The sequence below is a fragment of the Microtus oregoni genome, unplaced genomic scaffold, assembly GCF_018167655.1.
Source record: "Microtus oregoni isolate MIOR12 unplaced genomic scaffold, Mior012 000050F_003, whole genome shotgun sequence".
NCBI lineage: Eukaryota > Metazoa > Chordata > Mammalia > Rodentia > Cricetidae > Microtus > Microtus oregoni.
The window spans coordinates 928072-1070766 of record NW_024543227.1 but is presented as its reverse complement, the minus strand read 5'-3'; the positions used below and the strand labels follow the sequence as shown (position 1 = coordinate 1070766).

Sequence of the window (142695 nt, the reverse complement as noted above, 5' to 3'; positions counted from 1 at the left end):
CTCCCTCCCTCCCTCCCTCCTTCCCTCCCTCCCTCTTTCTTGGAGGTAGTTTTGTTGCTGTTGTTGTTTTCTTGAGACAGGGTTTCTTTGTGTAGCCCTGGCTGTCCTGGAACTCACTCTTTAGACCAGGCTGGGATTGAACTCACAGAGATACAGAGATCCTCCAGTCTCTGCCTTTGCTTCCAAAGTGCTGGGATTAAAGGCATATGCCACCGCCACCACCTAGGCAAAATCTTCTCATTAAGAGTTATAGTATGTTTTCTTTCTGAACCCACCACACTTCTTCTAAGGTTCTATCTCAAAGTTATAATAAATCACACTGCACAAATATCAAAAGACATGAATATAAGCATAAGGTCTTTCCTTGTAAAAAAAAAAGAAGATGAAAAATAATATAGATGTTCACTAATGGGGGAGTCACTGAATAATACAAGGTACAGCCACATACTATACTATATATAATGCAGGAATAATATAGCAAGATTCCCTTTCTCTACTGTGTAAGGGATATTCAATGTATATTACTAAGTGAAGAAATTAAGATATGGAAAAACATCTAGAGTACTTACTATATAACACTGTGGCACTGGCTAGCTATAAAAGCCATTCAAATTTAAGATTAAATTCATAATTAAAATTTCATGTTCCTGTAATACTCATATTTCATGTGTTCATATATTCAGTGTCCCAAATGTAAAGAAATTTAATGGAAAGCAAAACAAATAAGATTTATGTTACTTGAGTAACAAAACATTAGGAAAACCACTGCAAAAGAATTAAATATTTATGTGAACCTTCTTTGCATACCAGAGTTTAGCAAAGTTGATAAGAAGTTCCTGTAATAGAAAATCATAAATAATACATACATAGTTATAAAATTATGATATCATCCTTTTAACAGTGAAGATCTACCCAACATTCTTCCTTGTTTGCAAAAACTTTGGTGTGCAATACATATTAGAAATTGTATGATTACTTCACCAATCACCAGATGATCAGCTTTGATGTTACCAGAAGAAAGACAACTAGAACAGTGAGTTCTTAATGAGACTGTAGGAATAAGCATCACCAGAGCTGACCTATTTTTACCAAACTCTGAGTTTAGTTTAGTCTCTAATTTCAATATGAATTTAAAAGGTAGAGAAGTGACCCAAATAATGTATGGCATACTAAGGGTTAAATCAGCAATCTTCATAGGGCAGAAGACAAACTCTTAATGGAGTCTGAAAAATTAAAGACTTTGAGCTAATGTTGTTTGGGGTGCATCTTTGGGGATGAGATTAAACTTGAATTTGTGAGCTGAGCAAAACAGCTTGCCTTTTTAGATTCACATTACCCAAACATCCGATGGCCAGACTAAACTCGACAGACTGAATTGACTGCTTGAACTGAGCTATCTTCTTTCACTGGCTTCAGAACTGAATGCAAAAGTGACATTTCAACTGGAAATTCTAGCATTGGTTCTCCCAGTTCTTTGCCCTTGATATTAAGCTGTAACTATTTCATAGGTTATCCATTATTTATAACATGACTACCTAATGATTGTGTAAGCCACTACATCTACATGGTATTAATCTACATGGTATCATATCCATTTGGTCCTCTTTGGATATATTTCTCTTGAGAACATGGACTAATGCAAAGAGAGAGGACACACATTCTTATACTTAAAAGAGACATAGCACTAGAGATTTACCTACTAAAACTAATGTCAGCTGAGTCCAATGACACGTGTTTAATCCCAGCACTTGGGAGGCTGATCCAGGATGACCAGAAATCCAAGGTCATCCTCAAACCCCCTCTCAAAATAAGGACTGGAGTTGTAGCTCAGGTGGTAGAGTACTTGGCTAGAATCTGTGGCACCCTGGATTCAATCTTCACCACTATATAAAACCAGACTGTCTGGTGCATGCCTGTAATCCTAGCACTTAGGCTGTGGCAGGAGAAGCTGGAATTGAAGATCTGCCTGAGATACATGAGGCACACCATCTCTAAGACTATGAGATACCAAAATATCCACACAAATAGAAGAACCAGTTGGATGTCACCAAGTGTTGGCAAGCATGTGGAATACATTGAGTTCTTGCCTGGAAATTTAGACTGGAACAATTGTTTTTAAATCGTGCTTGGCAGTATCTACTGATGCAAGTAGATATAAGTTATATGAATCAGAAATGCCACTTAAGAAGCAAATCTAGGGCTGGAGAGATGGCTCAGTGGTTAAGAGCATTGCCTGCTCTTCCAAAGGTCCTGAGTTCAATTCCCAGCAACCACATGGTGGCTCACAACCATCTGTAATGAGGTCTGGTGCCCTCTTCTGGCCTGCAGGCATACACACAGATAGAATACTGTATACATAATAAATAAATAAATATTAAAAAAAAAAGAAGCAAATCTAGCAGGGCGGTGGTAGTGCATGCCTTTAAACCGCATTCGGGAGGCAGAGGTAGGTGGATGCCTGTGAATTCAAGGCCAGCCTGGTCTACAAGAGCTAGTTCCAGGACAGCAAGGGCTATGACACAGAGAAACCCTGTCTCAAAAAATAAAATAAAATAAAAAGTAAAGAAACAAATCTAAACCATAGATGGGTTTTGGAAGTCTCTTTAGTTGGACACCAGGGGAGAATGCCAGCAACAAACTCTTTATATCAGTCTTGACCATGGTATGCTACTGTACTTCATAAGAGAGCTACAACACAACAGCCTTGTCCTTTATCACCCCTGTTGTCATCCATGATATCATGGAACCTGTCTATAAAGTTAATAGCTCTGCTTGTAGAAATTTCCAGGGTGGCAAATGGGAGCAATGTTGGCTTGTGAGGGTCGAAATCAGGAAGGAAGTAGATGGCTCTGGGTTGACCAGATGCGTGACTGGGAATTTTATCATACATCACTGGAAACTGTGGTTTAAGAATGAATGGTAGAAGCTCAATGTTGTGGTTCAGGTCTGTAATTACATCACTCAGGAGGCAGAGACGGGCACATCTCTGTGAGTTCAAAGCCAGCTTGGTCTACAGAGTGAGTTCCAAGTTACCCAGGGCTGAATAGTGAAACCTTGTCTCCAAAAAACAACAATGGTGAAAAACAGCTAGAGCGGCGGCTCGGCAGCTACAAGCACTTGCTGTTCTTTCAGTTGGCTTCCCAGTACCCAAACTGGGTAGCTGACAATTGCCTGTCACTCTAAATCCAAGGACACTGATACCCTCTTCTCCCCTCCATGAGCATCTATAGGGGCATACACAAAATTAAAAATAAAATTAAATCTTAGAAAGGAAGACTGAAAAATAGGTGTGGAGGTGCTGTGATTGTTAAAATGCCTGGATAAGCACGGTGAACTCTAAAGACTCAGTTTACACATAAGAATCTTCTCAGAACAGTCGAGAATGTTATCCGTGGATCCAAAGATTTGGGATTACACCCGAGGCCTGGAATCACGGGAACCTCCTCAGCAGCACGCCGGTATCTAATTCATAAGACATGGAACAATAATTTAAATTTACTAAGAAAGACCTTCCAACCTTCTGGGATAGTTGGGTCTCCCCACCATGAAAGGTGTTCAGTTTTTAGTGTGGTAACCCACACCTCTACCGGAGTCCAAGTCCTGGAGGTGGGACTCTGCCTTGCTCTTCACACCAGCCTCCAATAAAAAGGCATTAAAATGTAAAAATGGCATCAGGTTTCAGTGGTACCTATGATGCACATGATGTTCTACACACTGAAGGTGTCTTCACCCAGCTCACCCTTCTGTGACCTCTCATTCCCTGAAAGCAAAACTTCTTCACCCTTCAGGTCACCCAAAGAAAACCATACTCACTAGGAAAGAGGAGGCCAGGAGGCAGGCAATTGGCAAAGTTGTCCCACGTTAAGGACCACAGAAATTTCCCATTGTCAGGGGGGGAGTGCTGCCTTAAAGTGTGACTTTTGAGGAATACTATCAGAGAGACCTGAGGAGATCTCCTAGTGGATTTCTAGGTGAGCTAGCCCTGTAAAGGAAAGAAGACACACTTTGCCATCTCTTGCAAAAGAACTAATAGACTGGCCATAGTAACACACTTTGCTGATTCAGGAGCAGCAGAGCTTCACTGTTGTGTTGGAGTGACAGGCCTTGGATAATAGAGAAAGCACAGTCATTTCAACAATGCATTGATTGATCCCAAGAAATCCTTATTTTCCATTCCAAATATTCTCTTACATGGGAAGGTGCGTTTCCCTAGTCTCACTATGCACTCATCTCGTCACCACGACAATAACAACTTAGGTTACCTCAGAGTATAAAAGGAGAAACTGCCCAGGTTGTCTCCTTCACCCATAGAGGTACTAAGGTGAGATTTTCACTTTAGTAAGCAATCAAGTAAATGAAAGTCTACACCCCACCGAATACACTAACACACAAGCTACAGTCAAAATATCACAATGCCCCAAACACCAATCCTGGAGAAAAGAGCTACATATTATCCTATAGTAAGAGATCATGGTGAAAAGGTAGATAGGAAGTTCATAGAGGCCACAGTTCCAATATTCACTTGTGCTAGGCAAAACAATGGCTATTGAATATTTCCCAGGCTTCTTCTGTACATTAAGCAGGCACAGCTGGGTGTTGTGCGCTCCATTGGGATCTGTCAGTAGAGGTTTTCAGCAATCTGAAGAGATGCCCCTTAGGAGAACACTTGTATGTCACTATTGCTAGGAAGACAGGGACAAGGGTCTACTAACCCCAGAGAGGAAACCAACGACCGACCAAAGTAAAAGACACGACATCACCCAAGTCTAACTTGGTGAAACAAGGAGTTTATAAGAGTTCCATATGGGAGCATGGGTAGGGGTTACTTACAGGTGGAAGAACCACTCAGGGACAGCCTTATGCCTGAAAGCCCCAGCGTGGGCAGTGACAACAAAATCTGGAAACGTGGCCCTCAGTGAACAAGTTGCTTATATAAACTTGTTAAGGAAAGTGCCCTGCGCATCTGGCCAGTTTAAAGACTTCCAGAGACTCCTGAATTGTTAACTTCTGAGTCTCAAGGAGTCTGTCTTCAGAATTTCCTGAGTCTTAGCAAACCCCATTTAGAAATTCCTAGGTCCTTATGAGCCTTAGAACATTCTGCTTCTACTCCACATTGTCTATTGTGTTCATAGTTGTCAGATTGAACCAACTCCATACAATTTCAGTTCTACAAAACAATTACTTTCATTGGTTGGAGCATGTCATGTTATTTTACTTATCTGAAATTTGGATTCTATGGGATATAAAGTATTTAATGTTACATTTAGTCAATTTAGGGACTCTCAAGAAAAGAGACAAAGAGAAATGTTCCAATGGCAGGTCGATGGAAAACTGATAGCTCAGATTAACAACATAGACAAAATATTGACGTCCATCATGGTAACATTCAATGTTGTATGTTAACTGATAGAATAAAGTAATGCACTGCTTCTAAGGATGCCTGGAAAGATTTTTCTGGAAAAGATTAGGATTTGACTCAGTAGACAATTGAATAAAGGATATCTGCCTTCCACAGTGTGCGCAGAAGCATCTAGACAATTGATAGACCCAGACACAAGAACTGTGCCTTGGCTGCAATGAGCTTATGGAATGATGCTAACTGTACATGGAAAATGAAGGGTAGCTGAGTACCTAGGGAGAGGACAAACAATTTCTTAAAGAGAGGCTTGTCCTAGACTCAACTAATTCCAAGATAAGAAAACTGGCTCAGGATCCCCTTTCACAGCATACCCCAATCCAGAGCCCCTGCACATACAAACTCAGTGTCTCTATTACGCTCCCAAACTACTGGCGGGGTTTTTCCACTGTAAACATAGTGAGGCCTGCTACCACATAGCTCAGGGAAGTCCATGAATTCCAGAGCTTTCTGACATTTTTTAGAGGGCTGGACTCCAAGCCCGCCTGTCACCTGGTGTGGAAGGAATACTGAAGGCTCCTGCCTCGTTTTCCCCCTGCTTTTTCTTAATCTGGTCTGATCCTTTCTCTTGTGGAGGTTGTGAGGCAAGAGAGGCTGCTCATCTCAGCCACTGGGAGGACCAGACTCTTCCCATTTCTGCAGCCACCTGGACACTTACCTCACCCTGCAAGAGCAGGGATGGAAGGAACATTGTGAAACACCGCCTCAGGGTCAGAGTTCCCGAAGGAAAGGCTCTAGGGAAACTGTGGACATGGTCACCTCTGCCCTGAGCAGTGTGGACAGTGGGAGAAGAGGGACTGCTTCCTTAAGCAGTAGAAAAATTCATAGCTTTAACAAGAATTTATTGTATATATTTATTGTGGTGGGATGTAGTGTGTTCAAGATCAGAGGACAATTTACAGGAGTTGGCTCTTTTCTTCCACCAAGTAGGTTCCAGGCCTCAAACTCGTTGGGCTGGGCTGTAAGCACCTTTGCCTGGTGAGCCAACAGATGGGCCAAGAATTCCACAGTCTTGGTTCTTCCGTGTGCATGTACCAACCCTGCCATAAAAGAATGCATGTATGTTTCCAATTGGCCAAAATATGCAAGTCACACAATTTTAGTAGATGTTGTCTATATTCTTCTAGTGTTAGAAAGTAGAATTGCTTTTTATTTTCTCTAATTTCCATGTGTGTTCCATAGTTTACATTGATGCCCCAACATATGTCTTGGGCTAATTCTGGACTTCATACTCTAGAAGGGAAAGCTTAATGACTGAGATGTCTCTATGCTACACCCATTTAAATGGAAAATGTGACAGAAGAAAAGCCCATACTTTGCTGGAGGAGAAATTCCATGTACTCCCTATGTAGAAAAACTAGGCAGTGTTGACCAACAGTCAGATGTGAATTTTCCACAGCTACCGCAGTCCCAGGTACTAAGGGGAGAGACTCAGACATGATGTACACACGAGAGAACACGCACAAGAATGGTCCCACAGCAAAGCTACACATGTCCAAGTGGTCCCAGATGACCTGACCCCAGAAACCTCAGAAATCCTCTCTGGAATGGAAAGTTGCAGTCTGTATATTAATCTACGGGTTCTTTGGCAGCTACGTACACGTTAACACTCGGATGTATTGCATAATTGTCTAACCATCCCCAGATGTCGGGATCCTAAGGGCACTGAACTCCCTGAGTTCTCTGAGTGAGTGGTCCCCCACACTGCCCTCTGATGCCCCAACCTTGTCTATAGGGAAACTCCATAGTTGCCTTGAAGTCCTGCAACTCACATTTTGATCACCAGATGGCGCGCCTGGCTCTATTTACTAAAGGCTAGTTTTCCCTGAATAAATTAATATTTTAATGAAAGAAAAAAATACTTCTCAAAATAGGTAACAAAATAATAAGTACCAATATGCCATGATTGTCTTTGTGTATTGTGAATTCTACAATATTGAGTGAAGGTACACACACAAACACACACACACACATATACACACACACATACATTTCCTTCAGCCATGTCATCAATTTATTTCTGTGAATTAGTAGTTTATTGTGTGCCAGGCATCATCATTCTAACCCCACACCTACATGTCTCACACAATTCCTTTTTCCCTCTTTTGATCTGCTCAAGTGGATTCCCATGGAAACCATTCAAAGAGACTGCCTTAAACTGTCTGGTCCACAAAGAAAAACAAATGCTGCCTTGGAAACCAAGGAAAATTTGGCCCATCCTTCCCACAGTGTTCGCTATCAGGCCCCACTCTTCTCCTGGCTATATCTCCCTTACAGAGGGGAGGGAGGATAAACCTTGTGTGGTGTCGGTCTTGGAAGTTATCCTGGGTGCGGAGTAGATTTTTTTCTGATTCTGCTTCCATTTGATAGTGCAGTTAACATGTATGGATGATCTATAAGAAAGCAATTTGTTTAAGGAGGTCATTGAGGTTACACCAAGCACGTGACTTCCCATTCCCACACTGTGGGCCTAGAACCAGAGCCACAGGACTCAGAGAGGAAGAGGAACCACATCTTCAAAGACAAAGACAGGCAGAGGGTCCAGTCTGAGCATGTCACTCTCCTGATTTCAGGAAATGCTCACCACAGGTTTCTCACATAGCAGTCACCTCCTCTCAGCTCTCCACGTGGGTAGTCTGTGAGCAAAAAGACACTCTTCTCCATTGCTGGAGAGAATGCAACTGTTCTCCAAGCCTATGGATGGATCTTATGCTAGTGAAAACCACAAGCGTGCATTCTGGGACCAGGGGTCTTTCTTCTAAGGATCCATCCCAAAGAACACGGAAGGGGACACAAAGAATCTGACAGAGCAACAATGTAGAACTCCAAGAGCAGAACTATGAAAAACATCTGTGGGAAGGAAAGAGGGACAGCATGATCTCAGGTGTATCTACCACTCAAATGACTAGGTACGCATGTGCTTAGCCAGGTATGATGGTATGCATCTGTGATGCCAACAGGCTGATGGTAAAGACAAGAGAATAGTCGTTTTGAGGCTATCCTGAGCTACATAGTGAGCTCAAGTTTTACCTGACTTATATACTGAGATTCTATCTCAAAACAAACAAAATAATTTTTAAGAAGGCAACATGAAGTCCATGATTATAATTATAGAGTGATCTCCAGGATATATTGTGAATACACAACACAAGGTGAAGAAATGAGGCCAGGGTTATCTGCCTAATGTTTTCCTCAGTTACATGCGGCACATGGAGGTTAATAAATTATATAACCCTATTTAAAATAAATAAAGTCAGCTTTAACAAACAAAATTTAACCATAATTATAAGTGTCACCTTCAGCACTGCTCAGATTTCCAGTGGCCAACAGCCACAGACAGCTAGAGCTTCCTGGGCTGGGCAGTGCAGATGCAGAGCATTTTCATCAATTCAGAAAGGTGCATTGGGAACAGAGAGTGCACACCTTTATTGTGAGTGGGAGAATTGATAAAATATGTATGCTTGTGCTTTGAAACACTGGATAGTTGAGCGCCCCCCAAGAAAAGAAAATGATCTCCTATAGAGTGCCCTGGAAGAAACCAGGACAGAGGCTGACATTTATGCTCTCGAAGATGCAGAAGTACTCATTCCATGCACTGATTCCAATCAACTACTTATCACCAACTCCATTGCTCAGATTGAGTACACTAAAAACACTGCCCCCTCAAAGATGCCTGGGGAAAATGGCTGATTCCAGATTTGGGGCCAGGAATGCAACAGAAAAGTGCACAGTGACCTATCTCATCAGGAAGAATTTGGAAAAGACTAAAAAGTCCGTGTTAAAATGGAGATCTTCACGTGAGTGCAGCAAGTCAGACTTATCAGGGAGATGTGAAATATTTTCTCTTACAGATTGAATTAAAGACCAGACGTGATAGTAGTAGCCAACCTACTATTTTATAATATATATGAATTTAATTGGAGTTACCTGACGAAAGGGATGATGCTTCTCCCAGAAGCCATGGATTATTAAATAGCCCAGTGCCAAGTGTGGAACACCCCCTCCAGCTGTTGGTCAGGGCTGTTCCAGTGATCCCCCAAAACAATGCAGGTATTGTTTTGATCTTGATTCCTATTGTCATTGCTCTTGATTCCTATTGCTTAAGACACCACACACGTTGGCCACAGGGTATGGAGAAATCAAGTTGACACTGACCAGAAACCTTCCTTCCTATTACCTAGTTTTCCTATTACCAGAAGATACTACCAGGCTATTGAGTGGAGGAAAGTTGTCAATGTTCTTATTCCTCTGTGAACTACAATAATGGCCAACATGGCAAGATATACCCATGGGTCAACAGTGGCATGAATATCACAGAGGTAACCAAGTAACTTTATGTTTCAATTTAAGGCCCACTCCACAGGAGGAAACACTTGCCTAATACTATAAATGTCATCATGATCCCATGGTTGGCGAGTTCAGAGGTCCCAGAGGTGAAACTACAACCACCACCACCACCACCACCACTACCACCACCACCACCACAACTAACACCATCACCACCACTAACACCACCACCACCACCACCACCATCACCACCACCACCATTACCACTAACACCACCACCATTACCAACACCACCATTAACACCACCACCATCAACACCACCACCATTACCACCACCATCACTACCACCACAACCACCACCACCATCATCACCACCACCACCACTAACACCACCACCAAAATCACCACCACCACCACCACTAACACCACCACCAAAATTACCACCACCACCACCACTAACACTACCACCATTACCACCACCACCACCATTACCACCACCATCACCACCACCACCACCACCACCACCATCATCACCACCATCACCACCATCTCCACCACCACCACAATCATCACCACCATCACCACCACCACCACCACCACCACCACCATCATCACCACCACCACCACCATCACCACCAGCACCACCACCACCATCACCACCACCATCACCACCATCACCACCACCACCGTCATCACCACCATCACCACCACCACCACCACCACCACCACCACCACCACCATCACCACCACCACCACCACCATCACCACCATCACCACCACCATCACCACCACCACCAATACCACCACCACTATCACTACTACTACCTTTACCACTAGTGCCATTACTACTACTCCTCTGGGAGGTGAACATTGTATGACACTTCCAGGTGTCACTAAGGTGAGCAAGTATTGCTGCAGAGATGAGAGAAGCTTCTTCATCAACTGATGTGTGTCATTAAATCACCAAGTTTCACGATAAGGGTCATTGGGTTTCCAAACCATCCAGGGAATGTCTCAAAAACACAAGAAACAACTGATATCAGAAAACAGCACCACTATGTGGACATGGAGCCAGAAAAGCCCAGGAATTTTTGCCCCGCCTCTTCCCCATAAGCCCCATGCACAGTCACTGCCCTGCCAACAGCAGCCATGGCCAAATGTTCCACTCTCTACACACTGCAGCTACATGGCTCCCGTTGACCATAATGGCTGTTCCAACCCACTCTCGCAACAGTTTCTACTCAGTTCATTCTACACACAATAACATAACAACAACAAGAGTGAAATTGTGACTCTCTCCAAATCTTCCTTTCATAGTCATAATACAACTGAAAGACTATGAGAGTCATCTACCTTTTCCACCTCACACCGACATGACTACACTGTCCGCCAGCCTCTAGGCTTGTCCTCTGCTCGTAGACCAAATGAGGTCCATGTGGACAAGCCCACCAACAAGGCTTGTATATCCCTTCTTCTTCTTGTCAATCAGGACTCGAGTCAAATGCTACCTGATGAAACCGACCTTTGGGGGAAACCCCACCTACAACAATCCCCATCACAGCCATTTTATGTCCACCTTGAGTTCTTTAAAGCACAAATAACATATGGAGTTGCTGCAATTACTGCTATCCTCTACTTACTGACAATTTAGCCATCTAACTCTGCTAGTCTTCTCAGTGCAGGAACCCGGTGCTCACAAAAGAGGCCACTATGTGAATATCTGGATAAACATACATGAAGGAATTGATTTATCTATTTGCTATGCCATGTAACACACTGGTATTTATGGGATTAACAAGAGGACATTGTATGGAATTAAGCAGTCTGTGATCCATATCCTGAAAGACAGAATGTAAAACCCACTAGCAATACTTTTTTTTAATTTTTTAATTTATTTATTTATTAAAGATTTCTTTGTGGAAGCCTAGCCAGTTTGGATGTTCACCTTCCTAGATATGGACGGAGGGGGGAGGACCTAGGACTTGCCACAGGGCAGGGAACCTGGACTGCTCTGTGGACTGGAGAGGGAGGGGGAGAGGAGTGGGGGGAGGGGTAGAAGGGTGGGAGGAGGGGGAGAAGGGTGGGAGGAGGGGGAGGGAGATGGGAGGCTGGGAGGAGGTGGAAACTTGTTTTTTGTTTATGTTTTTTTTCTTCTTTTCTTAATAAAAAAATTATTAAAAAAAAAAAAAAAAAAAAAAAAAAGATTTCTGTCTCTTCCCCGCCACCGCCTCCCATATCCCTCCCCCTCCCCCAATTTAGTCCCCCCCTCAGCCCGAAAAGCAATCAGGGTTCCCTGTCCTGTGGGAAGTCCAAGGAACCCCACCTCCATCCAGGTCTAGTAAGTTGAGCATCCAAACTGCCTAGGCTCCCACAAAGTCAGCGTGTGCAGTAGGATCAGAAACCCATTGCCATTGTTCTTGAGTTCTCAGTAGTCCTCATTGTCTGCTATGTTCAGAGAGTCCGGTTTTATCCCAGGCTTTTCCAGACCCAGGCCAGCTGGCCTTGGTGAGTTCTCAGTAGAACATCCCCTTTGTCTCAGTGTATGGGTGCACCCCTTGCGGTCCTGAGTTCCTTGCTCGTGCTCTCTCTCCTTCTGCTCCTGATTTGGACCTTGAGATTTATGTCCGGTGCTCCAATGTGGGTCTCTGTCTCTGTCTCCTTTCATCGCCTGCTGAAGGTTAATATTCAGGAGGATGCCTATATGTTTTTCTTTGGGTTCTCCTTATTTAGCTTCTCTAGTATCACTCATTATAGGCTCAATGTCCTTGGTTTAAGGCTAGAAACCAAATATGAGTGAGTACATCCCATGTTCCTCTTTTTGGGTCTGGCTTACCCCACTCAGGATAGTGTTTTCTATTTCCATCCATTTGTATGCAAAATTCAAGAAGTCCTTGGTTCTTACTGCTGAGTAGTACTCTAATATGTATATATTCCATACTTTCTTCATCCATTCTTCCATTGAAGGGCATCTAGGTTGTTTCCAGGTTCTGGCTATCACAAACAATGCTGCTATGAACATCGTAGAGCATATACTTTTGTTGTATGATAAGGCCTCTCTTGGGTATATTCCCAAGAGTGGTATTGCTGGGTCCAGGGGTAAGTTGATCCCGAATTTCCTGAGAAACCGAAACACTGACTTCCATAGTGGTTGCACAAGTTTGCATTCCCACCAGCAATGGATGAGTGTACCCCTTTCTCCACAACCTCTCCAACAAAGGCTATCATTGGTGTTTTTTATTTTAGCCATTCTGACAGGTATAAGATGGTATCTTAAAGTTGTCTTGATTTGCATTTCCCTGATCACTAAGGAAGTTGAGCATGACCTTAAGTGTCTTTTGGCCATTTGAAGTTCTTCTGTTGAGAATTCTCTGTTCAGCTCAATGCCCCATTTTATAATTGGGTTGGTTAGCCTTTTACGGTCTAGTTTCTTGAGATCTTTATATATTTTGGAGATCAGACCTTTGTCAGTTGCGGGGTTGGTGAAGATCTTCTCCCAGTTAGTGGGTTGCCTTTGTGTCTTAGCGACAGTGTCCTTTGCTTTACAGAAGCTTCTCAGTCTGGACAGCCATCAGAAAGAAGTGGCTATGCCACACCCCACTTCTCAGGTATTGATTCAGTGTCTGTTGTGGACCCAGATATCTAACATTTTAATAAGCATGATTTAGTGTCTGTCGTGGACACAGATATCTACCATTTTAATAAGCACTCCCTGCAAATGTGATGCAGTAATGCATGGCCCTTTCGGGGAAATGGTCTGATGGGGATGGCGTCCATTTCAGTCCTGGTCATTTAAAGGAACCCATGCAGACTTCTGTCATCTGGGGAGTCTATGAATGTCATTGTTCCACAGTGTGCTGCTCTTGCTGCTACCTGCTCAACAGGATGTGTTCCTACAAGGCATCACAGACCAGCTGCTGGTCACACGGATGGGAAGAGAAAAGGAAATGACTGACCTGGTGAGTCCCACATGATCTTGTCACTGTTGCTCAGGTAACAGGCTGAACAGACCACACCACTTTTGGTTCTTCTCCAGGAGTTGGTTCTGCATGGAAAGTTCACTGTTTTCTCCCCTGTTCTACTAGAAGGCAGAGAAGGAGTAGAGAAATCTCATGGAAAGGGGAGGAAGGCAGATGAGAACGCTCATGCACTCTACTGTACTGAATATAGGGATGGAGTAGTCTGTCTGCATCCAGTCAAGTCAAAGATGTGCAGTGACATCTTCCTCTTCTTTGTTCATCTCACAGACCCTTCCTATACAGACACACACACACACACACAAACACACACACACACACACACAAACACACACACACACACACACTCACACACTGGTGGCACTGATGACTCACATACTGGAAACAAGGGCTCATGTCAGCTTCTTGTCAACCTTCTGTGTGTACTCTCTAAAGTCTTGTTGTTCTTCTCATAGAAGAGACCTGACATTGACAACCTTGAAAAGGAACAAACTTGGAGGATGAACACCTGACTCCCAAACTCCTTATAAACATAGAGAAATGAAGACAGTGTGCCTCATTGGTAATTACAATAAGACAGAAAAGAATATGAAGGGGACAGAAGAGTCACACACGTGTGAGGGGACACCTTTAGCAAAGACACAAAGACACTTCAGTGAAGCAGGCATATGCTGGTCACCGAGTTTTTCTGGGACTGTTGGTGGTTATAGGAGGTACAGCCCAGCATCGTGATCAGCTGCCTAAGGATAACCCTGTTCCTTTGATGACCATGACCTTGGTAAAGCTGGATCTATGATTAGGATGCAGAAAAGAATTTCAGGAAAAGCCAGAATGAAGCAAAGCTTGTGAGCTTATTCATGCTATGGAAGAAGCTCACATAGTATAGGGATGGCTCAGGAATGAAGGCCTGAGTGAGGACTAGAGAGACTTGAGATTAGGGTGTGTGAGGAGGGCAGGAGAGTGAGAAATGTGAAGATTTTTATGGTTCTCAGAGTTACATTGTTACATTATTACATTGTTTGAAAATTACATGCTTTGAGTCTTTGAAATGGTTCTGTTTTTCCACTTGAAGAAAATATACAATAGGTTATTAAAAGTAAAAAATAAAAATGCTTTTAAATGTTCTTATCCCTTTTAAAAAACTTTTAGTAAATTAAATTGTAAGGTGAATATGTGATTCTGCCAACATTCTGGTCCTAAGTAAGCATAATTAATTAATTTTTTAATGTTTTTCACAAGGAAGTCTGTGCACCATCTGAGTGAATACCTATTGCTCACAGAGGGCACCAGAGTTTGAAATCTCTCAAACTGGAGTACAGACAGTTGTGAATCATCAGGTAGGTGCTGGGTATCAACCCTGGATCCTCTGGAAGACATCCAGTGATATTAAAGAATGACCCCTATCTTCGGACCCTAGTTTATTTGTTGTTATTTTTAAACTTTCTTTGAGATGTCTTTAGTACTACTTGCATTATATCTGTGGGTAATTTTGACTCTATCATTTGGGTGGAGGCTTCTTGAATGTCAGTTAGAAAAATGTAAAAATGATCACAGGGCCGGGCAGTGTTGGCTCACGCCTTTAATCCCAACACTTGGCAGGCAGAGGCTGGCGGATCTCTGTGAGTTCGAGGCCAGCCTGGTCTACAAGAGCTAGTTCCAGAACAGGAACTAAAAAGCTATGAAGAAACCCTGTCTTGAAAATCAAAAAAAAAAAATGATCACAGGGTGAGGGGCTGTGTATTCCCCTCTCATATCCCCTTCAATGCCCTGTTTTTCTGTCTTATTATGGGACAAGTGGACATCCTCATGGACAAATATAAATATAGACAAGTTGTTTATCACCGGATACAAAAGTCAACCAAAATTAACAAATGATCTACATAGGACTAGAGAGACATCTCTGAGGTTAAGAGTGCCTTTGGCTATTGCAGAGGACCTGACTTCAGCTTACAGTCCCCATATGGTGGCCCAGAGATACCTATAACTCCAGATCCAGGGGAGCTGACAGTCTTTTCTGGTCTCAGCAAGCATCTGCATTCAAATGTGCATACGGCACACACAAACATATAGGCAGATACCCAGTAAATAGTGAAAGCAAATCTAAAAGGTAATTAATCCAAAATACAACCTAAGCATGAATCTTGTAACAGAAAGCAATTGATAGAATTATAGATAAAATTCATAGATATAACAAACCCCTTTTATGAAAAGAAGAACTGGACTGTTAGGACTTCCATAAAGTGAAAAATGTAAACTGTGATATAAAAGTTATTTTCCCTGCCTGGGAAAAAAATGAATGTAGGAAATTGTGTATTAGATGACAGCCTTATTGTTTCCAGAATACAGAAAGCCTAAAAAAGAGTCACTAAGAAAATACACAATTCATGAAATAAAAGTTGTCCAGAAGGGTGAGTAGATGCTCCACTAAGAGAAACATACAGCATCAACATCCTTAACACTTAGGGAAGAGAGACAGGTGACTCTAGGGGACTCTTGACACCCCCACAAAATATACAGAAATAATAATATGAAGACCTGGCAAGGTTGTGGGGGATGAAACTATCATACTGACTGCTGGTAGCCATGGGAAATAGGACAATAACTTGGAAAAATATTTCTCAGTTTCTTGATATGTTAATTGTCATTTGACCAAAGCTGTAACAACTTTCCTGATGGAGCAGAGCTGTTACTTTGAGGAAAGCTTTCCCTGAAGCAGATCTGTAAGCTGCTAAGCTTATACTGACTTTGTGGTATTCCTTGCATCTGGACGGCCAGGATCCCTTTACATTTGAGCTGAAATGTTTACACTACACATATATGTTTTTAATTGTACTCATTGTCTGGCAGAAAGACATCTCCACTCTGCCTTATGGCATCCAGGTCCAGAAGGTGCTAGCCAATCACAGACCAGCCAGAGTCCTCAAAGCCTGGTCTGGCTGGTAGACAACCAGAGGCCTGCCCAGAGCTACAAGGCTTCCATTACAATGAGCAAAATGTGTGGTGGAGAAACAGGAGAGAAAGAGTAGCGGGATAGTTCATGTGCTGTGAAAAGAGGGGGAATAGAAGGTGGTAAGGAAAAGGCTGAGGGGGTGGTCTTCTTGTCATTCATGGTCATGGTGTCAACAGGACCGAGGTTGCTACCAAAGGTCATTTCTGGGTCTCTGGTCTTATTGCAGCTCGGGTCTATGTTAACATCCATGGTCCATGCTGCCACCAAAGGGCACACAGGAGCCTGGAGTCTGGGCTGTGTCCTCTGGCCTTGTTGGGATCTGAGCGCTGTGTTGCCATTGGAGTGACAATGATCTGAGAGACCCGAGCTGCCAACCTGGTGTTGTGCATGCCTGAGCTGCTGACCAGGGCCATATCTGTGACCCAGCAGTAGCCAGGGTCTTTGTCTTCCTGACTCCTGTTACCAATGAAGGCCATGCGGATGCCTGAAGTGTGGGTCACCACCTGAGGCCACGTTGGTGTCCAAAGGCTTTGCTGCAGCTGGTGCCATCCTGATCTGTGTGGTCTGTGAAACCACCCGGGAAATGGTGACATCAAGGACGAGTTGCTGCCAGGATCATGTTGGGTCTATGGTCCTACCAGAGCTAGGGTATGTGCTGATGTTTGTGGCCCATGTTACTACAGGGGGCCTTAAGAGCCATGAATGATGATATCCAAGGGCCAGAGTGAGCTGGTTCTGCCCTTTGGTGGACATTGTGTCAAGAGCTGGCCCTGACTTTCACAGGAGAGTTAGTCCCACACCTCACCATGGGCATTGGAAAACTGGGCCTGGTGCCATGGGCATAGGTGAGCTGGCTTCGGCCCTATCCTTAGGCAGGCAGCTGATCAGCTCAGCTACCACCCAGGTCCATATTGGGGTTCTTGGCTTGGCCCATCCTAACATCTACACCATCTAAGGCCAACTGGAATGCTGGAATTGACTGGTCCTGGGGAACAATACCTGCAGAATCTCTGTTACTTGGGGTGACTGCAGGATATCCTAGAGGAGTTTTGTTGAGGGTCCCATGATGATAGTGTACCAGAAACTAGAGGCCATGAACAAGTTCAATGACTCATTGCAATGAAAGTTTACAAGTAAATATGTTGGACAAAAAGGTATACTGTGTGACTCACCTTATATGTAGATCGTATTAAAGTGTAATAGAAGCCCGAGTACTGCTTCTGATGACTTCAGTTGGATCCCCAGGACCCACATTGTGGAAGCAGAGAAATGACTCCTGCAAGTTGTCCTCTGACCTCTACAAGAACACTGTAGATCATGTATGGCCTTGCCAGACACACAAAATAGGCAGACAAATAAATGTAAAAAATGTAAATGGACATAACTTACCAAACACAAAACAAAAGCCAAAAATAACCGATGTTCTTATTGCTGACTGAAATAGACTCTAAAATGATTGCTTTTTTCAAGACATATATCTGAAACAAAGGCATTAAAATGTTATCTTGAACACGTAAAAAGAAGTAAACACATACCATCCAAGAACGAATTATTAGAAATCTAGAGTTATAATCTTAACGTTTAAGAAAGAACTAAAACTAAAGTGGAATAAAACAATTTTAAAACATGCAGTAATGTTATGTGTAAAATTCATTAGGAGAATGCTAATCTTTCATACTTATATTTCAGTCACAAAGCAAAATATGGATTGAAGGAAAATTACAAGAAAGTATAAAAGCCGATTAATAATTGCAGATGAATGCAAAGTAGTTTTCTCAATGTGACCACAATCATAGGAAAATAATTTATTAAATGAGAGGCCCTGCATAACCTAACCTCAAAGGCATATGCCCTGGGAAGACATATGGAACTCTTAAGTCTGATATAATCTTTTTTGTTGAAAGCATGGATTATTCCGTGATGGGAACTTCATTTGATGTGTAATGCAGTTTCTCCCCCTTTCCTTATCAGCGTTTGCAGGTTATTATTGACAGTCCGAAACAAATGAGAGAAATATCCCAGAGACAAGTCCATGGCCATCGTCACAGATATCACACGCAAAAGACATACATAATTTAGTAGCTCTCACTATCCTGTGTGTGGTCAGAGATGAAACTGTTTTAACGTGATTGTACCCCTTGAGCTCTCAGTAAACACCAGGGAGCTAGGAGAGTGAGAATGAGAGGTGTCGTGTGTGTGTGTGTGTGTGTGTGTGTGTGTGTGTGTGTGTGTGTGTGTGTACAGGAATTCCTTGGCAGAGGCTGGTCTGCAAAGCCTGGTTGATTGACTCTTAGACCTGCAGTGATATGGAGATGGTGGAAGTCGCAGTCCCAGGGCCTAATTACAATTTCCTTTGTGTTCTTTTGAGCCCATGAGTAGCCACTCCTTGGGCCCCCTGTGCTGGACTTACCTAACACCTTGTCACTAACAGATGACGTTGGACCTGACATTTAAAATATCAGAATATGTCTCCTTATCAAAGCTTTAAGTTTCTACCAGTCAAAGGACTGCTTTTCATCACATAGCAGCTAGTGCCTGTAGCTGAGGTTTCTCTGCTTTAACATAACAGTCTACTTAATATTATCACCCATGTACTTAAGGAGAGTCTATAGTTTCTTCATTCTGTGATTATAAATACTTCATGAAACTGTTTCCACATTGTAACTTGCAATTTGTACTAACATAAACCTGTCTCACTCATGTTTACTCACATATATTTGACTCCAGAATGAACTCTCTTCTTCCTTCGAGGTGAGAGCTGTGTGTTTACATTGACATTTGTTAGTGTGTGTTGTGTATATACTCATGCTTGTGCAAATATGTCCCTGGATATATATGTGTGAAAGTTAGTTAATCACTTACTGCTGTGATAGGCTATGTGTTATAATTCTCCTGGTCCTCTTCAATGATGACCTGGTGTGTAGTATACTGCTTACTTATCTCCATAGTTCTTTACTCATGTGCTGACCGATATCAGTATGGCTCAACACCCATTTTCCCAAACTGTTTTCCTCTATTGCTGTTCTCTATTTCAATGCTCCATTTGTCCCAGTATGGCTAGAGGAATCCTTTAAAGATGGCATCTGTGTTCATCTGGTGCCTCTGGAGAGGAGATGGAAAGTCTAGGAAATCCATCCATTCCAGTGTCAGGGGATTCAAGGTGACCATCACATTCATATTCTCTACAGAGCACCACTCTGTATCCCATGTGCACTGCCCACTTTACACTCAGGGAGGATGAAGTGAGTTGTGGAGCACTACAGTTGCTGCAATCCATAAATGGAACTGCTCTAGTATTGTATCAAGTTTCCAAACACACTGAAAACGCATTGCTATTCCATAAAACATCAGCCCCTTTAAAGAAAATAAATGTAGGCATGTAGTTTGAATGCCACCTCCTGGCCATAATGGGGACTACATCAGTGAGAGTCTTGGGCCCAGTGGCGTCTATGTTTGGGTGGGAGGGAACATTGGCTGTGACCTGGACTTAAAGGGACCTTACCTCTGGAGATAAAGCAGTGTTTTTTCACTTCAGTATATTTTCCTGGTACATAAACCTTGACATCTTAGGTATATCAAATGTAAACCAGAGATTGGAGACCAATCCCAGTCTAAGGCTAACATAAAGCAGCCTCATTAGATAGAGATGGTGGAGCTCTGTGTGCAAACACACACACACATATGCACACAGGCATGCACAGAGCATGAGAGTAGATTCCATTTGTCCTTCTACTTCATTGCCCAGAAACGGAACACAATGACTACTTCTAAAGTACAGAAGGTATAAACATCGTTTATCCAGTGTGTGGTTGTGTGCCCGTGTGCATATGTGTGTGCTTCTGCAATTGTATGCATACATGCATGTGGTCAGGGGACAGAAGGCAGCCTCCGGTGTTGTACCTCAGGCGCCATCCCCCTGAAGTTTTTCTTAGACAAGGTTTCTCACTGGCCTGGAACACGCAAGGCAGGCTGGGTTGGCTGGGCAGCACACTCCAGGGATAGGCTTGCCTCCACCTTCACACACAAGCATGTCCCACCACACCTACTACTTTTCCTGCTGTAGTTTATCTTCATTTTCTTGATGATGCTCTCTGTGAATGACACTCAGGGCCTCATGCCCACAAGGCCAGCAATTTATTGATTTAGCTGTCTCCCCAGCCCCACTTTTACCACCCGAGCACAAGCATTTTTCTCAGTTTACACTTTAAAGTACTTTCCTTCCTGGATACGAAATTTGAAACACCACCGGAAAGCACATGTACTACCATAAGGAAATCTGTGTCTGTCGCCGGGCTTATTCCTACCCCTAAGGCACAGGGCTGTCTGCAGGGAAATCTCCAGAGAGTGAGCTATCTGAGTAGAGTGCCAGCCGCCATTTTCTGTGCGCCTTGCTGTATGTGGTGGTGAGGAAGTCACTTCCCCATTTAGGGGATGGTAATCTTTAATGTGTCTGCCACGGACACACAGGGCTCTGCCTAACATCCAGTGAAAAGAGGATGGTTTCCCATGACAGAACTAAGCTGAAACTTTCCCACAGTGAATGGAACGATAATAGTCCTGCTAATTATTTTGTGTGTTTAGTGCAGAGTCTCAGAGCAGCCCAGCCCAGCCTGGGACTCTTCCCCTTCCTCCCTCAGCCTTCAGAGTGCTGCTGGTCCTCCCAGCTTACCACACTGCCCCAGCTCAAGTATTCATTTTAATGTAAACACATTCTTAATGCTACTGTTTTCTTCTCGGCCCAGTAACATTTTCATTCCATTTCTACATGTATATTGTTGAATTCCCACGAAATAAGTAATTTTATCATTGATTTCCCTGCAAAAATTTATTTTATAATGATCCACATCTCTTGTAAAACCATGTACTCTAAGATTGTTTTCCTAAGAAATTTCACATTTTCTGAGATATTTCTGGTTTTTGTTTGGTTTTCATTTTGAGGCAGGGCCTCTCTGTGCTATTAAGGCTGTTCTGAAACTTCTTAGCAGTAATGATCGTGTAACCCCAGTGTTCAAATAGCTGAAAGTGCACGCATTTGCCACCTAACGCTGATGAAAACTGTTCTCATTACTGCCTGGCATTTGACCATTTTTCTTCATTGTTTCACAACAATTATTTTAATTTGTACATAATTTTAAAATATACATAACTTAATAATAATTACGTTGTGTATATTCCTATGTGTATGTACACATGAATTCCGGCGCCTCCAAAGGTCAGGAGAGGTCATACCTTCCTGGAGCTGAGGTATGGTCCTTCAAGGATGTTGGAAATGGATGCTGGAAACTACCTTGGATCCTCAGCAACAATAGAATGCACTCTGAACCACTGAGTCATCTCCCCTGCCAGACTGTAGACTGTTAGATTCCGTTAGCCTTTATAATGTTCATATTTTAAATTCCACTGTGTTTTCCCCTTGGTCAATGACCTGGAGTTGATGCTTCTTTTTTTTTCTTGTTTAGATTTTAGTTATACTTTTAATTATGTCTGTCTGTCTGTCTGTGGTATGCACATGATTGGCAGAGGCATTGACTCCTGATGGGGCTAGAGTTAAAGGCAGTTGTGAGCTATCTGCCATGGGGGCTGGGAGCCATACTCTCATAAACAGTAATGACTCTCTTGTCTCTTTCCTCCTCCCTCTACGCCTTGAGTGCTGGTATTACAGGTGAGGGTGAACATGCCCAGAGGGTCAAAGAACACAGAGCAATTTCCATTCTAGGCAATCATTCTGCCACGAGAGCTATGTCGCCAGTCCCCATACTGTGGCTTTTTAAATTCACCAGTGATTTCTTTTCATGGTATAGCATTCTCATTGAACAGCTACCAGAGAAATCAAGAATATAGCTGGGAATGTGTGCACAGCCAGGGGAGCAATAGCAGTGTCTAGGGACCACTTTTAAAAATCCCCAAATGTGCTCCCACCACATTTGTGAAGAGCTTGGGACAGGGCCGTCAGATGCTGGGCAGATCTAAGTGCTGTAGCATCCTCGAGTCCAGCCTCTGGCAAGGACATCCTGTTCCTGAGAGCATGTCTCCTGCCAGCAAACCTACCTTACATGCCCAGCTTCCCAAAGGTCAGCAACAAGGGACTAGAGGCTGTTGTTGTACTGTCTGTGGATGTGTGTGCACAGCCAATGACCCAGACCCTGCAGAAGAATCACAAAACAGGAAGAAGGTTGGTCAAAGAATCAGACACATCCTTAAGCTCAGTACTGAAGACATAAAAAAAGAAAATTTGGAAATATAGCATAGTGTGTGGAAATAGAAATGACGGAGAAAGAAGAACAGGATTTCCCTTGCACGGAGATGTGAGTGTATGTGTCCTGATGTGGGGCTGTGCCTCCCTAGGAGTATGGGGACAATGATGAAGGGATCCCAGAGATATCTGAGAAGCCGGATTCTGCGTTTGGATGTCTGTACAGCAATGGTTCTCAGCCTTCCTATGCTGTGACGTGACTCTTAATACAGTCCCTCATGCGTGGTGATCCCAACCAGAAAATTATTTCTGTTGCTTCATCATCGCTGTAAAGTTGTTACAGGTAAGAATCACAATGGAAATAGTTTTGGAGATAGACGTTTGCTGAAGGGGTCAAGTCACAGGTTGAACCACTTTTCTAGAGTCAGAGAGATGTGGGACCTTCCTAGCCCCAGCAACTTTGGTTCCCTGAGCCAGGATGTCCTGGACCCATTCTCCAAACACAGGCTGGGAATTTCTGTGAGGAGAAAACAGAGTGAGACCCTCTGCTCTGAGCTGTGCTTCCCACTCTGTGAATTGAGAGCATCACACTGCTCATGTGCTAATTTGGGGGTCTTTAGTGATAATACCTGCTTTAAATACCAGTCACAAGTTCCTGCATATGTGACAGACTAATGTTGATATATGCAATTGGAATTACAGGCTGGCCTTGAACTCAGACATCCAACTGCCTCTGTCTTGTGAATGTTTGCTCCATTCCCTGCTGTCAAAAATAAGCATTTCTAAAGGCAGTCTTCTTCTGGAGAAATAGGGACAAACAGTTGCTGCAGAATTTAGAGACTGATTTCACTTCAACTCTGCCTAAAACCTACTCACTTCCTTCATCTGTAAACCTGCCAAGAGCAGTACATGCTGTAGAACAGCCATTTTCAAAAATACACTGAATTTTGGGTTCACTTTTTAAGAGACAAATGTTAGATTCTTATTCTGTTGGAAATTATGCTACAGTTAGCTGTACTTAGAAAACTTTACATCTGAAAATTATTCATCAGCAACTCGTTATCAAATTGTTAAGTTTTACAATGACTAGTTTGGGTATTCAAACTATCCTGTGTCAATACACGTGGAATAACTGATGTCAGTAAATGGAAGCACCGTGTCTCCATGTGGTCAGACAAATCCAGAGATGTTAGAGCAATTTCTCCACAGGGAAAATGCACAGCGCATCCATTGCTATCGGCCCTCTCCCAGACAAGGCTGCACAGGGCAGCTCTCCTGCTGATCACTGCAGCATGGCTTCATCCCTCTTTCATACCTCCATCCCTCCCCTGTCTTCGGAACCATCTCCACTGTCTCCACACACTACCTCATCCCGCCCTCCCCAGGCCTTTCTCTGTGCAGTGCCAAGTCACCTTCTACCAAAAGGAAACATATCATGACAATTTCATAACTCACCTTCCACACAGATCATATAATCCAAATGTCATACACAGCTGACAATGACAACATTTTCCTTTCTGTCCTATCCCCAAGCAGTGTCCACGTTGTCTTCAAGGTTCTGGCAACTAGCCTTGTTCTCTGCTCTTAGATCCACTGTTCTCCATGGAAGCAAGCAGGCCCACAACTTGGTTTGTGCATGGTCTTGCTTCTATTTGCCATTCAGGACTCAGATCACATGCTAACTTCTGAAACCTTTGGGGGTAACATCACATACGACAATCCCCATCACAACTATTTCCTGTCCCCTTTATGATCTTTAAAGCGCCAATAATACACGGAATTGCTGTGATTACTGATTTCTTCTGCTTACTGACAGTTTACCTATCTAACACGATATACAAGGACCCGTGCTAGTCTTCACAGTGCAGGAACAAGGTGTTCACTAAAGAGGCCACTATGTGAATATCTGGATAAACGTACACGAAGGAATTGATTTGTCTATTTGATATGCCATGCAACACAGTGGTATTTAAGGCAGTAACAAGAGAACATGGTATGGACTTAAGCAGTCTGTGACTTCATATCCTGGAAGACAGAATATCAAACACACTAGCAATACGTTTTAACATGGACAGCCATCAGAAAGAAGTGGCTATGCCACACTCACTTCCTAGGGTTTGAATCAGTGTCTGCTGTGGACCCAGATATCTACCATTTTAATAAGCATGATTCAGTGTCTGTTGTGGATCCAGATTTCTACCATCTTAATAAGCAATCCCTCCAAATGTGATGCAGTCATGCATGGCCCATTCGGGGAAATGGTCTGATGGGGATTGCTTCCATTTCAGTCCTGGTCATTTAAAGGGACCCCTACAGGGTTCAGTCATCTGGGGAGTCTATGAATGCCATTGTTTTACAGTGTGCTGCTCTTTGCTGCGAACTGCTCAACAGGATGTGTTCCTACAAGGCATCACAGACCAGCTGCTGGTCACACAGATGGGAAGAGAAAAGGAAATGACTGACCTGGTGAGTCCCACATGATCTTGTCACTCTACTGTACTGAATATAAGGATGGAGTAGTCTGTCTGCATCCAGTCAAGTCAAAGATGTGCAGTGACATCTTCCTCTTCTTTGTTCATTTCACAGACCCTTTATACACACCCATGTACACATCACACACACACACACACACACACACACACACACACACACACACTCACATTGGTGGCAATGATGACTCACATACTGGAAACAAGGGCTCATGTCAGCTTCTTGTCAACATTCTGCGTGTTCTCTCTGCAGTCCTGCTGTTCTTCTCATAGAAGAGACCTGACATTGATAGGCAGAGGACACAAAGTATCACTGACAAGAAGCATTTGCTTTTGGCTTTCTTCCCAGGGGTGGTCAGATAATCCAGAATTCTAGACAGATAACAAATGAAGAGCAGGTCCACTTGAATGTACTCCCACGGGCATGTTATGGGATAATTTAAGCATCACAGTATATAATGATGACAAAGGAGTACTCCTTTAAGAAATGGGTGTTTCTGAGTAGACACAAACGCATGAGTAAATCCATTAATAAACAAAAGATAAAAGGGAAACATTACTCAAAGACAAGCAATGCTTGTATACTAGTAACTGCACAGGGAAGTAGGCATCAGAGCAACACTTAGCAGGCGTCATGGTTATAATAAACATGGAAAGAACCATACATAAAACACCCCTCTGTACAAGTCCACAGCAACACTGCTAAAATCTGCATGACTGGATGGGAAAACAAGAGGGAAAACACACGAGTACTAACCTTTTCCTTTTTGTGTTGGGGAAAATAATATTAGATATTTTGAAAATAATTACCTAAGTATTCTTCATAATACAAACCTTTCTGGAGTTACACATACATACCTAACTCTTCACATGTATCCCCTTCTTTCTCTCCACCGTGATCTCAGCACCTCCCTGATGGAGCTAGCTGGGAGGTAAAGGACTATCTCTATGATTCCAAAGATGCCATTGGGGCAAACCTTTGACCTGTGGCTGCCTTAGAAATTTTCCCCCAAACTGGGTGTTGGACATTTGTTTCTGTTCTCATAATTCACTTGCAACTTCAAAGTACTGAATTTTGAACACAGCAAATATATGTTAGCATCAAAGACATTTTCATCATAGAGAATGTAATTAAATATTTTAACCTAAAAGATTCATCAATAACTCTGTCTAAATTTAACACAGACAGCTGACCACAGTGAAATGAATGTGTGGAAGCTGTAATTTAAAATCCCTGTCACTGGAGATAGCATCAGGAAATATGAAATAATTAGGAAAACTCTGCCCACTTCTCTGTAGTGCCTAGACACTGAATGGGACAACTCATTGCTGAGAGTAAAGATGTATAGATTCATCGACTGTGGTGATATTTTGTTTCTTCCATGACAATAAAGCTTGCCTGAGAATCAGTGTGTGCAGATAGCCACTAGTTAGCCACAGAAGACAGGCAGTGTTGGAACTCACCTTTCCCAACACTTAAGAAACAGAACTCTGTTTCTTAACATATTTGGTTTCTCACTCATATTTGGTTTCTAGCCATAAATAAAGGACATTGAGCCTATAATTCATGTTCCTAGAGAAGCTAAATAAGGTGAATCCAAAGACAAACACATAGGCATCCTCAGGAATATTAACCTTCATCAGGCGATGAAAGGAGACAGAGACAGAGACCCACACGGGAGCACCGGACAGAAATCTCAAGGTCCAAATCAGGAGCAGAAGGAGACGGAGCACGAGCAAGGAACTCAGGACCACGAGGGGTGCACCCACACACTAAGACAATGGGGATGTTCTATTGGGATCTCACCAAGGCCAGCTGGCCTAGGTCTGAAAAAGCATGGGATAAATCTGGACTAGCTGAACATAGCGGACAATGAGGAATACTGAGAATTCAAGAACAATTGCAGTGGGTTTTTGATCCTACTGCACGTACTGGCTTTGTGGGAGCCTAGGCAGTTTGAATGCTCACCTTATGAGACCTGGATAGAGGTGGGCAGTCCATGGGCTTCCCACAGGTCAGGGAACCCTGATTGCTCTTCGAGCAGATGAGGGGGGGGGACTTGTTCGGGGGAGGGGGAGGGAAATGGGAAGCGGTTGTGGGGACGAGGCAGAAATCCTTAATAAATAAATAAATTAAAAAAAAAAAAAAGAAACAGAACTCTGTGGGTTAAGGCCATCCTGGGCTACATTAGATTGATCCAGTCTAAAAGAGAAACAGAGTCAGGCAGTGGTGACTCACATCTTTCATCAAAGTGCTTTGGTGTCACACACCTTTAATCCCAGCACGAGGGAGATGGAGAATGAAAGGAATGTGGCTGGAAAAAGAGAGGAATATAAGGTGGGAGGAGATAGGAGATCCAGGCAGTCAGTCTGAGGTCTTGTAGAGACAGGATGCTCCATTTGGTCTGAGGATTTTTTCGGGGAAAGAACTAGTGTCTCGCTGCTCTGCTGTTCTGATCTTATAGCTCCAACTACTTAATATCTGACTCCAGATTTTATTATTAAGACCAATTAGAACTCACGCTACAATCATCTTCATGCAATGGAAGATACAGGTGTCTGTTCTCCTCATATAGTCCTATAGATCCAGTGCAATACCAACAGAACTCTAACAGACTTTTCATAAACTAATGGGCTTATCCTGAAATTCACAGTGAATATGGAGAACCCCAGCTTGAAACAACCTTATAAAGGAACAAACTCGGAGGATGAACACCTGACTTCCAAACTCCTTATAAACCTAGGGAAATGTAGACAGTGTGCCTGATTGGAAATGACAATAAGACAGAAAAGAATATGAAGGGGACAGAAGAGTCACACATGTGTGAGGGGACACCTTTAGCAAAGACTCAAAGACACTTCAGTGAAGCAGACATTTGTGCTTCACCGAGTTTTTCTGGGACTCCCCATAAGTGGTAGGGAGGTACAGCCCAGCACAGTGACCAGCAGCCTGAGGATAACCCTGTCGCTTTGATGACCTTGACCCTGGTAAAGATGAATCTAGGATGCAGTAAAGAATTTCAGAAACAGCCAGGATGAAGCAAAGGTTGTGAGCTTATTAATCCTGTGGATAGAAGCTCACACAGAATAAGGATGGCTCCTGCATGATGGCCTGAGAGTGGACTGGAGAGAGACTTGAGATTAGGTGTCATTGCAAAGGGTATGTGAGGTGGGCAGGGAGGGAGGTACAGTGGGAGAGGGAGAAATGGGAGGATTTTTATGGCTCTAAAGTTACATTGCTGAAAGAATGTAATTCAGAAAATTTCAAGATTAAATTACATTAAAGCCTATATTCAGGTTTTTAAATTAACTATAAGAATATTTTTACTCTTTAAATGGGTTCTATTTTTCCATTAGGAAAAAAATATTCAATAGGTTATTAAAAAGTAAAAAATGAAACTAAAAAGCAATGCTTTTAAATGTGCTTATTCCTTTTAAAGTTTCTTTCAGTAAATTAAATTGTAAGGTGATTATGTGACTTAGGCGATAGAATAGAGTGCTATCATCATCCATCTCAAGGCTACAAGTATTCTGCCCCTAAGAAAGCATAACTGCGTTTTTTATTTTCTGCTTTTGAATGCTTTTCCACAGGGAAGTCTGTGCACCACGTGAGTACCTAATGCCCACAGAGGGTGCCAGACTTTATGAGATCTCTCGGAACTGGAGTTACAGACAGTTGTGAACCATCGGGTAGGTGTTGGGTATCAACCCTGGATCCTCTGGAAGACATCCAGCGATATTAAAGAATGAACCCTATCTTCAGACTCTAGTTTATTTGTTGTTATTTTTAAACATTATTTGGGATGTCTTTATGAATAGTTGCATCATATCTGCAGGTAATTTTGGCTCTATCAGTTGGCTTGAGGTTTCTTGAATGTCAGAAAAATGTAAAAATGATTACAGGGTGAGGGGCTGTGTGTTCCCTCTCATATCCCCTTCAATGCCCTGTCTTTCTGTCTTATTTTGGGACAAGCAGACCTCCCCATGCACAAATATAAATATAGACAATCGTATATCGCAGGATACAAAAGTCAATCGAGAATGAACAAATGATCTACACAGGACTAGAGAGATATCTCAAAAGTTAAGAGTGCCTTTTGCTATTGCAGAGGACCTGACTTCAGTTTCCAGCACCCATATGGTGGGTGACAGATGTCTGTAACTCCAGATCCAGGGGAACTGACAGTCTCTTCTGGTCTCAGTGGGCATCTGCACTCAAACGTGTATTTGGCACACACAGACATACAGGCAGACCCTCAGTAAATAGGGAAAATAAACCTAAAAGAAGTCCAAATTACAACCTAAACATGAATCTTGTAGCAGAATACAATTGGATGTTCAGGTTCATGAATTACAAACAAACTTCTTAGATATGGCAAACCCCCTTTCATTAAATGAAGAACTGGAGTGTTATGAATTCCATAAAGTGAGAAAATATCTATTCTTCCAAATATATGATAGAAACATATTTTTCTTACCTGGGAAAATGAATGTGGGAAATTGTATATCAGATGACAGTCTTCTTGTATCCAGAATACAGAAAGCTTCTAAAGGAGACACTAAGAAAATAGACAATTCAGGAAATAAAACTTGACCAGAAGGGTGAGTAGATGCTCCACTCAGAGAAACATACAGCAGCAACATCCTTAACACTTAGGGAAGAGAGACAGGTTGTAGTAATAAGGGCGGCGGGGCTGCATCCCTGGCACCCGGCCGCCCCCACGGCTAGCTTTACCCAAAATAATTACACGGAAACTGTATTCATTTAAACACTGCTTGGGCCTTTAGTCCTAGCCCTTACTGGCTAATTCTGTTATCCCGATCAACCCATCTCTAATAATCTGTGAGCACCGGTCTTACCGGGAAGATTCTAGGTCGGAGCTTCATCTCGTGTGTCTGCCCAGGAGCGGGGCATGGCGTCTCTCTGAGGCGTCTGCCCCCGAGAGGAGAGCTGTGGAGTCTGAGCTCACTTCCTCTTCCTCCCAGCGTTCTGTTCTGTTTACTCCTCCCACCTATCTTCTAACCAATAAAATGGGCCAAGGCAGTTCCTTTATTAGCCAATGACCTTCCTCCATCAACAGGTGACTCTGAGGGGACTCTAGACAACCCCATAAAATACTCAGAAATAAAGACTTGTCATACAAAGACCTGGCAAGTTTGCGGAGGATGACTCTCCCATACCCACTGCTGGTGGCCATGGAAAACAGGATGATAACCTGGAAAAATCTTTTTCTGTTTCTTCATATGTTAATTGTCATCTGGCCATCACAACCCAAATATATAACCTGGAGAAAGAGGACATATTTTCTTTTAAAGACTTATTTATTTCAGTTCACAACAGCTTTATATACAAGACACTGAAATTGAAAACAACCTCAGCAACAGGCAACAGGCAAAGACTCATTTCCCAAAACCAGCATGGCAGTTTTCAACTGTTAACTCCAGTGCCAAGGGATTCAATGTCCACTCTTGGCTTCCATGAGCAACAGGCATGCATGCGCTCTTCATACCTATATGTAGCCAAGCATATATACACATGAAATAAACTAAATTATAAAACTTGCCGTGTAGCTATACAATGCTACACTATTTAATATTAAGAATGAACAATTATCATGGGAAACAAAAGAGATAAATTTAAACATATATTCAAGATGAATGAAGGCCAGATGTCTCTAAACTCTGGTTCTATCCTAATACATTCCAGCATATATAAATTTGTCTATAATATCAGATTGTTGTATTTTTCTGCAGACAGGGTTGGGCAGTGGTTGGGTATGAGAACCTAAGTAACATAAAGAAACTTTATGGATTGGTAAATAATAATGAAACTTATACCTACCTGAGTATAAGAAGATGTCTATTGTCATTATGGGGAAAAGTGGAAAAATACAAATTACGTTTTATATTTGGTGACTTGGACTTCAGAGATTGCCCCATGGTTAACAGGACTTGCTGTTCTTACAGAAGACCTGGGCTGGGTTCTCAGCACTCACTTGCTGGCCCACAATGGACTGCATATCTGTTTCTAGGGGAAACAACACCCCTTTCTGTCCAAAGCAGCACACCCTGATCCTGAAACCAGAGCAAAAGAAACATACACTGACCCTGAGACTAGAATCAATTCACTGGCCCTGAAACCAGAGCCCAACGTTTTAAAAAGGCCAGTGAAATAAACACACTTTGCCCCTGAAACCAAAGCCACAGAAACACACTCTTCCACTTACCAATTCAGCGAAACAAACTAACCAATCTCTCAGCATAAAAGGAATCAATCCCAGAGCAGGAAAACAAGCTAATCACTGAGCATGAAACCACCCTGTACCTGTTCAGTTGGTAGCTGCCTTTCCCACTCTTGCAGGGTCAGCCACCTCCTGGACTCTTCCCTCCCAGTGAATCTCTTGAATGAGGCTTGGGTAAGACCTTCTTTGCCTAAGAAGAACAGAGAAGCAATGACTTCAACTGGAGTCAAGCGGAGGAGAGGGGAGCAGAACTGGAAAAGTTTCTCTTAGCAGAGCAGAGTTGTTACACTTCTGAGGATCTAAGCAGAGCTGTAACAACCTGGTTGGGGTAACCCTCCCCTACCAGAGCAGAGCTGTTAATTTGGGGCAAACTTTCCCTGAAGCAGGGCTGTGAGCTCCTAAGCTTAAGGTGAATTTGCAGTATTCATTGATGCCATCTTAAATGGATTCCTCTAGCCAATACTGGGACAAATGGAGCATGGAAATAGAGAACGGCAATAGATGAAAACAGTTTAGGAAAATGGGTGTTGAGCCATATTGATATAAGTCAGCACATGAGTAAAGAAATATGGAGATAAGTAAGCAGTGTACTACACACCAGGTCATCATTGAAGAGGACCAGGAGAATTATAACACATAACCTATCACAGCAGTAAGTGATTAACTAACTTTCACACATATATATCCAGGGACATATCTGCACAAGCATGAGTATATACACAACACACACTAACAATTGTCAATGTAAACACACAGCTCTCACCTCGAAGGAAGAAGTGAGTTCATTCTGGAATCAAATATCTGTGAATAAACATGATTGAGACAGGTTTATGTTAGTACAAATTGCATGTTACAATGTGGAAACAGTTTCATGAAGTTTTTATAATAACAGAATGAAGAAACTATAGACTCTCCTTCAGTGCATTGGAGATAATATTAAGTAGACCATTATGGTAAAGCAGAGAAACCTCAGCTACTAGCTGCTATGTGATGACACACAGTACTTTGACTCGCAGAAGCTTAGAGCTTTGTTAAGGAGACATATTCTGATAATTTAAATGTCAGGTCCAACGTCATCTGTTAGTGACAAGGTGTTAGGTAAGTCCAACACAGGGGGCCCAAGGAGTGGCTACTCATGGGCTCAAGAGAACACAAAGGAAACTTTAATTAGGCATTGGGACTGCGACTTCCACCATCTCCATATCACTGCAGGTCTAAGAGTCAATCAACCAGGCTTTGCAGACCAGCCTCTGCCAAGGAATTCCTGTACACACACACAGAGACACCTCTCATTCTCACTCTCCTAGCTTCCTGGTATTTACTGAGAGCTCAAGGGGTACAATCACGTTACAACAGACTCATCTCTGACCACACACAGGATGGTGAGAGCTACTAAATTATGTGGTCTGAATGAGATTCCTGTGACGATGGCCATGGATTTGTCTCTGGGACATTTCTCTCATTTGTTTCAGACTGTCAATAATAACCTGTAAATGCCGATAAGAATTTAACGACAAACTGCATTACACATCAAATAACGTTTTCATCATGGGATAATCCATGCTTTCAACAAAAAATATCCTTTGTAAGTTTCATTGACACTTGTTTCCTGACAGTTTACAGAAGATTTAATAATTTGTTCACAGAAAAAACAATATGTATAAATTTGTTTAAAAAATAATAGCAGTTATAGATGAATCAAAAAGTACAAATATTTGTGCATTATCCCGACAGATAGATCCATAGTGCTGATAGGCCGAGAGATTTCCAAAAATTGCTGAATTGGAGACAACCTGTCTTAATGAAGGACAACTATGTTCGCAGCTCAAACAATTCATTATTAGTAAGATGTCTGTTGATTCAAAACTGAGCTACAGATTGGATGCACTAACAACAAAATAGCACTTATTCTTTTTAAAAATTGAGTGGATAACTGTAAACATTGTAGACTAAATATATAGCTTGTGTAAACCTTAGAAACAGACAAATGTTAGAGAACAGCATTGCCTGATAGGAGACCTCTGTTTGAACCTACAGTAATTGGACCAGCATGCTATTGAATCAAAGTTGGCAAGAAAAAGTCCAAAACCAACATTCCACGCTCACATCCACACATTTACAGACCACTGCCTATATCGAGTCAACATTTTTCCTGTACCTGATGCTGGCATCAAGCTTGTGTGTAGTGCGTGTAGTGTGTGCTGAGAATAACTGACCATACTCCTGCTGCAGCCTCCCAGGCACTGGGATTACTGGCATATGTACCATGATTGGATAATTGGAGAACTGATGTTTCACAAATAAACAAGGCAATTTGATGCATAAAGATGGCCTTTCAGGAAGCAATACTGAGGTAAGTGTATATCCATACCCACAAATATAAACTAGGACCTAAATCGTATCATATGTGAAGACCATTCAAAATAAATTACAGATGTAAAAATATAAAAATCAGCCTATAAATGTCAAACAGAACACAAGAAGAAAATCCCTGTCACTGAGTGCCAGGCAAAGATTTCGCAGACAAGACACCAAATAAAAACCGTAATTGAAGAACAAGAGAAGGTGGGATCTTACAATTTAAAATCTCCCGCTCTTCCAAAGACATGGATGAGAATTGAGATGATAAGTCTGAGGCTAAGAGAAAAGTTAGAAATACATATATCTGATAAAACATTTCTAACATTTCTATGAAACATACGGAAAACCTCAAATGTCAGCGAGCAATCTCACGCACAGAGTGGGAAGTCGGGATCACAGAGTGCTCATTTGGCCTCATTTCCCTCCTGCTCACTCTCCGACAACTCCCCTCCTGGACAATGGCTCCAGCACAGCCCTGTACAGAACAGCACAGGAGGAGGCAGAATGGTCCCAAGTCTCTCTCCTTCCGGAGAAACACAGGCTGCAAGCCCCGAGGTAGGAGTGGTCCTACTTGGGTCTGGAATCCCTGCATCTGCCTCCCAACCCTCAGAAAGATTCTGGTGCTCACCTCCGGGAATCCATAAGCTCAACTCAGTCCAAACACCAGGAACTGAATGCTCCTTTCCAGGACATCGTCCGGTCGCCATTTGAAAAGAGTCGCCATAATGACCCCGGTTTCTATGACAACCGTAATGCTGCCTCCCCCTTAGTAACCAGGAATGGCTCCGCCCAGCCCTCCCTTACTTCCTCTCAAAGGAAGAACTCTTCACCCTTGTTTTCACCCAAGAAAGCATACCCATTAGAGAAACTGTCCCCACTACGAATGCAGAGCTTTTCTTTTTTTTTTTTTCCGCTCTGTGAACAAAGCATATCCCTAAAAGCCCGACCACATTGTACTCACCAGACCATGGTGGTATCTATGGAAATGTCGTCACAAAGATGAACATTGCTGTCACGGTGACAAATGAGCAATTTTATCCAATAATTAGCTATGCATATATAACCTCATCACGGGACTTTAAATTCTGGGACACCTTGTACAGAAACATCCTGAAAAAAGAAAATCAAAGGTTAAAAGTATTGTTTTGGAGATGCCGGGGCTCGAACCCGGGGCCTCATATATGCGAAACATGTGCTCTACCTCTGAGCTACATCCCCACACCTGGTAACAGCTTCATCAAAGCCCTTGTGAAGTCAGAGGAACCGCGCCAACGTTCAGAGTCTCTGCAAGGGTCTGCATCAGGTCCTTTGAGCATACTGGATTCCAGGTTGAGTTTAGTGCTTTGATAGGATTCTTGGGACATTTGTTGCATGAGAAAACAATCTATTTTCAATCAAAGGAAAAATAATAACAATAAAAATAATAACAACAACAATTATAAGAACAAACCTTATATTCTTTGAAGCATGGTAAGCTAACAATGAATGATACTTTGAATTACTCAGTCCCATCAATTTTACTTCAACTTTACCTGCAGGTGGTTCAACATGCCAGTATCATGGGGAATTAATAATAATATGTTGCTGATATGCGGTCATATTTGAGAGTATGAGTAGCTTCCTGAAACCCTCTCTAGCATACCTCCTTTCTCTTTTAAAAGACGCCTTAGTTTCCGGGCTTGAAAGGCAGTTTTTATAATCTTGGTCAGGCTGCTCATTTTGTTTCTTAACGTTGCCAATACTGTCCATCACTCCATTTACGGCAATAACTAAATGTGCGGTAGCTATTGGTTCACAAAACCCTAAGGTGCTGTCACTTTCTGCATGTTTATGTATCTCACTGCATGCTTTGTAAGTTTCAAAAATGAGAGGTTTTCTGAAATATGTCCTCTTTTCATACATCACCTAGTATATGTCTCAATATACAAAATCATTAAATAAATATTTCATGTATGTTCAGATGAGTTAGAAAAGTGAGTCTTTTTAAAAATAAAACAATCATTTTTTTTCATTTACATACCATCCAAGTTTCTATTCCCTCTCCTCAGCCCATTCCCTCTTCTTACCCGTCCCCCCAACCTTCATCTACTCCTCAGAGAAGCCAAGGCACATTGCCCAGAGGAATTAATACCTGGGGCTTTAATTTAATTCATTGGTCCATGTGTCTGCTTTTATGCCAATACCAAACTGTTTTTATCACTACAGCGCTATGGTGAAGTTTTAATTCAGGGATGGTGATGCCTCTGGAAGTTCCTTTATTGTACAGGATTGTTTTAACTATTGTAATTTTTTTTTCACATGAAGTTGAATATTGTTCTATTAGTCTGTGAGCAATTGTGTTTGGATTTTGATGGGCATTTCTTTGAATCTCTAGAATGTTTTTGGTAAGATTGCCATTTATATTATGTTGGTCCTACCTATGCAAGAGCATCCATGAGCGTGGGAGATCTTTCCATTTTCTGATATCTTCTTCAGTTTCTTTCTTTAGAGACTTAAAGTTCTTGTCATATAGGTGTTTCAGTTGTTTAGTTATCGCTACCCCAGTATAATTTATATTTGTGGCTCTTGCAAAAAGGGATGTTTCTCTGAGTTCTTTCTCTTTATTTTATCATTTGTATATAGGAGGGCTACCGATTGTTTTGTGTTGATCTTGTATCCGGCGACATTACTGAAGGTGTTTATCTGCTGTAGGAGTTCTCTGGTAGAGTTTTTGTGGTCACTTATATGTACTATCATATCATCTGCAAATAATGAAAGTTTGACTTTTCTTCCTTTCCAATTTGTATCCCTTGATCTCCTTTTGTTGTCTTATTGCTCTAGCTAGGTCAACTAATACTATATTGAAAAGATACGGAGGGAGTGGACATCCTTGTATTCTTCCTAATTTTAGTGGAATCACTTTGAGTTTCTCTCCGTGTAATTTGATGCTGGCTGTTGGCTTGCTGTAAATTGTTTTTATTGTGTTTAGATAGGTTCCTTGTATCCTGATCTCTTCAATACTTGTACTCCAGATGGGACTCAAACTACCTCATATTCCACATATAGCACTTGGGGCATATACCCCAAGGACACTTCAACCTCCCAGATGGTCACTAGCTATTCCATGTTCATTTCCACTCTATTCCCAATAGCCCAAAATTAGAAACAACCTAGATGTCTCACAATATAATAATGGATAAAGAAAATGCTGTCCACTTATATAATAGAGTATTATTCTTATTTCAGAAAAAAGACATCATGATATTTGCAGGTTAAATGATGGAACTAGAAAAAAATTTCTGAGTGAGGTAACCAGGACTCAGAAAGACAAACATAGTATGCACTCACTTCTAAGTGTATATTAGATGTAAAGCAAAGGGTAACCAGGCTGCCATCCAGAGCTCCAGAGAAGCTAGGTAACAAGGAAGCCCCAAGGAGGGATGCATGGATCGCCCTGGGAAGGGGAATTAGATGAAATCCCCTGGGTAAACTGGGGGTGAGGAGGTGGTGAAGGCGAGGCAATGGTGAAGGAGAACATGAGGGAACAGGATGGTCATAGAGAATGGAGTGGGAAAGCAATGAAAGAGGGAACTTGATAGAGAGAGTCACTATGGTTTTAGGGAGAAACCTGGTGCTAGGGAAATTCCCAAGAATCCACAAGGATGATCCCAGCTAAGATTCCTAGCAGTAGTGGAAAGGGTTCCTGAACCGGCCTTCCCCTATTATCAGATTGGTGACTACCCCAACTATCATTATAGAGGCTTCTCCAGTAATTGATGGACTCAGATGGGCCTTCTGTATGTGGAGAGATAGTTGTGAAGTTTGGACTATCTGAGGGGGCCCCCAGCAGTGGGATCAGGATCTATCCTTGGTGCTCAGCCTTGTTTGTTGGTGCCCATTCTCTGTGTTGAGGTGTGATGCTATCCTTAATGCAGGAAAGAGGGACTTGGTACTGCCCCAAATTAATGTGCCCTTACCCCTCGGGAGGAGTAGAGAAGGTGTGGGCTGCTGTGGGGATGCATGGGGAGTGTGAGCAGAGGGAGAACTGTGGTTGGAATGTAAAATGAAATTTAAAAAACAAATTGATCAATTTAAAAAACAATAGAACCCACCCCCCAAATCCTCTTAGCCAAGACTGGTGGTTCATGCCTACAATCTCAGCACTTAGCACGTGGAGAAAATAGAATGCAAGATACAATAATAAACATTATTTTTTATTTTTCTTTATTTTTGTTTTATTATATTTTATTTTGTTGTGGTTTGTTGTTATATCTTAGAAGCCTGTTTTTTTTTTAAAATGAGAGACAGAAAGGAAGTGGACCTGGATGAAAGAGACTGGGTGGAGCTGGGAGGAGTAGAGAAAGGGAGTCAGGAGAAATTTTATTCAGATTATAGTGAAATTGAAAAGAATCTGTTTTCAATACAGGGGGTGGAGAAAAGTTTTAAAAAGAGAAGATCATTGTAGGACTTCAAATTAGAGGAAACTTATTTAAGTTTCTGTGCCAAATGATAAAGTGCATATAAATATATATCTATATCTCATGCAACATGTGGAATATATCATACCTGAAAATACGGTTGCTATTTATCTGACAGTGCTGGTGAACATGGTGCATCTCACTGTGCACTTCTAATTTCTAGGTTTCATGCTGAGTGTGAAGAGACAAAGAGAAGACCGATATGTATAGCTGAGTCCCAAACTTTGCCTCATCCATACCCTCCTGAGCCCATACAAGCATGCACAGAGGCAGAACCTTTCCCTGCCCCTCTAACAACAGCTAAGGCAATTAACAGAGGCTGCTTTGTAATAAGGCATTTACTTTTGATGCTTTCCTCCCTTTAGCAGGGCAGGGTTCTGGGAAGATAGCAAAGGAGGGAAAGAGGAGAAGGGGGAAGGGAGGGAGAAAGAGAGAGAAGGGGGTGTGGAGAGGGAGACAGTGGGAAGAGTCAGGCTTCCAGCTAGAGTCAATTTACCACACCAAACAGCCTGGGAACCCTTTGGGACTAAGAGGTTATCTGGGTTGTTGGTGCATATTTTGAGTGTATTCACTCTTGATTTTAGCTCCATTGTAGCCAGGCCTACATTTTCCTCTAGCTTCATGCGCAGAGATTTCCAGGGCCAGTCCTTTTCCATTAGCTGAACTCAGTTTGCCCATCTGTATACTGGGACTCTGCCTTCTAATCTTAGCTCTCAGTGCCCTTTTCAGCAGGCTATGCTTTTGTTTATGAGTAGGTTATTCTTCTACCCCGATATGTCTGCTCATGCTAGATATGGGCCATGTTGTATCTGCTCCTGTACTCAGCCTCATGGTTCTTTTGTGAGGCCCTCCATTTACGCTCCTTAGACTGGGGAGGGGAGTCCCTGCTAAGTCTTTATTCTTACTAAGTGCCTGTTGTATGCCAGGTGCTGTCTTCCATGTTACCAACTCCTCTTGGCCGCACTTGTTATAGATCTGCTTGGATTAAATGCCCCTTCTCCACCGAGTTTTCTGTGGCAGGAGTGGCACCTTTCTCTTGGTGTTCTTTCTCCTCTACCTAACCTCAACAGAGCAATGTGCTGCTAATCCCCTTCTCAATTGTCTGTAACTAGGTCTCTGACGTCAACATTCAAGTCTGCATCATTTCCAGAGCATGGGAGACATACCTCCTCTTGGTACCATGCAGACTTAGGCCTGTAGTGAGGCTTTCCCTTCCAAACCTTTCCTGCCCTTTCTGGAGACTAGGACAATACTCCGTGCTTTCCACTGCCCTCCACTCTGCCTCAGCCAATGGATCCTGAATAAATAGCTGCGGTGGATTTAGGAGGTTGCCGGGGCAGTGGGCCTCTGCCTGTGTTTAACAGTACCTGAACACACTTTAAAAAAAAAAAAAATGGAGAGCTCACCATCAGATTCAGACTCCTTCCCTTCTATTGGGAAATCCTTCTTTGAAAGGAGCTGAAGTCTATCTCTGAGACCGGGAGCCATATGTAGTCAGCTAAAGAAAGCTCCTGGACACCAGGCAAGGCACCCACCCCCTCAGCTATAGAAATTGTATCCAGAGTCAGAAGATCAGCTCCAAGCGATATAGAAATTAAATAGAGGGTTGGAGCCTCTGATTTGACTCAACAGTCCTGGTCATTGCCTATGGACCTTCCCGACCTTAGACTCAGGAATGTGGTGGCTGAGGCCATGACCCAAGTCTTCCCTATGCTGACCACCTATCTGCAGACTGTTCATGGCTAGTTTCTGGAACAGAAATATCTGACCCTGAAACTTTGGTGTTTAGCTCCACTACCACTATGCCTTCATTCCACGTCCCCTCATTCCTCCCTGTTCTGATTGGTGTGAAAGGAAAGGCAGATGACATTAATGCCCACTATGTGACAGATACTTTCTTACATGCTAGCTACTATGTCTCATAATGCTGTGCAAGCATGTAGCATTGTTATTCACATATGATGAACACAGTAACTGAGACCTGAAGCAGTGGAGGTATAATTTTAGTTTTGCATTGCTCTGGTTATAGTAGCAAGTTTAAAAGGGCAGGTTTTAAAGCCAGATTTCATGAATTTGAATCTCAGCCCTTCCACTTCACAGCAGTGTGACTGTGAGCAAGTTACTCAACCTCTCTGAATCTCCGTGTTCTTACTTCTAAAATGGTAGTAATTATGCTAACAATTTAAGAAACATTGTGATGACTGACTATATATAACACCAAAGGCCCAAGTTGTTAACATTGAATATCATATCAAGGATTTCTTATAACTATTATTGTGTTAATTTTTCTTGCTAGAATTTATTGAACCCCCATTAAAGACTGGGTATGCTAGGCATTCTGCATTGAAGATGGTCCCTGACCTTAAACCAAGTGTGGTGGCTCATGTTTGTAATATCAGCCTATGGGAGGATGAGGCAGAAAGATTGCCACTGTCTCAGCGGAATCAGGTGTAGAGTGATAGATCAGAGCACCCAGCCTCCTTTTCCGGTCTCTGTGCAAGAAGGGTACACCACATGTATGCACACATGTATGCATAGAACACACACACGTGTATGCACAGAACACACACACTCATGTATGCACAGAACATACAAATACACGTGTATGCACAGAACACACATATACATGTGTATTCACAGAACACAAAATACACACACATGTATGCACAGAACACACAATACACACGTGTATTCACAGAACACACACATACACGTGTATGCTCAGAACACACACATACACACACATGTATGCACAGAACACACAATACACACGTGTATTCACAGAACACACACATACACGTGTATGCTCAGAACACACACATACACACACATGTATGCACAGAACACACACATATCCACGGTTTAATTTATTCAGTTGTATTATTTCTTAATATATAAGGAACAGTATTGGGTAGATTTTATTGATTTTTTTGGAGCATAGATTAGTGTTACAGTTTTACTCTAACCCGAATATTTCAGGCTTTGCAAACCTTGTTATAATAGCGACTTAAGAAACACAGGGTTTGGGGTGAAGAATTTGCTTAGTGGTTAAAAGCTCATCTTCTCTTGTAGAGGACACAAATTTGATTCTCACCAACCAAAACCCATAGCTTCCAACCACTTGTAACTCTAGCTGCAAGGATCTGATACCAATTTCTGGACTTTAGTAGGAGTTACACTCATACACACACACACACACACACACACACACACAGAGAGAGAGAGAGAGAGAGAGAGAGAGAGAGAGAGAGAGAGAGAGAGAGAATTACAAATAGAACAAAACCTTAAAAAATAAAATAACATGTTTTAATATTGAGTTGAGGAGAGGGTTCCTTGGCTAAAGGGCTTGTTGCCTAAGAATGAGGACCTAGATTTTATTACCCAGCACCCAGTTAAAAGTCAGATCTGGTATATGTCGATAACCACAGTGTTGCAGGGGACAGAGGCAGGTGAATCCCAATGTATCACTTGTCAGAGAATATAATCAACAGTTCTCATCAACAATAGAAATTAGTATCAGCAGACCAAAGCAGTATAAATAAAATGAGGCAATTTTGTGGTAACATTCTTGAGTTATGGCATGAGGACACACAGAGTGAGGGCAGAGGATTGTAATTTTGAGACTAGTCTGAACTTCATGATACTGTCTTAAAAACGAAAACAATCAAACAAAACCCAGCCAGGCATGGTGGTTTATATTAATCCCAGGACTTAGGAAATAGGTAAGTGGATTTGGGGAAATTAGAGGCCAGCTTCTATGTGATGACTTTCAGTACTGACAAAGTGACATAGTGAAATACTGGCTCAATTTTTTTTTTTAATTGGAGTAGTGGTGGCGGCACACGCATTTAATCCCAGCACTTGGGAGGCAGAGGTAGTCGGATCTCTGTGAGTTCGAGACCAGCCTGGACCACAGAGCAGGTTTCAGTACAGGCTCCAAAGCTACACAGAGAAACCCTAAGGAAAAAAAAAAACTTTAAAAAGGCAAAATATTAGTGTCCAGGTAAAATCTCGGTTTCCCTCTCCCTCTTTATGTCTGTACACGAGGGTGTATATGTGTGTGTGTTCTGGGCATACACGTGTCTGTATGTGTGTGTTCTGTGCATACACGTGTGTATGTGTGTTCTGTGAAGACACGTGTGTGTATTGTGTGTTCTGTGCATACACGTGTGTATGTGTGCTCTGTGAATACACGTGTTTGTATGTGTGTTCTGGGCATACACGTGTCTGTATGTGTGTGTTCTGTGCATACACGTGTTTGTATGTGTGTTCTGGGCATACACGTGTCTGTATGTGTGTGTTCTGTGCATACACGTGTGTGTATGTGTATTCTGTGAATACACGTGTTTGTATGTGTGTTCTGTGAATACACGTGTGTGTTGTGTGTTCTGTGAATACACGTGTTTGTATGTGTGTTCTGTGAATACATGTGTGTGTGTTGTGTGCATACATGTGGTGTACCCTTCATGCACAGAGACCGGAAGAGGAGGCGGGGTGCTCTGATCTATCACTCTACACCTGATTCCGCTGAGACAGCATCTTTCACTGAACCTGGAGCTAGGCTGGCCATCTGCAGGCCCCAGAGATTTTGGGGTCTCCACTCTCTTCAGATTCAACAGTCCAGGGGTTACAGGAACCTGCATGGCCACAATCAACTTCTTACAAGGATTCCAGTGTCTTTTGTGTCTGAATGGCAAGGACACTTAACCAACGAGTACTCTCTCCAGCTCCCAATTAAGAAATTTCTTTTGTTATTTTTTTGTGTTTTTTTAATTTAAATTTCCATTCTAAAATTACACTTCTTCCGCACCTCCCATTCCCCTCCCGCCTCCCCCACACCTTCCTCCCGCCTCCCCCACACCTTCCTCCCTCTCCTCCCTCCTTAAGAGAGGGCAGGGTACCCTGACCTGTGGAAAGTCCAAGGCCCTCCCCTTTCCATCCTGGCCTAGGAAGGTGTGCATCCAAGTAGCCGAGAGTACCAAAAAGCTAGCACATGCAGTAGAAATAGGTCCCAGTGCTATTTCTCAGTCAGCCCCCATTGTCAGCCACATTCAGAGAGTCTAATTTGATCACAGGCTCATTCAGGTCTGGTCCATCTGGCTTTGGCGAGCTCCCAATAGATCAGGCACACTGTCTCAGTGGCTGGACCAACCCCTCACAGTCCTGACTTCCTTGCTCATCTTTTCCCTCCTTCTGTTCTTCAACTAGACCTTGGGAGCTCAGTCCGTTGCTCTGATGAGGGTCTCTGTCTCCATCTCCATCCTTCGTCTAATGAAGATTCTATGGTGATACTCGAGATAATCGTTAGTGTGATAGTGGGGCAAGGCCAGTTCAGGCACTCTCTCCTCTGCTGCCCAAGGACCTAGCTGGGGACATCTCGTGGACACCTTGGATCATCTCTAGAGGCAAGCCTCTTGCCAACCCTAAAATGGGCCCCTTAATGTAGATATCTTCTTCCCTGCTCCTATATCAGCCCTTCCTCCATCTTCACCTCCCCACTCTTCCAAACTCTCCCCAGTTTTACCTTCTCCCTTCTCTCTCTCCTTCTCCCCTTCCCCCATCCATCCCCCACCCCTACATTTACCCCCATGTTCCCAACATGGCAATCTTGTTTGCATTCAATTTCCAGGAGAATCTCTCTATATATATTTCTTTGGGTTCACCTTGTTATTTGGCTTCTCTAGGCTTGTGAACTCTAGACTCAATGTCTTTGGTTTATGGCTAAAGTCCACTACTGAGTGACTACATAGCATATTCATCTTTTTGAATCTGGGTTATCTCACTTAGATAATGTTTTCTATTTCCCTCCATTTGCATGCAAAATTCAAGATGTCTTTGTTTTTTACCGCTGAGTAGCACTCTAATGTGTATATATTCCATACTTTCTTCATCCATTCTTCCATTGAAGGGCATCAGGGTTGTTTCCAGGTTCTGGCTATTACAAATAATGCTGCTAAGAACATAGTTGAACAAATGCTTTTGTAGTATGATTGGGCATCTCTTGGGTATATTCCTAAGAGTGGTATTGCTGGATCCTGAGGTAGGGTGATTCCCAATATCCCGAGAAACTGCCACACTGATTTCCAAAGTGGTTACATAAGTTTGCATTCCCTCCAGAAATGGATCAGTGTTTGCCTTACTCCACATCCTCACCAGCATAGGCTATCATTGGTGTTTTTGATATTAGCCATTCTGACAGGTGTAACATGGTATCTCAAAGTTGTTTTGATTTGAATTTCCCTGATTGCTAAGGAAGTTGAACATGACCTTAAGTGTCTTTTGGCCATTTGAACTTCTTCTGTTGAGAATTCTCTGTTCAGTTCAGTACCCCATTTTTAATTGGATTAATTAGAATTTTAATGTCTAGTTTATTGAGTCCTTTATATATTTTGGAGATTAGACCGGCCAGTCGAGCGGGCACACACATACCCCTATGAATGGATCTCCTCCATACAGGAGCAGGGCATCATTATATTCAAAATATTATACAACTGTCAGAGTTATCAAAGTCCAGAACATTTCCCACATCTTAAAGAGAAAATGAAGAACAAACATAACTCCTTATCTTTCAGCAGTCACTCCTGTATTTCGATTTCTAGATGCTATAGTAACCACTAATCTGCTTCAGTGGGTCTGTCTTCTTATTCGAGACAGTCTCATGTATCCCAGGCTGTTCTTGAACTCACTATGTAGACTACAATGACCGTGTTAAGCTCCTGTCCCTCCTGTCTCTGCTTACCAAGCACTGCAATTCTATACATACATTTCAAAGGTGAGGTCTATCTGACTATTTATTCATTTTTTTTTTGAGACACAGTCTCACTTTGTAGTCCTGTTGGGCCTAGAACTCCCTATATAGACACGACTGACTTTGAACTCAGATCCACTTGTTTTTGCCTCCCAAGTGCTAGGCTTAAAAGCATGCAGCACTACACCCAACCTACATTTTCTTGATTGATGATTGATGTATGTGAAGGTCTGTCCTCACTGTGGATGGGACAATTACCCCAGCTTTGAGATCTGCAATGTTCACCTGGCAAAGGAGGCCTTAGGATACCCATGACTGAAAGGATTTGAGACATGGAAGCTGGGGCTGGGGTGGGGTAGAGGGCTCTGTAGTCTACCCTGGTCAGTAGATTGTGTCCTAGCCCTGTTAAGATAAAGCCAGGCCCTGGCTGAAGAGCTCTGCCTTCTTATTTTGGAACTAGGACTCAGCTGTATTTGGTATTCCTCATTCTACTAAAGCTTTTGAGTCTTGATCATAAATAGTGACTTTTCTTTTTTCTTTTATACACTCTCCAAGGTTACAAGAAGGTACTTTGAGACATGTAATTGGCAATGACTAGGTTAAACCCTTCCCTGTCTTATTGCAGTGTTCTAATACACTGACTTTGGACATTCAATAGAAATTAGTACAGTGTTGTGTGCCTCTCTTTTAGCGTGTGATGCTCACCATCATTCCCAAATCCCCTAAAAGTAGCTGACTGGAAAGTGAATATGCTCATAGTCTCATTTTACCTTTGCTGGGATTTTAAAAGTCAGGCTTTTATTTTCCCCTGGGTTTCTAGAGTATCTTAGTTTCTGGAGCATCTTCATCTGCTGTCATTTGCTGCCACCAGAAAAGGACTAAATCTTTGCAATCAGAGTACCCTACGAAAGCATGACTTTCTAAGACCGGCTGTTTCCTTGTTGAAAACCAACATACAATGTATTCATTGATATTTTGAATTTGTATGAAGTTTTGTTATTCCTAATCTGATCATAGTTCTAGCAGGTAACATTTTTTGTTGTTCTTCTTTCACTCAAATGGCTGACAAAACTTGACATATCGGAAATTGAAAAGTTTGAGAGATCAAAACTGGAAAAAATTACTACCGCAGAACAAAATATGTTTCCATCGAAGGAAAGTAAGTCACGGAGGTTTCTAGTTGAGAGGAACAGTGGTGAAAGTTAGCATAGTCAGTTAATAAACCTAAGTATTAGTAAGAGAATTATGATAATTAATGCAGCAGTTAAAATATCAAATAGTTGTCTTTTATTTAGATAATGTACATGGTTTGTATGCTAGGTTGTAGTAATAATAGTATCTAGATTATTTTCTTCTTACAAAATTACTAAAATTACATTAAAGCTAATTCTAGAATATTGGATGTGGCACTATATCAATCTCGATTTTACCCAGGTTTTATGTTAATGTGAGTATTACACATTTTTCAGGATGCAACAGTTTGAGTCTATGCTTTCACACATAAAAACTGTGCAGCCTGTAGTTTAAGTCTTCTAGAAATAGCTATAAAATAAGGTGGAAGACTAAGTTTAGAGTTTGTGTGTATCCCGGCTTCCCAGCTTCAAAGGATCAGTTTGCTCTTCAGAATAACAACCTCCTGGAAAAACATAAACTGAACTTTTAAAAGCTGAGTGGTATTTTCATCTTGTCAGCTTTAATTGAAAACTCAAGAATTCAAAAAATCATCTGAAAACATGAAACTTCCTTGTTCTATAAGGATAAAACCGAATGCCATTCTTACTTACTCCTCATTCGTAGAACACTCTGTGGACACTAACAATATTTTAACAATATTTTAAATCTATTTCTTAAATATAAACTTTATATGTAAGAATATATGGATTATTGTAAAGTCTTCAGGTGTTCTAACACATACATATCTCCACTATGAGGATAAGTGATTAAGGCTTTTGCATGTTTAGCACCTTCTGTGACTTAGTAAATCTATCTTGTAGAAGAAACCTAACTTAATTTTAAGAAAATCAAAAAAAGAAAGAAAAAATAAAAGAAAGAGGAAAATCCCTTTTAAGGATTTTTTTTCTATTTTTCTTTCCCTAGCCACCCAACAAGAAAAGGAGTTGGAGAAAAAAAAAACATAAAATTAGGAAAACCTTTGAAGAATAAACGTCGACATTGCCCAACGATCTTGGTTTTAGTGGGGGTTTTTTTTGTTTTTTGTTTTTTTTTTTGTACGCCTATGTGTTTCTAGAGATGTATGACAATTGCTGATGGGCTCTTGTCTGTACCTGATAGTTAAGTGTTAATAGGTACGGAGTTAATCAGTAATCAGGAACAGGCATTCCCTTTGTTTTTAAACTTCCTCATTGATGAACAAATTACAGATGGCTGTTGTGGGATATTTGGTCAAAAGTGAGACCCCAGGCCTCTAACACCCCTATATCCAATTATTCTGGGAAGATTGGAAGCATCATCCCAGTCCCTGGCATCCATCCTAAGCCCCTTTCCCCTGGAGTTGCCTTGGTTCAGACTCCACCTCAGGGAAGCCTGCCAAGTCCTGACCCCTCTCCAGGAAGGGTCAGAACCACTCTCACAAGCTAGTTAACATATGGTCACAGGTTTTGCATGGTCTCTCTCTGTCTCCCCACCCTCCTCCCAGGCAGAGACAGCTGCTGGTCTCAGAGCGGTGGTGGCGGGCCATGTGTCAGCAGGCAGTGGACCCCAGGCAGAGCAGGATGCTGGTACCTGAGCAATGGCTGGTCCCATTCAGGGAGACACATGGCGGGCAGGCAGAAGACAGAAACATGGATAGACACGACATGCAGAGTGAGGTTGAATGTTTATTTAGGGGGTTGTGTAGGGGAAAGGGTGAAGGGGGGAGAGAGAGAGAGAGAGAGAGAGAGAGAGAGAGAGAGAGAGAGAGAGAGAGAGAGAGAGAAGGGGGAGCCGAGAAGTGGGGAGTGAGGCAGAAGCAAAGCTGTCTCTCTGAGAGAAAGATGGAAAAGAGAATGCACTCAAGCAGGAAGCTGAAGATCAGATTGCCTCCATGGATGGGGGAGGGAGTGGGCATGGCTTGACTCTTAAAGAGACAAAAAACCATTCCCAAGGTCTTTCTTATATTAAAAAGCAGCAGATTAGACACCACAGTTAGAAGGAATTGGGGTGGCGAATTCTCAAAACTGCTTCCTGCTGATTTGTGGGCATTATCCTTGGGGGGCAGGGAACCTGAGAAGGCTGTGTGCAGGAATCTGAGAAAGCTATGTGCTGGCCACATCCTGGCATAGTTGGTCTGTTTGCTTCTGGCCGGTGTCTATGGCATGGAAATATCTGGTATCTCTTATCCTGTTTAAGGTATTGTCAGAACAAAGAACAAAGTTAAATTAAGGAAAAAAAAATTAGGACGAGGGAATTGAGGGGGATGTACCTGACCTGTTTAAGTTGGATTCTTTAATTCGGCTCCCTGGAACTCTCAAGAACATTGCAGTCATTAAACGTGAGCATCTTGGGTTTGGTGTGATCTGGTCTAATTGGAGTTATTTTGCGTGGGTGGAGAGGATCGTTTTAAGATTTTTCTTAACAGATGGAAGTTTCCTATCAAAAGGTTCTGTTTTTCCAGCAGGCACAGGGCCCAGGCCCACGTGCTGGAAAACACCCTTCCTGTGCACCTTCTCTGCCAGACTGGATCAATGACTTCCTCTCGGTGAGTTCCCCTTTTTGCTTATGCTGGTAGGGTACCCAGGGTGACCCATTCACTTTTGGGGCTTTCCACTGAACTTGCACATCCATGTTCACCGTGACTATACTCACAAAAGTTAAATGGAATCAAACTAGATTAGATGTTCATCAATAGTTAGATGAATAATCAAACTGAGATATATATGTATGTGTGTGTATGTATGTATGTATACACATATACGGGGGGGGGGCGGGTTGAGAGAGAGATTTTATTCAGTTGTAAAGTAAGTATAAGATTTGCAGGACATGTTCAGTCACCCCAGTCAGGATATAGCTGAGGAACCCATCTTTTATATTTTCAAGTATGCACTTTTACAAAGAGCTTTGTAATTATCATCTTACATGTCACTTATTCTTCCTATATGCCAAGAACTGTGCTGAACACTTTACACAGATTATCTCATTAAAATTCTTAAATCAGCCCTGTGAGACATACAACAAATTGAGGCTAAGGGGAGGTTTCTCAAGGTCACACTGTTGGTAAGTGGAAAAGCTGAGATTAGAGACTAGGTAAAGCTCAGAATGTGAATGGTTCATTCATTCCTCTGACCACCCATTTATTATTTAATCCATTCAAGGATTCATTGAATCGATTTTATGGGACAGATACAGTCTAGGAATTAGTTTCAGCATGGCTGTTTCTGGTGGTGGCTCTATGACTTCTTTCTTAATCAGCCTTCTTTTCCCCAGCATTCAGTTTAGTTTTCCCTTCCTAACTCTGCTCAAGACTCAGCAATACCATTTTTGGGTATATATCCAAAGGATGCTCAATCGTGCCACGAGGACATGTGCTCAACTATGTTCATAGCAGTATTTTTTTGTCATAGCCAGATCCTGGGAACAGCCTAAATGCCCCTCAACCAAAGAATGGATAAGGAAAATGTGGTACATTTAAACAATGGAGTACTACACAGCAGAGAAAAATAATGACACCTTGAAATTTGTGGGCAAATGGATGGATCTAGAGACATCATATTGAGTGGGGCAACACAGATCCAGAAAGACAATTATCATATGTACTCACTTATAAGTGGTTTTTAAACATAAAGCAAAGAAAACCAACCTACAAACCACAATCCCAGAGAATTTAGACAACAATGAGGACCCAAAGAGAGACTTACATAGATCTAATCTACATGGGTAGTAGTAAAAGACAAGATTTCCTGAGTAAATTGGGAGCAGAATAGGGTTGAACGTGAGGAAAGAGAAAGGGAGGGGAGTGGAAAAAATGTATAGCTCAATAAAATGGGTAAAAAAGGAAAAAAATTTGTTTGGGGCTACATTCTTAACCCAATTAAGATTGTTTACAAGATCACATATGGCAACAATACATTGTCCTTATTCTAAAATGGTTTGAGATATTGCCAAGTTTTCTAAAAGTAGTTATTGTTTTCACAGGATGTAAGCAATAATGTGAAAGATAAGAAGAGATTGTAAAATGACCATCTGTGACTCAGAAATTGGGGGTTGTTAAGACTAAAATCTAAAAGGTTTTCTACTCAGATGATGACATTTATATGATACTCTAGACTGGGATATACCTTTTTATTTGGTGACATTAAAGCCTTCTTGGTCTGAAATATTCATGAGTCAATGAATAATGAACTTTTGAGTAATTTTTCTGTATAGAAGATCATCCCAAGGTTCATCATTGTGATAGCCCCTGATGGGTTCAGAATATAAAACAACATATGCTTGTTGTTTGACTTTGGATACTTTCTTCTGTTTTGTGACAGGATCATTTGTCACCATATAATAGGCTGGCCCAGAACTCATGATCCTCTTGCCTCAGTTCCCTCACAGCTTTTGCTAGCATTATATATTATAGACACTTTTCAACACACCCAGAGGAAAATATAGGTCCTTAGTCAAATAATGATCTGAATTTTATTCCATCCTTAGATCTTACTTACTTCATACAGTATAGTAACCTATTTCTTTAAAATTTATTAATTCTGTAATTTAGTTTCTTCGTCTTTGTCCATATTCTGCTACCTTACTTCTACTTTTTACTTCTTAATATTGAGAATTGGACCCAGGACCTTGGACAGCATGAGCCCACAATCTTTCACTGAGACACAACCCTTTCCTTTCTTTCCAGTTTTTCATCTGACTCACTTGCTCCCAAGCATAGATATATGACTTTCAGAAAAATCAACTAGAAAAGTCAGTAATTTTTAGTTTACTGTCATTTATGATCTTCTAAAACTGTGCCCACTAATAAATAAATTCTAAAACTTATATTAGAATCCTATTTTAGTATGGTAAAGACAGTTTACATTATGATCAAGAATTATGTTTTTGGTTCCAAGTTTTATTTTTTGTTAAGAATCACAAAAAATAAAAGGAAGAAAGAAAAACATAAGTCAAAAATAACAAAAAAAGAAAGAAAATGTCTAAGAAAGAGAGTGGCCTGTGTTGTTAGATACCTTAGACATACAGGGCCCACCTCTACCCCCATTTCCTGACTACCTTGAGGTCCCGATGGCTGATGTAGTTAGTGCACTTGACTTTTCCTCTTCATGATAGATTGCTTTGGGTACTTTGTTGAATCTCAGAAGTCCATAGTTGGTAAAGTAATGACTTCTGGCTACATTCGAGCCTTACCCACACACCTTATCTCTTCTTCCAGGTTAGACGACTTTATAACACCCCAGGCTGACTTGAGATCATGTCTGGATTTCTTTATGTTCAGAGCTTCCTGAGACTTTAAATGTCTAACTCCTGATGTGGCTGTTATTTCTGCTACTAGCCTCTTCCCTCTCTTTTTATCCATAGCAGAGCCACTGACAGTTCTTCAGCATTTCCCAGAAATGTTCAACAACTTGCATCTGTCTTGGCCTCAGGGCAAATGAGGTGACAATTTTCTGGGCAAAGAGGTGAGTGATGAGGTGTTAGAATAACCCTCAGAGCTCATAACCCTTGAGGCTTCAAGGGCAAGGGGAACGGGGAGGTGGGCCACACGTCCTTCCTTACCTGACAACCACCAAGAAGAAAAGAGTATTCTCACAAGCATGAGCTCCAACCAGGTGCCATAACATGGGTTCCAATCCAGTTTCCACACCATCTAAGCCCACATACAGTTGGATCTACTCCCTGTGATACTTTCAGGTCCATCTTGCACAGCAGTGGGACTAGGCTAAGTACAAATCCCTGAGCACAGTGCTTTGCTGATGTCATGCTAAGTCTTTTATGCATTGCATCCATTTCTTTTTGTCACACAAGTATAGTAATACCTTCCTGCCATGTGAAGGTGAGGACAGCACATAGCTTGTCTGGTTGTGAGTGGTTCCTTGCCCCTTTTAGGTTAACTGTGGCCCAAATTCATAACTCTCTTCGTGACTCAGATAGCTGATATACTGCCCCTATCTCTTCTATTCCATCCTGTGGTACATTGCTTCAGATCAGATGTGATCTATAATCTCAAGAGCCCCCTGCCAGGGACCCACTGTCTCCTCCTAAGGAGTATTAACTCAAATTGTAATCATCTTACTACATGTTCTGGGAAGTTAGGTCCCCTAGAAGCTTTCCTGACCAATACCAGGAGAGGTTAACTCCTTTCCTAGGCCAGGAATAGGATTCTTACAGCAGCTACCCCCAACATAGGAGCTATGCCCAGAAGCTTGTACCTCTCAAGGATCCTTTGTCCTATGGCAAGCACTGAGCAACTCCCACTGCAGGGTCACCTGTACAGGAATGGAGGTTGAACCTAAGCCTCCTCTTTTCCTGGAGGTAAGGTATCCCTTGTCCTCCCACCAAGCTCATACTCTTGGGTTTACCCAGAGGTTCTAGACTCTACCAAGGAAATCCCATATTCCCCATCCTAAATCTTTCTTATAGGTTTAAATGGGAGCCTTTCTCACCTAGTTTTCTGGAATCTTTCATGTTCCAAGGTTTATTCTTGGAAAAGTTGGGAGAGTCGGGGAAGAGATCCCTGGTGGAGATCAACAGGAACTGGCACAAAGAGGGAGAAACCCAGGAGTCCTCCATCCTACTGCCTGTATATTGGGATGGGACCAAGCTCCAAGACAAGGGATTAGTCTCCTTGAAATTCAGAAAGTGGGGGTTGTGGCTTCAAGAGAAAGATACAAAGGAAGATTCTGTCAAGTCTCTCCACGGAATGGGACGTCCAGGTCTACAACAGGGCTACTTTCACAGTAACTCAGAAGAAGCTCAGGCTCCTTCCTCACATGAGAGCTCTTAACAAAGAGCTTGGACCACCTTCAGACTTAATGAAGCGAGGAACAGAAGTGGGTGTCACTTTCAGACATGGGTTCCCTGAGAACAGAATATCTCATGGCTTTTCATAGGCAGATCCTGCATCTTCCTTGCTCTCAGAACACGGATTCATACACTCCCATCACTATCCTCTCCAAATCCATACCCTTTTCTAATTCAAGGGACTGATAAATTCACTGGAAAGGAATAGAGACTGAAAGCTATGAACTGTTTTAAACTCTTCTTGGGCAGGACTGTAAGGATGTAGGCCTTACTCTTCTTAGAAATAAGTCTGGATGTTACACAGAGATACCCTGTCTCAAACAACAACAACTACAACAACAAACCTTCACACAAACAAATAAATAAAAACAAAAAGAGAAAGAAAGAAAAGAAAAGAAATAGAACTAGGTCTGGAGTCTCAAGAAAATAATCACAAAGCCATTTTAGCAAGGCAAGAAGTTTGACTTGCGCAGAATGGCACATAGCCGTGCCCAATCAAAGTCAAGAACACTGAGCAGAATCCCATTTGGTTTTTGGTTTGGTTTTTATCTCTACCACAAAAGGGAGCCTGTGCCTTAGCCTGAGGGGTCAGAGCTGGGCCTGACATGCTTATCCACTTGGGTAACTTAAATGGCTTAGCTGGTAAGTGAAGCACAAATTCTGAGAATACCATGCATCGTGGAACACACATTTTGATTTGAAGAAGTGCTGGCCCGGGGGAAATTTCAATTTTTTTCAAGTGGATTCTCTATTATTAAAAAAAAAAAAAGACTTTGTCTTATTTAACCCTTTAATAAAGACAATTTGCCTTATTCACATTTCCCACAATCCCACCAAGCTGTGGTTCCAGTTGCAGAAATGATTGTACTACTCACAGCTGGAAACCTCAGGCTAGGCAATTCTGAGACCTGAGTCCTGAGCTTCTCTTCAAGAAAAAGGAAGCATTTGTGTAACTAACAAGATTTAAGATCCTTACGCATTATTTATTTATTTATTTATTTTGGTTTTTTTGAGACAGGGTTTCTCTGTGGCTTTGGAGCCTGTTCCTGGAACTAGCTCTGTAGACCAGGCTGGTCTCGAACTCACAGAGATCCGCCTGCCTCTGCCTCCCGAGTGCTGGGATTAAAGGAATGCGCCACCATCGCCCGGCTCGCATTTTTTTATTTTGACGCAGGCTTTCACGCTGCAGCCCAGATATGCCTTGAACTCGTGCAATCTTTCTGCCTCATCCTCCCATAGTCTGATATTACAAACATGAGCCACCACACTTGGTTTAAGGTCAGGGACCATCTTAAATGCAGAATGCCTAGTATACCCAGTCTTTAATGGGGGGTTCAATAAATTCTAGCAAGAAAAATTAACAGAATAATAGTTATAAGAAATCCTTGATATGATATTCAATGTTAACAACTTGGGCCTTTGGTGTTATATATAGTCAGTCATCACAATGTTTCTTAAATTGTTAGCATAATTACTACCATTTTAGAAGTAAGAACACGGAGATTCAGAGAGGTTGAGTAACTTGCTCACAGTCACACTGCTGTGAAGTGGAAGGGCTGAGATTCAAATTCATGAAATCTGGCTTTAAAACCTGCCCTCTTAAGCTTGCTACCATAACCAGAGCAATGCAAAACTAAAATTATACCTCCACTGCTTTAGGTCTCAGTTACTATGTTCATCATATGTGAATAACAATGCTACATGCTTGCACAGCATTATGAGACATAGTAGCTAGCATGTAAGAAAGTATCTGTCACATAGTGGGCATTAATGTCATCTGCCTTTCCTTTCACACCAATCAGAACAGGGAGGAATGAGGGGACGTGGAATGAAGGCATAGTGGTAGAGGAGCTAAACACCAAAGTTTCAGGGTCAGATGCTTCTGTTCCAGAAACTAGCCACGAACAGCCTGCAGATAGATGGTCAGCATTGGGAAGACTCGAGTCATGGCCTCAGCCACCATATTCCGTAGTCTAAGGTCGGGGAGGTCCATAGGTAATGACCAGGACTGTTGAGTCAAATCAGAGGATCCTACCCTTTATTCAATTTCTATATCGCTTGGAGCTGATCATCTGACTCTGGATACAATTCCTATAGCTGAGGGGGTGGGTGCCTTGCCTGGTGTCCATGAGCTTTCTTTAGCTGACTACGTATGACTCCCGGTCTCAGAGATGGACTTCAGCTCCTTTCAAGGAAGGATTTCCCAATAGAAGGGAAGGAGTCTGAATCTGATTGTGAGCTCTCCATTTTTTTTTTTTTTAAAAGTGTGTTCAGGTACTGTTAAACACAGGCAGAGGCCCACTGCCCCGGCAACCTCCTAAATCCACCGCAGCTATTTATTCAGGATCCATTGGCTGAGGCAGAGTGGAGGGCAGTGGAAAGCACGGAGTATTGTCCTAGTCTCCAGAAAGGGCAGGAAAGGTTTGGAAGGGAAAGCCTCACTACAGGCCTAAGTCTGCATGGTACCAAGAGGAGGTATGTCTCCCATGTTCTGGAAATGATGCAGACTTGAATGTTGACGTCAGAGACCTAGTTACAGACAATTGAGAAGGGGATTAGCAGCACATTGCTCTGTTGAGGTTAGGTAGAGGAGAAAGAACACCAAGAGAAAGGTGCCACTCCTGCCACAGAAAACTCGGTGGAGAAGGGGCATTTAATCCAAGCAGATCTATAACAAGTGCGGCCAAGAGGAGTTGGTAGCATGGAAGACAGCACCTGGCATACAACAGGCACTTAGTAAGACTAAAGACTTAGCAGGGACTCCCCTCCCCAGTCTAAGGAGCGCAAATGGAGGGCCTCACAAAAGAACCATGGGGCAGAGTCCAGGAGCAGATACAACATGGCCCATATCTAGCGTGAGCAGACAGATCGGGGTAGAAGAATAACCTACTCATAAACAAAAGCATAGCCTGCTGAAAAGGGCACTGAGAGCCAAGATTAGAAGGCAGAGTCCCAGTATACAGATGGGCCAACTGAGTTCAGCTAATGGAAAAGTACTGGCCCTGGAAATCTCTGCGCATGAAGCTAGAGGAAAATGTAGGCCTGGCTACAATGGAGCTAAAATCAAGAGTGAATACACTCAAAATATGCACCAACAACCCAGATAACCTCTTAGTCCCAAAGGGTTCCCAGGCTGTTTGGTGTGGTAAATTGACTCTACCTGGAAGCCTGACTCTTCCCATTGTCTCCCTCTCCACACCCCTTCTCTCTCTTTCTCCCTCCCTTCCCCCTTCTCCTCTTTCCCCTCCTTTGCTATCTTCCCAGAACCCTGCCCTGCTAAAGGGAGGAAAGCATCAAAAGTAAATGCCTTATTACAAAGCAGCCTCTGTTCATTGCCTTGGCTGTTGTTAGAGGGGCAGGGAAAGGTTCTGCCTCTGTGCATGCTTGTATGGGCTCAGGAGGGTATGGATGAGGCAAAGTTTGGGACTCAGCTATACATATCTGTCTTCTCTTTGTCTCTTCACATTCAGCATGAAACCTAGAAATTAGAAGTGCACAGTGAGATGCACCATGTTCACCAGCACTGTCAGATAAATAGCAACCGTATTTTCAGGTAGGATATATTCCACATGTTGCATGAGATATAGATATATATTTATATGCACTTTATCATTTGGCACAGAAACTTAAATAAGTTTCCTCTAATTTGAAGTCCTACAATGATCTTCTCTTTTTAAAACTTTTCTCCACCCCACTTATTGAAAACAGATTCTTTTCAAGTTCACTATAATCTGAATACAATTTCTCCTGACTCCCTTTCTCTACTCCTCCCAGCTCCACCCAGTCTCTTTCATCCAGGTCCACTTCCTTTCTGTCTCTCATTTAAAAAAAAAAAAGCCTTCTAAGATATAACAACAAACCACAACAAAATAAAATATAATAAAACAAAAATAAAGAATAATGTTTATTATTGTATCTTGCATTCTATTTTCTCCACGTGCTAAGTGCTGAGATTGTAGGCATGAACCACCAGTCTTGGCTAAGAGGATTTGGGGGGTGGGTTCTATTGTTTTTTAAATTCATCAATTTGTTTTTTAAATTTCATTTTACATTCCAACCACAGTTCTCCCTCTGCTCACACTCCCCATGCATCCCCACAGCAGCCCACACCTTCTCTACTCCTCCCGAGGGGTAAGGGCACATTAATTTGGGGCAGGACCAAGTCCCTCTTTCCTGCATTAAGGATAGCATCACATCTCAACACAGAGAATGGGCACCAACAAACAAGGCTGAGCACCAAGGATAGATCCTGATCCCACTGCTGGGGGCCCCCTCAGATAGTCCAAACTTCACAACTATCTCTCCACATACAGAAGGCCCATCTGAGTCCATCAATTACTGGAGAAGCCTCTATAATGATAGTTGGGGTAGTCACCAATCTGATAATAGGGGAAGGCTGGTTCAGGAACCCTTTCCACTACTGCTAGGAATCTTAGCCGGGATCATCCTTGTGGATTCTTGGGAATTTCCCTAGCACCAGGTTTCTCCCTAAAACCATAGTGACTCTCTCTATCAAGTTCCCTCTTACATTGCTTTCCCACTCCATTCTCTATGACCATCCTGTTCCCTCATGTTCTCCTTCACCATTGCCTCTCCTTCACCACGGCCTCACCCCCAGTTTACCCAGGGGATTTCATCTAATTCCCCTTCCCAGGGCGATCCATGCATCCCTCCTTGGGGCTTCCTTGTTACCTAGCTTCTCTGGAGCTCAGGATGGCAGCCTGGTTACCCTTTGCTTTACATCTAATATACACTTAGAAGTGAGTGCATACTATGTTTGTCTTTCTGAGTCTGGGTTACCTCACTCAGAAATTTTTTTCTAGTTCCATCATTTAACCTGCAAATATCATGATGTCTTTTTTCTGAAATAAGAATAATACTCTATTATAGAAGTGTACAGCATTTTCTTTATCCATTATTATATAGTGAGACATCTAGGTTGTTTCTAATTTTGGGCTATTGGGAATAGAGTGGAAATGAACATGGAATAGCTAGTGACCTTCTGGTAGGTTGAAGTGTCCTTGGGGTATATGCCCCAAGTGCTATATGTGGAATATGAGGTAGTTTGAGTCCCATCTGGAGTACAAGTATTGAAGAGATCAGGATACAAGGAACCTATCTAAACACAATAAAAACAATTTACAGCAAGCCAACAACCAGCATCAAATTACACGGAGAGAAACTCAAAGTGATTCCACTAAAATTAGGAAGAATACAAGGATGTCCACTCCCTCCGTATCTTTTCAATATAGTATTAGTTGACCTAGCTAGAGCAATAAGACAACAAAAGGAGATCAAGGGATACAAATTGGAAAGGAAGAAAAGTCAAACTTTCATTATTTGCAGATGATATGATAGTACATATAAGTGACCACAAAAACTCTACCAGAGAACTCCTACAGCAGATAAACACCTTCAGTAATGTGGCAGGATACAAGATCAACACAAAACAATCAGTAGCCCTCCTATATAGAAATGATAAAATAAAGAGAAAGAACTCAGAGAAACATCCCTGTTTGCAAGAGCCACAAATATAAATTATCTTGGGTTAGCTATAACTAAACAACTGAAACACCTATATGACAAGAACTTTAAGTCTCTAAAGAAAGAAACTGAAGAAGATATCAGAAAATGGAAAGATCTCCCACGCTCATGGATGCTCTTGCATAGGTAGGACCAACATAATATAAATGGCAATCTTACCAAAAACATTCTAGAGATTCAAAGAAATGCCCATCAAAATCCAAACACAATTGCTCACAGACTAATAGAACAATATTCAACTTCATGTGAAAAAAAAATTACAATAGTTAAAACAATCCTGTACAATAAAGGAACTTCCAGAGGCATCACCATCCCTGAATTAAAACTTCACCATAGCGCTGTAGTGATAAAAACAGTTTGGTATTGGCATAAAAGCAGACACATGGACCAATGAATTAAATTAAAGCCCCAGGTATTAATTCCTCTGGGCAATGTGCCTTGGCTTCTCTGAGGAGTAGATGAAGGTTGGGGGGACGGGTAAGAAGAGGGAATGGGCTGAGGAGAGGGAATAGAAACTTGGATGGTATGTAAATGAAAAAAAATGATTGTTTTCTTTTTAAAAATACTCACTTTTCTAACTCATCTGAACATACATGAAATATTTATTTAATGATTTTGTATATTGAGACATATACTAGGTGATGTATGAAAAGAGGACATATTTCAGAAAACCTCTCATTTTTGAAACTTACAAAGCATGCGGTGAGATACATAAACATGCAGAAAGTGACAGCACCTTAGGGTTTTGTGAACCAATAGCTACCGCACATTTAGTTATTTCCGTAAATGGAGTGATGGACAGTATTGGCAACGTTAAGAAACAAAATGAGCAGCCTGACCAAGATTATAAAAACTGCCTTTCAAGCCCGGAAACTAAGGCGTGTTTTAAAAGAGAAAGGAGGTATGCTAGAGAGGGTTTCAGGAAGCTACTCATACTCTCAAACATGACCGCATATCAGCAACATATTATTATTAATTCCCCATGATACTGGCATGTTGAACCACCTGCAGGTAAAGTTGAAGTAAAATTGATGGGACTGAGTAATTCAAAGTATCATTCATTGTTAGCTTACCATGCTTCAAAGAATATAAGGTTTGTTCTTATAATTGTTGTTGTTATTATTTTTATTGTTATTATTTTTCCTTTGATTGAAAATAGATTGTTTTCTCATGCAACAAATGTCCCAAGAATCCTATCAAAGCACTAAACTCAACCTGGAATCCAGTATGCTCAAAGGACCTGATGCAGACCCTTGCAGAGACTCTGAACGTTGGCGCGGTTCCTCTGACTTCACAAGGGCTTTGATGAAGCTGTTACCAGGTGTGGGGATGTAGCTCAGAGGTAGAGCACATGTTTCGCATATATGAGGCCCCGGGTTCGAGCCCCGGCATCTCCAAAACAATACTTTTAACCTTTGATTTTCTTTTTTCAGGATGTTTCTGTACAAGGTGTCCCAGAATTTAAAGTCCCATGATGAGGTTATATATGCATAGCTAATTATTGGATAAAATTGCTCATTTGTCACCGTGACAGCAATGTTCATCTTTGTGACGACATTTCCATAGATACCACCATGGTCTGGTGAGTACAATGTGGTCGGGCTTTTAGGGATATGCTTTGTTCACAGAGCGGAAAAAAAAGAAAAGCTCTGCATTCGTAGTGGGGACAGTTTCTCTAATGGGTATGCTTTCTTGGGTGAAAACAAGGGTGAAGAGTTCTTCCTTTGAGAGGAAGTAAGGGAGGGCTGGGCGGAGCCATTCCTGGTTACTAAGGGGGAGGCAGCATTACGGTTTTCATAGAAACCGGGGTCATTATGGCGACTCTTTTCAAATGGCGACCTGACGATGTCCTGGAAAGGAGCATTCAGTTCCTGGTGTTTGGACTGAGTTGAGCTTATGGATTCCCGGAGGTGAGCACCAGAATCTTTCTGAGGGTTGGGAGGCAGATGCAGGGATTCCAGACCCAAGTTGAACCACTCCTACCTCGTGCTTGCAGCCTGTGTTTCTCCGGAAGGAGAGAGACTTGGGACCATTCTGCCTCCTCCTGTGCTGTTCTGTACAGGGCTGTGCTGGAGCCATTGTCCAGGAGGGGAGTTGTCGTAGAGTGAGCAGGAGGGAAATGAGGCCAAATGAGCACTCTGTGATCCCGACTTCCCACTCTGTGCGTGAGATTGCTCGCTGACATTTGAGGTTTTCCGTATGTTTCATAGAAATGTTAGAAATGTTTTATCAGATATATGTATTTCTAACTTTTCTCCTAGCCTCAGACTTATCATCTCAATTCTCATCCATGTCTTTGGAAGAGCAGGAGATTTTAAATTGTAAGATCCCACCTTCTCTAGTTCTTCAATTACGGTTTTTATTCGGTGTCTTGTCTGCGAAATCTTTGCCTGGCACTCAGTGACAGGGATTTTCTTCTTGTGTTCTGTTTGACATTTATAGGCTGATTTTTATATTTTTACATCTGTAATTTATTTTGAATGGTCTTCACATATGATACGATGTAGGTCCTAGTTTATATTTGTGGGTTTGGATATACACTTGCCTCAGTATTGCTTCCTGAAAGGCCATCTTTATGCATCAAATTGCCTTGTTTATTTGTGAAACATCAGTTCTCCAATTATCCAATCATGGTACATATGCCAGTAATCCCAGTGCCTGGGAGGCTGCAGCAGGAGTATGGTCAGTTCTTCTCAGCACACACTACACGCACTACACACAAGCTTGATGCCAGCATCAGACACAGGAAAAATGTTGACTCGATATAGGCAGTGGTCTGTAAATGTGTGGATGTGAGCGTGGAATGTTGGTTTTGGACTTTTTCTTGCCAACTTTGATTCAAAAGCATGCTGGTCCAATTACTGTAGGTTCAAACAGAGGTCTCCTATCAGGCAATGCTGTTCTCTAACATTTGTCTGTTTCTAAGGTTTACACAAGCTATATATTTAGTCTACAATGTTTAGAATTATCCACTCAATTTTTATATTTATTTATTTATTTATTTATATTTTTTTGATTTTTCGAGACAGGGTTTCTCTGTGGTTTTGGAGCCTGTCCTGGAACTAGCTCTTGTAGACCAGGCTGGTCTCGAACTCACAGAGATCCGCCTGCCTCTGCCTCCCGAGTGCTGGGATTAAAGGCGTGCACCACCACCGCCCGGCTTCCACTCAATTTTTTTTTTTTTTTGGTTTTTCGAGAATTTTTAAAAAGAGTAAGTGCTATTTTATTGTTAGTGCATCGAATCTGTAGCTCAGTTTTGAATCAACAGACATCTTACTAATAATGAATTGTTTGAGCCGTGAACATAGTTGTCCTTCATTAAGACAGGTTGTCTCCAATTCAGCAATGTTTGGAAATCTCTCGGCCTATCAGCACTATGGATCTATCTGTCGGGATAATGCACAAATATTTGTACTTTTTGATTCATCTATAACTGCTATTATTTTTTAAACAAATAGATACGTATTGTTTTTTCTGTGAACAAATTATTAAATCTTCTGTAAACTGTCAGGAAACAAGTGTCAATGAAACTTACAAAGGATATATTTTGTTGAAAGCATGGATTATCCCATGATGAAAACGTTATTTGATGTGTAATGCAGTTTGTCGCTATTTTCTTATCGGCATTTACAGGTTATTATTGACAGTCTGAAACAAATGAGAGAAATGTCCCAGAGACAAGTCCATGGCCATCGTCACAGGAATCTCATTCAGACCACATAATTTAGGAGCTCTCACCATCCTGTGTGTGGTCAGAGACGAATCTTTTGTAACGTGATTGTACCCCTTGAGCTCTCAGTAAACACCAGGGAGCTAGGAGAGTGAGAATGAGAGGTGTCGTGTGTGTGTGTCGTGTGTGTGTGTGTGTGTGTGTGTGTGTGTGTGTGTGTGTGTGTGTGTGTGTGTGTGTGTTTGTACAGGAATTCCTTGGCAGAGGCTGGTCTGCAAAGCCTGATTGATTGACTCTTAGACCTGCAGTGATATGGAGATGGTGGAAGTCGCAGTCCCAGGGCCTAATTACAATTTCCTTTGTGTTCTCTTGAGCCCATGAGTAGCCAATCCTTGGGCCCCCTGTGTTGGACTTACCTAATACCTTGTCACTAACAGATGACGTTGGACCTGACATTTAAAATATCAGAATATGTCTCCTTAACAAAGCTCTAAGTTTCTGCGAGTCAAAGTACTGTGTGTCATCACATAGCAGCTAGTAGCTGAGGTTTCTCTGCTTTACCACAACAGTCTACTTAATATTATCACCCATGTACTTAAGGAGAGTCTATAGTTTCTTCATTCTGTGATAATTAAAACTTCATGAAACTGTTTCCACATTGTGACATGCAATTTGTACTAACATAAACCTGTCTCACTCATGTTTACTCACATATATTTGACTCCAGAATGAACTCTCTTCTTCCTTCGAGGTGAGAGCTGTGTGTTTACATTGACAATTGTTAGTGTGTGTTGTGTATATACTCATGCTTGTGCAGATATGTCCCTGGATATATATGTGTGAAAGTTAGTTAATCACTTACTGCTGTGATAGGTTATGTGTTATAATTCTCCTGGTCCTCTTCAATGATGACCTGGTGTGTAGTACACTGCTTACTTATCTCCATAGTTCTTTACTCATGTGCTGACTTTTATCAGTATGGCTCAACACCCATTTTCCTAAACTGTTTTCCTCTCTATTGCCGTTCTCTATTTCCATGCTCCATTTGTCCCAGTATTGGCTAGAGGAATCCTTTTAAGATGGCATCAATGAATATCACAAATTCACCTTAAGCTTAGGAGCTCACAGCCCTGCTTCAGGGAAAGTTTGCCCCAAATTAACAGCTCTGCTCTGGTAGGGGAGGGTTACCCCAGCCAGGTTGTTACAGCTCTCCTTAGATCCTCAGAAGAGTAACAACTCTGCTCTGCTAGGAGAAGCTTTTCCAGTTCTGCTCCCCTCACCTCTGCCTTGCTCCAGTTGAAGTCATTGCTTCTCTGTTCTTCTTAGGCAAAGAAGGTCTCACCCAAGCCTCATTTAAGAGATTCACTGGGAGGGAAGAGTCCAGGAGGTGGCTGACCCTGCAAGAGTGGGAAAGGCAGCTCCCAACTGAACAGGTACAGGGTGGTTTCATGCTCAGTGATTAGCTTGTTTTCCTGCTCTGGGATTGGTTCCTTTTATGCTGAGAGTTTGGTTAGTTTGTTTCGCTGAATTGGTAAGTGGAAGAGTGTGTTTCTGTGGCTTTGGTTTCAGGGGCAAAGTGTGTTTATTTCACTGGCCTTTTTAAAACGTTGGGCTCTGGTTTCAGGGCCAGTGAATTGATTCTAGTCTCAGGGTCAGTGTATGTTTCTTTTGCTCTGGTTTCAGGATCAGGGTGTGCTGCTTTGGACAGAAAGGGGTGTTGTTTCCCCTAGAAACAGATATGCAGTCCATTGTGGGCCAGCAAGTGAGTGCTGAGAACCCAGCCCAGGTCTTCTGTAAGAGCAGCAAGTCCTGTTAACCATGGGGCAATCTCTGAAGTCCAAGTCACCAAATATAAAACGTAATTTGTATTTTTCCACTTTTCCCCATAATGACAATAGACATCTTCTTATACTCAGGTAGGTATAAGTTTCATTATTATTTACCAATCCATAAAGTTTCTTTATGTTACTTAGGTTCTCATACCCAACCACTGCCCAACTCTGTCTGCAGAAAAATACAACAATCTGATATTATAGACAAATTTATATATGCTGGAATGTATTAGGATAAAACCAGAGTTTAGAGACATCTGGCCTTCATTCATCTTGAATATATGTTTAAATTTATCTCTTTTGTTGCCCATGATAATTGTTCATTCTTAATATGAAATAGTGTAGCAATGTATAGCTACACGGCAAGTTTTATAATTTAGTTTATTTCATGTGTATATATGCTTGCCTACATATAGGTATGAAGAGCTCATGCATGCCTGTTGCTCATGGAAGCCAAGAGTGGACATTGAATCCCTTGGCACTGGAGTTAACAGTTGAAAACTGCCGTGCTGGTTTTGGGAAATGAGTCTTTGCCTGTTGCCTGTTGCTGAGGTTGTTTTCAATTTCAGTGTCTTGTATATAAAGCTGTTGTGAACTGAAATAAATAAGTCTTTAAAAGAAAATATGTCCTCTTTCTCCAGGTTATATATTTGGGTTGTGATGGCCAGATGACAATTAACATATGAAGAAACAGAAAAAGATTTTTCCAAGTTATCATCCTGTTTTCCATGGCCACCAGCAGTGGGTATTTGAGAGTCATCCTCCACAAACTTGCCAGGTCTTTGTATGACAAGTCTTTATTTCTGAGTATTTTATATGGGTGTCGAGAGTCCCATCAGAATCACCTGTCTCTCTTCCCTAAGTGTTAAGCATGTTGCTGCTGTATGTTTCTCTTAGTGGAGCATCTACTCACCCTTCTGGTCAAGTTTTATTTCCTGAATTGTTTATTTTCTTAGTGTCTCCTTTAGAAGCTTTCTGTATTCTGGATACAGGAAGACTGTCATCTGATATACAATTTCCCACATTCATTTTCCCAGGTAAGAAAAATATGTTTCTATCATATATTTGGAAGAATAGACATTTTCTCACTTTATGGAATTCTTAACACTCCTGTTCTTCATTTAATGAATGGGGGTTTGCCGTATCTAAGAAGTTTGTTTGTAATTCATGAACCTGAACATCCAATTGTATTCTGCTACAAGATTCATGTTTAGGTTGTAATTTGGACTTCTTTTAGGTTTATTTTCCCTATTTACTGAGGGTCTGCCTGTATGTCTGTGTGTGCCATATACACGTTTGAGTGCAGATGCCCACTGAGACCAGAAGAGACTGTCAGTTCCCCTGGATCTGGAGTTACAGACATCTGTCACCCACCATATGGGTGCTGGAAACTGAAGTCAGGTCCTCTGCAATAGCAAAAGGCACTCTTAACTTCTGAGATGTCTCTCTAGTCCTGTGTAGATCATTTGTTCATTCTCGATTGACTTTTGTATCCTGCGATATACGTTTGTCTATATTTATATTTGTGCATAGGGAGGTCTGCTTGTCCCAAAATAAGACAGAAAGACAGGGCATTGAAGGGGATATGAGAGGGAACACACAGCCCCTCACCCTGTAATCATTTTTACATTTTTCTGACATTCAAGAAACCTCAAGCCAACTGATAGAGCCAAAATTACCTGCAGATATGATGCAACTATTCCTAAAGACATCCCAAATAATGTTTAAAAATAACAACAAATAAACTAGAGTCTGAAGATAGGGTGTCAGGAGCTGTTTCCTCCTGAAGTCATTACAGGAACCACCACCCTGGGGAGTCTGCAGAGAACCCCACACCCCTAATTGTGTTAGGAATCGTTCTATTGACAGAGCCTACCCCATACCCAAATTGGCTGTTAATGGAGAGCTATCTGTTAGTGGAACCCGCCCCACATTCCAAACTATCTAGAGAACTAGGTGTGTCAACTCCTAGTTGTGAGTTCCCCGCCTATGTGATCTGACCGAATGTAACCTCCTGGCCTAGTGACCAACGTGAACTACGTGAACCATGCGACAAGAGTCCAGGCCCCTGTGCCCCCCCCCTCCAATTCCTTACCCTATATAAACTGTAAACCTGTCTCTAATAAGCGCAGGCTTCGACAAATCTACCTAGCCTTCTTCCTCTTTCCCCCCATATCTTCCAGATAGTGCCTCTCCGGGACCCTGGAATAGCTGAACTGCCAGGTGGGTTACAGACCCTAGACTGAGTAACCCACCCAAAGCGGTTTACAGTGGCGCCCGAACCAGTGACTCGGAGCACGGCCAACTATTGGATGAAGATGGGCGGTCCCGGGACAACAACAAGAAGAAAAAAGAAGATTCTGTGGCTGTAGAACTCAGACACATCTGCAGAATGAGGTAGGCGCAGGATCACTGTCGTCCAAAAAGATATGGGACTTTCAAAGGAAGAGAAATTCATACAGGAATTTGCGCACGCCTTTAATCCCAGCACTCGGGAGGCAGAGGCAGGCGGATCTCTGTGAGTTCGAGACCAGCCTGGTCTACAGAGCGAGTTCCAGGACAGGCTCCAAAGCCACAGAGAAACCCTGTCTCAAAAAAAAAAAAAAATCAATCAATCAGGGAGAGAGGAGTAAGAGTCAAAAAGAGAGATTTATGTGTTTGCTTTATGTGTTTGCTTGCAGACTCAAAAGGGAGTCCCTCGAGGTGCGAGAAGTTAGGGTACAATCCACACAGCTATGCCTGCCAAGCAGGCTGGCTGCTAGGGCTAGAGAGCCTATGTCTTTAACCCCCTGCCATATGGAGCAAAAGCTGACAGGCAGGTTTGCTATAAAGGAATCTAGACTCAAAAAGCTGCAGCTTCATTTAGGACAGTAAATATGCTTCTTTTCCATTTTTAAAAATCTTGTTTCTTGGTCAAAAATCTTTAGTTTGTAGGTGTCTAAGTTTATATCTAAGGTAGATTAATTTCAGTACTGTGTTTCTGTAAAAAAGTTTTAAAATCAAAGATTGTAATACATTAAGAAAATTTTTAAAATTGTTTAGGCTATCCTGAGTTTTCATTTCTTTCTCATAAAGTTGAGGTTTGTTCTTTCGAGTTCCGTGAAAAGTTTTGCTATAATTTTAATGAACATTTACATTAAAATCTGTATGTGAGTTCTGTGAAAAATGTTGCTATAATTTTTTTTAATTTATTTATTTATTGTGTATACAACATTCTGCCTCCATGTATGCCCACACACTAGAAGAGGGCACCAGATCTCATTACAGATGGTTGTGAGCCACCATGTGGTTGCTGGGAATTGAACTCATGACCTCTGGGAGAGCAGCCGGTGCTCTTAACCACTGAGCCATCTCTCCAGCCCGTTGCTATAATTTTTAATGGACATTTACACTGAATCTGTAGATTGCTTTCAGTAAAATTGTCATTTTTGCTGTGTTTCTTCTGCTTTCCCAAGAAAGTAGGGGATCTCTCAAGATTTAAAATTCTCATACAAGTTTTTCCATTTGTACGGCCCGCTCTTGGGTGGGAGTCGTATTGTTTCAGCTTGAGGTTCTTTCCTGCTGACAGGTGTTGCTCCAGGCTAAACTGCTGAGACTCCAGCCTCTCACTAAATTTATCAAGGGCAGGAGTTATACTCTACCAAGTGATAATGGTTAAAAATAAAAAACATTTCTGCCTTCACACGCAGAGATTACGGGACTCAAACTTCTGTCTTGCTTGCTTAAAGTTATTCCAAGATATTTTGTGGTATTCATGGATACTTAAAAGGATGATGTCTCATTTATCCTAGGTGTAAAAGAGGTACATTTGGGTTATTTTCAGATTCTGGCTATGATAAGTAACTCTGCTGTAAGCAAGTCTGAGCCCATGGTCTTATGGTTAAACAACTTTGTATTTAGGCCCAAAAGGGTTATTGCTAAGTTTTGAGGTAAATATTTGCCTAATTTTAAAAAAATAGACATAATGGGGGTCCCCCAGTGCTGGGGAGACTCTCACTCAGGTCTCCCCATGGCTCGCTGGAGGCCATCCTTGCTGAGGTAGTGCACGTGGCTTTAGTTGGGGGGGGGTGGGGGGAGGAGTTCAGCCTCTAGTGACCTAAAGAGAAAATTTTTGAAAAGGGGCCACAGCCCAGTGGTCCAGGAGGGTCATAAATTCCAAAAATACAGTGGTGGTCGCAGGAGGACAGCTGCCTGCCTTGGGACCACTCCCAGGGTCATAATCCGCTAGTTCCTAAAACAGTACTGTGATAATTGCAGCTGGAAAACCCGTTTTTCGAGGTAAAGGTCTGGCTTTGTCTTCAGACAGTTCCTGGTACAGGGTCGCTGAACAGGCTAGTCCTGGATTTTTGATCCTTCTCTTCCTGATGAGGGAGTCTGGTTTATCCAGGTTTTTCAATACTATGTGTGATCCAAAGGTGACTGTCAGTTTGCACTTCCAGCAATGGAGTTTTTTCCCTACCCACATTTTCTTAAGCATAAATTGTTAGCAGTAATTTTTAATCTTGGTCATTTTTGCAAGGATAAAATAAAATCTCAGAGTTTTGGTTTGCATTTCTCTGAGGGCTAAAGGATGTTCTGCTTAAACATTTTTTAGGTGTCTCTCATTTTTAAGTTCGTCTGAGAGTTTTCAGATTAGGTCTGTAACAAATATTCTTATTGGATTAATTTTTAATAACTAATTTCCTGAGTTCTTCATATATTTTTGAAAGGGATTTATGGTAAGTAAAGATCTTTTCCCACTCTATAGCCTTGTTATACAAAAGTTTCTCAATTCAAGAGATCTAGTTTATGGTTTCTCACAATGTTTGTGCCACTGAGGCTGTGTTTGAGATGTGGCAAAGTGTACTTCAAAAAATTTTTTCTCTGTGAGGTTCAACATAATTTTTATATGCTGAGGCCTTTGGCTCATTTAAACTTAAGTTTTGTACATGGAGATGAATATGGATCTATTTTCATTCTTCTACATGTTGGTGTCTAATGAGGCCAGCATTATTAGTTAAAATGCTTCCTTTTTCCATTTTCCTATCTGTAAGGCAGACTTAAAACTTAAGAGGAGGATAGCTTGCAAACTTTTGGTTGGATGTCCAATGGTTAAAGCTCTAGTTATAATAGTCTTATGAGGGACCTTGAGCCAATAGATAAAATTCTTACAAAAAAAAACAGTTTTCAATAGAAAGCTTAAGCAAGCTGCCTAACAGATACTCAAGCAGGTAAAATATAAATCAAAAGGTAAAGTATGCAATAATCAACAAATACAGTATATTAATTATAATTCAGCTATGGCAAGTGTGTATATTAAGTACAAACTTATTCTACAACAGTTTTATAAAAAAATGCTGTTTGTGGCTAAACCTTCCCAGTTTTGCCAGTTAAGATATTAAACTCTTAATTTAAAACAGTAGCCTGTCTGATACAAAAGGACAGGATAAAAGCTGAAAAATTGTTTGACAGAATATTGACTATGATCAGTGTTTCTTATACTAAACAATAGATTCATTGATAATTTTAAGACTGATTCCTGGACAATTGTCTTTGCTCAATTCAAAGGCAAAAACAATAATCTTTTCCCAGATCATTGCTACAATTCACACAACTGTATTTTGCTAATGTTATAGCAAAAAATCCCTTAAAGGATTTTATGCTAATTTTTAGCACATTTCCCCAAATTTATTTTTGTTTTTATGCTTATATCAAATACAAAAACATTCATAATATTATAGAATATTATACACTCACTAGGAATGTTGATAAAGATATTTGTTTATTCATTCACTTGGAGTTCTTAAGTAAAACAGTATAATAGAAAATAAGTTAGAAAAGACTGTATATTCCAAAATCCTAAAAGTGATCACTTAGGGGCAGTATAAAAATACACAGAGCATTGCTATCATGAAAGTTAACTAAACCGAGGCACTTGTGTGAGCCCCCATGCTCACATTCTCACTCAGGCTTCCCCCAACGCCTCAGCCACACCCCCTCCCACTACTCCCGCCCCACTCCAGGCCATGTGGGCTAGAAGTTACTTTCTCATACAATCCATTGGGTGTCCACAGTATTGGGGTGGTAGTCCGAGGCCAGCCTGAGACCCTTCCTGTGTACACACAGGACTCACAGACTCCCACTGTCCCACACAGGTCATCTGACTGTGACCTTGTCCAGCTCTTCCCTCTCAATAAGAGAACCAACTACAGAAGCCTGAAAGGTCTGTCAGCTATGAGGAATAGGTTCACAGCAGAGGTCTAAGTGTCACGGTTAGGCCACAGGAGATATCCATTTCAGGACCCTAAGAATATTTTATTAACAATTAACAAGTTTTCCTCTTTTTATGTGTGGTATTAGGGCAAGAACAGGTCTACGGGACTTCCTTCTAAGGGGCAAAAAACCCCAGTCAAGAACAGCGAAGCTCACGGTCTCTGCCACCAGGTGGCGTCATAGAGCAGTCCACAAGAACCTGGATGGGTGGTGGCAGCCACTCTACCTATCTCCTCCCTCCTCCTGGCTCCACAGCTGTCAACAGCTGACCCAGAAGAGATGAGGTAGGGCAGGAGGGAGTTTTCTTAGCCCTGGCAAGACAGAATGAAGACCCAAACGCCTTTCTTCTCCTTCTCTTTTAATCTCTTTTAATACCTAGATATAAAGATCCCAGAACCGACCACAGTAACAACAGCTGCATGTTGGCAGGTCCCTTCCAGGGCTGTCCTGAGCACCTGCCACGTGCCCAGCTCGCAGGCCCCGTTCTAGGAGGAGCTGGGGCTAGGGACTGCCTTCAGCCCACAGCCTCTCAGACCTCTGTTGGAAATGTGTGGTCCCAGTGGAGGAGGTCTTCCCTTGAACCAAGATGAGGGTTATTACTTGTGGAGAAACTTCATTTTATTGCCCAGACCCTTTAGGAACTTATTGACTCCGCTGTGTTCTCCGCTGGGCAAGGTTTCGAGGTATTCCTGGGCTCGGACCTCAAACAGACCTTTGGCATCCTGCCTGCGTAGTTCCCGCTCCTGGATGAAGCCACGGAAAGTCTGGGTCTCCATGAAGACCTGCAGGAAGCGGCGCAGGCTCTTGGAGGAGACAGCTTTTCTGAAGGCCTCTCGCTGCAGGCTCCTCTCCTCGTCCGAGGTCAGGAACGAGGAATAGTGGCCCACAATCTCCACGAAGAATCGGACAAAGGCTTCAGACGCCACCGCATTCAAGGGGCTGAACTCAGGGCCATGCACGCAGTCCAGTGGGCCTCCATCCTAGTCACAGGCCAGGTCATTCCTCTGCTCCAGAATGTGTTCCAGGGCTACCTGAAGCTTCCGGGGCAGAATGGAATCCTCGTCCTCCATCTGTCTGAGGAACCGATCATTGATGAGATCGACCACAAGGACCTCTTCCAGTGGCAGCTCCCTGAGCAGCGGCAGTGAGCTGGAGAGCAGCCCGATGAGGAAGGGCGTGGGTGAGCACACTATGTCAATCGTGGCGGGTGGCAGCACTGGGATGTAGGTGTGCTGCCAGCTGAAGGGGTAGATGAGCGCCACCACGGCATGGCAGCACTTGGACAGCGTGCTGAGTTTGTCCGCAATGAAGATGACCCTCCTTTCCAGGAGCAGGGAGGCAAAATCACTGATGAGGTGCCAGACGCTGAGGGAGGAGAACAGAGACTCAAAATCCACGTGCTCCAGCCGGGAGTCCAGGGGCCAACACAGCTCAATCACAACAGTCCCCGAGCTTGGCAGGAAGTTCTTGACAACGATGATTTTGCCCAGGACTGGGAAAGGGGCTTCCATGATGCTCCTCATGAGGGGCTGCACCAGAGCAGGGGAAATGCCTCTTCTCTTTTCCACCTCATCCAAGAACTTTGAAAAGAGGCTGAAACATCCCAGATGGCTCACAATGCAATAAACTTCAGGAAGCCTCTTCCCTTTGCCTCCAGGCAGCAATCTTTGGCAATAACCGAACCTTCTGCTCCCGTCTTCTCCAGTTAAGACAAATGAGAATGTTTCACTGGTAAACTCCTGGATGGAAGCCCAGTCCTTGGCGTCAGGAAAGCAGAACTGGGGCATTGCCTTCAGCTGGTCCTCAGCCTCCCTTATGAACTTGAATGACTTTTCTAACTTCAGAGGAAACTGCTGGGTGAGTTCTGGCACATAGGCAGCCCCTGCCTGCTTCTTGTGCAAAGACACGACCACAAAGTACTCGAAGAGTTGCCTCTACTGGTACTCGCTGAGATCCCGGTCAAGCGTGGAGTAGCGAGGGGCCTGCTTCAGGCGGGACTTCACATTGACCAGGCGCTGGCTGTGGGCTTTCAGCTTCTCCTCGGTGTCGCTGTCAGACTCGCTGTTCTTGTCTGTCACTTTTCCTGAGTTGCTCTCCGTGGACTGGGATAGCCTCTTCACCCGTTTCTTTCCTCTCCGGGCCTCATAAAAGGCATTGATCCGCAATACCAGCCTGGGGATCTTTTTCTTCTTCCTGCCATTCTGTAGGTCTCCGAGGTTAAAGAAAGTGTCATCCGGGTTGCTAGCTGTTTAGGGGGGGGCTGGCTCTCACTGGGGACCCAGCTCCCTCCCGACTCAGCTTCTGGGTGTCCAGCAGTTTGAAGTTTCTTCTCTCTGAATTTTGCCTGAAAAATGCAGACTTGGACAAGGATTGCTTGGTGAAAGTGTCCGGGATGGAAGAGGTGGGAGATCCAGGGAAAGTCAAGACACACTTCTTGCCCAGGCAGCGGCCATGTAGCTCGATGTCCTCATACGGATTTTCCTTCATAGGTGGATCTAGAATGTCTTCGTAGACGTTCTCCGATAAAGTGCATGTGAGTCCCAGCTTGGTCTGTGCGTACCAGTCCACCCTGCTGCTCTCAGAGGAGGACTGCAGTAGGTCTTCAAACTCATAGGACTTCCTGTGGTCAGCACTGGGTCTCTGCTTCCCAGTCCACAGTCTTCTATTCACGGAAGTAGGAGGCGGGGAGGAGGGTAGCGGTGGGGGAGGGGGAGGTAAAGTGGGCAGGGGAGGCAGGTTTCTCTTCTCTTTCCTGAAGCCAATGCCTGAGCTCCCAGGACTGCTGTCCTTGTCCCCTTCTCCTGCATGTTTGAACGTTCTGCGGGGCTTGGGAAGGGGGTTGATGAAAGGCTTCGGGGACACTGCCTGGAGCCCGGGTATACACTCTCCTGGCCTTTACACTTCTCTGAAGCCTCAGCCCCTGGCTCCTTGTCCTCCAAGGGGTGGGCCCTGCGGCCAGCTGCAAAAGCACCCCCACTTCCAGGACTCTCGGGAATGTGCTGGTCCTCTTCTGCTTTGTCAGGCAGACAGTGTGGGGAATAACAAGTCCCCAGCAACTGGGGGTTCAAACCAGCAGAGCCATCTTTCAAGGCCTTCTCCAGTCTCCTGACCTGTTTGAGCGCGGAGAGGTGGTCACTCTGAAAACGCAAGTCACTGGGCTTCAGCTCGACACCTCGGCGCTGGCTGGGCTCCGGCTGCCCATCACTCTGCCTCAGGCCTGGCCACCGGTCTGTGTCCTGACACGTGGTCTTTGCTGTCCTTCTGCTGTCATTTTCCAAGCTCTCTGTTTCAAGCCTCAACCCATTCTTTGTTCTGGTGACCTCGCTGCCTCTCCGCTCTACCCCGCAGGGTGGCAAGTAGTTCTCTTGGCCCTCCGTTGGCCTGGCAGGCTCAGGAGTAGGTGGCTCCTTCTTGCCTTCCCACTTGGATATCTTGTCCTTTATGCTGAGGGGCTCGGTCTCGGGTGGATGGCCCAGGCTTCTGGACGCTGCCAGGCTGCTTCTTCGAGGGCCTGCTGGCCTCTTTAGCACCGAGGTCTGCAGCCGGGCCATTGATGATCATACTGGAGCCGAGCATGTCCACTCTTGCCTCCAGCATGAGGTTGTGGGGGTTCCTTGGGGAGCTCCTTCCCAAGGGCAGTGCTGGATTAGACTCTCGAGAAGGAACAGATCTCCCAAGTGGCCGCCTTCCAAGAACTTCCCCAGCCTTTGAACCCTCTGCCTTGATCCTCCCCGCAGGCGGGTTCCTGGGCGCATATTGCTGATGCCCATGGCGGCGGCAGGGGGGGGGGGCCTGGGGGGCCAAGGCCTGCTGCCCTCAGCGCCTTGGTCCACATGGCCTCCCCCGCTGCCACTAGCTCCTTGGGTCCCTTGCGGGCGTGCCTTTTATGCTAAATTTTACAAATGGCTCTTCCAATGGAAGAACTGCATATAGGGCTAATAAAAAAAATTGTGGAGCATAACAAGGGTCCTTCAAAGCAAATCATAAAAGTTGTAAGCAGATCCTGATGCAAACGGATCTGACATGATAACACCAAGCTGACCTTTGCTAGGGCAAGGTGGAAAAAGCCCTTACAATGCATTATGAAAAAACCCGACCTATATATATTTGGGGTCGATGATATGTTTATGCTTTTTTCACAGAAAGAAAATAAAATCTGGACCTGGATGATGTTGAGGCTGCAGACGCCCCACAGAGGTCTTCCAGAGGCAACTGAGGAGAGGTCCTTGGTCCGGCCTTTCCTGCCCCCAAGGAGAGGAGTGCCTGATAACAGAACCTGCTGCTCCACTCTGCAGGGTGTCATACTGCCTCTAGAGAGTCAGGGAGACCCGGCTGAGATAAGTGCCAGGATATGCTCCAGATAGCTGAATCCAGCTCACCTCACTCAGAAATCCCACCTGCCCTGGAGCACAAATGCTAAACTGCTTCTGCAGCTTGAATTCTGGTTTGCTTTGGAGCTAAGGTGCAGACTAAACAATTGTTTTAATCTTTGGGACACAAAACTCATTTTAATTTAAAATATTAACCCTTCTTCACTAAAGAAGGGTGAAGATTGGGGTTCCTGTCACTGTTGCTCAGAGACTGGAACTGGGTGCTGGAAACTGAAGTCAGGTCCTCTGCAATAGCAAAAGGCACTCTTAACTTCTGAGATGTCTCCCTAGTCCTGTGTAGATCATTTGTTCACTCTAGATTGACTTTTGTATCCTGCGATATACGTTTGTCTATATTCATATTTGTGCATGGGGAGGTCTGTTTGTCCCAAAATAAGACAGAAAGACAGGGCATTGAAGGGGATATGAGAGGGAACACACAGCCCCTCACCCTGTAATCATTTTTACATTTTTTTTTGACATTCAAGAAACCTCAACTCAACTGATAGAGCCAAAATTACCTGCAGATATGATGCAGTTATTCATAAAGACATCCCAAATAATGTTTAAAAATAACAACAAATAAACTAGAGTCTGAAGATAGGGTTCATTCTTTTATATCACTGGATGTCTTCCAGAGGATTCAGGGTTGATACCCAACACCTACCCGATGGTTCGCAACTGTCTGTAACTCCAGTTCCGAGAGATCTCATAAAGTCTGGTACCCTCTGTGGGCTTTAGGTACTCACGTGGTGCACAGACTTCCCTGTGGAAAAGCATTCAAAAGCAGAAAATAAAAAACACAGTTATGCTTACTTAGGGGCAGAGTACTTATAGCCTTGAGATGGATGATGATAGCACTACATTCTCTCGCCTAAGTCACATAATCACCTTACAATTTAATTTACTGAAAGAAATTTTAAAAGGAATAAGCACATTTAAAAGCATTGCTTTTTATTTTCATTTTTTACTTTTTAATAAGCTATTGAATATTTTTTCCTAATGGAAAAATAGAACCCATTTAAAGAGTAAAAATATTCTTATAGTTAATTTAAAAACCTGTATATAGGCTTTAATGTAATTTAATCTTGAAATTTTTTGAATTACATTCTTTCAGCAATGTAACTTTAGAGCCATAAAAATCCTCCCATTTCTCCCTCTCCCACTGTACCTCCCTCCCTGCCCACCTCACATACCCTTTGCAATGACACCTAATCTCAAGTCTCTCTCCAGTCCACTCTCAGGCCATCATGCAGGAGCCATCCTTATTCTGTGTGAGCTTCTATCCACAGGATTAATAAGCTCACAACCTTTGCTTCATCCTGGCTGTTTCTGAAATTCTTTACTGCATCCTAGATTCATCTTTACCAGGGTCAAGGTCATCAAAGGGACAGGGTTATCCTCAGGCTGCTGGTCACTGTGCTGGGCTGTACCTCCCTACCACCACCAAGAGTCCCAGAAAACCTCGTGAAGAGCATATGTTTTGTTCACTGAAGTGTCTTTGTGTCTTTGCTAAAGGTGTCCCCTACACATGTGTGACTCTTCTGTCCCCTTCATATTCTTTTCTGTCTTATTGTCATTTCCAATCAGGCACACTGTCTACATTTCTCTATGTTTATAAGGAGTCTGGAAATCATGTGTTCATCCTCCAAGTTTGTTCCTTTATAAGGTTGTTTCAAGCTGGGGTTTTTCATATTCACTGTGAGTTTCAGATTAAGCCCATTAGTTTATGAAAAGTCTGTTAGAGTTCTGTTGGTATTGCACTGGATCTATAGGACTGTATGAGGAGAACAGACACCTGTATCTTCCATTGCATGAAGGTGATTGTAGCGTGAGTTCTAATTGGTCTTAATAATAAAATCTGGAGTCAGATATTAAGTGGTTGGAGCTATAAGATCAGAACAGCAGAGCAGCCAGACACTAGTTCTTTCCTCGACAAAATCCTCAGACCAAATGGAGCATCCTGTCTCTACAAGACCTCAGACTGACTGCCTGGATCTCCTATCTCCTCCCACCTTATATTCCTCTCTTTTCCCAGCCACATTCCTTTCATTCTCCATCTCCCTCGTGCTGGGATTAAAGGTGTGTGACACCAAAGCACTTTGATGAAAGATGTGAGTCACCACTGCCTGACTCTGTTTCTCTTTTAGACTGGATCAATCTAATGTAGCCCAGGATGGCCTTGAACTCACAGAGTTCTGTTTCTTAAGTGTTGGGAAAGGTGAGTGACAACACTGCCTGTCTTCTGTGGCTAACTAGTGGCTATCTGCACACACTGATTCTCAGGCAAGCTTTATTGTCATGGAAGAAACAAAATATCGCCACAGTCGATGAATCTATACATCTTTACTCTCAGCAATGAGTTGTCCCATTCAGTGTCTAGGCACTACAGAGAAGTGGGCAGAGTTTTCCTAATTATTTCATATTTCCTGATGCTATCTCCAGTGACAGGGATTTTAAATTACAGCTTCCACACATTCATTTCACTGTGGTCAGCTGTCTGTGTTAAATTTAGACAGAGTTATTGATGAATCTTTTAGGTTAAAATATTTAATTACATTCTCTATGATGAAAATGTCTTTGATGCTAACATATATTTGCTGTGTTTAAAATTCAGTACTTTGAAGTTGCAAGTGAATTATGAGAACAGAAACAAATGTCCAACACCCAGTTTGGGGGAAAATTTCTAAGGCAGCCACAGGTCAAAGGTTTGCCCCAATGGCATCTTTGGAATCATAGAGATAGTCCTTTACCTCCCAGCTAGCTCCATCAGGGAGGTGCTGAGATCACGGTGGAGAGAAAGAAGGGGATACATGTGAAGAGTTAGGTATGTATGTGTAACTCCAGAAAGGTTTGTATTATGAAGAATACTTAGGTAATTATTTTCAAAATATCTAATATTATTTTCCCCAACACAAAAAGGAAAAGGTTAGTACTCGTGTGTTTTCCCTCTTGTTTTCCCATCCAGTCATGCAGATTTTAGCAGTGTTGCTGTGGACTTGTACAGAGGGGGTGTTTTATGTATGGTTCTTTCCATGTTTATTATAACCATGACGCCTGCTAAGTGTTGCTCTGATACCTACTTCCCTGTGCAGTTACTAGTATACAAGCATTGCTTGTCTTTGAGTGAAGTTTCCCTTTTATCTTTTGTTTATTAATGGATTTACTCATGCGTTTGTGTCTACTCAGAAACACCCATTTCTTAAAGGAGTACTCCTTTGTCATCATTATATACTGTGATGCTTAAATTATCCCATAACATGCCCGTGGGAGTACATTCAAGTGGACCTGCTCTTCATTTGTTATCTGTCTAGAATTCTGGATTATCTGACCACCCCTGGGAAGAAAGCCAAAAGCAAATGCTTCTTGTCAGTGATACTTTGTGTCCTCTGTCTATCAATGTCAGGTCTCTTCTATGAGAAGAACAGCAGACCTGCAGAGAGAACACGCAGAATGTTGACAAGAAGCTGACATGAGCCCTTGTTTCCAGTATGTGAGTCATCATTGCCACCAATGTGAGTGTGTGTGTGTGTGTGTGTGTGTGTGTGTGTGTGTGTGTGTGTGATGTGTACATGGCTGTGTATAAAGGGTCTGTGAAATGAACAAAGAAGAGGAAGATGTCACTGCACATCTTTGACTTGACTGGATGCAGACAGACTACTCCATCCTTATATTCAGTACAGTAGAGTGACAAGATCATGTGGGACTCACCAGGTCAGTCATTTCCTTTTCTCTTCCCATCTGTGTGACCAGCAGCTGGTCTGTGATGCCTTGTAGGAACACATCCTGTTGAGCAGGTCGCAGCAAAGAGCAGCACACTGTGAAACACTGGCATTCATAGACTCCCCAGATGACTGAACCCTGTAGGGGTCCCTTTAAATGACCAGGACTGAAATGGAAGCAATCCCCATCAGACCATTTCCCCGAATGGGCCATGCATGACTGCATCACATTTGGAGGGATTGCTTATTAAGATGGTAGAAATCTGGATCCACAACAGACACTGAATCATGCTTATTAAAATGGTAGATATCTGGGTCCACAGCAGACACTGATTCAAACCCTAGGAAGTGAGTGTGGCATAGCCACTTCTTTCTGATGGCTGTCCATGTTAAAACGTATTGCTAGTGTGTTTGATATTCTGTCTTCCAGGATATGAAGTCACAGACTGCTTAAGTCCATGCCATGTTCTCTTGTTACTGCCTTAAATACCACTGTGTTGCATGGCATATCAAATAGACAAATCAATTCCTTCGTGTACGTTTATCCAGATATTCACATAGTGGCCTCTTTAGTGAACACCTTGTTCCTGCACTGTGTAGACTAGCACGGGTCCTTGTATATCGTGTTAGATAGGCAAACTGTCAGTAAGCAGAAGAAATCAGTAATCACAGCAATTCCGTGTATTATTGGCGCTTTAAAGATCATAAAGGGGACAGGAAATAGTTGTGATGGGGATTGTCGTATGTGATGTTACCCCCAAAGGTTTCAGAAGTTAGCATGTGATCTGAGTCCTGAATGGCAAATAGAAGCAAGACCGTGCACAAACCAAGTTGTGGGCGTGCTTGCTTCCATGGAGAACAGTGGATCTAAGAGCAGAGAACAAGGCTAGTTGCCAGAACCTTGAAGACAACGTGGACACTGCTTGGGGATAGGACAGAAAGGAAAATGTTGTCATTGTCAGCTGTGTATGACATTTGGATTATATGATCTGTGTGGAAGGTGAGTTATGGAATTGTCATGATATGTTTCCTTTTGGTAGAAGGTGACTTGGCACTGCACAGAGAAAGGCCTGGGGAGGGCGGGATGAGGTAGTGTGTGGAGACAGTGGAGATGGTTCCGAAGACAGGGGAGGGATGGAGGTATGAAAGAGGGATGAAGCCATGCTGCAGTGATCAGCAGGAGAGCTGCCCTGTGCAGCCTTGTCTGGGAGAGGGCAGATAGCACCTGGATGCGCTGTGCATTTTCCTTGTGGAGACGTTGCTCTAACATCTCTGGATTTGTCTGACCACATGGAGACACGGTGCTTCCATTTACTGACATCAGTTATTCCACGTGTATTGACACAGGATAGTTTGAATACCCAATCTAGTCATTAAAACTTAACAATTTGATAACGAGTTGCTGATGAATAATTTTCAGATGTAAAGTTTTCTAAGTACAGCTAACTGTAGCATAATTTCCAAAAGAATAAGAATCTAACATTTGTCTCATAAAAAGTGAACACAAAATTCAGTGTATTTTTGAAAATGGCTGTTCTACAGCATGTACTGCTCTTGGTAGGTTTACAGATGAAGGAAGTGAGTAGGTTTTAGGCAGAGTTGAAGTGAAATCAGTCTCTAAATTCTGTAGCAACTGCTTGTCCCTATTCTTTCTCCAGAAGAAGACTGCCTTTAGAAATGCGTATTTTTGACAGCTGGGCACGGAGCAAACATTCACAAGACAGAGGCAGTTGGATGTCTGAGTTCAAGGCCAGCCTGTAATTCCAATTGCATATATCAACATTAGTCTGTCACATATGCAGGAACTTGTGACTGGTATTTAAAGCAGGTATTATCACTAAAGACCCCCAAATTAGCACATGAGCAGTGTGATGCTCTCAATTCACAGAGTGGGAAGCACAGCTCAGAGCAGAGGGTCTCACTCTGTTTTCTCCTCACAGAAATTCCCAGCCTGTGTTTGGAGAATGGGTCCAGGACATCCTGGCTCAGGGAACCAAAGTTGCTGGGGCTAGGAAGGTCCCACATCTCTCTGACTCTAGAAAAGTGGTTCAACCTGTGACTTGACCCCTTCAGCAAACGTCTATCTCCAAAACTATTTCCATTGTGATTCTTACCTGTAACAACTTTACAGCGATGATGAAGCAACAGAAATAATTTTCTGGTTGGGATCACCACGCATGAGGGACTGTATTAAGAGTCATGTCACAGGGGGCTGGAGAGATGGCTCAGTGGTTAAGAGCATTGCCTGCTCTTTCAAAGGTCCTGAGTTCAATTCCCAGCAACCACATGGTGGCTCACAACCATCTGTAAAGAGGTCTGGCGCCCTCTTCTGGCCTTCAGGCATACACACAGACAGAATATTGTATACATAATAAATAAATATTTAAAAAAAAAAAGAGTCACGTCACAGCATAGGAAGGCTGAGAACCATTGCTGTACAGACATCCAAACACAGAATCCGGCTTCTCAGATATCTCTGGGATCCCTTCATCATTGTCCCCATACTCCTAGGGAGGCACAGCCCCACATCAGGACACATACACTCACATCTCCGTGCAAGGGAAATCCTGTTCTTCTTTCTCCGTCATTTCTATTTCCACACACTATGCTATATTTCCAAATTTTCTTTTTTTATGTCTTCAGCACTGAGCTTAAGGATGTGTCTGATTCTTTGACCAACCTTTTTCCTGTTTTGTGATTCTTCTGCAGGGTCTGGGTCGTTGGCTGTGCACACACATCCACAGACAGTACAACAACAGCCTCTAGTCCCTTGTTGCTGACCTTTGGGAAGCTGGGCATGTAAGGTAGGTTTGCTGGCAGGAGACTTGCTCTCGGGAACAGGATGTCCTTGCCAGAGGCTGGACTCGAGGATGCTACAGCACTTAGATCTGCCCAGCATCTGACGGCCCTGTCCCAAGCTCTTCACAAATGTGGTGGGAGCACATTTGGGGATTTTTAAAAGTGGTCCCTAGACACTGCTATTGCTCCCCTGGCTGTGCACACATTCCCAGCTATATTCTTGATTTCTCTGGTAGCTGTTCAATGAGAATGCTATACCATGAAAAGAAATCACTGGTGAATTTAAAAAGCCACAGTATGGGGACTGGCGACATAGCTCTCGTGGCAGAATGATTGCCTAGAATGGAAATTGCTCTGTGTTCTTTGACCCTCTGGGCATGTTCACCCTCACCTGTAATACCAGCACTCAAGGCGTAGAGGGAGGAGGAAAGAGACAAGAGAGTCATTACTGTTTATGAGAGTATGGCTCCCAGCCCCCATGGCAGATAGCTCACAACTGCCTTTAACTCTAGCCCCATCAGGAGTCAATGCCTCTGCCAATCATGTGCATACCACAGACAGACAGACAGACATAATGAAAAGTATAACTAAAATCTAAACAAGAAAAAAAAAGAAGCATCAACTCCAGGTCATTGACCAAGGGGAAAACACAGTGGAATTTAAAATATGAACATTATAAAGGCTAACGGAATCTAACAGTCTACAGTCTGGCAGGGGAGATGACTCAGTGGTTCAGAGTGCATTCTATTGTTGCTGAGGATCCAAGGTAGTTTCCAGCATCCATTTCCAACATCCTTGAAGGACCATACCTCAGCTCCAGGAAGGTATGACCTCTCCTGACCTTTGGAGGCACAGGAATTCATGTGTACATACACATAGGAATATACACAACGTAATTATTATTAAGTTATGTACATTTTAAAATTATGTACAAATTAAAATAATTGTTGTGAAACAATGAAGAAAAATGGTCAAATGCCAGGCAGTAATGAGAACAGTTTTCATCAGCGTTAGGTGGCAAATGCGTGCACTTCCAGCTATTTGAACACTGGGGTTACACGATTGATCATTAGTGCTAAAAAGTTTCGGAACAGCCTGAATAGCATAGAGAGGCCCTAATTAACAATGAAAACCAAGCAAAAACCTAAAATATCTCGTCAATGCTAAATTTCCTAAAATAGCAATCTTAGAATTCATGGTTTTTCAAGAGATGTGGATCATTATAAAATAAATTTTTGCAGGGAAATCAATGATAAAATTACTTATTTCTTGGGAATTCAACCATATACATGTAGAAATGGAATGAAAATGTTACTGGGCCGAGAAGAAAACAGTAGCATTAAGAATGTGTTTACATTAAAATGAATACTTGAGCTGTGGCAGTGTGCTAAGCTTGGAAGACCAGCAGCACTCTGAAGGCTGAGGGAGGAAGGGCAAGAGTCCCAGGCTGGGCTGGGCTGCTCTGAGACTCTGCACTAAACACACAAAGTAGTTAGCAGGACTATTATCATTCCATTCACTGTTGTAAAGTTTCAGCTTAGTTCTGGCATGGGAAGCCATCCTCTTTCCCCGGATATGAGGCACAGCAATGTACGCCCCTGGCCCAGACATTTTAAAGATTACCATCCCCTAAATGGGAAGGCAACTTCCTCACCACCACATACAGCAAGGCGTATAGAAAATGGTGGCTTGGACTGTACTCAGATTGCTCACTCTCAGGAGATTTCCCTGCAGACAGCCCTGTGCCTTAGGGGTAGGAATCAGCCCAGCGACAGACAGATTTCCTTATGCTACTATATGTGCTTTCCTGTGGTGTTTCAAATTTCGTATCCAGGAAGGAAAGTACTTTAAAGTGTAAACTGAGAAAAATGCTTGTGCTCGGGTGGTAAAAGTGGGGCTGGGGAGACAGCTAAATCAATAAATTGCTGGCCTTGTGGGCATGAGGCCCTGAGTGTCATTCACAGAGAGCATCATCAAGAAAATGAAGATAAACTACAGCAGGAAAAGTAGTAGATGTGGTGGGACATGCTTGTGTGTGAAGGTGGAGGCAAGCCTATTTCTGGAGTGTGCTGCCCAGCCAACCCAGCCTGCCTTGCTTGTTCCAGGCCAGTTGGAAACCTTGTCTAAGAAAAACTTCATAGGACAATGAGGAATACTGAGAATTCAAGAACAATTGCAGTGGGTTTTTGATCCTACTGCACGTACTGGCTTTGTGGGAGCCTAGGCAGTTTGAATGCTCACCTTACGAGACCTGGATAGAGGTGGGCAGTCCTTGGGCTTCCCACAGGTCAGGGAACCCTGATTGCTCTTCGAGCAGATGAGGGGGGGGACTTGATCGGGGGAGGGGGAGGGAAATGGGAAGCGGTTGTGGGGATGAGGCAGAAATCCTTAATAAATAAATAAATTTAAAAAAAAAAAGAAAAGAAAAACTTCAGGGGAATGGCACCTGAGGTACAACACCGGAGGCTGTCTTCTGTCCCCTGACCTCACGCGCGCGCACACACACAAACACACACACACACAATTGCTCACGCACTCACAGGCATGCACGAACCCACAATCGCACTTTGGATAAAGGATTATACACCTTCCATACTTCAGGAGAAGTAGTCATTTTGTTCAGTTTCTGGAGCAGTAAGGACGAATGTAATCTATTTTGATGCTGTGTGCATGCCTCTGTGTGTGTGTGTGTGTGTGTGGTGTGTGTGTGTGTGTGTGTGTGTGTGTGTGTGTGTGTGTGTGTGTGTGTGTGTGTGTGTTTACACACAGAGCTCCACCATCTCTATCTAATGAGGCTGCTTTATCTTAGCCTTAGACTGGGATTGGTCTCCAATCTCGGGTTTACATTTGATATACCTAAGATGTCAAGTATTATGTGACAGGAAATCATAATGAGGTGAAAAAACACTGCCTTATCTTCAGAGGTATGGTCCCTTCAAGTCCAGGTCACAGTCAATGTTCCCTCCCATCCAAACATAGACTCCACTGGGCCCAAGACTCTCACTGATGTAGTTCCCACTAAGGCCAGGAGGTGGCATTCAAACTACATGCCTACATTTATTTTCTTTAAAAGGGCTGATGTTTTATGGAATAGCAATGCGTTTTTAGTGTGTTTGGAAAGCTGGCACACGTATAGAGCAGTTCCATTTATGGATTGCAGCAACTGTAGTGCTCCACAACTCACTTCATCCTCCCTAAGTGTAAAGTGGGCAGTGCACAAGGGATACAGAGTGGTGCTCTGTAGAGAATATGAATGTGGTGGGCACCTTGAATCCCCTGACTCTGGGATGGATGGATTTCCTAGACTTTCCATCCCCTCTCCAGGAGGCTGTGCTACAGTCCCCAGATCGCTGCCTCCCAGGCAAGTTGTATCCTGGTCAGTCACTGCAATTGTGTTGCACCATGCCTGCTGGGGACTTCCAAGAGCAACCTGGTGTTTGTGGTGTGGTAGCCAAGTATGTTTCCATGGTGTTTGTGGTGTGGTCGCCATGTATTTTTCTATGAATATGCTCTGCATATGACTCAGATGTAATATGTATTCACCCTTACGATGTAGAACAAACTTGGGGTCCCTTCTCTATTGCAGGGAGATCTCCAAAGTATTTCCTTTACCTCACCATCATTTTGGAGCCACTAATTTGATATTGAAATAGAAATTATCCTCTGTGCCCTACAAGAAGAGATAACACAGAAGAAAAGAGGCAGGAACTGCAAGTCCCTTGACAGCCACAGGACATTGACTGAGCTACTGTTCTATTGCTGGGAAAAGGCGCTGTGCTGAAGGGAATTTACAGAACAAAGCATTAAATTGGGAGCTTGCTTTCAGTGTCAGAGGGTTAGTCCAGTACCATCACTGTGGGCAGCATGGCAGCAGCCAGCCTGGCAGGACACCGTAGCAGTAACTGAGAGTTTACATCCTGATCACAGGCAGGAGGCAGAGGTCTTTTATTTTTTTTTATTTTTTTTTTATTGAGAAAAGAAAAAAAAACAAATTTCCTCCTCCTCCCAGTCTCCCATTTCCCTACCCCTCCTCCCACCCTTCTCCCCCTCCTCCCACCCTTCTCCCCCTCCTCCCACTCCTCTCCCCGTCCCTCTCAAGCCCAAAGAGCAGTCAGATTTCCCTGCCCTGTGGTAAGTCCTAGGTCCTCCCCCCTCCGTCCATTTCTAGGAAGGTGAACATCCAAACTGGCTAGGCTCCCACAAAGCCAGCACATTACGTAGGTTCAAAACCCCGTGCCATTGTCCTTGGGTTCTCATCAGCCCTCATTGTTCGCCATGCTCAGAGAGTCCAGTTTTATCCCATGCTTTTTCAGTCACAGTCCAGCTGGTCTTGGTGAGCTCCCAGTAGATCAGCTCCACTGTCTCAGTGGGTGGGTGCTCCCCTCGTGGTCCCGACTTCTTTGCTCATGTTCTCCCTCCTTCTGCTCCTCATCGGGACCTTGGGAGCTCAGTCCAGTGCTCCAGTGTGGGTCTCTGTCTCTGTCTCCATCCATCACCAGATGAAGGTTCTATGATGATATGCAAGATATTCGTCAGTATTGCTATAGGATAGGGTCATTTCAGGTTCCTCATCCTCAGCTGCCCAAGGAACTAACTGGGGACCTCGGCTTGGGCATCTGGGAGCCACTCTAGGTTCAAGTCTCTTGCCAACCCTAAGGTGGCTCCCTTAACTAAGAACCGTGCTTCCGTGCTCCCCCATCCAACCTTCCTTCATCCCAATCCTCCCCCTTCCCCAAGCTCCCCCATTCTCCCCCTATCCCCCTCTCTCCCCATCTCCCTTTACCCCCATCCCACCCCACCCCCAAGATCTCAATTTTCTCCCCGGCAATTTTTTCTACTTCCCATAGCCAAGAGGACATCTATATGCTTTTCCTTTGGTTCACCTTCTTAGTTAGCTTCTTTGGTATCACCAATTGTAGACTCCGTGACCCTTATTTATGGCTAGAAACCAATTATGAGTGAGTACATCCCATGTTCATCTTTTTGGGTCTGGATTACCTCACTCAGGATAGTGTTTTCTATTTCCATCCATTTGCATGCAAAATTAGAGAAGTCATTGTTTTTTACCGCAGCATAGTACTCTAATGTGTAGATATTCCACACTTCATCCATTCTTCCATTGAAGGGCATCTAGGTTGTTTCCAGGTTCTGGCTATTACAAATAATACTGCTGTAAACATAGTTGAACAAATGCTCTTGTCATATGATAGGGCATCTCTTGGGTATATTCCCAGGAGTGGTATTGCTGGGTCCAGGGGTAAGTTGATCCCGAATTTCCTGAGAAACCGAAACACCGATTTCCAAAGTGGTTGCACAAGATTGCATTCCCACCAGCAATGGATGAGGGTTCCCCTTGGAGGCAGAGGGCTTTTGAGACATCAGAACTCACCCAGTGACACGCCTCGTCCAATAGGGCCACACATCCTAATCTTTCTTAAATTATTCACCATTGAAACATTAACCATAGGAGCTTACGGGGACCATCCTCATTCAAACTACCACTGTCATGTAAGGGATTTCCTCTGCCCCATCAGCAGCTGCAGAGGGAGAATTGGGGCTGGTTGAATACTCATAAGTGCATTGACTAGAATCTGTTCCAAGATGTCAGTCATTAATACAAGAGACTACTGTGGGACATTTGGGCAGAGCAGGAGGCCATTCCAGTTACTTGTCTAAAATAATGTGCTCTTCAGAAGACAGTAGTCCCCTTTTGGCCCTCTTCATGGACAAACCTGTGTATACTAAAACTGTAAAGACCTTGAGCACACAGGAATTTATGAAACACCATCTGTCTTGGTCACTGTTCTATTGCTGTGAAGAGACACCATGAGCAAGGCCACTCTTATCAAAGAAAGCATTCACGTGCCTTGCTTATAGTTTCTGAGGTTGGTCTGTTACCATCACGGCAGGGAGCATGGTGGCACACAGGCAGACATGGTGTTGGAGAAGTAGCTGAGAGTTCTATTACCTGATCCACAGGGAGAGAGAGGCTGACACTGGGCCTGACATGGGATTTTGAAATTCAAAGCCCACCCCCAGTGGCACACTTCCTTCAATGATGGCACATCTACTCCAACAAGGACACCACATCATCTAAGCCTTCTCAAAGAGTGCCCCTCCTTGGAGACTAAGCATTCAGATACATGAGCCTATGGGGACCATTCTTATTCAAACCTCCACACCACCTCCAGACTCCAAGAGATTTGAGCTCTGTGTTTGCCAGGCGCATATCCCTGGGATGGTCTATGCTGTAAAGCTTCCCTTTTATCCCACATTGATGCTTCCCCAATTTTCTGCAAAGAGGATGTGGGAAATTTCTCTCTTTTTTAGCATAAGGTGACCTTCTCCCAACTTTGTGCTCTTATAGGGGTAGCATAAACACAACTTGGCCAGTAAGGTTTCCCTTCCAATTCTGCAGTTGCTTCTAAGATACAGTCTGAGTCATTATACCAGGATATCAGATGTGCACATAGCCAGAGTTTTGTGGAACTCATCAATTTCTCAGACATGCACAGACAGGTGTTCTCTTCGGGTGCTTAGCTGACTTGGGGCAAATGAAAACATCGTGCAACTAACTAAAACGGGAAACTCGGAGATTTGAATTGTCAAGATGCTTGAAGAAGCAGGCCCAGTGGTAAAAGGAAGTGTCCTTTAGTCATTTCTTGTGAGTGGGCACAAATATCCACAGGGGAATTTCCTTTTGTAAGAAGCAGCTATAGAATGAGATGGTGGCGCATGCAGACAGGCTACCTACCACCATAATAAATTCCTAATGCACTGAAGTAAGTTAACTATGTACGCCACCGTTGGGGAGCTGGAGAGATAGATGGTCCATGGCGAGAAAAATAATCTGTTAAAATTGGAGGCAAGTGGCTGGGCAGTGGTGGCGCACACCTTTAATCCCAACACTCGGGAGGTAGAGGCAGGTGGATCTCTGTGAGCTCAAGGCCAGCCTGGTCTACAAGAGCTAGTTCCAGGAGGGCTCCAAAACTACAGAGACACCCCGTCTCAACCCCACCCTCCAGTGGAGGCAGGTAACATCTGATGATTCATGTCAGAATGGCAGGATCACAAGCCGTCTAGACAGTTGGTCTATAGCCATGAGAACTGGGGCGGCTGTCGGGGATTCAAGGATCCATGCATTCCGGGTAACAGAAAAATCAGTACGCTCTGGTTGGTGGCATCTTCTGGACATAATAGGAAAGCTTTTGAGAAATTACATTTCCAGTGATTATCTCTCAAATGAGCAGAGGGATTTTTACAGAATTGCAATCCTTCACATACTATATGGTACATAGAAGGACCTTACCCTAACCCTAACCTTAACCCTTGGGGAGCTGAGGCAGTAGATGGTTCATTGGTTAGGAGCGATACTTGCTTCCCCAGAGGACCTGAATTCAAATCCCAGCACCGATGACAGGAAGCTCAAACCATGTGCAACTCCAGCCTCCGGGATCCAACACTGCTGGACACTGACATTCACATACATAGCCCTCCTCCCCAGGATTAAAGTAAATCTAAAGGCAAAGACAACCAAGGAAATTGGGAAAAGTTTTTCCCTGTCCTGTTATATTTTGAGGAAAAGTTTTGTTTCTGTTCATTAACAACAACAACAAAAAAAGCATTTAAAAAATTTTGAAAGATGCCATTTCATGGTGATAAAATAATCTGTTAAAAATGGAGTCAGGAGACATCTCCTGATCCATGTGGGAACAGCAGGACTGTTTCCTATCACATACCCCAATCCAGAGCCCCTGCACATACAAACTCACTGTCTCTATTACGCTCCCACACTACTGGTGGGGATTTTCCACGGTAAACATAGTGAGGCCTGCTACCACATAGCTCAGGGAAGTCCATGAATTCCAGAGCTTTCTGACATTTTTTAGAGGGCAGGACTCCAAGCCCGCCTGTCACCTGGTGTGGAAGGAATACTGAAGGTTCCTGCCATGTTTTCCCCCTGTTTTTTCTTAATCTCATCTGCTGCTTCCTCTTGTGGAGGTTGTGTGGCAAGAGAGGCTGCTCATCTCAGCAACTGGGAGGACCAGACTCTTCCCATTTCTGCGGCCACCTGGACACTTACCTCACCCTGCAAGAGCAGGGATGGAAGGAACATTGTGAAACACCGCCTCAGGGTCAGGGTTCCCGAAGGAAAGGCTCTAGGGAAACTGGGAACATGGTCACCTCTGCCCTGAGCAGTGTGGACAGCGGGAGAAGAGGGACTGCTTCCTTAAGCAGTAGAAAAATTCATAGCTTTAACAAGAATTTATTGTATATATTTATTGTGCTGGGATGTAGTGTGTTCAAGATCAGAGGACAATTTACAGGAGTTGGCTCTTTTCTTCCACCAAGTAGCTTCCAGGCCTCAAACTCGTTGGGCTGGGCTGTAAGAACCTTTGCCTGGTGAGCCAACAGATGGGCCAAGAATTCCACAGTCTTGGTTCTTCCGTGTGCATGTACCAACCCTGCCATAAAAGAATGCATGTATGTTTCCAATTGGCCAAAATATGCAAGTCACACAATTTTAGTAGATGTTGTCTATATTCTTCTAGTGTTAGAAAGTAGAATTGCTTTTTATTTTCTCTAATTTCCATGTGTGTGCAATAGTTTACATTGATGCCCCAACATATGTCTTGGGGTAATTCTAGACTTCATACTCTAGAAGGGAAAGCTTAATGACTGAGATGTCTCTATGCTACACCCATTTAAATGGAAAATGTGACAGAAGAAAAGCCCATACATTGCTGGAGGAGAAATTCCATGTACTCCCTATGTAGAAAAACTAGGCAGTGTTGACCAACAGTCAGATGTGAAGCTTCCACAGCTACCGCAGTCCCAGGTACTAAGGGGAGAGACTCAGACATGATGTACACACGAGAGAACATGCACAAGAATGGTCCCACAGCAAAGCTACACATGTCCAAGTGGTCCCAGATGACCTGACCCCAGAAACCTCAGAAATCCTCTCTGGAATGGAAAGTTGCAGTCTGTATATTAATCTACGGGTTCTTTGGCAGCTACGTGCACGCTAACACTCAGATGTATTGCATAATTGTCTATCCATCCCCAGATGTCGGGATCCTAAGGGCACTGAACTCCCTGAGTTCTCTGAGTGAGTGGTCCCCCACACTGCCCTCTGATGCCCCAACCTTGCCTATAGGGAAACTCCATAGTTGCATTGAAGTCCTGCAACTCACATTTTGATCACCAGATGGCGCGCCTGGCTCTATTTTCTAAAGGCTAGTTTTCCCTGAATAAATTAATATTTTTAATGAAAGAAAAAATACTTCTCAAAATAGGTAACAAAATAATAAGTACCAATATGCCATGATTCTCTTTGTGTATTGTGAATTCTACAATATTGAGTGAAGGTACACACACAAACACACACACACACATATACACACACACATACATTTCCTTCAGCCATGTCATCAATTTATTTCTGTGAATTAGTAGTTTATTGTGTGCCAGGCATCATCATTCTAACCCCACACCTACATGTCTCACACAATTCCTTTTTCCCTCTTTTGATCTGCTCAAGTGGATTCCCATGGAAACCATTCAAAGAGACTGCCTTAAATTGTCTGGTCCACAAAGAAAAACAAATGCTGCCTTGGAAACCAAGGAAAATTTGGCCCATCCTTCCCACAGTGTTCGCTATCAGGCCCCACTCTTCTCCTGGCTATATCTCCCTTACAGAGGGGAGGGAGGATAAACCTTGTGTGGTGTCTGTCTTGGAAGTTTTCCTGGGTGCGGAGTAGATTTTTTTCTGATTCTGCTTCCATTTGATAGTGCAGTTAACATGTATGGATGATCTATAAGAAAGCAATTTGTTTAAGGAGGACATTGAGGTTACACCAAGCACGTGACTTCCCTTTCCCACACTGTGGGCCTAGAACCAGAGCCACAGGACTCAGAGAGGAAGAGGAACCACGTCTTCAAAGACAAAGACAGGCAGAGGGTCCAGTCTGAGCATGTCACTCTCCTGATTTCAGGAAATTCTCACCACAGGTTTCTCACATAGCAGTCACCTCCTCTCAGCTCTCCACGTGGGTAGTCTGATAGCAAAAAGACACTCTTCTCCATTGCTGGAGAGAATGCAACTGTTCTCCAAGCCTATGGATGGATCTTATGCTAGTGAAAACCACAAGCGTGCATTCTGGGACCAGGGGTCTTTCTTCTAAGGATCCATCCCAAAGAACACGGAAGGGGACACAAAGAATCTGACAGAGCAACAATGTAGAACTCCAAGAGCAGAACTATGAAAAACATCTGTGGGAAGGAAAGAGGGACAGCATGATCTCAGGTGTATCTACCACTCAAATGACTAGGTACGCATGTGCTTAGCCAGGTATGATGGTATGCATCTGTGATGCCAACAGGCTGATGGTAAAGACAAGAGAATAGTCGTTTTGAGGCTATCCTGAGCTACATAGTGAGCTCAAGTTTTACCTGACTTATATACTGAGATTCTATCTCAAAACAAACAAAATAATTTTTAAGAAGGCAACATGAAGTCCATGATTATAATTATAGAGTGATCTCCAGGATATATTGTGAATACACAACACAAGGTGAAGAAATGAGGCCAGGGTTATCTGCCTAATGTTTTCCTCAGTTACATGCGGCACATGGAGGTTAATAAATTATATAACCCTATTTAAAATAAATAAGGTCAGCTTTAACAAACAAAATTTAACCATAATTATAAGTGTCACCTTCAGCACTGCTCAGATTTCCAGTGGCCAACAGCCACAGACAGCTAGTGCTTCCTGGGCTGGGCAGTGCAGATGCAGAGCATTTTCATCAATTCAGAAAGGTGCATTGGGAACAGAGAGTGCACACCTTTATTGTGAGTGGGAGAATTGATAAAATATGTATGCTTGTGCTTTGAAACACTGGATAGTTGAGCGCCCCCCAAGAAAAGAAAATGATCTCCTATAGAGTGCCCTGGAAGAAACCAGGACAGAGGCTGACATTTATGCTCTCGAAGATGCAGAAGTACTCATTCCATGCACTGATTCCAATCAACTACTTATCACCAACAACTCCATTGTTCAGATTGAGTACACTAAAAAAACTGCCCCCTCAAAGATGCCTGGGGAAAATGGCTGATTCCAGATTTGGGGCCAGGAATGCAACAGAAAAGTGCACAGTGACCTATCGCATCAGGAAGAATTTGGAAAAGACTAAAAAGTCCGTGTTAAAATGGAGATCTTCACTTGAGTGCAGCAAGTCAGACTTATCAGGGAGATGTGGAATATTTTCTCTTACAGACTGAATTAAAGACCAGATGTGATAGTAGTAGCCAAACCTACTATTTTATAATATATATGAATTTAATTGGAGTTACCTGACGAAAGGGATGATGCTTTTCCCAGAAGTCATGGATTATTAAAAAGCCCAGTGCCAAGTGTGGAACACCCCCTCCAGCTGTTGGTCAGGGCTGTTCCAGTGATCCCCCAAAACAATGCAGGTATTGTTTTGATCTTGATTCCTATTGTCATTGCTCTTGATTCCTATTGCTTAAGACACCACACACGTTGGCCACAGGGTATGGAGAAATCAAGTTGACACTGACCAGAAACCTTCCTTCCTATTACCTAGTTTTCCTATTACCAGAAGATACTACCAGGCTATTGAGTGGAGGAAAGTTGTCAATGTTCTTATTCCTCTGTGAACTACAATAATGGCCAACATGGCAAGATATACCCATGGGTCAACAGTGGCATGAATATCACAGAGGTAACCAAGTAACTTTATGTTTCAATTTAAGGCCCACTCCACAGGAGGAAACACTTGCCTAGTACTATAAATCTCATCATGATCCCATGGTTGGCGAGTTCAGAGGTCCCAGAGGTGAAACTACAACCACCACCACCACCACCACCACCACTACCACCACCACCACCACAACTAACACCATCACCACCACTAACACCACCACCACCACCACCATCACCACCACCACCATTACCACTAACACCACCACCATTACCAACACCACCATTACCACCACCACCATCACCACCACCACCATTACCACCACCATCACTACCACCACAACCACCACCACCATCATCACCACCACCAACACTAACACCACCACCAAAATCACCACCACCACCACCACTAACACCACCACCAAAATTACCACCACCACCACCACTAACACTACCACCATTACCACCACCACCACCATTACCACCACCATCACCACCACCACCACCATCACCACCACCACCACCATCATCACCACCATCACCACCATCACCACCACCACCACAATCATCACCACCATCACCACCACCACCACCACCACCACCACCATCATCACCACCACCACCACCATCACCACCACCACCATCACCACCAGCACCACCACCACCATCACCACCACCATCACCATCACCACCACCATCACCACCATCACCACCACCACCATTACCACCACCATCACTACCACCACAACCACCACCACCATCATCACCACCACCACCACTAACACCACCACCAAAATCACCACCACCACCACCACTAACACCACCACCAAAATTACCACCACCACCACCACTAACACTACCACCATTACCACCACCACCACCATTACGACCACCATCACCACCACCACCACCATCATCACCACCATCACCACCATCACCACCACCACCACCATCATCACCACCATCACCACCACCACCACCACCACCACCACCACCACCACCACCACCACCACCATCACCACCACCACCATCACCACCAGCACCACCACCACCATCACCACCACCACCACCACCACCACCACTAACACTACCACCATTACCACCACCACCACCATTACCACCACCATCACCACCACCACCACCATCATCACCACCATCACCACCACCACCACCACCACCACCACCATCACCACCACCACCACCACCACCACCACCACCACCACTAACACTACCACCATTACCACCACCACCACCATTACCACCACCATCACCACCACCACCACCATCACCACCACCACCACCATCATCACCACCATCACCACCATCACCACCACCATCACCATCATCACCACGATTACCACCACCACCACCACCACCACCACCACCACCACCATCACCACCACCACCACCACCACCACCACCACCACCACCACCATCACCACCATCACCACCACCATCACCACCACCACCAATACCACCACCACTATCACTACTACTACCTTTACCACTAGTGCCATTACTACTACTCCTCTGGGAGGTGAACATTGTATGACACTTCCAGGTGTCACTAAGGTGAGCAAGTATTGCTGCAGAGATGAGAGAAGCTTCTTCATCAACTGATGTGTGTCATTAAATCACCAAGTTTCACGATAAGGGTCATTGGGTTTCCAAACCATCCAGGGAATGTCTCAAAAACACAAGAAACAACTGATATCAGAAAACAGCACCACTATGTGGACATGGAGCCAGAAAAGCCCAGGAATTTTTGCCCCGCCTCTTCCCCATAAGCCCCATGCACAGTCACTGCCCTGCCAACAGCAGCCATGGCCAAAGGTTCCACTCTCTACACACTGCAGCTGCATGGCTCCCGTTGACCATAATGGCTGTTCCAACCCACTCTTGCAACAGTTTCTACTCAGTTCATTCTACACACAATAACATAACAACAACAAGAGTGAAATTGTGACTCTCTCCAAATCTTCCTTTCATAGTCATAATACAACTGAAAGACTATGAGAGTCATCTACCCTTTCCACCTCACACCGACATGACTACACTGTCCGCCAGCCTCTAGGCTTGTCCTCTGCTCGTAGACCAAATGAGGTCCATGTGGACAAGCCCACCAACAAGGCTTGTATATCCCTTCTTCTTCTTGTCAATCAGGACTCGAGTCAAATGCTACCTGATGAAACCGACCTTTGGGGGAAACCCCACCTACAACAATCCCCATCACAGCCATTTTATGTCCACCTTGAGTTCTTTAAAGCACAAATAACATATGGAGTTGCTGCAATTACTGCTATCCTCTACTTACTGACAATTTAGCCATCTAACTCTGCTAGTCTTCTCAGTGCAGGAACCCGGTGCTCACAAAAGAGGCCACTATGTGAATATCTGAATAAACATACATGAAGGAATTGATTTATCTATTTGATATGCCATGTAACACACTGGTATTTATGGGATTAACAAGAGGACATTGTAGGGAATTAAGCAGTCTGTGATCCATATCCTGAAAGACAGAATGTAAAACCCACTAGCAATACTTTTTTTTTTAATTTTTTAATTTATTTATTTATTAAAGATTTCTGTCTCTTCCCCGCCACCGCCTCCCATTTCCCTCCCCCTCCCCCAATTAAGTCCCCCCCTCAGCCCGAAAAGCAATCAGGGTTCCCTGTCCTGTGGGAAGTCCAAGGAACCCCACCTCCATCCAGGTCTAGTAAGTTGAGCATCCAAACTGCCTAGGCTCCCACAAAGTCAGCGTGTACAGTAGGATCAGAAACCCATTGCTATTGTTCTTGAGTTCTCAGTAGTCCTCATTGTCTGCTATGTTCAGAGAGTCCGGTTTTATCCCAGGCTTTTCCAGACCCAGGCCAGCTGGCCTTGGTGAGTTCTCAGTAGAACATCCCCTTTGTCTCAGTGTATGGGTGCACCCCTTGCGGTCCTGAGTTCCTTGCTCGTGCTCTCTCTCCTTCTGCTCCTGATTTGGACCTTGAGATTTATGCCCGGTGCTCCAATGTGGGTCTCTGTCTCTGTCTCCTTTCATCGCCTGCTGAAGGTTAATATTCAGGAGGATGCCTATATGTTTTTCTTTGGGTTCTCCTTATTTAGCTTCTCTAGTATCACTCATTATAGGCTCAATGTCCTTGGTTTAAGGCTAGAAACCAAATATGAGTGAGTACATCCCATGTTCCTCTTTTTGGGTCTGGCTTACCCCACTCAGGATAGTGTTTTCTATTTCCATCCATTTGTATGCAAAATTCAAGAAGTCCTTGGTTCTTACTGCTGAGTAGTACTCTAATATGTATATATTCCATACTTTCTTCATCCATTCTTCCATTGAAGGGCATCTAGGTTGTTTCCAGGTTCTGGCTATCACAAACAATGCTGCTATGAACATCGTAGAGCATATACTTTTGTTGTATGATAAGGCCTCTCTTGGGTATATTCCCAAGAGTGGTATTGCTGGGTCCAGGGGTAAGTTGATCCCGAATTTCCTGAGAAACCGAAACACTGACTTCCATAGTGGTTGCACAAGTTTGCATTCCCACCAGCAATGGATGAGTGTACCCCTTTCTCCACAACCTCTCCAACAAAGGCTATCATTGGTGTTTTTTATTTTAGCCATTCTGACAGGTGTAAGATGGTATCTTAAAGTTGTCTTGATTTGCATTTCCCTGATCACTAAGGAAGTTGAGCATGACCTTAAGTGTCTTTTGGCCATTTGAAGTTCTTCTGTTGAGAATTCTCTGTTCAGCTCAATGCCCCATTTTATAATTGGGTTGGTTAGCCTTTTACGGTCTAGTTTCTTGAGATCTTTATATATTTTGGAGATCAGACCTTTGTCAGTTGCGGGGTTGGTGAAGATCTTCTCCCAGTTAGTGGGTTGCCTTTGTGTCTTAGCGACAGTGTCCTTTGCTTTACAGAAGCTTCTCAGTCTGGACAGCCATCAGAAAGAAGTGGCTATGCCACACCCCACTTCTCAGGTATTGATTCAGTGTCTGTTGTGGACCCAGATATCTAACATTTTAATAAGCATGATTTAGTGTCTGTCGTGGACACAGATATCTACCATTTTAATAAGCACTCCCTGCAAATGTGATGCAGTAATGCATGGCCCTTTCGGGGAAATGGTCTGATGGGGATGGCGTCCATTTCAGTCCTGGTCATTTAAAGGAACCCATGCAGACTTCTGTCATCTGGGGAGTCTATGAATGTCATTGTTCTACAGTGTGCTGCTCTTGCTGCTACCTGCTCAACAGGATGTGTTCCTACAAGGCATCACAGACCAGCTGCTGGTCACACGGATGGGAAGAGAAAAGGAAATGACTCACCTGGTGAGTCCCACATGATCTTGTCACTCTTGCTTAGGTAACAGGCTGACCAGACCACACCACACTTGGTTCTTCTCCAGGAGTTGGTTCTGCATGGAAAGTTCACTGTTTTCTCCCCTGTTCTACTAGAAGGCAGAGAAGGAGGAGAGAAATCTCATGGAGAGGGGAGGAAGGCAGATGAGAACGCTCATGCACTCTACTGTACTGAATATAGGGATGGAGTAGTCTGTCTGCATCCAGTCAAGTCAAAGATGTGCAGTGACATCTTCCTCTTCTTTGTTCATCTCACAGACCCTTCCTATACAGACACACACACACACACACACACACACACACACACACACACACACACTCACACACTGGTGACACTGATGACTCACATACTGGAAACAAGGGCTCATGTCAGCTTCTTGTCAACCTTCTGTGTGTACTCTCTACAGTCTTGTTGTACTTCTCATAGAAGAGACCTGACATTGACAACCTTGAAAAGGAACAAACTTGGAGGATGAACACCTGACTCCCAAACTCCTTATAAACATAGAGAAATGAAGACAGTGTGCCTCATTGGTAATTACAATAAGACAGAAAAGAATATGAAAGGGACAGAAGAGTCACACACGTGTGAGGGGACACCTTTAGCAAAGACACAAAGACACTTCAGTGAAGCAGGCATATGCTGGTCACCGAGTTTTTCTGGGACTGTTGGTGGTTATAGGAGGTACAGCCCAGCATCGTGATCAGCTGCCTAAGGATAACCCTGTTCCTTTGATGACCATGTCCTTGGTAAAGCTGGATCTATGATTAGGCTGCAGAAAAGAATTTCAGGAAAAGCCAGAATGAAGCAAAGCTTGTGAGCTTATTCATGCTATGGAAGAAGCTCACATAGTATAGGGATGGCTCAGGAATGAAGGCCTGAGTGAGGACTAGAGAGACTTGAGATTAGGGTGTGTGAGGAGGGCAGGAGAGTGAGAAATGTGAAGATTTTTATGGTTCTCAGAGTTACATTGTTACATTATTACATTGTTTGAAAATTACATGCTTTGAGTCTTTGAAATGGTTCTGTTTTTCCACTTGAAGAAAATATACAATAGGTTATTAAAAGTAAAAAATAAAAATGCTTTTAAATGTTCTTATCCCTTTTAAAAAAATTTTAGTAAATTAAATTGTAAGGTGAATATGTGATTCTGCAAACATTCTGGTCCTAAGTAAGCATAATTAATTAATTTTTTTAATGTTTTTCACAAGGAAGTCTGTGCACCATCTGAGTGAATACCTATTGCTCACAGAGGACACCAGAGTTTGAGATCTCTCAGAACTGGAGTACAGACAGTTGTGAATCATCAGGTAGGTGCTGGGTATCAACCCTGGATCCTCTGGAAGACATCCAGTGATATTAAAGAATGAACCCTATCCTCGGACCCTAGTTTATTTGCTGTAATTTTTAAACACTATTTGGGATGTCTTTAGTACTACTTGCATTATATCTGTGGGTAATTTCGACTCTATCAGTTGGGTGGAGGCTTCTTGAATGTCAGTTAGAAAAATGTAAAAATGATCACAGGGCCGGGTGGTGTTGGCTCACGCCTTTAATCCCAACACTTGGGAGGCAGAGGCTGGCAGATCTCTGTGAGTTCGAAGCCAGCCTGGTCTACAAGAGCTAGTTCCAGAACAGGAACTAAAAAGCTATGAAGAAACCCTGTCTCGAAAATCCAAAAAAAAAAAAAATGATCACAGGGTGAGGGGCTGTGTATTCCCCTCTCATATCCCCTTCAATGCCCTGTTTTTCTGTCTTATTATGGGACAAGTGGGCATCCTCATGGACAAATATAAATATAGACAAGTTGTTTATCACCGGATACAAAAGTCAACCAAAATTAACAAATGATCTACATAGGACTAGAGAGACATCTCCGAGGTTAAGAGTGCCTTTGGCTATTGCAGAGGACCTGACTTCAGCTTACAGTCCACATATGGTGGCCCAGAGATACCTATAACTCCTGATCCAGGGGAGCTGACAGTCTTTTCTGGTCTCAGCAAGCATCTGCATTCAAATGTGCATACGGCACACACAAACATATAGGCAGATACCCAGTAAATAGTGAAAGCAAATCTAAAAGGTAATTAATCCAAAATACAACCTAAGCATGAATCTTGTAACAGAAAGCAATTGAAAGAATTATAGACAAAATTCATAGATATAACAAACCCCTTTTATGAAAAGAAGAACTGGACTGTTAGGACTTCCATAAAGTGAAAAATGTACACTGTGATATAAAAGATATTTTCCCTGCCTGGGAAAAAATGAATGTAGGAAATTGTGTATTAGATGACAGCCTTATTGTTTCCAGAATACAGAAAGCCTAAAAAAGAGTCACTAAGAAAATACACAATTCATGAAATAAAAGTTGTTCAGAAGGGTGAGTAGATGCTCCACTAAGAGAAACATACAGCATCAACATCCTTAACACTTAGGGAAGAGAGACAGGTGACTCTAGGGGACTCTTGACACCCCCACAAAATATTCAGAAATAATAATATGAAGACCTGGAAAGGTTGTGGGGGATGAAACTATCATACTGACTGCTGGTAGCCATGGGAAATAGGACAATAACTTGGAAAAATATTTCTCAGTTTCTTGATATGTTAATTGTCATTTGACCAAAGCTGTAACAACTTTCCTGATGGAGCAGAGCTGTTACTTTGAGGAAAGCTTTCCCTGAAGCAGATCTGTAAGCTGCTAAGCTTATACTGACTTTGTGGTATTCCTTGCATCTGGACGGCCAGGATCCCTTTACATTTGAGCTGAAATGTTTACACTACACATATATGTTTTTAATTGTACTCATTGTCTGGCAGAAAGACATCTCCACTCTGCCTTATGGCATCCAGGTCCAGAAGGTGCTAGCCAATCACAGACCAGCCAGAGTCCTCAAAGCCTGGTCTGGCTGGTAGACAACCAGAGGCCTGCCCAGAGCTACAAGGCTTCCATTACAATGAGCAAAATGTGTGGTGGAGAAACAGGAGAGAAAGAGTAGCGGGATGGTTCATGTGCTGTGAAAAGAGGGGGAATAGAAGGTGGTAAGGAACAGGCTGAGGGGGTGGTCTTCTTGTCATTCATGGTCATGGGGTCATCAGGACCGAGGTTGCTACCAAAGGTCATTTCTGGGTCTCTGTTCTTATTGCAGCTTGGGTCTATGTTAACATCCATGGTCCACGCTGCCACCAAAGGGCACACAGGAGCCTGGAGTCTGGGCTGTGTCCTCTGGCCTTGTTGGGATCTGAGCGCTGTGTTGCCATTGGAGTGACAATGATCTGAGAGACCCGAGCTGCCAACCTGGGCCATGGTGTTGTCCATGCCTGAGCTGCTGACCAGGGCCATATCTGTGACCCAGCAGTAGCCAGGGTCTTTGTCTTCCTGACTCCTGTTACCAATGAAGGCCATGCGGATGCCTGAGGTGTGGGCCACCACCTGAGGCCACGTTGGTGTCCAAAGGCTTTGCTGCAGCTGGTGCCATCCTGATCTGTGTGGTCTGTGAAACCACCCGGGAAATGGTGACATCAAGGACGAGTTGTTGCCAGGATCATGTTGGGTCTATGGTCCTACCAGAGCTAGGGTATGTGCTGATGTTTGTGGCCCATGTTACTACAGGGGGCCTTAAGAGCCATGAATGATGATATCCAAGGGCCAGAGTGAGCTGGTTCTGCCCTTTGGTGGACATTGTGTCAAGAGCTGGCCCTGACTTTCACAGGAGAGCTAGTCCCACACCTCACCATGGGCATTGGAAAACTGGGCCTGGTGCCATGGGCATAGGTGAGCTGGCTTCGGCCCTATCCTTAGGCAGGCAGCTGATCAGCTCAGCTACCACCCAGGTCCATATTGGGGTTCTTGGCTTGGCCCATCCTAACATCTACACCATCTAAGGCCTACTGGAATGCTGGAATTGACTGGTCCTGGGGAACAATACCTGCAGAATCTCTGTTACTTGGGGTGACTGCAGGATATCCTAGAGGAGTTTTGTTGAGGGTCCCATGATGATAGTGTACCAGAAACTAGAGGCCATGAACAAGTTCAATGACTCATTGCAATGAAAGTTTACAAGTAAATATGTTGGACAAAAAGGTATACTGTGTGACTCACCTTATATGTAGATCGTATTAAAGTGTAATAGAAGCCCGAGTACTGCTTCTGATGACTTCAGTTGGATCCCCAGGACTCACATTGTGGAAGCAGAGAAATGACTCCTGCAAGTTGTCCTCTGACCTCTACAAGTACACTGTAGATCATGTATGGCCTTGCCAGACACACAAAATAGGCAGACAAATAAATGTAAAAAATGTAAATGGACATAACTTACCAAACACAAAACAAAAGCCAAAAATAACCGATGTTCTTATTGCTGACTGAAATAGACTCTAAAATGATTGCTTTTTTCAAGACATATATCTGAAACAAAGGCATTAAAATGTTAACTTGAACACTTAAAAAGAAGTAAACACATACCATCCAGGAACGAATTATTAGAAATCTAGAGTTATAATCTTAACGTTTAAGAAAGAACTAAAACTAAAGTGGAATAAAACAATTTTAAAACATGCAGTAATGTTATGTGTAAAATTCATTAGGAGAATGCAAATCTTTCATACTTATATTTCAGTCACACAGCAAAATATGGATTGAAGGAGAATTACAAGAAAGTATAAAAGCCGATTAATAATTGCAGATGAATGCAAAGTAGTTTTCTCAATGTGACCACAATCATAGGAAAATAATTTATTAAATGAGAGGCCCTGCATAACCTAACCTCAAAGGCATATGCCCTGGGAAGACATATGGAACTCTTAAGTCTGATATAATCTTTTTTGTTGAAAGCATGGATTATTCCGTGATGGGAACTTCATTTGATGTGTAATGCAGTTTCTCCCCCTTTCCTTATCAGCATTTACAGGTTATTATTGACAGTCAGAAACAAATGAGAGAAATGTCCCAGAGACAAGTCCATGGCCATCGTCACAGATATCACACGCAAAAGACATACATAATTTTGTAGCTCTCACTATCCTGTGTGTGGTCAGAGATGAATGTGTTTTAACGTGGTTGTACCCCTTGAGCTCTCAGTAAACACCAGGGAGCTAGGAGAGTGAGAATGAGAGGTGTCGTGTGTGTGTGTGTGTGTGTGTGTGTGTGTGTGTGTGTGTGTGTGTACAGGTATTCCTTGGCAGAGGCTGGTCTGCAAAGACTGGTTGATTGACTCTTAGACATGCAGTGATATGGAGATGGTGGAAGTCGCAGTCCCAGGGCCTAATTACAATTTCCTTTGTGTTCTCTTGAGCCCATGAGTAGCCACTCCTTGGGCCCCCTGTGCTGGACTTACTTAACACCTTGTCATTAACAGATGACGTTGGACCTGACATTTAAAATATCAGAATATGTCTCCTTATCAAAGCTTTAAGTTTCTACCAGTCAAAGGACTGCTTTTCATCACATAGCAGCTAGTGCCTGTAGCTGAGCTTTCTCTGCTTTACCACAACAGTCTACTTAATATTATCACCCATGTACTTAAGGAGAGTCTATAGTTTCTTCATTCTGTGATTATAAAAACTTCATGAAACTGTTTCCACATTGTAACTTGCAATTTGTACTAACATAAACCTGTCTCACTCATGTTTACTCACATATATTTGACTCCAGAATGAACTCTCTTCTTCCTTCGAGGTGAGAGCTGTGTGTTTACATTGACAATTGTTAGTGTGTGTTGTGTATATACTCATGCTTGTGCAAATATGTCCCTGGATATATATGTGTGAAAGTTAGTTAATCACTTACTGCTGTGATAGGTTATGTGTTATAATTCTCCTGGTCCTCTTCAATGATGACCTGGTGTGTAGTACACTGCTTACTTATCTCCATAGTTCTTTACTCATGTGCTGACCGATATCAGTATGGCTCAACACCCATTTTCCCAAACTGTTTTCCTCTATTGCTATTCTCTATTTCCATGCTCCATTTGTCCCAGTATGGCTAAAGGAATCCTTTTAAGATGGCATCTGTGTTCATCTGGTGCCTCTGGAGAGGAGATGGAAAGTCTAGGAAATCCATCCATTCCAGTGTCAGGGGATTCAAGGTGACCATCACATTCATATTCTCTACAGAGCACCACTCTGTATCCCGTGTGCACTGCCCACTTTACACTCAGGGAGGATGAAGTGAGTTGTGGAGCACTACAGTTGCTGCAATCCATAAATGGAACTGCTCTAGTATTGTATCAAGTTTCCAAACACACTGAAAACGCATTGCTATTCCATAAAACATCAGCCCCTTTAAAGAAAATAAATGTAGGCATGTAGTTTGAATGCCACCTCCTGGCCATAATGGGGACTACATCAGTGAGAGTCTTGGGCCCAGTGGCGTCTATGTTTGGGTGGGAGGGAACATTGGCTGTGACCTGGACTTGAAGGGACCTTACCTCTGGAGATAAAGCAGTGTTTTTTCACTTCAGTATATTTTCCTGGTACATAAACCTTGACATCTTAGGTATATCAAATGTAAACCCGAGATTGGAGACCAATCCCAGTCTAAGGCTAACATAAAGCAGCCTCATTAGATAGAGATGGTGGAGCTCTGTGTGCAAACACACACACACATATGCACACAGGCATGCACAGAGCATGAGAGTAGATTCCATTTGTCCTTCTACTTCATTGCCCAGAAACGGAACACAATGACTACTTCTAAAGTACAGAAGGTATAAACATCGTTTATCCAGTGTGTGGTTGTGTGCCCGTGTGCATATGTGTGTGCTTCTGCAATTGTATGCATACATGCATGTGGTCAGGGGACAGAAGGCAGCCTCCGGTGTTGTACCTCAGGCGCCATCCCCCTGAAGTTTTTCTTAGACAAGGTTTCTCACTGGCCTGGAACACGCAAGGCAGGCTGGGTTGGCTGGGCAGCACACTCCAGGGATAGGCTTGCCTCCACCTTCACACACAAGCATGTCCCACCACACCTACTACTTTTCCTGCTGTAGTTTAACTTCATTTTCTTGATGATGCTCTCTGTGAATGACACTCAGGGCCTCATGCCCACAAGGCCAGCAATTTATTGATTTAGCTGTCTCCCCAGCCCCACTTTTACCACCCGAGCACAAGCATTTTTCTCAGTTTACACTTTAAAGTACTTTCCTTCCTGGATACGAAATTTCAAACACCACAGGAAAGCACATGTAGTACCATAAGGAAATCTGTGTCTGTCGCCGGGCTTATTCCTACCCCTAAGGCACAGGGCTGTCTGCAGGGAAATCTCCAGAGAGTGAGCTATCTGAGTAGAGTGCCAGCCGCCATTTTCTGTGCGCCTTGCTGTATGTGGTGGTGAGGAAGTCACTTCCCCATTTAGGGGATGGTAATCTTTAATGTGTCTGCCAGGGACACACAGGGCTCTGCCTAACATCCAGTGAAAAGAGGATGGTTTCCCATGACAGAACTAAGCTGAAACTTTCCCACAGTGAATGGAATGATAATAGTCCTGCTAACTATTTTGTGTGTTTAGTGCAGAGTTTCAGAGCAGCCCAGCCCAGCCTGGGACTCTTCCCCTTCCTCCCTCAGCCTTCAGAGTGCTGCTGGTCCTCCCAGCTTACCACACTGCCCCAGCTCAAGTATTCATTTTAATGTAAACACATTCTTAATGCTACTGTTTTCTTCTCGGCCCAGTAACATTTTCATTCCATTTCTACATGTATATTGTTGAATTCCCACGAAATAAGTAATTTTATCATTGATTTCCCTGCAAAAATTTATTTTATAATGATCCACATCTCTTGAAAAACCATGTACTCTAAGATTGTTTTTCTAAGAAATTTCACATTTTCTGAGATATTTCTGGTTTTTGTTTGGTTTTCATTTTGAGGCAGGGCCTCTCTGTGCTATTAAGGCTGTTCTGAAACTTCTTAGCAGTAATGATCGTGTAACCCCAGTGTTCAAATAGCTGAAAGTGCACGCATTTGCCACCTAACGCTGATGAAAACTGTTCGCATTACTGCCTGGCATTTGACCATTTTTCTTCATTGTTTCACAACAATTATTTTAATTTGTACATAATTTTAAAATATACATAACTTAATAATAATTACGTTGTGTATATTCCTATGTGTATGTACACATGAATTCCGGCGCCTCCAAATGTCAGGAGAGGTCATACCTTCCTGGAGCTGAGGTATGGTCCTTCAAGGATGTTGGAAATGGATGCTGGAAACTACCTTGGATCCTCAGCAACAATAGAATGCACTCTGAACCACTGAGTCATCTCCCCTGCCAGACTGTAGACTGTTAGATTCCGTTAGCCTTTATAATGTTCATATTTTAAATTCCACTGTGTTTTCCCCTTGGTCAATGACCTGGAGTTGATGCTTCTTTTTTTTTCTTGTTTAGATTTTAGTTATACTTTTAATTATGTCTGTCTGTCTGTCTGTCTGTGGTATGCACATGATTGGCAGAGGCATTGACTCCTGATGGGGCTAGAGTTAAAGGCAGTTGTGAGCTATCTGCCATGGGGGCTGGGAGCCATACTCTCATAAACAGTAATGACTCTCTTGTCTCTTTCCTCCTCCCTCTACGCCTTGAGTGCTGGTATTACAGGTGAGGGTGAACATGCCCAGAGGGTCAAAGAACACAGAGCAATTTCCATTCTAGGCAATCATTCTGCCACGAGAGCTATGTCGCCAGTCCCCAGACTGTGGCTTTTTAAATTCACCAGTGATTTCTTTTCATGGTATAGCATTCTCATTGAACAGCTACCAGAGAAATCAAGAATATAGCTGGGAATGTGTGCACAGCCAGGGGAGCAATAGCAGTGTCTAGGGACCACTTTTAAAAATCCCCAAATGTGCTCCCACCACATTTGTGAAGAGCTTGGGACAGGGCCGTCAGATGCTGGGCAGATCTAAGTGCTGTAGCATCCTCGAGTCCAGCCTCTGGCAAGGACATCCTGTTCCTGAGAGCATGTCTCCTGCCAGCAAACCTACCTTACATGCCCAGCTTCCCAAAGGTCAGCAACAAGGGACTAGAGGCTGTTGTTGTACTGTCTGTGGATGTGTGTGCACAGCCAATGACCCAGACCCTGCAGAAGAATCACAAAACAGGAAAAAGGTTGGTCAAAGAATCAGACACATAGTTAAGCTCAGTGCTGAAGACATAAAAAAAGAAAATTTGGAAATATAGCATAGTGTGTGGAAATAGAAATGACGGAGAAAGAAGAACAGGATTTCCCTTGCACGGAGATGTGAGTGTATGTGTCCTGATGTGGGGCTGTGCCTCCCTAGGAGTATGGGGACAATGATGAAGGGATCCCAGACATATCTGAGAAGCCGGATTCTGCGTTTGGATGTCTGTACAGCAATGGTTCTCAGCCTTCCTATGCTGTGACGTGACTCTTAATACAGTCCCTCATGCGTGGTGATCCCAACCAGAAAATTATTTCTGTTGCTTCATCATCGCTGTAAAGTTGTTACAGGTAAGAATCACAATGGAAATAGTTTTGGAGATAGACGTTTGCTGAAGGGGTCAAGTCACAGGTTGAACCACTTTTCTAGAGTCAGAGAGATGTGGGACCTTCCTAGCCCCAGCAACTTTGGTTCCCTGAGCCAGGATGTCCTGGACCCATTCTCCAAACACAGGTTGGGAATTTCTGTGAGGAGAAAACAGAGTGAGACCCTCTGCTCTGAGCTGTGCTTCCCACTCTGTGAATTGAGAGCATCACACTGCTCATGTGCTAATTTGGGGGTCTTTAGTGATAATACCTGCTTTAAATACCAGTCACAAGTTCCTGCATATGTGACAGACTAATGTTGATATATGCAATTGGAATTACAGGCTGGCCTTGAACTCAGACATCCAACTGCCTCTGTCTTGTGAATGTTTGCTCCATTCCCTGCTGTCAAAAATAAGCATTTCTAAAGGCAGTCTTCTTCTGGAGAAATAGGGACAAACAGTTGCTGCAGAATTTAGAGACTGATTTCACTTCAACTCTGCCTAAAACCTACTCACTTCCTTCATCTGTAAACCTGCCAAGAGCAGTACATGCTGTAGAACAGCCATTTTCAAAAATACACTGAATTTTGGGTTCACTTTTTAAGAGACAAATGTTAGATTCTTATTCTGTTGGAAATTATGCTACAGTTAGCTGTACTTAGAAAACTTTACATCTGAAAATTATTCATCAGCAACTCGTTATCAAATTGTTAAGTTTTACAATGACTAGTTTGGGTATTCAAACTATCCTGTGTCAATACACGTGGAATAACTGATGTCAGTAAATGGAAGCACCGTGTCTCCATGTGGTCAGACAAATCCAGAGATGTTAGAGCAACGTCTCCACAAGGAAAATGCACAGCGCATCCAGGTGCTATCTGCCCTCTCCCAGACAAGGCTGCACAGGGCAGCTCTCCTGCTGATCACTGCAGCATGGCTTCATCCCTCTTTCATACCTCCATCCCTCCCCTGTCTTCGGAACCATCTCCACTGTCTCCACACACTACCTCATCCCGCCCTCCCCAGGCCTTTCTCTGTGCAGTGCCAAGTCACCTTCTACCAAAAGGAAACATATCATGACAATTCCATAACTCACCTTCCACACAGATCATATAATCCAAATGTCATACACAGCTGACAATGACAACATTTTCCTTTCTGTCCTATCCCCAAGCAGTGTCCACGTTGTCTTCAAGGTTCTGGCAACTAGCCTTGTTCTCTGCTCTTAGATCCACTGTTCTCCATGGAAGCAAGCACGCCCACAACTTGGTTTGTGCACGGTCTTGCTTCTATTTGCCATTCAGGACTCAGATCACATGCTAACTTCTGAAACCTTTGGGGGTAACATCACATACGACAATCCCCATCACAACTATTTCCTGTCCCCTTTATGATCTTTAAAGCGCCAATAATACACGGAATTGCTGTGATTACTGATTTCTTCTGCTTACTGACAGTTTGCCTATCTAACACGATATACAAGGACCCGTGCTAGTCTACACAGTGCAGGAACAAGGTGTTCACTAAAGAGGCCACTATGTGAATATCTGGATAAACGTACACGAAGGAATTGATTTGTCTATTTGATATGCCATGCAACACAGTGGTATTTAAGGCAGTAACAAGAGAACATGGCATGGACTTAAGCAGTCTGTGACTTCATATCCTGGAAGACAGAATATCAAACACACTAGCAATACGTTTTAACATGGACAGCCATCAGAAAGAAGTGGCTATGCCACACTCACTTCCTAGGGTTTGAATCAGTGTCTGCTGTGGACCCAGATATCTACCATTTTAATAAGCATGATTCAGTGTCTGTTGTGGATCCAGATTTCTACCATCTTAATAAGCAATCCCTCCAAATGTGATGCAGTCATGCATGGCCCATTCGGGGAAATGGTCTGATGGGGATTGCTTCCATTTCAGTCCTGGTCATTTAAAGGGACCCCTACAGGGTTCAGTCATCTGGGGAGTCTATGAATGCCAGTGTTTCACAGTGTGCTGCTCTTTGCTGCGACCTGCTCAACAGGATGTGTTCCTACAAGGCATCACAGACCAGCTGCTGGTCACACAGATGGGAAGAGAAAAGGAAATGACTGACCTGGTGAGTCCCACATGATCTTGTCACTCTACTGTACTGAATATAAGGATGGAGTAGTCTGTCTGCATCCAGTCAAGTCAAAGATGTGCAGTGACATCTTCCTCTTCTTTGTTCATTTCACAGACCCTTTATACACAGCCATGTACACATCACACACACACACACACACACACACACACACACACACACACACACACACACTCACATTGGTGGCAATGATGACTCACATACTGGAAACAAGGGCTCATGTCAGCTTCTTGTCAACATTCTGCGTGTTCTCTCTGCAGGTCTGCTGTTCTTCTCATAGAAGAGACCTGACATTGATAGACAGAGGACACAAAGTATCACTGACAAGAAGCATTTGCTTTTGGCTTTCTTCCCAGGGGTGGTCAGATAATCCAGAATTCTAGACAGATAACAAATGAAGAGCAGGTCCACTTGAATGTACTCCCACGGGCATGTTATGGGATAATTTAAGCATCACAGTATATAATGATGACAAAGGAGTACTCCTTTAAGAAATGGGTGTTTCTGAGTAGACACAAACGCATGAGTAAATCCATTAATAAACAAAAGATAAAAGGGAAACTTCACTCAAAGACAAGCAATGCTTGTATACTAGTAACTGCACAGGGAAGTAGGTATCAGAGCAACACTTAGCAGGCGTCATGGTTATAATAAACATGGAAAGAACCATACATAAAACACCCCCTCTGTACAAGTCCACAGCAACACTGCTAAAATCTGCATGACTGGATGGGAAAACAAGAGGGAAAACACACGAGTACTAACCTTTTCCTTTTTGTGTTGGGGAAAATAATATTAGATATTTTGAAAATAATTACCTAAGTATTCTTCATAATACAAACCTTTCTGGAGTTACACATACATACCTAACTCTTCACATGTATCCCCTTCTTTCTCTCCACCGTGATCTCAGCACCTCCCTGATGGAGCTAGCTGGGAGGTAAAGGACTATCTCTATGATTCCAAAGATGCCATTGGGGCAAACCTTTGACCTGTGGCTGCCTTAGAAATTTTCCCCCAAACTGGGTGTTGGACATTTGTTTCTGTTCTCATAATTCACTTGCAACTTCAAAGTACTGAATTTTAAACACAGCAAATATATGTTAGCATCAAAGACATTTTCATCATAGAGAATGTAATTAAATATTTTAACCTAAAAGATTCATCAATAACTCTGTCTAAATTTAACACAGACAGCTGACCACAGTGAAATGAATGTGTGGAAGCTGTAATTTAAAATCCCTGTCACTGGAGATAGCATCAGGAAATATGAAATAATTAGGAAAACTCTGCCCACTTCTCTGTAGTGCCTAGACACTGAATGGGACAACTCATTGCTGAGAGTAAAGATGTATAGATTCATCGACTGTGGCGATATTTTGTTTCTTCCATGACAATAAAGCTTGCCTGAGAATCAGTGTGTGCAGATAGCCACTAGTTAGCCACAGAAGACAGGCAGTGTTGTCACTCACCTTTCCCAACACTTAAGAAACAGAACTCTGTGAGTTCAAGGCCATCCTGGGCTACATTAGATTGATCCAGTCTAAAAGAGAAACAGAGTCAGGCAGTGGTGACTCACATCTTTCATCAAAGTGCTTTGGTGTCACACACCTTTAATCCCAGCACGAGGGAGATGGAGAATGAAAGGAATGTGGCTGGGAAAAGAGAGGAATATAAGGTGGGAGGAGATAGGAGATCCAGGCAGTCAGTCTGAGGTCTTGTAGAGACAGGATGCTCCATTTGGTCTGAGGATTTTGTCGAGGAAAGAACTAGTGTCTGGCTGCTCTGCTGTTCTGATCTTATAGCTCCAACCACTTAATATCTGACTCCAGATTTTATTATTAAGACCAATTAGAACTCACGCTACAATCACCTTCATGCAATGGAAGATACAGGTGTCTGTTCTCCTCATACAGTCCTATAGATCCAGTGCAATACCAACAGAACTCTAACAGACTTTTCATAAACTAATGGGCTTAATCTGAAACTCACAGTGAATATGAAAAACCCCAGCTTGAAACAACCTTATAAAGGAACAAACTTGGAGGATGAACACATGATTTCCAGACTCCTTATAAACATAGAGAAATGTAGACAGTGTGCCTGATTGGAAATGACAATAAGACAGAAAAGAATATGAAGGGGACAGAAGAGTCACACATGTGTAGGGGACACCTTTAGCAAAGACACAAAGACACTTCAGTGAACAAAACATATGCTCTTCACGAGGTTTTCTGGGACTCTTGGTGGTGGTAGGGAGGTACAGCCCAGCACAGTGACCAGCAGCCTGAGGATAACCCTGTCCCTTTGATGACCTTGACCCTGGTAAAGATGAATCTAGGATGCAGTAAAGAATTTCAGAAACAGCCAGGATGAAGCAAAGGTTGTGAGCTTATTAATCCTGTGGATAGAAGCTCACACAGAATAAGGATGGCTCCTGCATGATGGCCTGAGAGTGGACTGGAGAGAGACTTGAGATTAGGTGTCATTGCAAAGGGTATGTGAGGTGGGCAGGGAGGGAGGTACAGTGGGAGAGGGAGAAATGGGAGGATTTTTATGGCTCTAAAGTTACATTGCTGAAAGAATGTAATTCAAAAAATTTCAAGATTAAATTACATTAAAGCCTATATACAGGTTTTTAAATTAACTATAAGAATATTTTTACTCTTTAAATGGGTTCTATTTTTCCATTAGGAAAAAATATTCAATAGCTTATTAAAAAGTAAAAAATGAAAATAAAAAGCAATGCTTTTAAATGTGCTTATTCCTTTTAAAATTTCTTTCAGTAAATTAAATTGTAAGGTGATTATGTGACTTAGGCGAGAGAATGTAGTGCTATCATCATCCATCTCAAGGCTATAAGTACTCTGCCCCTAAGTAAGCATAACTGTGTTTTTTATTTTCTGCTTTTGAATGCTTTTCCACAGGGAAGTCTGTGCACCACGTGAGTACCTAAAGCCCACAGAGGGTACCAGACTTTATGAGATCTCTCGGAACTGGAGTTACAGACAGTTGCGAACCATCGGGTAGGTGTTGGGTATCAACCCTGAATCCTCTGGAAGACATCCAGTGATATAAAAGAATGAACCCTATCTTCAGACTCTAGTTTATTTGTTGTTATTTTTAAACATTATTTGGGATGTCTTTATGAATAACTGCATCATATCTGCAGGTAATTTTGGCTCTATCAGTTGAGTTGAGGTTTCTTGAATGTCAAAAAAAAAATGTAAAAATGATTACAGGGTGAGGGGCTGTGTGTTCCCTCTCATATCCCCTTCAATGCCCTGTCTTTCTGTCTTATTTTGGGACAAACAGACCTCCCCATGCACAAATATGAATATAGACAAACGTATATCGCAGGATACAAAAGTCAATCTAGAGTGAACAAATGATCTACACAGGACTAGGGAGACATCTCAGAAGTTAAGAGTGCCTTTTGCTATTGCAGAGGACCTGACTTCAGTTTCCAGCACCCAGTTCCAGTCTCTGAGCAACAGTGACAGGAACCCCAATCTTCACCCTTCTTTAGTGAAGAAGGGTTAATATTTTAAATTAAAATGAGTTTTGTGTCCCAAAGATTAAAACAATTGTTTAGTCTGCACCTTAGCTCCAAAGCAAACCAGAATTCAAGCTGCAGAAGCAGTTTAGCATTTGTGCTCCAGGGCAGGTGGGATTTCTGAGTGAGGTGAGCTGGATTCAGCTATCTGGAGCATATCCTGGCACTTATCTCAGCCGGGTCTCCCTGACTCTCTAGAGGCAGTATGACACCCTGCAGAGTGGAGCAGCAGGTTCTGTTATCAGGCACTCCTCTCCTTGGGGGCAGGAAAGGCCAGACCAAGGACCTCTCCTCAGTTGCCTCTGGAAGACCTCTGTGGGGCGTCTGCAGCCTCAACATCATCCAGGTCCAGATTTTATTTTCTTTCTGTGAAAAAAGCATAAACATATCATCGACCCCAAATATATATAGGTCGGGTTTTTTCATAATGCATTGTAAGGGCTTTTTCCACCTTGCCCTAGCAAAGGTCAGCTTGGTGTTATCATGTCAGATCCGTTTGCATCAGGATCTGCTTACAACTTTTATGATTTGCTTTGAAGGACCCTTGTTATGCTCCACAATTTTTTTTATTAGCCCTATATGCAGTTCTTCCATTGGAAGAGCCATTTGTAAAATTTAGCATAAAAGGCACGCCCGCAAGGGACCCAAGGAGCTAGTGGCAGCGGGGGAGGCCATGTGGACCAAGGCGCTGAGGGCAGCAGGCCTTGGCCCCCCAGGCCCCCCCCCCTGCCGCCGCCATGGGCATCAGCAATATGCGCCCAGGAACCCGCCTGCGGGGAGGATCAAGGCAGAGGGTTCAAAGGCTGGGGAAGTTCTTGGAAGGCGGCCACTTGGGAGATCTGTTCCTTCTCGAGAGTCTAATCCAGCACTGCCCTTGGGAAGGAGCTCCCCAAGGAACCCCCACAACCTCATGCTGGAGGCAAGAGTGGACATGCTCGGCTCCAGTATGATCATCAATGGCCCGGCTGCAGACCTCGGTGCTAAAGAGGCCAGCAGGCCCTCGAAGAAGCAGCCTGGCAGCGTCCAGAAGCCTGGGCCATCCACCCGAGACCGAGCCCCTCAGCATAAAGGACAAGATATCCAAGTGGGAAGGCAAGAAGGAGCCACCTACTCCTGAGCCTGCCAGGCCAACGGAGGGCCAAGAGAACTACTTGCCACCCTGCGGGGTAGAGCGGAGAGGCAGCGAGGTCACCAGAACAAAGAATGGGTTGAGGCTTGAAACAGAGAGCTTGGAAAATGACAGCAGAAGGACAGCAAAGACCACGTGTCAGGACACAGACCGGTGGCCAGGCCTGAGGCAGAGTGATGGGCAGCCGGAGCCCAGCCAGCGCCGAGGTGTCGAGCTGAAGCCCAGTGACTTGCGTTTTCAGAGTGACCACCTCTCCGCGCTCAAACAGGTCAGGAGACTGGAGAAGGCCTTGAAAGATGGCTCTGCTGGTTTGAACCCCCAGTTGCTGGGGACTTGTTATTCCCCACACTGTCTGCCTGACAAAGCAGAAGAGGACCAGCACATTCCCGAGAGTCCTGGAAGTGGGGGTGCTTTTGCAGCTGGCCGCAGGGCCCACCCCTTGGAGGACAAGGAGCCAGGGGCTGAGGCTTCAGAGAAGTGTAAAGGCCAGGAGAGTGTATACCCGGGCTCCAGGCAGTGTCCCCGAAGCCTTTCATCAACCCCCTTCCCAAGCCCCGCAGAACGTTCAAACATGCAGGAGAAGGGGACAAGGACAGCAGTCCTGGGAGCTCAGGCATTGGCTTCAGGAAAGAGAAGAGAAACCTGCCTCCCCTGCCCACTTTACCTCCCCCTCCCCCACCGCTACCCTCCTCCCCGCCTCCTACTTCCGTGAATAGAAGACTGTGGACTGGGAAGCAGAGACCCAGTGCTGACCACAGGAAGTCCTATGAGTTTGAAGACCTACTGCAGTCCTCCTCTGAGAGCAGCAGGGTGGACTGGTACGCACAGACCAAGCTGGGACTCACATGCACTTTATCGGAGAACGTCTACGAAGACATTCTAGATCCACCTATGAAGGAAAATCCGTATGAGGACATCGAGCTACATGGCCGCTGCCTGGGCAAGAAGTGTGTCTTGACTTTCCCTGGATCTCCCACCTCTTCCATCCCGGACACTTTCACCAAGCAATCCTTGTCCAAGTCTGCATTTTTCAGGCAAAATTCAGAGAGAAGAAACTTCAAACTGCTGGACACCCAGAAGCTGAGTCGGGAGGGAGCTGGGTCCCCAGTGAGAGCCAGCCCCCCCCTAAACAGCTAGCAACCCGGATGACACTTTCTTTAACCTCGGAGACCTACAGAATGGCAGGAAGAAGAAAAAGATCCCCAGGCTGGTATTGCGGATCAATGCCTTTTATGAGGCCCGGAGAGGAAAGAAACGGGTGAAGAGGCTATCCCAGTCCACGGAGAGCAACTCAGGAAAAGTGACAGACAAGAACAGCGAGTCTGACAGCGACACCGAGGAGAAGCTGAAAGCCCACAGCCAGCGCCTGGTCAATGTGAAGTCCCGCCTGAAGCAGGCCCCTCGCTACTCCACGCTTGACCGGGATCTCAGCGAGTACCAGTAGAGGCAACTCTTCGAGTACTTTGTGGTCGTGTCTTTGCACAAGAAGCAGGCAGGGGCTGCCTATGTGCCAGAACTCACCCAGCAGTTTCCTCTGAAGTTAGAAAAGTCATTCAAGTTCATAAGGGAGGCTGAGGACCAGCTGAAGGCAATGCCCCAGTTCTGCTTTCCTGACGCCAAGGACTGGGCTTCCATCCAGGAGTTTACCAGTGAAACATTCTCATTTGTCTTAACTGGAGAAGACGGGAGCAGAAGGTTCGGTTATTGCCAAAGATTGCTGCCTGGAGGCAAAGGGAAGAGGCTTCCTGAAGTTTATTGCATTGTGAGCCATCTGGGATGTTTCAGCCTCTTTTCAAAGTTCTTGGATGAGGTGGAAAAGAGAAGAGGCATTTCCCCTGCTCTGGTGCAGCCCCTCATGAGGAGCATCATGGAAGCCCCTTTCCCAGTCCTGGGCAAAATCATCGTTGTCAAGAACTTCCTGCCAAGCTCGGGGACTGTTGTGATTGAGCTGTGTTGGCCCCTGGACTCCCGGCTGGAGCACGTGGATTTTGAGTCTCTGTTCTCCTCCCTCAGCGTCTGGCACCTCATCAGTGATTTTGCCTCCCTGCTCCTGGAAAGGAGGGTCATCTTCATTGCGGACAAACTCAGCACGCTGTCCAAGTGCTGCCATGCCGTGGTGGCGCTCATCTACCCCTTCAGCTGGCAGCACACCTACATCCCAGTGCTGCCACCCGCCACGATTGACATAGTGTGCTCACCCACGCCCTTCCTCATCGGGCTGCTCTCCAGCTCACTGCCGCTGCTCAGGGAGCTGCCACTGGAAGAGGTCCTTGTGGTCGATCTCATCAATGATCGGTTCCTCAGACAGATGGAGGACGAGGATTCCATTCTGCCCCGGAAGCTTCAGGTAGCCCTGGAACACATTCTGGAGCAGAGGAATGACCTGGCCTGTGACTAGGATGGAGGCCCACTGGACTGCGTGCATGGCCCTGAGTTCAGCCCCTTGAATGCGGTGGCGTCTGAAGCCTTTGTCCGATTCTTCGTGGAGATTGTGGGCCACTATTCCTCGTTCCTGACCTCGGACGAGGAGAGGAGCCTGCAGCGAGAGGCCTTCAGAAAAGCTGTCTCCTCCAAGAGCCTGCGCCGCTTCCTGCAGGTCTTCATGGAGACCCAGACTTTCCGTGGCTTCATCCAGGAGCGGGAACTACGCAGGCAGGATGCCAAAGGTCTGTTTGAGGTCCGAGCCCAGGAATACCTCGAAACCTTGCCCAGCGGAGAACACAGCGGAGTCAATAAGTTCCTAAAGGGTCTGGGCAATAAAATGAAGTTTCTCCACAAGTAATAACCCTCATCTTGGTTCAAGGGAAGACCTCCTCCACTGGGACCACACATTTCCAACAGAGGTCTGAGAGGCTGTGGGCTGAAGGCAGTCCCTAGCCCCAGCTCCTCCTAGAACGGGGCCTGCGAGCTGGGCACGTGGCAGGTGCTCAGGACAGCCCTGGAAGGGACCTGCCAACATGCAGCTGTTGTTACTGTGGTCGGTTCTGGGATCTTTATATCTAGGTATTAAAAGAGATTAAAAGAGAAGGAGAAGAAAGGCGTTTGGGTCTTCATTCTGTCTTGCCAGGGCTAAGAAAACTCCCTCCTGCCCTACCTCATCTCTTCTGGGTCAGCTGTTGACAGCTGTGGAGCCAGGAGGAGGGAGGAGATAGGTAGAGTGGCTGCCACCACCCATCCAGGTTCTTGTGGACTGCTCTATGACGCCACCTGGTGGCAGAGACCGTGAGCTTCGCTGTTCTTGACTGGGGTTTTTGCCCCTTAGAAGGAAGTCCCGTAGACCTGTTCTTGCCCTAATACCACACATAAAAAGAGGAAAACTTGTTAATTGTTAATAAAATATTCTTAGGGTCCTGAAATGGATATCTCCTGTGGCCTAACCGTGACACTTAGACCTCTGCTGTGAACCTATTCCTCATAGCTGACAGACCTTTCAGGCTTCTGTAGTTGGTTCTCTTATTGAGAGGGAAGAGCTGGACAAGGTCACAGTCAGATGACCTGTGTGGGACAGTGGGAGTCTGTGAGTCCTGTGTGTACACAGGAAGGGTCTCAGGCTGGCCTCGGACTACCACCCCAATACTGTGGACACCCAATGGATTGTATGAGAAAGTAACTTCTAGCCCACATGGCCTGGAGTGGGGCAGGAGTAGTGGGAGGGGGTGTGGCTGAGGCGTTGGGGGAAGCCTGAGTGAGAATGTGAGCATGGGGGCTCACACAAGCGCCTCGGTTTAGTTAACTTTCATGATAGCAATGCTCTGTGTATTTTTATACTGCCCCTAAGTGATCACTTTTAGGATTTTGGAATATACAGTCTTTTCTAACTTATTTTCTATTATACTGTTTTACTTAAGAACTCCAAGTGAATGAATAAACAAATATCTTTATCAACATTCCTAGTGAGTGTATAATATTCTATAATATTATGAATGTTTTTGTATTTGATATAAGCATAAAAACAAAAATAAATTTGGGGAAATGTGCTAAAAATTAGCATAAAATCCTTTAAGGGATTTTTTGCTATAACATTAGCAAAATACAGTTGTGTGAATTGTAGCAATGATCTGGGAAAAGATTATTGTTTTTGCCTTTGAATTGAGCAAAGACAATTGTCCAGGAATCAGTCTTAAAATTATCAATGAATCTATTGTTTAGTATAAGAAACACTGATCATAGTCAATATTCTGTCAAACAATTTTTCAGCTTTTATCCTGTCCTTTTGTATCAGACAGGCTACTGTTTTAAATTAAGAGTTTAATATCTTAACTGGCAAAACTGGGAAGGTTTAGCCACAAACAGCATTTTTTTATAAAACTGTTGTAGAATAAGTTTGTACTTAATATACACACTTGCCATAGCTGAATTATAATTAATATACTGTATTTGTTGATTATTGCATACTTTACCTTTTGATTTATATTTTACCTGCTTGAGTATCTGTTAGGCAGCTTGCTTAAGCTTTCTATTGAAAACTGTTTTTTTTGTAAGAATTTTATCTATTGGCTCAAGGTCCCTCATAAGACTATTATAACTAGAGCTTTAACCATTGGACATCCAACCAAAAGTTTGCAAGCTATCCTCCTCTTAAGTTTTAAGTCTGCCTTACAGATAGGAAAATGGAAAAAGGAAGCATTTTAACTAATAATGCTGGCCTCATTAGACACCAACATGTAGAAGAATGAAAATAGATCCATATTCATCTCCATGTACAAAACTTAAGTTTAAATGAGCCAAAGGCCTCAGCATATAAAAATTATGTTGAACCTCACAGAGAAAAAATTTTTTGAAGTACACTTTGCCACATCTCAAACACAGCCTCAGTGGCACAAACATTGTGAGAAACCATAAACTAGATCTCTTGAATTGAGAAACTTTTGTATAACAAGGCTATAGAGTGGGAAAAGATCTTTACTTACCATAAATCCCTTTCAAAAATATATGAAGAACTCAGGAAATTAGTTATTAAAAATTAATCCAATAAGAATATTTGTTACAGACCTAATCTGAAAACTCTCAGACGAACTTAAAAATGAGAGACACCTAAAAAATGTTTAAGCAGAACATCCTTTAGCCCTCAGAGAAATGCAAACCAAAACTCTGAGATTTTATTTTATCCTTGCAAAAATGACCAAGATTAAAAATTACTGCTAACAATTTATGCTTAAGAAAATGTGGGTAGGGAAAAAACTCCATTGCTGGAAGTGCAAACTGACAGTCACCTTTGGATCACACATAGTATTGAAAAACCTGGATAAACCAGACTCCCTCATCAGGAAGAGAAGGATCAAAAATCCAGGACTAGCCTGTTCAGCGACCCTGTACCAGGAACTGTCTGAAGACAAAGCCAGACCTTTACCTCGAAAAACGGGTTTTCCAGCTGCAATTATCACAGTACTGTTTTAGGAACTAGCGGATTATGACCCTGGGAGTGGTCCCAAGGCAGGCAGCTGTCCTCCTGCGACCACCACTGTATTTTTGGAATTTATGACCCTCCTGGACCACTGGGCTGTGGCCCCTTTTCAAAAATTTTCTCTTTAGGTCACTAGAGGCTGAACTCCTCCCCCCACCCCCCCAACTAAAGCCACGTGCACTACCTCAGCAAGGATGGCCTCCAGCGAGCCATGGGGAGACCTGAGTGAGAGTCTCCCCAGCACTGGGGGACCCCCATTATGTCTATTTTTTTAAAATTAGGCAAATATTTACCTCAAAACTTAGCAATAACCCTTTTGGGCCTAAATACAAAGTTGTTTAACCATAAGACCATGGGCTCAGACTTGCTTACAGCAGAGTTACTTATCATAGCCAGAATCTGAAAATAACCCAAATGTACCTCTTTTACACCTAGGATAAATGAGACATCATCCTTTTAAGTAACCATGAACACCACAAAATATCTTGGAATAACTTTAAGCAAGCAGGACAGAAGTTTGAGTCCCGTAATCTCTGCGTGTGAAGGCAGAAATGTTTTTTATTTTTAACCATTATCACTTGGTAGAGTATAACTCCTGCCCTTGATAAATTTAGTGAGAGGCTGGAGTCTCAGCAGTTTAGCCTGGAGCAACACCTGTCAGCAGGAAAGAACCTCAAGCTGAAACAATACGACTCCCACCCAAGAGCAGGCCGTACAAATGGAAAAACTTGTATGAGAATTTTAAATCTTGAGAGATCCCCTACTTTCTTGGGAAAGCAGAAGAAACACAGCAAAAATGACAATTTTACTGAAAGCAATCTACAGATTCAGTGTAAATGTCCATTAAAAATTATAGCAACGGGCTGGAGAGATGGCTCAGTGGTTAAGAGCACCGGCTGCTCTCCCAGAGGTCATGAGTTCAATTCCCAGCAACCACATGGTGGCTCACAACCATCTGTAATGAGATCTGGTGCCCTCTTCTAGTGTGTGGGCATACATGGAGGCAGAATGTTGTATACACAATAAATAAATAAATTAAAAAAAATTATAGCAACATTTTTCACAGAACTCACATACAGATTTTAATGTAAATGTTCATTAAAATTATAGCAAAACTTTTCACGGAACTCGAAAGAACAAACCTCAACTTTATGAGAAAGAAATGAAAACTCAGGATAGCCTAAACAATTTTAAAAATTTTCTGAATGTATTACAATCTTTGATTTTAAAACTTTTTTACAGAAACACAGTACTGAAATTAATCTACCTTAGATATAAACTTAGACACCTACAAACTAAAGATTTTTGACCAAGAAGCAAGATTTTTAAAAATGGAAAAGAAGCATATTTACTGTCCTAAATGAAGCTGCAGCTTTTTGAGTCTAGATTCCTTTATAGCAAACCTGCCTGTCAGCTTTTGCTCCATATGGCAGGGGGTTAAAGACATAGGCTCTCTAGCCCTAGCAGCCAGCCTGCTTGGCAGGCATAGCTGTGTGGATTGTACCCTAACTTCTCGCATCTCGAGGGACTCCCTTTTGAGTCCGCAAGCAAACACATAAAGCAAACACATAAATCTCTCTTTTTGACTCTTACTCCTCTCTCCCTGATTGATTGATTTTTTTTTTTTTTGAGACAGGGTTTCTCTCTGGCTTTGGAGCCTGTCCTGGAACTCGCTCTGTAGACCAGGCTGGTCTCGAACTCACAGAGATCCGCCTGCCTCTGCCTCCCGAGTGCTGGGATTAAAGGCGTGCGCCAATTCCTGTATGAATTTCTCTTCCTTTGAAAGTCCCATATCTTTTTGGACGACAGTGATCCTGCGCCTACCTCATTCTGCAGATGTGTCTGAGTTCTACAGCCATAGAATCTTCTTTTTTCTTCTTGTTGTTGTCCCGGGACCGCGCATCTTCATCCAATAGTTGGCCATGCTCCGAGTCACTGGTTCGGGCGCCACTGTAAACCGCTTTGGGTGGGTTACTCAGTCTAGGGTCTGTAACCCACCTGGCAGTTCAGCTATTCCAGGGTCCCGGAGAGGCACTATCTGGAAGATATGGGGGGAAAGAGGAAGAAGGCTAGGTAGATTTGTCGAAGCCTGTGCTTATTAGAGACAGGTTTACAGTTTATATAGGGTAAGGAATTGGGGGGGGGGGGCACAGGGGCCTGGACTCTTGTCGCATGGTTCACGTAGTTCACGTTGGTCACTAGGCCAGGAGGTTACATAGGTCACATAGGCGGGGAACTCACAACTAGGAGTTGACACACCTAGTTCTCTAGATAGTTTGGAATGTGGGGCGGGTTCCACTAACAGATAGCTCTCCATTAACAGCCAATTTGGGTATGGGGTAGGCTCTGTCAATAGAACGATTCCTAACACAATTAGGGGTGTGGGGTTCTCTGCAGACTCCCCAGGGTGATGGTTCCTGTAATGACTTCAGGAGGAAACAGCTCCTGACACCCTATCTTCAGACTCTAGTTTATTTGTTGTTATTTTTAAACATTATTTGGGATGTCTTTAGGAATAGTTGCATCATATCTGCAGGTAATTTTGGCTCTATCAGTTGGCTTGAGGTTTCTTGAATGTCAGAAAAATGTAAAAATGATTACAGGGTGAGGGGCTGTGTGTTCCCTCTCATATCCCCTTCAATGCCCTGTCTTTCTGTCTTATTTTGGGACAAGCAGACCTCCCTATGCACAAATATAAATATAGACAAACGTATATCGCAGGATACAAAAGTCAATCGAGAATGAACAAATGATCTACACAGGACTAGAGAGACATCTCAGAAGTTAAGAGTGCCTTTTGCTATTGCAGAGGACCTGACTTCAGTTTCCAGCACCCATATGATGGGTGACAGATGTCTGTAACTCCAGATCCAGGGGAACTGACAGTCTCTTCTGGTCTCAGTGGGCATCTGCACTCAAACGTGTATTTGGCACACACAGACATACAGGCAGACCCTCAGTAAATAGGGAAAATAAACCTAAAAGAAGTCCAAATTACAACCTAAACATGAATCTTGTAGCAGAATACAATTGGATGTTCAGGTTCATGAATTACAAACAAACTTCTTAGATACGGCAAACCCCCATTCATTAAATGAAGAACAGGAGTGTTAAGAATTCCATAAAGTGAGAAAATGTCTATTCTTCCAAATATATGATAGAAACATATTTTTCTTACCTGGGAAAATGAATGTGGGAAATTGTATATCAGATGACAGTCTTCCTGTATCCAGAATACAGAAAGCTTCTAAAGGAGACACTAAGAAAATAAACAATTCAGGAAATAAAACTTGACCAGAAGGGTGAGTAGATGCTCCACTAAGAGAAACATACAGCAGCAACATGCTTAACACTTAGGGAAGAGAGACAGGTGATTCTGATGGGACTCTCGACACCCATATAAAATACTCAGAAATAAAGACTTGTCATACAAAGACCTGGCAAGTTTGTGGAGGATGACTCTCAAATACCCACTGCTGGTGGCCATGGAAAACAGGATGATAACTTGGAAAAATCTTTTTCTGTTTCTTCATATGTTAATTGTCATCTGGCCATCACAACCCAAATATATAACCTGGAGAAAGAGGACATATTTTCTTTTAAAGACTTATTTATTTCAGTTCACAACAGCTTTATATACAAGACACTGAAATTGAAAACAACCTCAGCAACAGGCAACAGGCAAAGACTCATTTCCCAAAACCAGCACGGCAGTTTTCAACTGTTAACTCCAGTGCCAAGGGATTCAATGTCCACTCTTGGCTTCCATGAGCAACAGGCATGCATGAGCTCTTCATACCTATATGTAGGCAAGCATATATACACATGAAATAAACTAAATTATAAAACTTGCCGTGTAGCTATACATTGCTACACTATTTCATATTAAGAATGAACAATTATCATGGGCAACAAAAGAGATAAATTTAAACATATATTCAAGATGAATGAAGGCCAGATGTCTCTAAACTCTGGTTTTATCCTAATACATTCCAGCATATATAAATTTGTCTATAATATCAGATTGTTGTATTTTTCTGCAGACAGAGTTGGGCAGTGGTTGGGTATGAGAACCTAAGTAACATAAAGAAACTTTATGGATTGGTAAATAATAATGAAACTTATACCTACCTGAGTATAAGAAGATGTCTATTGTCATTATGGGGAAAAGTGGAAAAATACAAATTACGTTTTATATTTGGTGACTTGGACTTCAGAGATTGCCCCATGGTTAACAGGACTTGCTGCTCTTACAGAAGACCTGGGCTGGGTTCTCAGCACTCACTTGCTGGCCCACAATGGACTGCATATCTGTTTCTAGGGGAAACAACACCCCTTTCTGTCCAAAGCAGCACACCCTGATCCTGAAACCAGAGCAAAAGAAACATACACTGACCCTGAGACTAGAATCAATTCACTGGCCCTGAAACCAGAGCCCAACGTTTTAAAAAGGCCAGTGAAATAAACACACTTTGCCCCTGAAACCAAAGCCACAGAAACACACTCTTCCACTTACCAAATCAGCGAAACAAACTAACCAATCTCTCAGCATAAAAGGAACCAATCCCAGAGCAGGAAAACAAGCTAATCACTGAGCATGAAACCACCCTGTACCTGTTCAGTTGGGAGCTGCCTTTCCCACTCTTGCAGGGTCAGCCACCTCCTGGACTCTTCCCTCCCAGTGAATCTCTTAAATGAGGCTTGGGTGAGACCTTCTTTGCCTAAGAAGAACAGAGAAGCAATGACTTCAACTGGAGCAAGGCAGAGGTGAGGGGAGCAGAACTGGAAAAGCTTCTCCTAGCAGAGCAGAGTTGTTACTCTTCTGAGGATCTAAGGAGAGCTGTAACAACCTGGCTGGGGTAACCCTCCCCTACCAGAGCAGAGCTGTTAATTTGGGGCAAACTTTCCCTGAAGCAGGGCTGTGAGCTCCTAAGCTTAAGGTGAATTTGTGATATTCATTGATGCCATCTTAAAAGGATTCCTCTAGCCAATACTGGGACAAATGGAGCATGGAAATAGAGAACGGCAATAGAGAGGAAAACAGTTTAGGAAAATGGGTGTTGAGCCATACTGATAAAAGTCAGCACATGAGTAAAGAACTATGGAGATAAGTAAGCAGTGTACTACACACCAGGTCATCATTGAAGAGGACCAGGAGAATTATAACACATAACCTATCACAGCAGTAAGTGATTAACTAACTTTCACAACATATAACCAGGGACATATCTGCACAAGCATGAGTATATACACAACACACACTAACAATTGTCAATGTAAACACACAGCTCTCACCTCGAAGGAAGAAGAGAGTTCATTCTGGAGTCAAATATATGTGAGTAAACATGAGTGAGACAGGTTTATGTTAGTACAAATTGCATGTCACAATGTGGAAACAGTTTCATGAAGTTTTTATAATAACAGAATGAAGAAACTGTAGACTCTCCTTCAGTGCATTGGAGATAATATTAAGTAGACTATTATGGTAAAGCAGAGAAACCTCAGCTACTAGCTGCTATGTGATGACACACAGTACTTTGACTCGCAGAAACTTAGAGCTTTGTTAAGGAGACATATTCTGATATTTTAAATGTCAGGTCCAACGTCATCTGTTAGTGACAAGGTATTAGGTAAGTCCAACACAGGGGGCCCAAGGATTGGCTACTCATGGGCTCAAGAGAACACAAAGGAAATTGTAATTAGGCCCTGGGACTGCGACTTCCACCATCTCCATATCACTGCAGGTCTAAGAGTCAATCAATCAGGCTTTGCAGACCAGCCTCTGCCAAGGAATTCCTGTACAAACACACACACACACACACACACACACACACACACACACACACACACACACACACGACACACACACACGACACACACACACGACACCTCTCATTCTCACTCTCCTAGCTCCCTGGTGTTTACTGAGAGCTCAAGGGGTACAATCACGTTACAACAGATTCGTCTCTGACCACACACAGGATGGTGAGAGCTCCTAAATTATGTGGTCTGAATGAGATTCCTGTGACGATGGCCATGGACTTGTCTCTGGGACATTTCTCTCATTTGTTTCAGACTGTCAATAATAACCTGTAAATGCCGATAAGAAAATAGCGACAAACTGCATTACACATCAAATAACGTTTTCATCATGGGATAATCCATGCTTTCAACAAAATATATCCTTTGTAAGTTTCATTGACACTTGTTTCCTGACAGTTTACAGAAGATTTAATAATTTGTTCACAGAAAAAACAATACGTATCTATTTGTTTAAAAAATAATAGCAGTTATAGATGAATCAAAAAGTACAAATATTTGTGCATTATCGCGACAGATAGATCCATAGTGCTGATAGGCCGAGAGATTTCCAAACATTGCTGAATTGGAGACAACCTGTCTTAATGAAGGACAACTATGTTCACGGCTCAAACAATACATTATTAGTAAGATGTCTGTTGATTCAAAACTGAGCTACAGATTCGATGCACTAACAATAAAATAGCACTTACTCTTTTTAAAAATTCTCGAAAAACCAAAAAAAAAAAAAATTGAGTGGAAGCCGGGCGGTGGTGGCGCAAGCCTTTAATCCCAGCACTCGGGAGGCAGAGGCAGGCGGATCTCTGTGAGTTCGAGACCAGCCTGGTCTACAAGAGCTAGTTCCAGGACAGGCTCCAAAACCACAGAGAAACCCTGTCTCGAAAAACCAAAAAAATATAAATAAATAAATGAATAAATATAAAAATTGAGTGGATAATTCTAAACATTGTAGACTAAATATATAGCTTGTGTAAACCTTAGAAACAGACAAATGTTAGAGAACAGCATTGCCTGATAGGAGACCTCTGTTTGAACCTACAGTAATTGGACCAGCATGCTTTTGAATCAAAGTTGGCAAGAAAAAGTCCAAAACCAACATTCCACGCTCACATCCACACATTTACAGACCACTGCCTATATCGAGTCAACATTTTTCCTGTGTCTGATGCTGGCATCAAGCTTGTGTGTAGTGCGTGTAGTGTGTGCTGAGAAGAACTGACCATACTCCTGCTGCAGCCTCCCAGGCACTGGGATTACTGGCATATGTACCATGATTGGATAATTGGAGAACTGATGTTTCACAAATAAACAAGGCAATTTGATGCATAAAGATGGCCTTTCAGGAAGCAATACTGAGGCAAGTGTATATCCAAACCCACAAATATAAACTAGGACCTACATCGTATCATATGTGAAGACCATTCAAAATAAATTACAGATGTAAAAATATAAAAATCAGCCTATAAATGTCAAACAGAACACAAGAAGAAAATCCCTGTCACTGAGTGCCAGGCAAAGATTTCGCAGACAAGACACCGAATAAAAACCGTAATTGAAGAACTAGAGAAGGTGGGATCTTACAATTTAAAATCTCCTGCTCTTCCAAAGACATGGATGAGAATTGAGATGATAAGTCTGAGGCTAGGAGAAAAGTTAGAAATACATATATCTGATAAAACATTTCTAACATTTCTATGAAACATACGGAAAACCTCAAATGTCAGCGAGCAATCTCACGCACAGAGTGGGAAGTCGGGATCACAGAGTGCTCATTTGGCCTCATTTCCCTCCTGCTCACTCTCCGACAACTCCCCTCCTGGACAATGGCTCCAGCACAGCCCTGTACAGAACAGCACAGGAGGAGGCAGAATGGTCCCAAGTCTCTCTCCTTCCGGAGAAACACAGGCTGCAAGCCCCGAGGTAGGAGTGGTCCTACTTGGGTCTGGAATCCCCGCATCTGCCTCCCAACCCTCAGAAAGATTCTGGTGCTCCCCTCCGGGAATCCATAAGCTCAACTCAGTCCAAACACCAGGAACTGAATGCTCCTTTCCAGGACATCGTCCGGTTGCCATTTGAAAAGAGTCGCCATAATGACCCCGGTTTCTATGACAACCGCAATGCTGCCTCCCCCTTAGTAACCAGGAATGGCTCCGCCCAGCCCTCCCTTACTTCCTCTCAAAGGAAGAACTCTTCACCCTTGTTTTCACCCAAGAAAGCATACCCATTAGAGAAACTGTCCCCACTACGAATGCAGAGCTTTTCTTTTTTTTCCGCTCTGTGAACAAAGCATATCCCTAAAAGCCCGACCACATTGTACTCACCAGACCATGGTGGTATCTATGGAAATGTCGTCACAAAGATGAACATTGCTGTCACGGTGACAAATGAGCAATTTTATCCAATAATTAGCTATGCATATATAACCTCATCACGGGACTTTAAATTCTGGGACACCTTGCACAGAAACATCCTGAAAAAAGAAAATCAAAGGTTAAAAGTATTGTTTTGGAGATGCCTGGGCTCGAACCCGGGGCCTCATATATGCGAAACATGTGCTCTACCTCTGAGCTACATCCCCACACCTGGTAACAGTTTCATCAAAGCCCTTGTGAAGTCAGAGGAACCGAGCCAACGTTCAGAGTCTCTGCAAGGGTCTGCATCAGGTCCTTTGAGCATACTGGATTCCAGGTTGAGTTTAGTGCTTTGATAGGATTCTTGGGACATTTGTTGCATGAGAAAACAATCTATTTTCAATCAAAGGAAAAATAATAACAATAAAAATAATAACAACAACAATTATAAGAACAAACCTTATATTCTTTGAAGCATGGTAAGCTAACAATGAATGATACTTTGAAGTACTCAGTCCCATCAATTTTACTTCAACTTTACCTGCAGGTGGTTCAACATGCCAGTATCATGGGGAATTAATAATAATATGTTGCTGATATGCGGTCATGTTTGAGAGTATGAGTAGCTTCCTGAAACCCTCTCTAGCATACCTCCTTTCTCTTTTAAAAGACGCCTTAGTTTCCGGGCTTGAAAGGCAGTTTTTATAATCTTGGTCAGGCTGCTCATTTTGTTTCTTAACGTTGCCAATACTGTCCATCACTCCATTTATGGCAATAACTAAATGTGCGGTAGCTATTGGTTCACAAAACCCTAAGGTGCTGTCACTTTCTGCATGTTTATGTATCTCACCGCATGCTTTGTAAGTTTCAAAAATGAGAGGTTTTCTGAAATATGTCCTCTTTTCATACATCACCTAGTATATGTCTCAATATACAAAATCATTAAATAAATATTTCATGTATGTTCAGATGAGTTAGAAAAGTGAGTATTTTTTAAAAAGAAAACAATCATTTTTTTTTCATTTACATACCATCCAAGTTTCTATTCCCTCTCCTCAGCCCATTCCCTCTTCTTACCCGTCCCCCCAACCTTCATCTACTCCTCAGAGAAGGCAAGGCACATTGCCCAGAGGAATTTATACCTGGGGCTTTAATTTAATTCATTGGTCCATGTTTCTGCTTTTATGCCAATACCAAACTGTTTTTATCACTACAGCGCTATGGTGAAGTTTTAATTCAGGGATGGTGATGCCTCTGGAAGTTCCTTTATTGTACAGGATTGTTTTAACTATTGTAATTTTTTTTCACATGAAGTTGAATATTGTTCTATTAGTCTGTGAGCAATTGTGTTTGGATTTTGATGGGCATTTCTTTGAATCTCTAGAATGTTTTTGGTAAGATTGCCATTTATATTATGTTGGTCCTACCTATGCAAGAGCATCCATGAGCGTGGGAGATCTTTCCATTTTCTGATATCTTCTTCAGATTCTTTCTTTAGAGACTTAAAGTTCTTGTCATATAGGTGTTTCAGTTGCTTAGTTATAGCTACCCCAAGATAATTTATATTTGTGGCTCTTGCAAAAAGGGATGTTTCTCTGAGTTCTTTCTCTTTATTTTATCATTTCTATATAGGAGGGCTACTGATTGTTTTGTGTTGATCTTGTATCCTGCCACATTACTGAAGGTGTTTATCTGCTGTAGGAGTTCTCTGGTAGAGTTATTGTGGTCACTTATATGTACTATCATATCATCTGCAAATAATGAAAGTTTGACTTTTCTTCCTTTCCAATTTGTATCCCTTGATCTCCTTTTGTTGTCTTATTGCTCTAGCTAGGTCAACTAATACTATATTGAAAAGATACGGAGAGAGTGGACATCCTTGTATTCTTCGTAATTTTAGTGGAATCACTTTGAGTTTCTCTCCGTGTAATTTGATGCTGGCTGTTGGCTTGCTGTAAATTGTTTTTATTGTGTTTAGATAGGTTCCTTGTATCCTGATCTCTTCAATACTTGTACTCCAGATGGGACTCAAACTACCTCATATTCCACATATAGCACTTGGGGCATATACCCCAAGGACACTTCAACCTACCAGAAGGTCACTAGCTATTCCATGTTTATTTCCACTCTATTCCCAATAGCCCAAAATTAGAAACAACCTAGATGTCTCACAATAGAATAAGGGATAAAGAAAATGCTGTACACTTATATAATAGAGTATTATTCTTATTTCAGAAAAAAAAGACATCATGATATTTGCAGGTTAAATGATGGAACTAGAAAAAAAAATTCTGAGTGAGGTAACCCAGACTCAGAAAGACAAACATGGTATGTACTCACTTCTAAGTGTATATTAGATGTAAATCAAAGGGTAACCAGGCTGCGATCCAGAGCTCCAGAGAAGCTAGGTAACAAGGAAGCCCCAAGGAGGGATGCATGGATCGCCCTGGGAAGGGGAATTAGATGAAATCCCCTGGGTAAACTGGGGGTGAGGCCGTGGTGAAGGAGAGGCAATGGGGAAGGAGAACATGAGGGAACAGGATGGTCATAGAGAATGGAGTGGGAAAGCAATGTAAGAGGGAACTTGATAGAGAGAGTCACTATGGTTTTAGGGAGAAACCTGGTGCTAGGGAAATTCCCAAGAATCCACAAGGATGATCCCAGCTAAGATTCCTAGCAGTAGTGGAAAGGGTTCCTGAACTGGCCTTCCCCTATTATCAGATTGGTGACTACCCCAACTATCATTATAGAGGCTTCTCCAGTAATTGATGGACTCAGATGGGCCTTCTGTATGTGGAGAGATAGTTGTGAAGTTTGGACTATCTGAGGGGGCCCCCAGCAGTGGGATCAGGATCTATCCTTGGTGCTCAGCCTTGTTTGTTGGTGCCCTTTCTCTGTGTTGAGATGTGATGCTATCCTTAATGCAGGAAAGAGGGACTTGGTACTGCCCCAAATTAATGTGTCCTTACCCCTCGGGAGGAGTAGAGAAGGTGTGGGCTGCTGTGGGGAGGCATGGGGAGTGTGAGCAGAGGGAGAACTGTGGTTGGAATGTAAAATGAAATTTAAAAAACAAATTGATCAATTTAAAAAACAATAGAACCCACCCCCCAAATCCTCTTAGCCAAGACTGGTGGTTCATGCCTACAATCTCAGCACTTAGCACGTGGAAAAAATAGAATGCAAGATACAATAATAAACATTATTCTTTATTTTTGTTTTATTATATTTTATTTTGTTGTGGTTTGTTGTTATATCTTAGAAGCCTGTTTTTTAAAATGAGAGACAGAAAGGAAGTGGACCTGGATGAAAGAGACTGGGTGGAGCTGGGAGGAGTAGAGAAAGGGAGTCAGGAGAAATTGTATTCAGATTATAGTGAACTTGAAAAGAATCTCTTTTCAATAAAGGGGGTGGAGAAAAGTTTTAAAAAGAGAAGATCATTGTAGGACTTCAAATTAGAGGAAACTTATTTAAGTTTCTGTGCCAAATGATAAAGTGCATATAAATATATATCTATATCTCATGCAACATGTGGAATATATCATACCTGAAAATATGGTTGCTATTTATCTGACAGTGCTGGTGAACATGGTGCATCTCACTGTGCACTTCTAATTTCTAGGTTTCATGCTGAATGTGAAGAGACAAAGAGAAGACCGATATGTATAGCTGAGTCCCAAACTGCCTCATCCATACCTTCCTGAGCCCATACAAGCATGCACAGAGGCAGAACCTTTCCCTGCCCCTCTAACAACAGCCAAGGCAATGAACAGAGGCTGCTTTGTAATAAGGCATTTACTTTTGATGCTTTCCTCCCTTTAGCAGGGCAGGGTTCTGGGAAGATAGCAAAGGAGGGGAAAGAGGAGAAGGGAGAAGGGAGGGAGAAAGAGAGAGAAGGGGTGTGGAGAGGGAGACAATGGGAAGAGTCAGGCTTCCAGCTAGAGTCAATTTACCACACCAAACAGCCTGGGAACCCTTTGGGACTAAGAGGTTATCTGGGTTGTTGGTGCATATTTTGAGTGTATTCACTCTTGATTTTAGCTCCATTGTAGCCAAGCCTACATTTTCCTCTAGCTTCATGTGCAGAGATTTCCAGGGCCAGTCCTTTTCCATTAGCTGAACTCAGTTTGCCCATCTGTATACTGGGACTCTGCCTTCTAATCTTGGCTCTCAGTGCCCTTTTCAGCAGGCTATGCTTTTGTTTATGAGTAGGTTATTCTTCTACCCCGATCTGTCTGCTCACGCTAGATATGGGCCATGTTGTATCTGCTCCTGGACTCTGCCCTATGGTTCTTTTGTGAGGCCCTCCATTTGCGCTCCTTAGACTGGGGAGGGGAGTCCCTGCTAAGTCTTTATTCTTACTAAGTGCCTGTTGTATGCCAGGTGCTGTCTTCCATGTTACCAACTCCTCTTGGCCGCACTTGTTATAGATCTGCTTGGATTAAATGCCCCTTCTCCACCGAGTTTTCTGTGGCAGGAGTGGTACCTTTCTCTTGGTGTTCTTTCTCCTCTACCTAACCTCAACAGAGCAATGTGCTGCTAATCCCCTTCTCAATTGTCTGTAACTAGGTCTCTGACGTCAACATTCAAGTCTGCATCATTTCCAGAACATGGGAGACATACCTCCTCTTGGTACCATGCAGACTTAGGCCTGTAGTGAGGCTTTCCCTTCCAAACCTTTCCTGCCCTTTCTGGAGACTAGGACAATACTCCGTGCTTTCCACTGCCCTCCACTCTGCCTCAGCCAATGGATCCTGAATAAATAGCTGCGGTGGATTTAGGAGGTTGCCGAGGCAGTGGGCCTCTGCCTGTGTTTAACAGTACCTGAACACACTTTTTAAAAAAAAAAAAAATGGAGAGCTCACCATCAGATTCAGACTCCTTCCCTTCTATTGGGAAATCCTTCCTTGAAAGGAGCTGAAGTCCATCTCTGAGACCGGGAGTCATACGTAGTCAGCTAAAGAAAGCTCATGGACACCAGGCAAGGCACCCACCCCCTCAGCTATAGGAATTGTATCCAGAGTCAGATGATCAGCTCCAAGCGATATAGAAATTGAATAAAGGGTTGGATCCTCTGATTTGACTCAACAGTCCTGGTCATTACCTATGGACCTCCCCGACCTTAGACTACGGAATATGGTGGCTGAGGCCATGACTCGAGTCTTCCCAATGCTGACCACCTATCTGCAGGCTGTTCGTGGCTAGTTTCTGGAACAGAAGCATCTGCCCCTGAAACTTTGGTGTTTAGCTCCTCTACCACTATGCCTTCATTCCACGTCCCCTCATTCCTCCCTGTTCTGATTGGTGTGAAAGGAAAGGCAGATGACATTAATGCCCACTATGTGACAGATACTTTCTTACATGCTAGCTACTATGTCTCATAATGCTGTGCAAGCATGTAGCATTGTTATTCACATATGATGAACATAGTAACTGAGACCTAAAGCAGTGGAGGTATAATTTTAGTTTTGCATTGCTCTGGTTATGGTAGCAAGCTTAAGAGGGCAGGTTTTAAAGCCAGATTTCATGAATTTGAATCTCAGCCCTTCCACTTCACAGCAGTGTGACTGTGAGCAAGTTACTCAACCTCTCTGAATCTCCGTGTTCTTACTTCTAAAATGGTAGTAATTATGCTAACAATTTAAGAAACATTGTGATGACTGACTATATATAACACCAAAGGCCCAAGTTGTTAACATTGAATATCATATCAAGGATTTCTTATAACTATTATTCTGTTAATTTTTCTTGCTAGAATTTATTGAACCCCCCATTAAAGACTGGGTATGCTAGGCATTCTGCATTTAAGATGGTCCCTGACCTTAAACCAAGTGTGGTGGCTCATGTTTGTAATATCAGACTATGGGAGGATGAGGCAGAAAGATTGCACGAGTTCAAGGCATATCTGGGCTGCAGCGTGAAAGCCTGCGTCAAAATAAAAAAATGCGAGCCGGGCGATGGTGGCGCATGCCTTTAATCCCAGCACTCGGGAGGCAGAGGCAGGCGGATCTCTGTGAGTTCGAGACCAGCCTGGTCTACAGAGCTAGTTCCAGGAACAGGCTCCAAAGCCACAGAGAAACCCTGTCTCAAAAAACCCAAAATAAATAAATAAATAAATAAATAAATAAATAAATAAATAAATAAATAAAAAATGCGTAAGGATGTTAAATCTTGTTAGTTACACAAATGCTTCCTTTTTCTTGAAGAGAAGCTCAGGACTCAGGTCTCAGAATTGCCTAGCCTGAGGTTTCCAGCTCTGAGTAGTACCATCATTTCTGCAACTGGAACCACAGCTTGGTGGGATTGTGGGAAATGCGAATAAGGCAAATTGTCTTTATTAAAGGGTTAAATAAGACAAAGTCTTTTTTTTTTTAATAATAGAGAATGCACTTGAAAAAAATTGAAATTTCCCCCGGGCCAGCACTTCTTCAAATCAAAATGTGTGTTCCACGATGCATGGTATTCTCAGAATTTGTGCTTCACTTACCAGCTAAGCCATTTAAGTTACCCAAGTGGATAAGCATGTCAGGCCCAGCTCTGACCCCTCAGGCTAAGGCACAGGCTCCCTTTTGTGGTAGAGATAAAAACCAAACCAAAAACCAAATGGGATTCTGCTCAGTGTTCTTGACTTTGATTGGGCACGGCTATGTGCCATTCTGCGCAAGTCAAACTTCTTGCCTTGCTAAAATGGCTTTGTGATTATTTTCTTGAGACTCCAGACCTAGTTCTATTTCTTTTCTTTTCTTTCTTTCTCTTTTTGTTTTTATTTATTTGTTTGTGTGAGGGTTTGTTGTTGTAGTTGTTGTTGTTTGAGACAGGGTATCTCTGTGTAACATCCAGACTTATTTCTAAGAAGAGTAAGGCCTACATCCTTACAGTCCTGCCCAAGAAGAGTTTAAAACAGTTCATAGCTGTCAGTCTCTATTTCTTTCCAGTGAATTTATCAGTCCCTTGAATTAGAAAAGGGTATGGATTTGGAGAGGATAGTGATGGGAGTGTATGAATCCGTGTTCTGAGAGCAAGGAAGATGCAGGATCTGCCTATGAAAAGCCTTGAGATATTCTGTTCTCAAGGAACCCATGTCTGAAAGTGACACCCACTTCTGTTCCTCGCTTCATTGAGTCTGAAGGTGGTCCAAGCTCTTTGTTAAGAGCTCTCATGTGAGGAAGGAGCCTGAGCTTCTTCTGAGTTACTGTGAAAGTAGCCCTGTTGTAGACCTGGACGTCCGATTCCATGGAGAGACTTGACAGAATCTTCCTTTGTATCTTTCTCTTGAAGCCACAACCCCCACTTTCTGAATTTCAAGGAGACTAATCCCTTGTCTTGGAGCTTGGTCCCATCCCAATATACAGGCAGTAGGATGGAGGACTCCTGGGTTTCTCCCTCTTTGTGCCAGTTCCTGTTGATCTCCACCAGGGATCTCTTCCCCGACTCTCCCAACTTTTCCAAGAATAAACCTTGGAACATGAAAGATTCCAGAAAACTAGGTGAGAAAGGCTCCCATTTAAACCTATAAGAAAGATTTAGGATGGGGAATATGGGATTTCCTTGGTGGAGTCTAGAACCTCTGGGTAAACCCAAGAGTATGAGCTTGCTGGGAGGACAAGGGATACCTTACCTCCAGGAAAAGAGGAGGCTTCGGTTCAACCTCCATTCCTGTACAGGTGACCCTGCAGTGGGAGTTGCTCAGTGCTTGCCATAGGACAAAGGATCCTTGAGAGGTACAAGCTTCTGGGCATAGCTCCTATGTTGGGGGTAGCTGCTGTAAGAATCCTATTCCTGACCTAGGAAAGGAGTTAACCTCTCCTGGTATTGGTCAGGAAAGCTTCTAGGGGACCTAACTTCCCAGAACATGTAGTAAGATGATTACAATTTGAGTTAATACTCCTTAGGAGGAGACAGTGGGTCCCTGGCAGGGGGCTATTGAGATTATAGATCACATCTGATCTGAAGCAATCTACCACAGGATGGAACAGAAGTGATAGGGGCAGTATATCAGCTATCTGAGTCACGAAGAGAGTTATGAATTTGGGCCACAGTTAACCTAAAAGGGGCAAGGAACCACTCACAAACAGACAAGCTATGTGCTGTCCTCACCTTCACATGGCAGGAAGGTATTACTATACTTGTTTGACAAAAAGAAATGGATGCAATGCATAAAAGACTTAGCATGACATCAGCAAAGCACTGTGCTCAGGGATTTGTACTTAGCCTAGTCCCACTGCTGTGCAAGATGGACCTGAAAGTATCACAGGGAGTAGATCCAACTGTATGTGGGCTTAGATGGTGTGGAAACTGGATTGGAACCCATGTTATGGCACCTGGTTGGAGCTCATGCTTGTGAGAATACTCTTTTCTTCTTGGTGGCTGTCAGGTAAGGAAGGACGTGGCCCACCTCCCCGTTTCCCCTTGCCCTTGAAGGCTCAAGGGTTATGAGCTCTGAGGGTTATTCTAACACCTCATCACTCACCTCTTTGCCCAGAAAATTGTCACCTCATTTGCCCTGAGGCCAAGACAGATGCAAGTTGTTGAACATTTCTGGGAAATGCTGAAGAACTGTCAGTGGCTCTGCTATGGATAAAAAGAGAGGGAAGAGGCTAGTAGCAGAAATAACAGCCACATCAGGAGTTAGACATTTAAAGTCTCAGGAAGCTCTGAACATAAAGAAATCCAGACATGATCTCAAGTCAGCCTGGGGTGTTATAAAGTCGTCTAACCTGGAAGAAGAGATAAGGTGTGTGGGTAAGGCTCGAATGTAGCCAGAAGTCATTACTTTACCAACTATGGACTTCTGAGATTCAACAAAGTACCCAAAGCAATCTATCATGAAGAGGAAAAGTCAAGTGCACTAACTACATCAGCCATCGGGACCTCAAGGTAGTCAGGAAATGGGGGCAGAGGTGGGCCCTGTATGTCTAAGGTATCTAACAACACAGGCCACTCTCTTACTTAGACATTTTCTTTCTTTTTTTTGTTATTTTTGACTTATGTTTTTCTTTCTTCCTTTTATTTTTTGTGATTCTTAACAAAAAATAAAACTTGGAACCAAAAACATAATTCTTGATCATAATGTAACCTGTCTTTACCATACTAAAATAGGATTCTAATATAAGTTTTAGAATTTATTTATTAGTGGGCACAGTTTTAGAAGATCATAAATGACAGTAAACTAAAAATTACTGACTTTTCTAGTTGATTTTTCTGAAAGTCATATACCTGTGCTTGGGAGCAAGTGCATCAGATGAAAAACTGGAAAGACAGGAAAGGGTTGTGTCTCAGTGAAAGATTGTGGGCTCATGCTGTCCAAGGTCCTGGGTCCAATTCTCAATATTAAGAAGTAAAAAGTAGAAGTAAGGTAGCAGAATATGGACAAAGACGAAGAAACTAAATTACAGAATTAATAAATTTTAAAGAAATAGGCTACTATAATGTAAAAAGTAAGTAAGGTCTAAGGTTGGAATAAAATTCAGATCATTATTTGACTAAGGACCTATATTTTCCTCTGGGTGTGGTGAAAAGTGTCTATAATATATAATGCTAGCAAAAGCTGTGAGGGAACTGAGGCAAGAGGATCATGAGTTCTGGGCCAGCCTATTATATGGCGACAAATGATCCTGTCACAAAACAGAAGAAAGTATCCAAAGTCAAACAACAAGCATATGTTGTTTTTATATTCTGAACCCATCAGGGGCTATCACAATGATGAACCTTGGGATGATCTTCTATACAGAAAAATTACTCAAAAGTTCATTATTCATTGACTCATGAATATTTCAGACCAAGAAGGCTTTAATGTCACCAAATGCAAAGGTATATCCCAGTCTAGAGTATCATATAAATCTCATCATGTGAGTAGAAAAGCTTTTAGATTTTAGTCTTAACAATCCCCAATTTCTGAGTCACAGATGGTCATTTTACAATCTCTTCTTATCTTTCACATTATTGCTTACATCCTGTGAAAACAATAACTACTTTTAAAAAACTTGGCAATATCTCAAACCATTTTAGAATAAGGACAATGTATTGTTGCCATATGTGATCTTGTAAACAATCTTAATTGGGTTAAGAATGTAGCCTCAAACAAATTTTTTTCCTTTTTTACCGATTTTATTGAGCTATACATTTTTTCCACTCCCCTCCCTTTCTCTTTCCTCATGTTCAACCCTATTCTGCTCCCAATTTACTCAGGAAATCTTGTCTTTTACTACTACCCATGTAGATTAGATCTATGTAAGTCTCTCTTTGGGTCCTCATTGTTGTCTAGGTTCTCTGGGATTGTGATTTGTAGGTTGGTTTTCTTTGCTTTATGTTTAAAAACCACTTATGAGTGAGTACATATGATAATTGTCTTTCTGGATCTGTGTTGCCCCACTCAATATGATGTCTCTAGATCCGTCCATTTGCCCACAAATTTCAAGGTGTCATTATTTTTCTCTGCTGTGTAGTACTCCATTGTTTAAATGTACCACATTTTCCTTATCCATTCTTTGTTTGAGGGGCATTTAGGTTGTTCCCAGGTTCTGGCTATGACAAAAAAAATACTGCTATGAACATCTTGGAGCACATGTCCTCGTGGCACGATTGAGCATCCTTTGGATATATACCCAAAAATGGTATTGCTGGGTCTTGAGGAAAGTTGTTTCCTAATTTTCTGAGAAATTTCCATACTGATATTCAAAGGGGCTGTACCAGCTTGCACTTCCACCAGCAATGCAGGAATGTTCCCTTTATCCTACAATCTCTCCAGCATAAGTTGTCGTCAAATATGGTGTGGGATTCCCCTCTGTAGGCTATGAATATCATTGGTTAATAAAGAAGTTGTTTTGGGCCTGTGATAGATTAGAGAACAGGTAGGCAGGGAAAACTAAACTGAATGCTGGGGAAAAGGAGGCTGAGTAAGAGAGAAGCCATGGAGCCGCCACCAGGGAAAGGCATGCTGAAACTTTTTCAGTAAGCCAGAGCCACATGGCAACACAGAATACTAGAAATGGTTTAAATTAAGATATAGGAGTTAACCGATAAGAAGCCAGAGCTACTGGGCCAAGCAGTGATTTAATTAATACAGTTTCTATGTGCTTATTTTGGTTCTGGTTGGCTGGGACAAACAAGCAGCCTCATACATCTTTACATGGCTTGTTTTTCTTATTCTATTACTTTTTCTACACGTTTAATATTTATTTCTGTCCATTTGCATGCAAAATTCAAGAAGCCCTTGTTTTTTACTGCTGAGTAGTACTCTAATATGTATATATTCTATACTTTCTTCATCCATTCTTCCATTGAAGGACATCTAGGTTGTTTCCAGGTTCTGGCTATTACAAACAATGCTGCTATGAACATAGTTGAGCATATACTTTTGTTGTTTGATAGGGTATGTCTTGGGTATATTCCCAAGAGTGGTATTGCTGGGTCCAGGAATTTGATCCTGAATTTTCTGAGAAACCGCCACACTGCTTTCCAAAGTGATTGCACAAGTTTGCATTCCCACCAGCAATGGATGAGTGTACCCCTTTCTCCACAACCTCTCCAGCAAAGGCTATCATTGGTGTTTTTGATTTTAGCCATTCTGACAGGTGTAAGATGATATCTTAAAGTTGTCTTGATTTGCATTTAGCTGATCGTTAAGGAAGTTGAACATGACCTTAAGGGTCTTTTGGCCATTTGAAATTCCGCTCTCGAGAATTCTCTCTTCAGCTCAGTGTTCCATTTTATAATTGGGTTTATTAGCATTTTACAGTCTAGTTTCTTGAGTTCTTTATATATTTTGGAGATTAGATCTTTTGAGTTTTGGGGCTAAGAGACAGAACATTAATTTATTTTAAATGGGAAACTGCGTATGCAAGAGGCAATGACCAGACCCTGGATGAAAATAGCGCTGTGATCGGTCATTCTTTCACCGCACAGATTGAGTGAACAAAACACTTCTTCGCATCATCTTCAAGATTGAAGGACAAACCAATTTGCCTTTGAATACATCTAATATGCCCGCTAGTCCATGGCACTCCATGCCAGGCTTCCAGCTGCCTGGGATCCTACTTCATCTTCTCAAGAAATTCCCAAAGTCTTGGGTGCTTTAAAAGATATCTCCAACACAAAGCTTTCTCACTTTAATCTCTGGAGAACACAAATGTCTGACTCTGTTGATTTAACAAGTTGCAAACAAGCAGCCTCTATTTGTTCTTCCATGGGTAGCCCCTCTGTCCCTTCACCTAAGCCTTGGATGGTTCTGTTATCAGTAGCCTTGAAGCCTCAATAATGGGATGTTGTTGCCTCTCTTCCAAAAGAACGAAATGTCCCTCTGAATGGAGACATTCCACTCTCTCCCTGGTGAAGAGTTGGTTCAGTTGGGTCAGCCAACCAGAAGACCAAAGGATCCCTTCTCCAAAATGGGGCTCCTTCCACTTAAGCCACACTAGAAAGAGAAAGGGGCCATACTGATTCATCTTCCAGGAGGTAATCTGCTTTCCCTTACCATACCCCTGCCCCTCCAGCAGTCTCCCACAGAGCTGCAGTCTCTCACCCTCTTGACTCTGGCCACTTTACTTCTTTTCTAGGTGTTTTTTTTTTATGCACTGAAATATTTTGCCTGCATTGATGTCTGTGTACCATGCAGGTGCCTGCTATCCAAGCAGACTAGAAAAGACATCTGATACCCTGGAATTGGAATGGTTGTGAGCACCCTGCTGGATGCTGGGAAACTCACCCAAGTTCTCTGCAAAAACAAGGGCTGTAAAGGCGTCAGGGTTTCTCTCTTAAACTCTAAGGACATCGTCATCCAACAACTAGAGAGAACGCTCAGTGATTAAGAGCACTTTATCTTTTTTCTCTTTTTTATTGTTTTTATTGACCTCTACATTTTCTCTGTTCCCGTGTATTCTTCCTCCTCTCTCCCCTTCTATCCTGTGCTTTGACCCGCATGCTCCCAGTTTTTTTTTTTTTAAAGATCTTATCTTTTTCACCTTCCTATGAAGGTTTATGTATGTCTCTCTTAGGGTCCTCTTTTTTTCTCTAGGTTCTCTGGGATTGTGAGTTGTAGACTGGTTTTTCTTTCCTTTATGTCTAAAACCCATTTATGAATGTGTACATACTATATTTCTCTTTCTGGATCTGGGTTACCTCACTCACTATGGTTTCTTTCTAGATCCATCCATTTGTCTGCAAATTTCAAGATGTCATTCTTTTTAACACCTAAATAGTACTCCATTTTTAAAATGTACCACATTCTCGTTTTCCATTCTTTGGTAGAGGAGCATCTAGGTTGTTTCCAGGTTCTGGCTATGACAAATAATGCTGCTGTGAACATAATAGAGCACATGTCCTTGTGGTATGATTGAGCATCCTTTGGGTATATACCCAAAAGTGATATTGTTGTGTCTTGAGGTAAATTGCTTACTAATTTTCTGAGAAATTCCCATATTGATTTTCAAAGCTGCTGTAGAAGGTGTGCACTCCCACCAGCAATGGAGGACCATTCCCCTTACCCCACATCCTCTCCAGCATAAAATGTCATCACTGTTTTTGATCTTGGCCCTTCAGACATGTATAAGAAGGAATCTCAGAGTTGGTTTTATTAGCCTTTTTCTGATGAGCCCTTGATCTTCCAGAAGACCCTTGGTCAGTTCTCAGCATCCAAATATAGGATCATAAACATCTGTTAAATGCAGTTTCTGGGAATCAAACACTCCCTTCTCTCCTCTTCCAGCACCATCCACCCAAGGGCTGTACATGTGTGCATGCAGGCAAAATACCCATACACATAGAAGAGCATAAATAAATCTAAACTGTTATTGTCATCAAATATTCATTTAGTATTTTAAAATCACATTATTAATGAGACCCAGAACCTCAAGAGGATGTGCTCATTTTTCTGGAATCAATATAGATTATTAAAATAATTGTTTATGGTTTTGTTTCTTGAGGCAGGCTTTCTCTGAGGAATAGCCTTGTCTGTCCTGGAACTCACTTCGTAGACCAGGCTGGCTTAAAACTCATACAGATCTTCCTACCTCTGCCTCCTCAGTGCTGGGATTAGAGGCGATCGCCAGGGCAGATGTCAATATGTCTTAAAATATATAATAAAGATGAGATGAACTATTTGTTTCTTTGGGGTGTTTCTCCTCATAGTATAAAAACGTTTGGTTATTTTTTTAAAAAATCTATAATTGTCTGACACAGAAAAGTTAAGGAAGTCTGGTAATTTAGTAATGGGATCTGAGTATCAGTAATGAGGTCAATCTCTCTTCTCTTCTTAGTTCTTAAGTCTCTTTATGAATGTGTGTGGGTTTAATTTCTCTCATTTATATTCCCCACAAATACACACACATGTCACTCTTTTCTTTTGGGTTACTATCCCCGTTAAAGAACACAGTTGTAAACCTTTTATTCTTATGCATTTTCACATGTAAGTAAATCCCTTGTAGTGTTTGTGTTCAGAGATTGCGCACTGATCAAACAGTGGTGATGCTACCAATCAGCTGGCTGGATGCCATTTGCTTCACCTGCATAGAAATCCCTGTGGGTAGATGGGAAGGCCTTCAAGTTCTGATAGATGTCAGATTTTCCTTCCCACTGCACTTGACAGCTGCCAGCCATGACTGTATGCACATTAGTATGGAAACAGGGTCCCTCGGCCCTTTAAGTAGTACGGAACTTTTGGTCCTAGAACGTTCACATTGCCCAGTTCTTTGTTCCAACTTGCACCACAGCTTCAGGGCAGTCCAAGTACCATGGCTCCTCCATCCCTAATAGTAACCATTGGTACAGCTCTTCTGTAGGTCCAGGGCTCAGTGCTACTTAACCCTTAATACAAGATGGCATTGCAAGTCTGAGCCCCAGCTTCTAAGACTCTTGACCCTCTCCACAACCAAGAACTGGACCGAGCCCCAGGAGTCCTGTTGAAGAGAGAGAGAGGAGGGATTGCTCAAGCCACTTTGGTCAAGGTCACTCACAGAGACAGCACAGCTGAGCTGGTGGGAGCTCAAGGACTCTGGACCTGTAGCTAGGGAGCCCACATGTGACTGACCTAGGCCCCCTCTTGTGTGTGAGAGTGTAGCCTGGTCTATTTGCGGGACCCCTAGCAATGGGATCAGGACCTATACCTGGTGCAGACTCTGATACTCAGAACCTATCCCCATGCTGGTTGCCCTAACCAGCCTTGAGGCAGGGGGAGGAGCTTGGTCCCCCTTCAAGTTGATGTGTCAGGCTTTGTTGACTCCCTTTGGAGGCCTGCCCCTTTCTTAACAGACAAGGAGGAAAAATGGGTGAGGGGAGTAGATAGGGTGGGAAGAAAAAAGAGGAGAGGAGGGAGGGGAAACTGTGGTTGGGATGTAAAATAAATGAATGAATAAATGAATAAATAATAGAAATATCCTTGACCCTGAAATATATAGATAGCCCAGTGGAACCCTCCACCCACTAGGACTTTCATGTTATCTTTCCTGTCACCTCACAGCTCTTCTCTTTCAGTATC

The 142695-nt window shown here is 43.0% G+C and overlaps 1 protein-coding gene, 8 long non-coding RNA genes, 3 other non-coding genes and 1 pseudogene across 17 annotated transcripts; 4 read left to right on the top strand and 9 right to left on the bottom strand.

Annotated features, from left to right (window-relative positions):
- Window positions 1-13557: 13557 nt before the first annotated feature.
- Window positions 13558-25851, bottom strand: LOC121436818. 3 transcript variants are annotated; one of them, XR_005972835.1, is made up of 4 exons: window positions 25507-25851; window positions 22676-22770; window positions 17800-17953; window positions 13558-13778 (listed from the first exon to the last, which is right to left on the bottom strand). It is a non-coding gene; the product is annotated as an uncharacterized LOC121436818 (long non-coding RNA). The 3 variants fall into 3 exon arrangements; XR_005972834.1 differs by having other exon boundaries at window positions 25481-25536; XR_005972836.1 differs by lacking the exon at window positions 25507-25851 and adding an exon at window positions 24276-24726.
- Window positions 25852-29806: 3955 nt separating this feature from the next.
- LOC121436816 lies at window positions 29807-31177 on the bottom strand. 2 transcript variants are annotated; one of them, XR_005972832.1, is made up of 3 exons: window positions 31152-31177; window positions 30458-30594; window positions 29807-29868 (listed from the first exon to the last, which is right to left on the bottom strand). It is a non-coding gene; the product is annotated as an uncharacterized LOC121436816 (long non-coding RNA). The 2 variants fall into 2 exon arrangements; XR_005972831.1 differs by lacking the exon at window positions 31152-31177 and adding an exon at window positions 30684-30708.
- A 143-nt stretch (window positions 31178-31320) lies between these two features.
- Window positions 31321-34600, bottom strand: LOC121436796. Of its 2 annotated transcripts, XR_005972805.1 has the most exons (5): window positions 34541-34600; window positions 34289-34387; window positions 32315-32352; window positions 31635-31741; window positions 31321-31384 (listed from the first exon to the last, which is right to left on the bottom strand). It is a non-coding gene; the product is annotated as an uncharacterized LOC121436796 (long non-coding RNA). The 2 variants fall into 2 exon arrangements; XR_005972804.1 differs by lacking the exon at window positions 34289-34387 and having other exon boundaries at window positions 34541-34598.
- Window positions 34601-35058: 458 nt separating this feature from the next.
- Trnaa-cgc lies at window positions 35059-35130 on the bottom strand. The gene has a single exon. It is a non-coding gene; the product is annotated as a tRNA-Ala (tRNA).
- A 24809-nt stretch (window positions 35131-59939) lies between these two features.
- Trnaa-cgc lies at window positions 59940-60011 on the top strand. Its single transcript has one exon. It is a non-coding gene; the product is annotated as a tRNA-Ala (tRNA).
- Window positions 60012-60270: 259 nt separating this feature from the next.
- Window positions 60271-64031, top strand: LOC121436794. Its single transcript, XR_005972801.1, has 3 exons — window positions 60271-60524; window positions 63611-63717; window positions 63968-64031. It is a non-coding gene; the product is annotated as an uncharacterized LOC121436794 (long non-coding RNA).
- Window positions 64032-69853: 5822 nt separating this feature from the next.
- On the bottom strand, window positions 69854-74361 carry LOC121436772 (annotated as a pseudogene).
- Window positions 74362-78208: 3847 nt separating this feature from the next.
- On the top strand, window positions 78209-96971 carry LOC121436813. Its single transcript, XR_005972828.1, has 3 exons — window positions 78209-78253; window positions 81170-81264; window positions 96912-96971. It is a non-coding gene; the product is annotated as an uncharacterized LOC121436813 (long non-coding RNA).
- Window positions 96972-97188: 217 nt separating this feature from the next.
- Window positions 97189-109203, bottom strand: LOC121436791. 2 transcript variants are annotated; one of them, XR_005972797.1, is made up of 4 exons: window positions 109148-109203; window positions 106334-106428; window positions 101458-101611; window positions 97189-97444 (listed from the first exon to the last, which is right to left on the bottom strand). It is a non-coding gene; the product is annotated as an uncharacterized LOC121436791 (long non-coding RNA). The 2 variants fall into 2 exon arrangements; XR_005972796.1 differs by having other exon boundaries at window positions 97189-97441.
- Window positions 109204-113040: 3837 nt separating this feature from the next.
- On the top strand, window positions 113041-116894 carry LOC121436768 (DENN domain-containing protein 2A-like). The gene is given in 4 exon segments (XM_041636752.1): window positions 113041-113578; window positions 113580-114166; window positions 114169-114782; window positions 114784-116894. Coding segments are annotated over 4 exon segments (3234 nt in total). The 5' UTR covers window positions 113041-113198; the 3' UTR covers window positions 116437-116894.
- Window positions 116895-116907: 13 nt separating this feature from the next.
- Window positions 116908-122275, bottom strand: LOC121436823. The gene is made up of 3 exons (XR_005972841.1): window positions 122237-122275; window positions 120883-121096; window positions 116908-116944 (listed from the first exon to the last, which is right to left on the bottom strand). It is a non-coding gene; the product is annotated as an uncharacterized LOC121436823 (long non-coding RNA).
- A 1084-nt stretch (window positions 122276-123359) lies between these two features.
- Window positions 123360-126773, bottom strand: LOC121436798. The gene is made up of 3 exons (XR_005972806.1): window positions 126620-126773; window positions 123673-123779; window positions 123360-123422 (listed from the first exon to the last, which is right to left on the bottom strand). It is a non-coding gene; the product is annotated as an uncharacterized LOC121436798 (long non-coding RNA).
- A 611-nt stretch (window positions 126774-127384) lies between these two features.
- On the bottom strand, window positions 127385-127456 carry Trnaa-cgc. The gene has a single exon. It is a non-coding gene; the product is annotated as a tRNA-Ala (tRNA).
- Window positions 127457-142695: the final 15239 nt, after the last annotated feature.